Consider the following 129,888-nt stretch of genomic DNA (forward strand, 5'->3'; position numbering starts at 1 on the left):
GAGCAATAAGTTTCAATGACTTCAGCACAGCTTCAAACAACGTAAAGGAAGGAGATATAGACAGCTGACCTATTTTGGCTTAAATTTAAGAATAAAGACTTATTTAGAAAGGTATTTTCGCTGTATCATAGACGGGAAATAGTGATGCCATAAAAAAATTATTTGCAGGGAAAGTTAGAGATAACATTCGTTTCTCTGCAGCATGTAGCAATTGCTGATTGAGTTCAACCGAATTCCATTCCTGCGAGAGATCCGACTACTTTATGCTGGCGGGCAACAGAACGACCGCTGTAGAGAAGTCTCGTCAAAAGGTTGTGAAAACAGTGAACACTCACTCAAAAGATCGCAGTCGCAGAGACTGTTCGCGCTGTTTTCCCAAGGTCGCATGCCTATTTTGATAAATTAATAAGGGAAGGCAATAGACCCAGAGAGAGATTAACGAAGTGACATCATAATGAAATCATTAGGGTCTACCTAAGGAGACAGTATTAGGCAATTCAAAAGATCTGAAGTAAATAAGTTTTCTTGGTTTCTCGTCAGAAATCCTTTATTTTTTACTCTCTCGGATTGCAAAAGAAATCATTCCGCCCGAACAACTAAACTCGTCATCTCTTTAAGTCACCTTTACTAGTTATCATTTTCTATTATTTTTTGTACTTCACGTGGTGAAAATTTAAAATTGACGGAGAGGAAAACAAACGAAGGAGGGTGGGGGAGGAGAGAGGGTGTTGGGAAAACTCCAAATGTGGCAGGAAAGATGGATATAGAGCATTTTTATTGACTATGGAATGCTAAAGACTGTGATATAGGGGATACAATTAGGCAAACGGGGAAGGAGTAGGAATAGGAAGTGAAAAGATAATTGAAAATTTTGGTATTGGGCGTGGTTTCGTACGGAAGGAAACTTGCTCGTTGGTGGAAGATGATACACGTAGATTACATATTAGGGCTTGAGATACAGTCGTGGAGGATGGAAAAGGCATAATGGTTGAAAAGTAAAAAAAACGCAAAAGTGAAAAGTGAATGCAGAGCATTTTGATTGACGATGAAATGTTGCAGACTTCTATTGAGGGGAGGATGTAGGCAGTCGAGGTAGAGTCATGAAAAGGACAGGCATGCTGCACGGAAAGAAGGGAGATAGAGTTTTTGTGGAATTTAAGTACAGTTTATTGAAGAGTGGGGTGTCAGATTGTGTCTTACTAGGTGAAGCAAGAAGGGGAAGGCAGAAAATGGCTTTAAAATCAGGTAAAAGTACGACGAAAAGGAAAACTAGGAAAACTAGGAAATTACATAGAGTAAACAAGGGATAGATAAATAATTATGCCAATATTTTGTCAAACTATATATTTGAGTGTAAATACAATCGTGAAACACGAATAAAGAAGGCGATTTAGATGCTTGAATTCCATGGCACTGATACAATCTGATATGCCAGAAGGAATTTCATAACACGTTTCGTCATCACCATCGTGGGTTATCCGCTCGAAGATTGATTTTCAAGATCTTTCCGATATATCCTGCTCCCAATCTACCTGTCCATTCATCTATAGCTCTTTGTTTTGACGTCTTTCATCAGCCACTTCCCGTATTTCAGCGATGACCCTCGTCTACCATTGTTCCCCTATGGACGCACAGACTACTCAACGTTAAATTTCGAAGCATCTCCTTTCAAGCCACAGCCTAACCCTCTACATTATAATAAACCCTTCCCTAATCCTTCAAACTTTCTATCTGCCATCACTCTGTCCAACACAACTCCTCTTTTCCTCCGCCTATCTTACTTGCCTAACGTTCTCCCCTCTCTTACAGACTTCGACGATCCAACGCCAAATCCTCCATTCAATTTCCATAAAATAGACTCCAATCAATGGCTAAGATATACGGCAAACGCCGCACAACGTCCTGAAAGACACCACCATGACATTTGGCTGAGTGTAACATCACACCTGGCGTACACGCAACCTAGCCTGCCCATTCTGTCAATTAAGGAACGGTACGTGCCCGGCGGTCACGAACCGTTCCTTAATTGAAAGAATGAAAACATACGTTAGCCTTAGTTAAGAGGGGATGAAAAATAACGCGCCGAATTGTGCCATCCTGTGTTTTACGCGTATTCCACGCAAGTAACAACTTTTATGTATCCCGATATTAACTCGATATTTGATAAACTATGTTCAGTAGAATTATTATTACGCATCAGAGAAATAATAACATAATGAAGGGACAGGAGACTTATCCGCAAACCCTAAATTTCCCTCTGTTGCGAGTGGCGAATAAGAGTCGAGATGAGCAGTATTCAGAAGATAGATAGATAAATAGACAGATAGAGGTCTTTATTTGGGCGAAATTGAGACCTAATGGTCCCTTCTTCCTTTTAACCCATCGCCGTACACATATTATGTTAGGCATAAAACTTAAAGTTACATTCATACCTGCACATAAATGCATATAGACAGGCACAAATTCATTTATCAAAGATTTGCACATCGAAAAGAAAAGGAAAAAATTTATATATACATGTACCTATAGTAGTAGTACTTAGGGAAGGCGACCGACAGCTAAGGTCATTTGCGCTATAGGGAATGGATAGGAAAGGATGAAGGGTGGAGGGAAACCCGGCGTCAGCATTGGCCTACTCTTTACGAAAGGCGCCAAGGAGTCCGCAGCTTAACGTCCCATCCGACGGACGGTGTACTCTTTCAAAGTGCCCTCCACAAAGCACCTCAAGTAGGGATCGAGATACCTCTGAAAAATATTCAACACCGCCGGGATTTGAACCCGGGCCACATGTACATATATACACGTACACATACACCTACATACACACATATACATATACACGTATATGTACACATAACCATATAAATACATATATGTATACATATATACATATCTACACACACACACACACACACACACACACACACACATATATATATATATATATATATATATATATATATATATATATATATATATATATATATATATATATAAATAATTACACATACATACAGAAGAGGAGTAAGCCAGGGATACCTATTATCACACTTGATTTTCAACGAATACGTGGTGGAATTGGTAAAATAGGCACGGTGAGGAATTCATAAAACCACCTCTGTAGATGATCAAGCTTTAGTCAGCCAGTCAGCCAAGGGTTTGTAAACATTGCTGAGCGCATTCAAACCTCACTGGGATAGGCATTTATTATTATTATTATTATTGAAACGCACATATGCAGATAGAAAATGTCAGGTAGCACACAATTCACAAGTATTACAATCAAACTTGCCTTGGAACAATGATATTACTTCTCCAATTTATTCAATATCACAAAAAATACATGTGAATCAATTTTAGAAAAATAAAGATTATGAGGTTTTCGAGAAACAGGAAGGATACGTTAAATATTAAAATGGTAGGGCTAAAACTAGAGCAGGTGGAGGATTTTTGATATTTTGGAGATGTTATGAACTAAGATATTCAAAGTAATAGGGACATCATAAGAAGAATTACACTAGGAGTGGAGGTTTTTTTTTACCAGGAGGAAGGAGTGGATGACAAAGAGGTCTATTGAGGATATTAAGAAAAAATTAGTGAAATATTTTAAATGAAGCGTGGTTTTGATTGGGGCGGAAACATTTTTGCTGAAGCAAGATGAGAAGCGTATATTGAAGGTTTTTTAAATGTCGGTATGTAAAAGGATGGAAAGGTAAAATGGACAGAGATATAATTAAACGTAGAAGTACTAGGTTTGGCGGGGAAGGAGGTGAGAATCACTTGGAGAAATCCAAAGAAGGCAGGTAAGGTGAATGCAGAGCATTCACCTTGAAATGGCCATGCAATGTTGAAGATTGCGATAGAGGGGATAACGTTTGGCAGGCAAGGAATGGGGCTGAAAAGGATAAGCATGTTGAACAGAGGGAATAGTAGGTGGAACGGAAAAAAAGCTTAACTTAGAGTTAGATGTAAGATTGTGCCTTGTTAGTGGAAGCTAAGAAATACAGCGATATTCAATCTTTTTCCATTCAAAACCTGCCAATAATAATATACCCAAAGGGGCAATGCCCTATCCAACTGTTTTTGGAGAAGAAAATCGCCTTTCTGGGCTGCGGAATCAGAATTTTGGTAGTAAGTGTAACAAAATGCAAAAAAAGCGAAACTATGCCAATTCACACCCAAATAGACAAATTTATTCAAGCAAAACCCATTTTAACTTACTCACATACAAATAAATACACAAGAAACTAACGTACACAAGTACATATACCTACGAATGTACTTAATGTCTACGAAGCGTTTAATCTTGCCCTGGCTTGTATTGTGAATATATAACTATTTCTTTGTGACTTCGATCACTTACAATTATGATTCCTGATTGTCCGAAAAAATTAACAAATATTTATATCTATTTGTACTTGACTCAATCTGTCTTATCTTATCTTTGTCGTCTAACCTACATAAATAGTGTGGGGCAATAATAATTCACTTTGTGTCACAGTTAAATTCGTGTTTTCTGAATCTTGCTATATGTCTAAGTATCGCTTGTTGTCTTCGCGTATCAAGCAGCTCCCATCCTAATTTATTTCACACTCATCTACTTATCGTAAGAAAATACGAAAAACCTGGCGGATTTTCTCTTAACTTTATCTGATTCTTTTATTACCAGTTTCTCCCAAGGAGCCTAATTAATTGGGGCGTATTCCAAACACGTCCTTACTAAAGCAAAATAACGTCTCTTTAATTTTCACGCTATATTACCCCACCACTCATTTATTGAAGCCGAGTCTCTGAAAGAAAACGAGATACTGAATACATCTCATGAAGTACTGATAACACACCTGGCTCGCACATGATTTCATTTCGAAGATCACCTTCAATGTGTATTTTGAGTACGAGTCATACGATTTTTATGCCAATCACAGTCAGGGTCCATACTTAAATCACACAGAGTTCAATCATTTCAATTAAATATTTCAGACCGGAGTATAAAACAACGTAAACTTTACACTATTTATAAATATCTATAAAAATATATTTTCCCTTAATTACTTAATAACTATTTACGAAATCCTTGAAAATAGTATGGGTTGGCTTGGGTTGATGATGGTCTTGAATGTGTAGACATGATTGATTCTCTTATTCGCGTTTACTTCGATTTCAAATCGATAAAATTGATCGGTTACGATCCAGCACCTTCGCGTATTTTGGCCTTCAAAACCTATTGTTTACGTCATTTCCAGTCACTTATGATCATTGTAATACTTTATTAACTCACTCGCCGATAAACCTGCTACATTTATTGATGAAAGTAAATAATCAGAGAAGTCAAATTGCGAGAAGGTCTTTACCATGAAGTCGTTTCAAAAGTAAACAGTATGAATGTGATATAAAAACTGCAACCAAATTATTACAAAAGAATTTTCCTGATTTTCTGTCATTTTAGACCTTATATTGATCCCCGTGAATATACATATGTTTTCAGAAAAAAAGTTGAGTAACTTATTTTATGATACCATATTTCTTTTGACTGGCGTTTTCATAGCGCTGGTCGTAAATATGTGTGACTGCCTACAGGATGATTTGGGGCTTAAGCAATATGTTATTTCGTAAGAAGTAAGAAAACATCCGTCTATTAACTGGAGCCAACCTTTCAGAATATCTATTCCATCTGCGTATGACTAATATTTAACCAAGAATGTATTCTAACCTTCCCCCATTCCATAATAATAGCTCTCAAGCTTTAAATTATCCTAAGCTTTCTGTGCCAATATAGCGTTTGCATATTATCCTTCATAATGATGGCAGGCCGGTCATGAATATATGAAATTGTAGTGAAACTAGAGGTTTATTTTATAGAATCATCTTTTATAAGAGTTGAAATTGATCTTGATAAAGAGCTTTTGTTTTGCACTTTGTAGACAAATATATTAAAATCTAAACTAATAATAATATTTTACGTAACATTTAAAATCAACTTATGTTGCTTCAACTCACGAGAGACCATGATATTGGTTACGTATTGTTATTGGGCTATTTCCTGCAATTTTATGCAACCATTTTCACTATATCCATGCTCTTCATTAAAATCTTACAACGATCTTGTCAGTAAAGTACTTGGATGTCTATTAGCCTGATTCGATCTTATTTTAATGAAAACATATCAATGAGTTAGATTTTATTTTAAAAATATTTATTACATATATGACTTAAAACTGTATGTCACTAATCAGTTCTTTTTGTGTATCTCATTATTTCTAATTTGAGCATCAATGCATACCAGCACTCATACGTGAGCGTAGCTCTTGTGTCCATTAATGAATAAAATTGTCATTTATTGGTGTTTAAAAAATACCCAATAAATTTTTATCCATGAAAACACCAGTCCAAATACAGAGTTCAGCTCTAAGCAGCAACACAGTTAAGAAAGTGTTGAATCTTTTGAAAATAGCACCTGACGATTGAAATCAAACACAAAAACTTTGTCCCTTCCAAAATGAAAAATTTTACCATGCTGTATTTCTAATTCATTAATTTCGGTAGGCTAATCTATTAAACAAAGAGGGGGGATGCTGCAGAAAGGCGTCATAGAATGTACGCTATCTTTTCACAAAGACATTTACATGCCATTTCCTAAACGATTTCATTCACCTTCGGTCAACTAAAAATCGTGCATTGAAACTGAGTTCATACCAACGTATCACTGGTTCACATAAAAGTTTCTTCTAAGTTTGCCTTCTAAAGAGTGTGCATTTACAAGATTGGCTTTAATTAAATGATAAGCGACCCCGGACTCGAAAGTCACAAACAGTCAATTTAGGCTTCATCACTCTGCCTTTACTGATGCTGGTATTTAATATAAAAATTGAGACTAATTTAGATTATTATAATACATTTCCCACTATGGTGAGGGGGCACCGAAACGTGTGCTGCAACTGCGAACGCCTTTTATAAGTAGCTCTTCGACGGAAAGTTAGATAGATGGCTAGATGATTCAAAAAGTAAAATTAAAACCTTAAATTAAATAATGAATAACTGATTGAAGCACTTTTCCACTTGATAAATTTTTTTTATTTTACGACCGATTTTTTTTATTTCAATACATTTCGATGTATTACATCATCATCATTTCGATGTAATACATCGAAACCCGGTCGTAAAATAAAAAAAATTTATCAAGTGGAAAAGTGCTTCAATCAGTTATTCATTATGTTCGACTTCCACCACATCACGCCTGAAGCTACTCAATTTGTTAAATTAAATAGACCTATTATTTTATTATGGAGATAGCCATGCACGGATGTAACTTTGCGCGTGTGATCACGTTTGTGTCCGAATATATTTTCATATTTATGAGCAACCGCATATATTTGGGTCCATAGATCGAAGGTGTCCTTACATCCCCCGGCACATGTCCTTGTGGCAGCCCGCAGGGCAATGGAAGGATATTCTAAATCGAGTGTAAATGAGCCAACCCCCATGGCGAGACGAAGTTAACGATGCCACTGAAGTAAGTCGCAAATTCATCGATAAATAGAGAATCCTCAGACGGCAAGTAGCGTGGTGAATAAAAGGCAAAAAGGGCATTACTAAGGCGACGCATCGGAGGAAGGGAACTAGAGAGAGTGATTAAAAAATGGGAGACTTCGACGGCCGTCGTCTATGCGCGTGCGCCTGCCTTCTGCATTCGCTCCGCAGCTCAGGGAACTCTTGAGATGGCGAGCGAAAACGAAAATACTCGAAACAATTGAATGGCAAGTCACCACTCTTGTGCACATGTCGCAATTTTTCTCGGACAAAATAGAGGTATTTTCAAGCCACAGGAGAGAACTTGGTCGAAAAATAAAAAGGGAAAAGGGAATCGAAGCGATCACACAGACGGCGCCTCCTCCTCAAGACTTTCCATCGACGGAAGGAAGAATACTATTTGGGGACTGAAAATCTTCCTCCAAGTGAAAGATGGCAATCTGGAAATAATTGAACAAAATTGGGGTTTATTGAGAATTGTGTAACTCAACCCACCATTGTAAGTGGAAACTGAACCAGTCTATCCTATTCTGAGCCAAAAAATACATCCTATATATCGAGAACGAATTAACCGGAAAACTATATTGTAAATTCAAGCAAAATTACATGAACTCCTGAATATATTAAAGTAAGTAAATATTTAAAACAAAAGTTATACGGATGTCCGAAATTACGTTCACGAGCCTAAGATGAAAACGCAAACGTTATCGTAATGAAATAGCAGAAGGAACTTTCGAATGCGTAACTGAGTATCAAGTTTAGGCCCCCCTGATGTTGACCTTCACCATGACAAGGAACTATTAGTTTTTTAAAAGTGAAAATATTTCAGTAAAAACAAATATTATGAGACCGAGCATATATTGAATGGGATTAAGTACAAATCTTCCATATTACGTACGAGTTTGTACATCCATATTTCAAATGAAAGAGAGAGCGTACTACGTATCGAGTTTTTAAAGCGTTTCGCTGTAATTTATATGTGTGTGTGTGTGTATATATATATATATATATATATATATATACACACACATATATACGTATGTATGTGGGTATATGCATACACACATGCATACAAATAAATATATCTTTGTATATACAAAGAAATAAAGAGACACCACGTTGAACGAACGCAAAAAAACGACACGAAATACTAACGGATATTTTTCTGTGTCCCTGTGACGTATCTCGACCTCCAGAGACTTGACTAGCACAGGTTCAATTCCGGCAACGTCCAAATCAGACAATACCTTCATTTTTCGGCCCCAACGAGGCCGTGTTCACAGGCGATCGCTTCATTTTACGCTTGAAATCGCTCCCTCTTTCTTGCACCTCGTTATTGCGGCAATTGCACATTCCCCACCCCTACTCTGCCTTTCTCGCCCGCCTAACGGCCACAGCACTGGGGGAAGGGAGAAGCTGCAGCCTCAGAGTTGAGGAATAGCATTGATAGTTGCCACCACTTACACTATGCAACACTTATTTAGCGAACGACTAAATGCCCGACAGACGTATCTGCCTCAGTACAGACGGAAGGAATTGGAATATATTCATGTTAAAAACCATGTCTGTCGAGGCACTATACCAATTTCTACTGAGAAAACCAAGTTTAAATAACTTTTCAAAATACATAATTTACAAAGTTTCTTATAGCCAACTATTCAATTATTGTGCCACTAATTACTTTTTGCGCAGCTTTCGTAGCTCAATTATTACTAATATTACCTTATTGGATTATATTTCCCCATTATATATATATATGTATATATATATTCAAGCACACGGAAATCCTCGCAAAGCGATATTTAACAGCCAGCTGTTAAAGGTGTAGCATACTAAAGTAAAAAAATATATAGCAGGCACAAAAAAGATCCTTCCTTCCTCTAAAGAGGTTGGTTGGGCCACCGGAAATTTAATCCTGATGTAAGTTTCCATCCTTTTTGTGTCCTTTTGTGATTTTTTGTTCACTTTTGCGTCAAGTCAGCAGCATATCCGCCATATATATATATATATATATATATATATATATATATATATATATATATATATATGTATATACAAAACAATAGGGGAGCGCGGTAATGGGTGCACATATGTTTTCGTGTGTGAATGCGCAGAAAATAAAAATTCTCAGGAATATAACTGATACCTGAGATGGTAAAAGGTTCACATGATATTGTCAAAAACACATATGGCATATCCACGCATGTTGCTTATAATGGATCTAAAATTTAAAACTAGTTTTAAATTTTCCTCTCTATATTCAACATCTAAATATGCATACAAAATGAAAACATCATCTAACGCTCCAATCTGAGTACACATTGAACGTGAATAAAAATTGATTCCACTGAAATTAAAAGGACAAGGGAGTAAGCCGGAAGCTAAGATAAAATTTGTGCAGTTTCAAGGCAGAGAGTGCGTAATAAACTCAAAACTTAAGATTTACGGTATTATTATAAATATAATATTATTAGGATTACGAATTTAATTCGGTAAAAACCTTCAAGCATTATTTACGATAAAATATTAATGCACAAGTATATATTGTCAAATGTTTCGGAAGCAAGTCCATTACCTTCTACGATAAAATTTGTTTCAACTTTAATAAAAACTATTCGCTGTCTCTAAATTTCAGAAACTTTCAGAAACCCTTGGGATGAGCCAGCTTCCGAGTACTAAGCGAGCACATTCGTTGGAGTGACGGGCTTAGTCGCAATCTTAGGGAAAAGTTGCAGAAATTGGTAAAAATATTATACTTTTAAAATTCTAGAGTTTAAACTCCATAATAACAAACAATGTGAAAACATGAATGGAATGATAAAATATCTCACTCTTTGACGGAAAAACACTAATTATACTTGACTCCTTAAGTAAACAAATAAAATATGCCTGGGAAAGTTCTCTGTAAAATAACTGCGGATGTTTACTATTAACGGAGCCTTATCTATAGTCATTTAGACAATGAAGACGAAGCCAGGATTTTTTAAAACACTTTCGCTTCGGTCGTAACATATGTGACTGCTTACAAAAGGCCGGGTGGGCCAAGGCCGTTTCACAGCCCTGCGATGGAGGGATAAAAGATGAAGTCATACGCCCACCTGCGAGAAAATCCTTAGATATCTTCGAGAAGAAGAGAGGACAGTTCGAATGAAGCGCAACGAAAAGAACAAAATACACGCAATGGCTCATTTTTTTGCAATATCTTCGAATGCAATAATGACTTTGGTGGCTGGGGTATAAATTACCATTCTCTCCCGTACGTGAATTCTCACTACCAATGTTGGATATTTTTGAGTTTTACGTCCTCGAGCAAAAAACTCACTACAGAAAGTTATTTAAAATGCTATACGAAAACTAAAAATTCACGCCGAACAGTTGGATTCACCAACGTGACTTTGAAAATTCCTGTTTAGAAAAATACTTCCACTGATGCTAATTTTTTCACCACTTTGACCCTTATATTACTGATAAAAAATGATAACTTTGGTGTCCAGATTGTTTTGTGAGTCATAAATAGTAAACGTATTCATTTATGGGAATTATTTAAGGAAGATTTTAAACAGTCACTAACCAAATGGTCTGCATTTCGTTACGCGTGAACACAATTGATTTCCTTCTTCTTCTCCATGCTTACTACCTGTATTCATTCCGTCCAGAAAGCAAAATCTCTTCCTTCCTCTTACCCGCTAACTCTAAAATTTCCCCTTTCTCTTAAGCATTGAAACACCAGCCTACTTCCAATTTTTCAACACACTTCGCGGCTCAAAGAAATTAATTATTTTTAGTCCTTGAGTTCTTCACAGGCAATCACTCTCTCAGTGTACAATCAACGAAGGGTGGGAAGAAAAATGTTTGATATGATAAATCGCAATCACGACGAAAATTTCCGCACTTACATAATAAAAACCCAGCGGTGTTAGCCAACATTCTAAAAACCTCAACATCTAATGGTAAGTTGGCGTAATGTCATCTAGCGATTTACAACGATCCCAGACGCGGCGGTTTCTATTCTCTCTCTTCAGCTGTTTTTAATTGCTGGAGATAATCGACGACATGGTTGGATTCATGTTTGAAATATTTCACTGGCAAGTAACTGGCACACAAATATTCCGGCTAGGTGATTGCTTAATGAATACATGTTTTGCATAGTCCTAACATGTACATAGATCCACGAGCAGAAAACATAGAGGTCAAGGTGTTTTTTTCTAACAATACGCCTTGATTTCTCTTTACCATATTCCTCTTTAAATTCCCATCTACGAGATACAGCAACTCACTCAAACGCATCTAGTGTCCGTTTGAAAAGTGTTAATAGTTCACAGATAGGGCAGAAAACACGCAACTGTGCAGTTGAAAGTTTGCTTTTATTTTTTTAGTAGAAAAAATTTCGCACTTAAATATTCACGTTGTAAGTATGTCTCGCAGATTTTATCCCAAAGAAAAATTTCAGTGTAGAGTAATCAAAATCTTCACCATTGTACACTTGCAGAAGTGCGTCTGGCAAAGTTCGTGATTTTCGCTGGTGCACTCCTTCCATTAAGTCAAGTTTAATAAATTACTTTTGCCAGATCGAGTAGAGTGGACATTGATCACATTATTCTCACAGTAGATGAGGGTTATCACACACTTTCGATGAGGATGTTTTTAAAATTTGCCTCACTATTGTTCCTACGAAGATGCTTGTAATCACCGATTACGCTATTGATTATTTTTTTTGAGATGACGATTGTGGGTTTCGGGAAACGGTGACGCAAGCATACATGACATAAAATAAAATGAGCTTCAGAGACATGGTATCCTCCACGCGTTTCTTCTTCATCAATACCTATTTTCTTCAAATTCAATTCGAAGGCATCACACATGAAAATTCACACCTTGAAGAAATCTTACTAACAATCGAATACAAAAACACTATGCTCCAAGCCGGCACATAAAAATTATGAATATTCTCTGAAGTAACTAGATCAGTTCTCCTAAGCACTAACGTTGAGATTCCTCACTATGTATCCTGACCAAACAAAACCAGTGTTTTGGCGTCCGGAAAGAAACGTTCACTTCAAATTCGGCACTGAAAAGTCCAACGAATGAAATAATAGTGTGCTATGCCACCGTATGGGAACGCAGGCGGCTGGAAGGCGATCATAGCCGCGGGATTTTCGGGCCTCAGAACAAAGGTGGGGGGACATCGGCGAAGAAAGGACCAGATATCCGCGTCGATCCCCGCTAAATCCTCTTCTGAACCCTTCCGCCCGTCGAAATCCGGCACTCGGACTCCCCCTCTCTCTACTCCCCCTTTAGCAGCCGAGGGGGCGTGGGTCCTCGGGAGATCGGCTACGCGGGTGAGAGAATGGTGCGTTCTTCAGTGGGAGGGGACGATTTTTGAGGGGCAACAGCAATCGCCCGGCGTGTGAAGTACATGAGGAGGAGGAGGAGGTAGGGAGGAGGCGAGAGAAAACGAAAGGGTTCTTGGGAGGGGGTTGAGAGGGAGAGGAGGAGGGAGGACTGTGACCTCGATTTCTAAGACGAGGAAAGTGACTCTCGTCCGCCGTCGCCGCAGCGGGCCAGAGCTCGACCATTCCTCACAACGGCCTCTCGCGGCCCGGGACATCTCGCGGGCGAAGATCTCTCTCTCTCTCTCCCTATCCCTCTCCTTCTTCCATCTCTTTGATTCGTGCATCCCCGAGACTGAGCCGTGCGCGAACACCCGACCGCTCTCCAAATCATGGACACAGTGGCGGGAAAGAGGAAGTCCGGCGGGTGTCCGCGCGTGCGTGTGAAGACCGCGCTTCTGGTTTTTCTTCTGTTGCCCGCGGTGGGATTCTGCGGATGCACTAATGACGACAAAGGATTATCCGGAATCAGGTGAATATTTCCCATAATTTCATATGAATTTCTCGCCAAGAATCAAGTGGACGGTTCCTTTTGGGACAAACCATGAAACATTGGTTTTTTTATATAAAAATTGACTCGTTTTTTGGCATGTATTCCATTGGTGGGCGCTTTTTTATTTGTTGCTGCTTTTAAGTTGACATATTTGTTTGATTAAAGCCACCTTAAATTTTTCCTGCATTCGTTTTGAGCCTGAGAGAGAGCCTGATTTTGAGAATCAATTTTTGATTTTAATATGTATGCGTTATTGAATATATATTTTTCAAGTAATTAGGCTACAGCGATTTGAACATCCTACCTTGTTTATTTTGCAACTCGCACGTGAAACCATGCATGGTATGTGTCCATCGCATTAGTAACAATTTGAATAAGACTAGTCTTTAATAGCAAACCTTATTTCCGAGAACAACTCCTTAAATTACGACGAATGTGTCAAACATGCCCAAGGCAAACGTGCGCCATAGTAATGAGAGGAAACATAAAGGCTAATTACTTTCCCTTTTACGTCGGCGAATATGTTTTCCCATGATTTTGCACTTAACCATTTTCATTCTGAAATGACAATTTCGCTGCTGGCCGTCACCCATTTCCAAAGGAAATTTTAGATGATTTATGTCCGTGGCATCCATAAAAAAATAATACTCGCTGTGTCAGAGCTTCATTGTTTCTTGGTCACCATTTTTTTGAGAGAAAGCAGCCAAGGAAGTGATTTCATACAACCAGTGACATAAGATTTCCGAATTATATAGAGTGAGACTAAAGATCCACACCCAAGGGACGATCACCGGCAGTGCGTTACTTTATAATTTGACTGTAAAAATGGATAGGTTTTCACAATTTTCGACAAAAATAACTTCTATGCTGGATCTAATTTTTTTCCGATGTCAAGAGAGGGTTAGCCAATATTTAATAATTCAAAAATAATAATGGCATTTACGAAATATATACGGCTAAATTGTAAAAAAATGAAATAGGTGTGTATCTATATTTTGCATATTGTAGCAGGAAAAAACATAAGAAACCTCATTTAAGGGAGACGATTAAATTTCTTCCAAAACCAGATATTGCAGAAATCATTCATAATACGCATTTTTATATTACAACATTGATTTTTGCTTTTATTTTTTCCGTTAAATTTGCAATTTTTTTCAAAAGAAAATATTATTTCACTCTTATCGTCAACCATACATAATTTTAATGAAATTATGGCTAAGATCCCACTCTTAGTTAAATTAACCCATGATACTAAAAAATCTATGACTCAGGATTAAGTAAGTTTTGCCTTATAATTTTCAAAACAGACCTCACTTAAATTCAAGGAGAAATGATGAAGACTCAGTATGTACGAGGGTCATCCGGAAAGTAATACCCGTTCGTGAAATAAAGACACAAAAGTAAATATTAACAAACATAAAAAATTTTATTTGAAAGAGGATACTTTAAACTACTTCTCAACATAATCTCCAAGCAAATTAAGGCATTTGTCATAACGTGTGACAAGTTTCTGTATTCCTGCTGCATAGTCCTTCGCCGCCAGCTCATTGAGATACGCGAGGGACCCATCTTGCACAAATTTTTGCATAATGCAGATGGTGTTTAACAATTTCATGAACAATTGTTCGAGAAACATTGGGAAAATGCTCACAGATGTCATCAATTGTGACGCGCCGATCGTTCCTCACGAATTCGTCAACTGAGCTCACCAGTTGGTCTGTAATGACAGACGGTCTCCCCGAACGCTCATCGTCGTGTGTGTTCCCCCTCCCCATGTTGAAGTTGCGACACCACCGCCGAACAGACGACTCGTCCATTACATTGTCTCCATACACCTCCTTTAATTGGCGATGAATATCACATGGGCGAACGTTTCTTGCATTGAGGAATTTAATCACTGCCCTCACTTCACAACTGGCGGCGTTCTCAATTTTTTTAAACATTGTAAACAATCACAGAAACAACACAGGCAATGGCGTCACGCAACTTGGCTCAGAGAAGGCAGACAAGCCACTGAAGCTATCTGACCTCGTCCAGCGGCTACTCGCGTCGTCAGCACTTCATGCGGCACGAACGGGTACTACTTTCCGGATGACCCTCGTATGTACAATGAAGATTTTAGTTTTAGATTCTAAGATGATGAATCCAAAGACTTTAGAAGATCTTGCATTACAATTTATCAATTTTATAACTCCAATATCGATATAATATTTTACATCAAAGAGTATATATTTGCATTATCCCATGTGTAACATTACCTAGTCACGAGAGGACTAAGTAGCTCTGTAACATTTCCTATTTGTAATAAAAATTATACATAAAACGGCAGGCTTACCTTAGACGACAATTAACGCTCCAATCTAGCCGCTCAATGTTAATATGCAAATTTATTGTGAGGCGCACACAAAAAATATGCACATGCAACTCAGAGCGATCATGTTTACGAGATTCCACAAGACCTTGACACAAACCTATCTTGCTATAAACCTATTCAACGCCCGTTTGCTCAATCTGACACCCTTGCTAAGTACCGTAGCCTAGATATTCCGTTCACCTCCCATGCATGGAAATTATAAACCTCCGCGTAGAAACTGACCGTGTCAAGGAAAGCCCGCCGGACGACCAGAGTAGATCGGCTTAACGAATTAGCAAAACCACAAATACACCATTCAATCCATGTATGCATTTATATTGATGAAAAAGTGATTTGGATTATGCTGTGAGCCCAGTAACAAATTCCAAATATTGTTAGACAAGATAGAATTACTGAGACATTCACACTATGGAAATTAGAGTTAGCCTTATAATAGTGTTGTAATGAACATTTGGAGACTTGATTGAATCCGTAGGCGTTATCCTTACCCACACCTATCCTCGATAAACGGAGAATATGTGGATAATATTGTAAAAATTAGAATTTATCAGAAGAGAGATGGATAAATTGAACGAGAAGGTTAAAGAGCTATCTTTCACAAGTTAGAACTTATTCAGAATATGCTAATAATATAAGAAATCTATAGCATCTCTGCTAGTATATGGGATCCCCATGAAATTGGATTCATTGCCGAATCACATCGCGTGCCGAGTAGAAGAGTTCTCTCATTTGTAAAACCTTGTTATGACAAACTGAGTAGCGTATCAGCGGAACTAGATTAAGAATAATTCCGGATTAAAAGTTAAATTACAGATTGAATATCTTGCAAAATCGGAAGCACGTCAAATAAGTGATGATTTTGAAAATGAATTACGATAGGGTAGATTGTGGCAATGAGAATACAGCAGTCAAGTGTAGAACCGACAGGCCTAAGGTGTAATTTTTTCCACGAACGATAAGGGATCGGAATGACTTCAGGTGACTGCAAAGGAAGTAAAAAAGTATTTTTTTTCTTTTTCTATTGAAAATGGTCTTGTATGTTTTCATTATTTCATTTGATCTTAATTTACTATATTTCTCGCAACTAGCAGGTAGTCTCATATGTACAGGAAATTACTTCATGCATGGATATCGTAGTGTAGTTATATTTACCCACATATTTTAATTATTTTACATATTTATTGTAAATGAAAATTCAGAAAAACTTTTTCCCTCTCACGTTTGGTGTACCAAACAATGGAAAACAACAAGTAAAGCAACTTGAACTGTTTCAAAATAAAAAGTAACACAATACTCTCGCATGATAACTTCACTTATTTCCCTAATGTTTGATTTTACGTATAGCAACAATTTCTGTATTCCTTGTGGTAGGGTAATTTGCAGAAATCGCAGATGCAATTAGAAGGCTTCCAGTATCATTGGCTTAGGGTCAGGGAGAAACTCTCATGCGGTTGATGAGTATTATCCCCAATCGCAATGTTGCACTTATGAAATCTCAACCATTTCGTTGCGATCTAGAAGCTTGTTTTTAAATTAGAAATAATACATAGCGGTCGTGGACTTTTTAGAAACACGTAAAAAGTATTACTTATTTCTGAAATTCATTATTGATTAATTAACTTATCATGCATCAAAATGATCGAATTCCTAATATGACTTGCATTATTGCAACATGCATTCGTGAGCTAGCATTTATTGCAACCAAAAATAGGAAAATTAAAATATCAAGACAAGCTTCTTTAGGAACATTTTAATGTACACATTAAACAAAAATTCAGATGATTTTTTTAGTTTATACCTGTGAAAAGATACTATAATTTTTAATTCATGTGATATCAATGAAGAAGGGAAGGCAGACCAAAAACAAAATAAATATATTCAAAAAATTAAAAAGAAAACGCACTGAATCATAACGGTTTAAAACAAATATAGTATTTTATTAGTCACTATTTCATTTTCTATGAAAAAACAAACATCCTGACTGCATACTGTCTTTTATTGGAAATTTTCTACCACGAGATGCTAAATGTAAACGTAACTAAAGGAAGTCCGTAAATAACCCAGCAGTACGCATAACACTCTGGTTTACCCGAGTTAGCAACGCATAATTTAAACGCATACATTTTGCACTGATTCGTGTACGTAAAGTAGCTTTGAGCCGGAGGTACTATTTAAAGCAGATTTCAAGAAAGAGTCGAGATGCAGAAGCAATAATATCATTTTATTGACAATGGACAAACGATTGAACTGTTATTTGTACCCAAGTATTTGTATTGTAGTTATGCATGCATGATTTTGCATAGTGAAATTCTATATTATGCATGCTTATATACATACATGTGCACCCCTTCCCTCCTTAATGCAATTTATTCACCAAAAAATCCCGGTAAAGATTAGGCCGTAGAGGAGACTCTCAACTGACATTGAGCTTTCAATATCCCCGTCATCTACTCTCACTTTGCCGTTCCTCACCCTCTCTTTTCCAACTCGACAAACACTTTATTCCTCTCTCCCTCTCTCCAGCTCAATTTCTCCATCCTTCTATAGCCATCCAAAAAGACCCTCTATCTTTGATGTTAACCTATTCTCAAGGATCGAGTTCTGAAATATACATTCCATATCACCTTTAATAATCATTTTCTTATTTCCTAACTCAAAAGTCCCAGTCACGATTTCCCGTCCCTTTTCAGGTGCTCCTCCGCTTCTAATCCGAATATTTTTCTGAAAGAGACGATGCACGGAGTTATGAAACCAAATGACATTTTGAGGAATTTTCATAATCGTTGAGTGTTGATGAAAGCCAAAAGGGATCATCTGGGTTTACCAGAGACACTTAAATCTTCATTCTTTGTTTGTATCGATACAACTACAAACCTGAGTTTTTTATGCACTAAAATGAAAAAGCTAAAAAAGAATTCATGCTCATTTATAAATAAAAAACATAAGTATGTAAGCATACATGTTCATGGTAAACCTGAAGAAATAGGATAATTAGTCTATTCAATACCTTATTCAAATATCTACAAAATATTTTTCCCTAGCAAAGGTCACGCTCACGCTCTTTCATGCTTTTCAAAGAATGAAAGACCGTGAGCGGAAGAGTTAATTCGAAGGTTTCCTTGTAGAGAATTCTAATAAATGGTAGAACAAAGGCAAGAACAGCCACAAGTGTAGAAAAGCTACTCCAGTAGAACAGCTACTGAATCCAAGTTACGGGGAATTCAGTTTTAAAGACTGAAGCTTCTCAAAAATTCTCGTTAATTATGTATGTGATAAAATTTTATCACTACGCACTTCTTTAAGTTCAAATCAAATTTCCAAGTGTCAAACCGGTGTTTTACAGCATTAAGGTCAACTGATAAAGCCACTCTGCCCTCAAGATTACGGATATCACGGTAAACCACTGCATCGTCAGCAAATAAACGAATCTTATTAGTGACTACGTAAAAGCCGGTAACGTAAAGTAGGAATACAAGAGGTCCGAGGACACTTCCCTGGGGAACACCTGAAGTAACTTCTACTGCATTTGAGCTGACTCCATTTATCACTACTCTTTGTACCCGACCATTAAAAAGCCTTTAATCAAACCCCAGATATTTTAATCTATGCCATTTGCTTCTAGCTTTACGAGTAGTTTTTTATGAGGTACTTTGTCAAAGGCTTTCTTAAAATCTAGAAAAATCATGTCCACTGGAACATTACTCTCTCCCGAAGTAACATGAACAAAAAGCGCAAGTTGTGCATCGTAGGATCTCCCTTTTTGGAAACCGTGCTGATATTACATTATTGACTTATTATCGAGGTGTCTTACGATCGAACAGGAAATGGGTCTGTGATTGCTCGATCCCTCCTTGTCACCGTTTATAAATATTGGTGTTACATTAGCCGTTTTCCAATCTCTGGAAATCTTGTGATCTACCAGCGACTTCTTAAATATTATTTCTAGATTTGGGGCAATTTCGGTAGCTAGATCATCAAATATATGAGTGGGTATTTAATCGGGCCCGGAGGATTTATCAGGCTTAATATCTTTCAGCAAACGCTCTATTCCATTATATAACATTTAAATTTTGGGCATCGGTTGACAAGCACGATTTGGTAAGGTATTGAAGGCATTTGGTGAGATATTGTTGATGACGCTTTGAAAGAAGGAATTTAATAAGTTACCCTGTTCCAAACTGCTGGTTACTCTTTCTCCTTTATAATTTTTGAGTGAATTAACAGTTAAATATTTTCCCAGAACTTCTCTGATGCATGAACAAAATGCTTTTGGATTTTCTTTCAAAGTTTCTGCTAACCTTTAACTTTTGAATTCGCATAACGCTTTCCGAAGTTCATTCTTGGCATTCGCCCAAGATATCTTGTAATCATAAGTGATCTCATTCATTTGTCGCTAGAGATATCATCCCTATTATTTTTCATTTTGGCATGACATAGCCGTTGATGTCGCAATACCTTTCTCATAACCACGTTGTACCGTCCAGGTTCCGTGTCATCTTTTATAAATGTACTGGGAATGAATTTATTGACTGCTCAGCGCGTGATCTCAAAGGAGTGATTCCACGTATTCTCAATGTCTCAGTAATTACTATCTTTCTTAAACCTTGTAAACTGATTCTGTAGCACGCAATTTAGGCCATTGTATTCCCCTTCTTTAAACAAGTAAATTTTCCTATTAGGCTTCTTATTTCGGACCCCATGTGGCGAAAACTTAGCATTTACTGCCCTATGTTCACTAATTCCTTCAATAGTTTCTATATTTAAGACTTTTTAGGAAATATTCGTTTCTAACAAATCAACAATATTATCGCCCCTAGTTGGTGAAGTGACAAGTTCATGCAATGAGTTCTACGAAATAGAATTCAATAGCGATTCGCAGATATCTTAGTCTCTGCACCCCATTTTTAAACTATACTACCTTGATCAAAAAGTTCCCGGAATAACCACCGTGTGGCGCTCCCATCGTTCCGATTTGAGTTCTGTTTTTTTTTTAAATTGGTACATCTGTTGTTGATATTCCCTTTAAATCTTAGTGTCATAACTTGACATTTGCAAAAGTTACGTAGCCAAGAGTACATCTATCTCTGTGTGTGTTGGCGATTTTTTACAATTGCAGAAATGGATTTAAATTTGCAACAACGAACTTGTATTAAATTTTGCGTAAAAAACGGATTTAGTGGCGCACGGACGTTGGAAATGTTGGAAAAGTGTTTCGGCAACGATTCTCTAAAAAAAACGGTCGTTTACCAGTGGCACGAGCGGTTCAGAAGTGGTCGTGAGTCAATCGAAGATGATGAACGCAGTGGCAGACCATCGATAAAGTAAAAGAAATGTTGGTCAATAACCGCAAATTAACCATCAGAGAAATAGCGGAGGACTTGAACATTGCCTATGGATCCGCCCAAGACATTGTGGTTAATGATTTGGGTTTCCATCGTGTAGCAGCAAAGTTGGTTCCAAAAGACCTCAATTTCATGCAAAAAAGAGACCGTGTTGACGTCGCAAAAGACATGATTTGCGAGGCTGAATCCGATCCCACATTCATCAAAAGGATCATTACTGGAGACGAGACGTGGGTTTATGAGTACGACACGCAATCCAGACATCAGGCAAGTGAATGGCGTTCACCAAATGAGCCGAGACCAAAAAAACCACGTCGTTTTCAGTCAAAAAAGAAGGCAATGCTGACGGTTTTCATGGATTACAACGGTGTAGTGCATCATGAATTTTTGCCAGAAGGCCAGACAGTAAACAAAGAGTATTATTTGGGCGTTATGAGACGTTTGCGTGAAGCAATTCGCCGAAAGAGACCAGAAATGTGGGCAGAAAACTCGTGGATTTTGCACCATGATAACGCACCGTCGCACAGTGCTATCATTATTCGTAATTTTTTGACGAAAAATGCAACAAATACCATCCAACAGCCACCGAATTCACCTGATTTGGCTCCCTGTGACTTCTTTCTGTTCAATCGAGTTAAAAAACCATTACGGGGAACGCGTTTTAGCAGCCGAGAGGAAGTAATGGAAAAATCGCAGGAAGCACTGATGGACATACCGAAAACCGAATATAAAAAATGTTTCGAGGATTGGATCAAGCGCTGGCATAAGTGTGTTGCAGTCGATGGGGATTACTTTGAAGGGGACAATATAGATTTAGATGAATAAACTTGTATTTTTAATTTTCTGAATAAATTCCGGGAAATTTTTGATCAAGGTAGTATATGCTCCAGTCAATAGATAGGACATTGAGATTTCTACCAATTATAACGTCGCAATCATTGCGTTGAGATAATAAACCTTTTATTTGCTGATCTAATTCTATTATTGAATTGTCTCTATCAACTGGCGGTAAGTAAAATGCAGATGCATAAATTCTTTTGGATTGAAGACTTTTAATTGAGAACCGAACGCTTTCCAAACCATTACCCGGAATTACCTCAGCCCTGCTGACGCAAGAATTTTTAGCTGCAATAAAGACACCGCCCCTGATTCTATTTGTTCTGTCATTTCTGTAAATGGAAAAGGATTTTGGGAAAATTTCATCATCGGCAATATCAGCGGATAGCCCGCTTTCTGTCCCAATAATTATATATGTGCTTTGAATAAGGTGATGATATTCTGCGAATTTGTTTTTTAAACTTCGGCAATTGACTACCAACATAGATAATTTTCCTTTAACGTCACAGTTTTTTTGAATTTTAAACAGACTTGTCTTCTTGCTAATACTGCATCCCTTATAAAATTTTACATCCGATGCTATCTGATTGATGTTAAATGAACTATTGCTAGCAGTGAACCTCACTTAATTTAAATCTACATAATATGGCAAAGAATCCTTTACAGACCCACCAATTGACTTACACGCTGACTTACACTTTAATCTAAAAAAGCCTTGCAGTGCTCGAATATCCTAACCGCTACACACCTGGTAGCCTAATACGTGTATTGAACATCAGAACGGTTCAGGGGGTTCTCATTATAAGAGATTCTCGAGTGTTTCGCTGTAGAATTGCAAACAAACAGTTTCTAAATCATGTGCATTTTGAAATGGCATGAGAACCGCTGAAAGAATGCTGCCTAACAGGTTTGATTACCTTTGATGGGGCCCGTAGAAATTGCAAAACCGAGATAATCTTTTTGATTGATGTTTTCCCTTCCTTTCGTGGCCCCGAATTCCAATTTCAAGAATTTGAAGAAACAATGATTTCTCCTCCACTGAGTCAAATGCTGAAAATAGTCACTAACAACTCCAAAACTTTACAATTTTAAACCTAAATATTTATCCTAGTTCCTCAATACTCCTGATATATTTATCTGAAACCATAAATCCAATATTGGTAAGGAAACAAAATTATAGCAATTAACTTTACAGCAAGGCATAAAGCAAAATTAACGGTGAAGGATAATGGTAGAATAATAATAGCATTATGCAAAACTTCCTTTTCACTTGAAAATGCATATTATGAAATAAAATTCAATAGCTTTCAAATATTTCAACTGTTTAAAGAGCTAATATTCCTGAACTTTGTACGAAGTAACCAGTTACTTCAGTATCAACCATTAGTATAGCATAATTTATATCTATTACTATGGTTCCAAGGATATGTAACTTGTCTCTAGTGATTTATTTGGGTATTCATGAATCTACAATTGCCATCGGGATTAAAATTTTGAAAATAGTTCATTCTTTAGACGGAATTATTTTGCAGACTAAAGAGCTATAAAATTTAAGGATGATTTATTTTTTCTTATTTGTTTATTCCCATATAAAAGTATGTCTGCAGAAACTCGATGGAAAAACACCACATTTTCTCTTTGATCGCTCTCGGTTCTCTTTGCAAATTAATACAACCACAATTAGAGACTTCGCTAGCAAACAAAATATTGAATACTGAAAGATAAAGTGATGTTCCTCCCCATTAACTAAGTAAGCATATGGGAATCAATGGCGAAAATATGAATTTGGGTTTTACGAAGCATCTAGAAAATCCGATAGACATACGAAAAACGATTAAAACGGCCAAGTATAAACTCTCAAGAGATTCTTCAGCTTACATAATATAAGGTACTCTCCAGTCACGAAAAGTACAAGCCAGGCTAATTGTTTTAGAAAGCTAAATGGACATCAAGTAAACCAACGGCACTGATTCAATTCTCAAGATGTGCGAGCAGATGAAAACATTCGGATAGAATCTCAGTAAGAGACATAAGAAATGAAATATTCAAATGGTCGCTTTTTTGTACAATTTTTATCAACATTTCACCAATATTAAACACCAAAAAATGTTTTTATACAGGGCGCGTGTATCCTTTCCTCTGGCGATTACTTGAAGTAACCATTAGTGGGTAAAAACATAGGTAATAACTATCTTCTATTAAATAATTAAAGGGTGATGCCCTAGCGCTCTAATCAATATGAGAAATATGCTCCCGTGATATGACGCTCATGAGTTTATTTCACGTTTTTATCACCATTTTGAAACCCATGAAGAATTTTTCAAGGATTTGTCACTATGGATTATTTCTGGGCAGAAATTCGGTCATTCAACAATCAAACAAGATAAACATCTTAGCTATATTTGCACAGGTTTGCTGAACCAATCCCGTCATCAAATAATTCGTGAACTATCAAACACAATTCTTAATATTCTAACCGGCCAGATAACCCTATGGAGGGTGGCCGTTTATGTAAAAGGGAAATTGTTTTGCTGACTGATATGCATGGTGTAGGCAGCGAGAAACTCTTTCCTTAACGTTTTATTCTGTCAGTCAATCCAGTATTATAAATCAGGTACATTTTCAGCTCTACTACGATGCTTGTTTAGTATAGTCACTTGTGCTAGCTGATACGACCTCCATTCATGACCGAGCCGCGGTATTTTTGCAGCCAAATTATTTTTTCTTCAGTGAATTCTAAGTCAGGTTAATATGATTCCTTCACAGTATTAACGTTATTTTAACTAATATGCTTCATGGAAATTTATAACCCATACTTTTTCAAGCGACTTCATTGAAAATCTAAACCATGAAAAGGAGTTTGCATTCCTTTTTTAAAACCCCCTGCAACTCGTTATTGCTGATGAGTACGGAATATTATTTACATGAAAATGAAGTTGCCACTCCATAATGCCAATCATCCATGAGTTGATTGTAAGTTAACGTTGTTATTGTTTGTACATAGTATTTTTTCCTTACATTCGAATTTCTTGCGTCAGTAGAATTAAAAAAATGTCGTAAATGAAATGAGTGTCATGCCTCGCAAGGGAATGTAAGTCTACAATTTTTGCGTTTTTTAATTGATTTAGGTTATATGAAACTGGCAATGACTGGAAGAAAGATTTGGTATGGATTGAGAGTTTTTTTAATCTCCAACGACAGTATTCAATCCGAAGGTTCGATTGATAGTTGAGGGTAGAGCTCACCTAATACTAAGCCCAACGGCGTGTAAAATTCACACATCAGGGAGGAGGGCCAGTTCCTTCCCGTGCCACCTATGGTTTCTCAGAAAGACCTGGAGCCCGAAAAATAACACAGAACTTGAGGGAAGTTGAGGATGCCCAGAAGCGTCCACAGGAATCGAAAGCGGACCATACCGGGGGAGCAGCGCACTGTATTGCCACGCCTATCAAGACTACTGCATCTGAACTGACATCTGAGTAAATAATCGTTTTCAAAATGACGGGATAATGCCCTGCAATACGGGACGCAAAATGACAAGCAGTCTACATATACACCTGCGTATTGGTACAAGACCTGTAATATCCCGCAAGCCGCCACAAGGGCCTGTGGCGGAGCATGCAAAACTAACAAATTCATGCAAATTTACACCTACAGAGACGCACTATATTCATTCAAAAGCCATTTTAATTTAAACGCCTTAGGAGACAAAATTCCACTCCTAAAAGAAACAATTTTATACCACTTGCATCTCGTTCAAATTCAACCCGATAAGTCACTTGGATTCGGCGAGCATTAATGTCGCGATTTTTATGCGATGCCAGATTTCTTTAACGAGATGTGTTTTGACAAATACGATAGATCCCAAAGGTCATATAGTTTGAAGATATGCAGCACATATTCCCCCGTTGTTTATCTTCACTTTCACAACACAGAAATTTTCGACCATCATCTGTTACGCGAGCGTTCCGTGGGCCGAGCAAGAAACAGGACAAACAACTTTTTCCAGCACTGACTAACGACCCGATTCCCTCATCGAATAACCATGCAACGCTCGTTCGAGCATGCTCGTTTTCTTTCCACAAAGTAATCACTGAAAACCTTGGCCTTCAGCTAAAGAGGCGGGGGGAGAGGGTTGGTCCACTTTCGCACGCTCCCTCCCCCCACATTCTCCCCGATGGGGAGGCTTATGAAACGTACCCCAAAAACGATACCTGCTACAAGTGAGTTTCGAAACCTGATGTCCTTGCCACCTCTCAACTTGCGAGAGAAAAGACGGGGAGTTCAAAAGCGAAATTAAAAGTCCAAGTCTCCGGTAACCATACTCCGTAGGCTAGATATTTTTGGGGACACGTGGGATATTCCGTGAAAAACGGAATGTTGGGTCTTACTGCGGTCGTACCATATCACGAAGTATCGGCAAATTCACAAGATATCGCGAAAAGTCACGTACAGGTAGTTATATTATCACTATTACCGGTGACATACCCATGTATATTACCACTTCATGGATTTAGGATGTGCGAATCACCTTAGGTAGAAAAAATATTGAATAGCATCTACATAATATCCCAGAAGCCACCGCAAAGATGTGGCGGGGTGATACGACACCTGCCTCATATGCATTAATGGTCATTCATGCGCTCATAGTAGTTGGTAGTTTTGAGGGGAGGCGACCGACAGCTAAGGTCATTTGCGCCATAGGGGAAGGACAGGAAAGGATGAAGGGTGGAGGGAAACCCGGCGTCGGCATTAGCCTACTCTTTACGAAAGGCGCCAAGGGGTCCGCGGCTTAACGTCCCATCCGACGGACGGCGTACTCACTCAAAGTGCCCTCCACGAAGCACCTCAAGTAGGGATCGAGATACCTCTGAAAAATATTTAACACCGCCGGGATTTCAACCCGCGCCCTCATGGTGGGAAGCCAGTACGTTAGCCCCCGCACCATCTCGATCCCCTCATGCGCTCATATATTCCCACATGCACACACACGCACACCTGTAAACACACACGTGTTTATTTATTTCATTCAATGATAGAATTTTTTCGTAATTTTTTTTTATTTATTTAGAAGGCAGCAGTATTTACGACAGATATTGATTTGACTATGTGTCACGCGAGAGGAGTACTTTAACCTGTTCAGTGATGGTGTCTATTTCTCTTATTCTCTTATATTCTCTGATCCGACGATGTATATCTACGTTGAACCAATATATCAATGCAATGCCGGGTCACAATAATTCCATCGGCGACACAAGTAGCTTTTCTTAATTTATTTAATTATGTGCCCTGCAAGCCATCGTTAGTTTGTGTGGCAGGAGACAGTGGCAGTAAACTTGGTTGATCTTTATCTTTATAAAACTCACCAAAGTAAAAATATTCCCAACTCTATTCATGAACCAGCGACACTTTTATGTTACTTCAGGTTTACATTTTCGTTACTAGTTTCTTTGAGGATGGCCTGCAATTTTCGTTTGATCTGTGTGCCTCGTGAAATGTTTGGATACTAAAATATTGTCAAATTCAATAAAATAAGAAATATTATTACAAATAGTAATGTAATAATAATAAAGTGAATAAAATAAAATTTTGTTTAATGCTCGTTATGAGTCGAATAAGAGATTCTACATCTACCCAGCCGCCACTAGGGCGTATGGCGAAGGTGTTGGGGCACCGGCCATAAATATAGAAGTACCAGTTTATACATACACTTGGACATAAGTTAGCTTACATACAAATACACTCGTGCTCATACATGGCTGCATACTACATTAAATAATTATTTTATTGGATTTATTCACTAAATTTTGGTATTAAATTAATTTAATTTTTCCGGGCTTTTGCTTTACAGTTTTTTATGACTGCGTAGAGTAGTAGAATGAGTACATGAATCTGTCAATTACGACGTCTAATTTCTCTTATTTATCCCGGAGGTCGAACCTATATAAATAAATAGGGATATATATATATATATATATATATATATATATATATATATATATATTCCGATATTTAATTCCAATCCCAATTCTTTACACCACTCCGATATATGGTCTTACTTGTAATAGAGGAGCGCATAGATTCATAAAAGTAATATTAGTTAGCAGGATAGATTCATATCGACCCGAGGAATTATGTAACATGCTGTCAAAGGTACAATGTGCAATGTATTGCACCAATGCATACTTTAATTATGATGTCATTCCATTAACACTTTCTTTGGTATTTGAATGAATATTAATTTGACTTTCGACCACGAAACTTAAAATTTTGATTTCCCTTGCGCATACAGTCCACAATTTTTAATTCGGTATCATGGTATTGAAAACAGTTACGGCCGAATATGGTGTCACTCGCAACACTGAAGGAAGACATTCATTTATCACTTTCATTTTTAGTTAAATCTTAGAGAGCTCTCTTCCGAAGCTTATACCGGTAAAAAATGTTTTTTAGATGAATAATACACAGATTGATGCGTGGAACAACCACGGAGCAACCAATATTAATTCCTCCAAATCATTGCATCGACGAGCGTTATCATTTATATTAAGACATTTTCATTTATACAGTAGCTAGAAAATATTTTCCACTCTAAAAATTAAGAATATAGAAAAATATGTTCATATTATTTTTAATGTATAGAAAGTTTCCAAGCATATTTATTGAAAGGTAAAGGTAATAAACGTGTAACCCGTAAAAATATATATTTTCCAAAAAAACCATAAATGCTTTGGCTTTATAAAAAGGAAAACCTTTCTCCGACCCTATGATCGACGAATTCTGACCTAAATACAGGTTTCCAGAAATGTCTAATTATCATGAGTGATTTCCGCAACAGCCTGTAGTCAAGTTTTAGACTTTTTTAATTAGGAAATTGAATCCAAATACTAATGGAGGGTACGGAACTAAAATATCCTTCGAAATATAATAAATAACATATTTTTTTAGTAATAAGCGTAACCATTTGTGTGAAACACCAACGTGTAGCATTAAAAAAATCATAAAATGAAGAGAAAAAAATCCACTCGCCGAGAAAAAAATTTTAAGATAATTAAGAAATCATCATTATTTGCGGTTTTTTTACGGATTCGACAGCTTTCGGTATCCGTCACGCCATTTAACTTAGCGGTGAATGTCGTTCTTTTATTGTCGGCGAAGCATGGCTTCCTTCATTTCTCGCCCGTGTGCTCTCCTCGATCACTCCCTTCCCTTCTGGCTTGAGCTTCCTATTTCCATATTTTCAAGAGGTAATCTTTCCCCCTTCATTCTTCGTCCATGTCCAATCCGAGATAAATATTCTCCTATTCTTCATTCTATCCTACCTGGTATATCCTATTTTGTATCTACTCTTTCTCTAATTACTCCATTTGGAATATGCCGTAATCTCGAAACTCTACAATTTTTTCTCATTGCATCCATCTAGTATAGGATTCGCAGTTGATTTTCCAGTCTTTCACTTGTTCCCTTGTTTTCCGGTTTATTGAGAACAATTTCCTCCATGATGCAGAGGTACATTTTTTTTACTTTATCTGAGCGTGTATTCCTTTGCTCCAACATCTTCTATTTAGCTGTTATATGGTCTTCCGGCTTTGATTTATCCGATGGTGTATAAGATTAGACGGACCCCAGAAATTCAGATTACTTACATGTTACAGAGATTTTCCAGTCATTATGCGAATCTTTTCCTTTAGCCCCCACTACCCAATCCACCATCTTCTATTTATATTTATATTATTTGTACGACATCCTAATAATGCAAGCAGCATAATTGGCATATTTTGCAATTACTACCTGCCAGTCTCCAAAAGTTGGAGCATAGAGATATAAATAGTCAACTTTCGCTCTCGTTTTCCGGAATTTCCTAGCCCGATACTAATAAATAAAATCAAATGGAAATAGGAGATGTCGCCATAAAATATAAAAAAACCTAACGGAAACGGAGAGTGGAGGATTTTTTACAGAAAACCACGAAGTTCTAAAGCAGACGGACGACTGATTTAAATATTTTTTCCGCATTCTCATGCGGCATAACATTTGAACGAACTTGAAGCATTTAAACATAAGGCGGCCGTAGTAGAGGCGGGATTTGAGAAGCCGTGAATATCCATATTTCTATTAAGCCCCATGGTCCATGAATTCGAAACTCGTTTCAATTTAATCGTGCTTAATTCCATCGAAGGGTGGGCAGGACACAAGTTTTTAACACGAACACGGCTTGGCTTCGGCTTCCTGCATTTGATTCGTAGTAGTAGTAGAATATACGGGAGGCGATCGAAGGCTAAGGTCATTTGCGCCATTAGGGATGGACGGGAAATGTTGAAGGGTGGAGAGAAACCCGGCGTCGGTATTAGCCTACTCCTAACGAAAGGCGCCAAGGCGTCCGCAGCTTAACATCCCATCCGACAGACGGCGTGCTCACTCAAAGTGCCTTCCACAAAGCACCTCAAGTAGGAATCGAGATACCACTGAAAAATATTCAACGCCGCCGGGATTCGAACCCGGGCCCTCTGGGTGGGAAGCCAGTACGATAGCCTAGGCACCATTTCGACCCATCTCGGATCAATCGTGTTCATATTTACACGGAATAACAACAACGACAACCACAAACATTCAGGGTGGAGAAAAATGCACCAATTTGGGGATCCAACCCTCGACCACTGTTTTGTCAGGCGAAGACACCCCGTCGCCTCGGAGGCTTGGTGATTGTATGTGGTAAGGGGTACTTCAACTCCAAGCATGCATTACCAACGTAAAGTTTTACTCAATTGTCAATTACCAAAAAATATACAAAATACATTGAATAATGGAGGCGATGCTAACTGCAGCCACATGCTCTGCAGGTGCCAGGTCTAAATGTAAAAGAATTTTCTACGCATGCGAGATGAGCTGCTACTATATGAAAGAACAATAAAATCCTTTACGCAAGTTAAAATTTTACATAAACCAGTAAATAATGAATACCCAGTGTCAGGCTTAACATAGTGGAAATCCTTCATGGTGGAAGAAGCTTCTCAACGTAGATTTTTTTATCACTTAATTACAGCGTAACATCTTCAGGTGTTACCTGAAGATGTTACGAAAGAAACCTAAGTCGTAATAAAAATGTGAAAAAGTAAAGTGTCTTCTTTCATCAGTAAATAATCTGTTACATAAGTCGATTGTCTTTGGCAATTAATGATGTCAAACATTACATTCAATTTATACAAACTAGTTTATTAATATTACGTTTCACCCACAATTCAATTGCGTTAACAAAACAGTGTGCGAGTAAAATAATATTATGCATGTTTTAAAAAGCTCTTTGAATTAACTTCCCCTGGACCATTGTTAACAATTTCGATTCGGTTATTATCCCGACCGAGCAGCCGCATAATGATTAATTATACAAGGAGTATTCGTATACTCGTTTGTTCGGTACTCGTATCTCACTTTTTCCAAAATTTTCATTTTGAATGCCGAATTTACACGCATTTAAATTGCTGAATTTCCTTTCAAACTTTGAATCACGGAGCATAAGTCAAAAAATGATGTGTCTAATACATATAATGTTAACATGTGATTCTTTTGTTTATTTTCTGTTTCATTTTCGACCTCAGGGAAACACGGAGCGATGACGTGATAACCGCGAGCGAGGCAACATCTTTCTCGTCGCCCGTCGAACCAAACTCCGATTGCCCAGAGGACGAGGACGAGTTCGGCAACGAGACGACGCCGGAAGGAGGGGACGGGTACGGATCTATCTCCGGAATGGTACGGGTTCGAGCCCAGAAAGTCATGGCCGTGATGAGGGACGCCCTGAGTGGGGTGCCCGAGCAGATCAGGCAACTGCCGCTTCTCCTTGGCTACTTCCCCGGACTGAAGGTGAGGCGTCGATGTTTCACAAGATCAGAAATTTTCCTAACTCGATCCCCTACCCGCTCGGGAGCAGCAGTGTGTACGCATACCGCGTACGAGCGAGGAACATTTTCATCCGGTGTAGAGAAAAAAATCATTGTTTCATCTCTTCTGACTCAAAACATTTCCTAGAGATTAAAGCCTCAGAAAAGCACATCAGAACTATTAACTCTAAAATTATCAATTATAGTCATATCCGTAGCAATATCCACCAAATTTGAAAATTAATCCTGTCTCAATTTTCTGCATTGTCTTTAGTATTACTGCAGTGGTAAGACGCTGAGCCAGTTCAAAGTCTTCGATAACTAAATAAACAATAACTTGTTTCCCGACTACCGATACTACTCGAAGTAGTAATAAATCAAATTTACTTTGTGGACATCGATTGAGCAAACTTCTGATCCTAACGATTGGGTGGAAACTGTCGAACTCACTAAGATGAGCAGTACTGACTCCACCGAAGTATCAAACCCGGCTGTGGTCCAATAAGAGCTCACATTGGGGCGGGTAAGATACATGTAAAAGCAACCACGCAAATGAGCTCCTGTTTGTATAACCTCCTGTGACGAATCTCCCGTTTAGATGCCCTTAAATGCTTGGTATTTTTTTTATTTAGCGATTCATTCGTTAAACAATATCTATAAAAGTAGGATAGCAACTCCATTTCTTGCTTCTGTGGAAAATCTTTTAAAAAATACTTTTTCCGACTAATTTTCCTTACTTTTTCCAAATATTTTCTCTCGCAGAATTGTGATGCAAGCCATGCTATTCAGATATGATCATGTGTCATTCAATTCCCTGCCATAATCCAATGCCAAATTATTTATATCATTACAGAGAAAATAAAGCATTTCAAGATTTTCTCCTAAACTTCCAAACAACAATTGGCAATGATAGTTAAAATCCGTAGAACAAACGACAACACCCTTTACTGTTAAGTTAACCCCGTTATAAAGGTAAGTGAAAGGTAGGGAGGCATAAATTCTCCAATTTCTACCATTATTTTAGCCTTGTGTAAGTGATTATTAAATGCACTACACTTGGTAGGAAGTCCTGCAACCAATAATGACACACTCAATTCATGCACATTAAGGAAAAGGAGTTCTTTAAGAACCTTCCATTTCTTCGTTCAGAAGGAAAAGAGTATTTCCATTCAAGTCTTCACTTGACTATCATAATTCATGCAAAGTTACCTATACAGGACATTTGTTTTCTTGAATGCAGATATTACACGAACGCAATAGTAAAGCAGAAAAACTAATAATCAAATACATGATTCAAAGTTAAGCAATGACCAAAAACTTGTCAAATCTCTCTTGAAAAGTATAATTCCTTAAAAAAACAATAAAAACTCTTAAAAATAAAAGTGAACAATTGCCGAAAGTATTGGCCGTGGTACTGCATTAAAATCTAACATTACCGATAATGGAAGGAGAAGGAAGCGAGATTTTTCGCATGAAAGCAAACGCAAAATTGTCCTTGATGGAGATGGAGGGGAACTCCGAAAGATATACTTACATGTATACCGACGTGTGCCGATTGCTTTTATGCTGCATATGCGTACTCTGTTTATTGCCAGCATAGCTTTTCCTGTTACTGAAAAATTAACACTAAAATCTCATTTAGGATCAGGATATACCCATTCGGAGATGTATAGGATCTCCGATGTGAACATTTTTTATAATTAATGTCATTGCTTCAAGCCAGGTCGCAAAGTGGCAACCGCATTGCCCTCTCCATCCTCTAGATGAGGAAAAAGTATTTCACATTATGATTCCTTCCTTAGTTGCGTCCTTATTTAATTCGTCTGGTGGAACCTATCACCTCCAATGGCCTTAAATACTTTACTAGCGGCTATTAGATTCACAGTACAGCGTTTGGATGGCGCAGTAGCCAAAAAAAAACACTCGTTTCAAACCCAATGTCTCTCTATTTAATTTATCATCTTCCGACCTTGGAGGGATGGGCTCAAAAACGTTTTGAACAAACAGGTTTAGAGAATGCTAAACTTAGCCTGGGTTTTCCATGAGTGCATTGCGAAAGAAATCCATGTAAAACCCTTGAACTCCCAAGGAATGAGTTGAGGACGAAAGTTCCCTCCTCCCGCTCGCGACCGTAGAGAAATGGCTATCACTCACACTTTCCCTCAGCTGTGCAATGCGGAAGGAAACGACCAATGAAAAAGGAGAATACATGCAAACCAAGATTTCGGGTCTGCCAAAAGATTACCTTGGATGAAGACAAGACGGCCAGACAAATTCTCGTTGGCTCCGCAAATATTGACCGTCTTACGGCGTCAAAGTTAACATCACTGCTCACGGATCACGAAACTCTACAAATAATGAGCGTTCATGACCTCCGTTTCAGCGAATGAATTTCGCTTCGAACTTTTTCTTTCCGACAAAACGAATTAAGTTAACTTTTACGTTAAGGAAAACGTAAGTTTGCCCGTAAGCAGGCAAATTGAATCCAAAAGATTTTTTTTAGCACTAAATACATCTAGTGAGTGATAATAATAATAACCTGTGATATATTAGAATATAATTAAATATCAGTTCGAACAGAGAAAAGTCCTCACACCTTATATTCAGCCGGAAATATTGAAGGCTACCATAAGAAACGCATGCCACACATGAGAATTATGAATATCAACATAAAGATTTATGTCTGAAAATTTATATAACTCTTCAAGATAATTTCAATGCCTAAAAAAATAATAAAGTTTTTTTAGGAGAGGCAGAGCAACTTTAACTAAACAATCCGAATGCCAAATGTACCAAACATTATTCACTGGCACTGGCAGGTCCATGATTAATTAATACTCCCATATGTTTTATGTTTAATGCTAACCCTATTGTAATAACGAAGATTTTATATGGAAGTCAATTTCGCCCTTAATTGACGTATAAAAAAATTGATGGTCTTACAATTAGCCAAAGAACAGATTTGAAATGAAAACTACGTGACAGTAAAATATATGCAGTCAAAACAAAATAGTAATAAACTATGTAGTCGGTCGGATAGTAGGAGAGAAGGCTCTAGTTTATTTAATTCAGTGAGTCGAATACTTATGACCTTTGGCATTGATCTTATGGACTAAAGAGAAATATAAGTTTTCGATAAATGACACTCCGGTATCTTTTTAGATTCCTAGGAGCCACTAATGGGTTATAATTGTCAAGTTACAAGTAATTTTACAAGTACTTCGATGTATTAACATATTTTATGCTCTTCACAATTATTTTCAATCCCACATAGCGAACATTGGAACTGAAAGAGTCGCAAGCTTCCATTCTGTATCAATGTCTATGATACCAAGAACATATAGGCAACAATTAAAACAGAGTTATTATGTGAAGTTATTTCAATGTTGATTATATTTTCAGGGAAATATAATAACAGAATTTTTGAATGGCTACAATTAAATCTATAAAATATCCATATTATGAACTAGTATGTAACTAGGAGGGTACGTTCAAATTCGTGTATTTTTCGCAGTTTACAGTCGACGTATGCATATTTTCAAAAACAAAATGATTTCATCTAGGGTGAAATTTCACACCGAAAGTCAGTCAATGTGAGTTTACCAAGACTTTGCAGCTAAACCGGGAAGTTGAGGATCAATAAAAATCTCAAGGTTTATTTAATCAAATTCTTAAGAGATAAACTCACCCTTGGGCAGGATATCTATGCCTCTTCATACGCAAACGCAGCGAACAGCAATTGTCCACGAGCAGGAAGCGTGCACCGTCGTAGAGGGAGAAATGCTTGGAGACGAATCAACAGCACTCCTTCCCCATTCTCTCAAAGACGTGTCTTGCTTTCTGATTTTTCCGGCTCTTGGGTTTAAAGGCACCTGTGACGAAACGCAACGCAATGAAAGGCCGCGGTGGACGAACACACAAAAAAAAAGAATTTTTTGATAATGGAATGGAAAAAAGTCATAGCATTAAAAAATGTAGCATGTGTCGAGCATTAAGTCCATTTTCCGGAAACCAAAGTGGCTATAAAACAAGAGAATGAAAATCTGTTGTCAGTCAGAACGTCGATTTGAACATTGAAAAGCTTTAAAGCCGGAAAGTTATTCACTCCATAGCTTTAAAAGTTATGTACTCCTACCTTTCCCGGCGAACAATCACAATTTTTTTAAAAATATATCCGTAACAAATGTTGATTTTTTCATTTCCCAAAAACAGTCGTCGTAATTATATGACGTGCGTTCGTGTTCTAAGATATTCTTATTTTTTCTGACTAACTACCAATATTTAAAAAAAGAGGGTTTGATATATTCCCTGTGATTTGTAAGGTGGCAATCTTATAGCCAATATAGATTTTTTGTTTAACTCTATACCGATATTTAGGTCAACTAGGTGACCATCAGCATGAGACTTCAGTTCGTTGGATTCATTTGAGTAGTTTCAGTTGAGAGGAGTTCGATAGCAGGGAAGACACCGTGGTTTTGTGAAAGGGGCAGTGAGCATACGATTTATTAAAAATTGAAGGTTGCCATTTTTGCCGATGGTGGTATGAGTCAGCTTTTATGTGTGTTTCGTTATCGGTTTGCTTTCCGTAAATTTCAAATACGACTGTACCGTCGTCTTTTATAACTAGCATATCTAGAAATGCCATTGCGTGATAGTGTTTAGCCTCGTGGGTGAAATTGATTGATTTGTGTTTTTTATTCAATTTTTCAATGAACTTTTGGATATCGCACCTGCTTGTATCACAAATGGCAAACTTTTCGTCTAAATGCCTGTCCCATGTTTTGGGTAAATATTCAAAACTGTTCCAATATTCATTTTCAAAATAGTGAAGAAAAATTTCTTTCCCTGTCCCTCGACGACATACGACTGAGAATTGAATCCCATAAAAGTACATGACTATAATAAATGGATACACACCTAAAATGACAGATAAATTGATCAACCGAAATAAAAAAACTCGCAAATAGTTTTGAATTACATTTTGTACTACCGATAAACGTTGCTCCGGTCCAAGGCAGCTTCTCCATATGCCACAGTCAACATTCGGAATGCGCCCGCGCACTTAATTTCGCTTTTCACACAAAATGTGATACAGATTCTTTGATCCATTTTTTGGAACAGTCAAAAACCGATGACAAGCCAAAACACGTCCAAGCAAAACAGCTGTCAACAATTAACTGAACATTCAAAATGGCCGAGATTTTCAGCATAAGTGAGAGACATAAGTGCCAATATAACGCCACAAAAAAATCTAAAATCAAATATACGTAACACGAGGAAATTCCAAATTCGCGATACTTTTTGAACAGACCTCGTGAATATATATATATATATATATATATATATATATATATATATATATATATATATATATATATACAATCTTCGAAATGGAACGCTTTTTGTAGATTTTTAGAATATAGAGACACAAAGAAAGGACACTCACAATTTGTTATTTGACGTTTCGACAGCACGGCTGTCGTCTTCAGAATCTATATATATATATATATATATATATATATATATATATATATATATATATATATATATGTGTGTGTGTGTGTCGTTTCTTTATATGTTTACAAAATGCATGTCAGTGTTTTTATATATTTATACATCGCCGCCACCAGTATGTTTATATATTTATATACACACACACACACATACATACGTATATATTATATACCTTTTGCAAGAACTAAAATTATGATTTATGAGAACCCCATGTGGGGAGCGTTAAATAACCTGCTTAGGTAAGTCAAAAGTTTAGAATAATTACATCCCATGCTCAAAAAAAAATTAACAACCAAGGTAAAAAATTACGAAAATATATTTTCACTTTAAAATTCAATTATGACAAAAATAGCTGCGCGTTATTACGAAGAAACGACGATCAAAAGACAACCAGGTAACAGAAAACTATGCCAAATAACCAAACGGCGAGAAAACTCAGTAAACGGCCGAAAATTTTGGGTAAGAGGAATGCTTGGAGATCGTTACAAGACGTTCTTTACAAATTGTGGTTCTTTTTTATTATTACTCCTAACAATTCCAGATGATAAAGAAAAAGTATCTGTATTGGTGTTTTTCATTCACCTTCCCTTTTAAATGCTGCAGGAAGATTCTGATGCAATACTTTCGTGTCACTTGAAGGTGAGAATTATTAGAATACAGACTCATATTACGATAACCCATAAAAGGGTATAATGATACACGGTTAGCTAACATCCACTAAGTATAATGCCATTGAAAGAAAATAGGGCATTCATGCAAGAAACAAGTTGCAAAAGGGATTATTTTATTATCAAGAAATTTCGCTAAACAAATGAGATATGGTTGCCAAATTAAATTTGTGAATGTAAACAGTGACTTTTAAGTCATTAATGGGAATTTACGATAGAAAAACTTTCGGATGTGTCAGTATGTCATTGATGCTGGCCACTATTTTCATATCATCTCGGTTGCGATGGATTCTTTTATTACCGCTTCCACGAAAGGAACTTTCTTTTACTTTCAAATTAAAATTAACATATCAAATGCTGGCTTCAAATGAATTGACAATTCTTTGATTATAGTAATACCAAATATTAACTAAGTCTTTCCAAAGTTCACATTTTATTGGTGAGTTAGAGAGGGCAGTAAATGTCAAGATATTCGACGAAGGGCCCGATTAAATCGTCCATAATCCGCGTTTTGGCGAATATTTACGCCCCAGTGAATGTGAGATATGATCTTATCAAATATTGCGAAGATTCGAAACAAATATTTTTTTCCCTATTCAACTTTAACTTTTCTAACTCATTTCCTTATAATCCTAATAAGCAAAATTGAACATTACTTTATTACTTAACTTTCCCAAAAACCTGCGTTTTTCCCATACCATCATTTACAACCCATTTTAAAACAAAATCGTCTCTGGGTTCGAACCCGAATCTTGGAACCTTATGATATTTCAAAACGCTAGTAAATGGATACCTACACTCCCTGAAAATTCAAATGTTATTGCCCCTTTAGAAGTAGCTTGGAATATTTCGTCAGCGAATTTGTTAGACACTATTTCGCAACAGATATTAAATTTCTATGAACGTACGACTTTCATCGTGAACATACATGTAAACTATGGGAAACGGTTGAGAATTTATTCTGCTTGTTTTTCTGTCAGGATCATGTGTAAATCATCAACGTATATAACATAATCATTAACGCAACAAATAACACAATTTTTTCCAAAGTTCTTTTTTCGTTTTCCGGCTTCTCTGCTTTATTTATATTGCGATCTGACGTTTCCTGTCATATGCTGGAGCATCATTATTTATTGCATATTAAACTTCCTTAAAAAGTTCAGTATATTACGCGAAACGTCGGGCTGGAAAATAAATCCCAAAGAGAAGCCGAAAAGCATTCGATAACTACTGATGACCCCTTCCAGTCATTATGAGAGGCGCACCAATGGTCGATACGCAACCATTGAAGGGATCGGTATGGTGCGATAACTAACTGACTTCCTACCGAGAGAGCCCGGGTTCGAGTCCTGGAGACGACAGATAGTTTTCCGGGGTATCCTCATCTCTACTTGAGGACCTTTGTGCAGAGTACTTTGATTGAGTACGCAGTCCATCCGTAGGGCGGAACGTTTAACTACGGACCCCTTGGCGCCTTACGTTATGAGTAGGATAGTGCCGATGCAGGATTTTTCTCCACCCTTCCTCCTTTCCCATCCACTCATGGCGCAAATGATTATGCAAATAATGGTGCTTAGCTGCCGGTCACCTCCCCTAAATACTTCAACTACTACGCAACTATTGATGACACAAACGAGTAAGGAATTCTTGGAAGGACCTCTAGTTATAAGGCATGAAGGTGAATAGGTAATGACCTACAGACCCCTAGCAAAGCGAACGCATGATACTATGGAGGAGGACAAGAGAGGGGGGGAGGAAGGAGAGCCTAAAGAAGAGTTTGCAGGGTTTTCTCCCCCCCTCCTATTCAGCTAAACTAACGGTTTTATTTTCTCCATAATTAAATTTCAGTGTGTAATTCTGTTGTCTTCAGTAGGGTTTGCCATGTATACACGGCATCAGCTCGGACGACTCAAACTAAGAGCCTCTGATTGCGAGGCTCATATGTTCAAGGTAAGGCAGTGCTTTCTCCTGAACCGCCCAGATTATTCCTGTAAATCCGGTTGCAAAAAAGAATAAAAGTTCAGTTAAATTTACAAAGTACTCAGGTTTGAACTTGGTGTCTTCCGGTAAGCACTCAAATGCTCTTTTTTCGGGATTAACAAACAACTTGGCAATATTCTCGCAGGAAGTTTAATTGTGTGAATGGGACCTCGATTTATGATCAAATGATAATGTTTACGTAGGCGGGTCGCAAATGTTAAATGTAAAAGTACAATAAATAATGGTCGTTGACTTTCGCAGAAAATGTAACACTGCTATTCCACAAAATATACTTTTAATGCTCATTGCTTACCCAATCATACTAGAGTACTTATGGGTGGTTGATTTTTCGGAAATATGTTTCCCTCTGTTATGAACTCGAAAAATGATACATTATATTTAACGATTTTACTTTAAGTTTCATCTCAAATTGCACTGTGATCTCACTTACTAACGTGCTGATAAGGCGGTAGGTTTACCTGTATTCCTTCCGCATCCCCGCGTTAAACTCAAATTATTTACACTTTTCTAAAACCGACTGTAAACGCGACTGTAATCTCCGGATTTCCAGCTCTACCCAACCAAGGTCAAGGTCCCGTAATCGTCAACTACGGATGCCTGAGTGCCGCAAGTTTCTAAGTCTTCGTGCGCCCATGCTAATTCATTTTCCGTTCCACCCATTTCCTCGGGCTCGACACAGAGGACTCAGGAGGAGATTCCGGAAAGCCGCCAGTTCCCGTGCCCCCTCGAGTCCGGAGCGCGGTCCCCCAAGAATCCGACCAGCGTCCACCGCCTGCGGCCCGGGGACATCCGAGTGGTGGGGGCCATCGGAGACAGCATCTCAGCCGCCAACGGAGCAATGGCCTCGTCGGAGGATGGCCTCGGCCTGAACTTCAGGGGAGTGTCGGCGACCGGAGGTATATGGGGAAACGGGCAGCGCCGGATGTTTTCATTTCCACTCTTGTCTTCCTCGAGAGGGAGATAGAGGGAGATGACCGTGAACGTCAAGTGGGCCTGCGCCCTTGAAAGTATACTAAAGAATGCACCGTGGAAATTTTCGATATCCAACGGCGGACGCCTTTTATGGCTGAGCCAGGCGATCGTCTCCGACAACATGCATTAGTGCATATCTTCTCACTGGTCTCCAACTTGGCCTTCTTCGTTGCTACGCGAGCTCGAAGATTCCGTCCCGGGCAATTGACTATAAATAACTAACTTCCCTCCAAAATATGGGACTACGACACCCAGAAACACACAAAATACACAGCGCTCAGGCAAATCACTCGCCTATTAGATTATTTTCAATTTCTTTGATACTATATCTACTTATTTTTATAATATTTTTTTGGGAAACGATATTAGTCAATTAATTAAACAATAAGCTCAAATATAACATTGTTAAAAGATTGTAACAACAATCATTCCTTCAGTTCAAAGAAGTAAATATATCATACAGCAAGATCAAACTATGATAAATTATGTCGAAAAAATTGAAAAACTAAGATGAAAAACAAAAATAATAAGATAAAAGCCTCCTTGGTTTCTTACGAAAGAAACACTTAGGCTGCAGGTAAAGACAGTATTAGGATAGATATTACTTTAAGCCTCCATGATCCCATTAATGACCACTGGTTTATTTTCATATGAATAAGTAATGGGTGGAAATGCACTATTTATTTTTTAAATCATCTTCTTCTTTTTAGAAAAAACAACGACAACACGACAATATAATCCCAACCCATGTACCCCCCCCACCCAATTGCCATTTGACCGGGTGTAATCAGCTTCGTTCACAAGGTCGGTTGCTTTCCGGCGCCTCCGACGCTTCGCTGTAGTTCATGAAGACGTATGTGATGTACACAGTATATTTAGGACGAGGAACACTTATTTTAAAACAATACGAGTAAAAGGGTACACACCCGTCGGCAGGGATTAATTTTAATCACGTCCAATCGAGAAAATGGAAACAACCTGAAGGGGTTACGGCCATGATATTTAAGAACCACGTCGGAACTTTTTTGCCAACTTTTAACGCTGACCTGGGAAACCATTTGACGTTTTAAAAGAGAATTTAATTTTCTGAAACCATGAGAACAATAAGAAAGGGCAGACGGATTATCACCGGGAGATACAACTTGCAAGGGGGCGGGGTCCCCCTACTAGGGGAATATTTTTGTCTTGATTGACAACGAAAATAGATATTATTTACGATTTTATGAATGAACCATATATTGGAATTATTATCATCAATTCTTTCCTAGTCTCTTTTACCATTTCTTCCTCGTTGCGAAAATGGCTTGCGCAGAAACTTCAATACAAGCATTCTCACGCGCATGACATGAACGAAACTTTCTAATATCTATTTGAGTTAAAATGCAGCAATTTCAGGGCGTAAAAATCGTAGTGGCGGATGACTCCGTCAAAACGTTACTGTCGCGGCATTTTCCGCAGTTTCTAGGAATCCATTTGAGTTATTTATTTATCCCTCAAGAATGTTTACTCTCATAAGTCTAGCTTTTTTTCTTAATTGATTCCCAGCTATAATACAAGTACCGCCTTTAACTCTTACTTTAACTGTCTCCAGGAGTTCAACATCAATGCAAACTTATCTCTGTTGCAAACAATTTAAAACAACAAAAAATTAAAATTTTATTATTATTAGTAGCGTAGGAAAACGATACACTTGAATTGGTTAATTGCAAAATGCCCATTATCAAATTTAGTTTCAAATCACAAACTGCACATTAACGAGGCATTTTATTACACAGTTGAATATTAATTTTTCTCTCTACACCATATTTATCTAAATTAACTCTCCAATTTCTTTCTGGCCGCTCTCAACCACGCTGACTGAATTAACGGGCGAGAAGGGCAAAATTTGCTAGCTTCCCAGCAGAAACAAGTGATCAGAAATCTCTACATAGATCAACACTCTCTTTGAAAATGGGCCCATTCAATTTTTTTCCGCCCGCGGGCCGGTAATATGGCGTCACTCTCCTCGCCAAATTTTGCAAGACACATGAAACGTGCAATAAAGTGGCAAAAGGTCTACTTCGTGGGGATTCGATAAAACATGGTTATGGATTAGGGCATAAAGTCGTGCGCAGCGGTGCCAAAGCACTTATCCCAAGCCTTACAAGATTTTGAAGGCCAAAGGAAACATTACGTATATATGAAAGAGAAGAATGCTATTAGAATACCATCAGTAGTAGCCTGACTCTTTTTTTTACTTTATCTACTAGTATGTATCTCGAAGTTTACTTCATCGTTAAATTGCCTTCGAAGACAAAGAAAGCACACAAGAAAATCTAAACTTCATCTGCGTATATCCTGGAGTGTTCAAATGGATCATCAATCTATAAAAATTGAGATAAACGATGGCCTATAGATTTTCTTAATACATCGAGGTATTTTCAAATGGTTTATATTGTGCTTATTTTGCAAATAACCTAGTGATCATAAATTATAAACATCTATGGGATTATCCCAACCAGATATCGCTGCAAATCCCCGCGCAGACTCAGATACGGATACTGTGTCACGTAACATGCTAAAATCCAGGGAATCACTTTCAGATAACTAACGTTTTGAGAATGTATCACACATTTTTTGCCGTTATTTTTTTTAATTTCCTTATCTCATCTTTTCTGCGCAACATTAGACACCAAAATGAAATAAATCTACAAAAAAGCACCGTGAATTTCGAAAGCTGAGCCTCTTCCATCACAATTAATGTGAGAATAATTATGCCACTGAACAAGATTTATCTTAACACTTTAATTTGATTAAATGTGTTGGAGAACAAGAAATAATTTTTGTGCAAGTCATACTTTCCCTTTGAACTGGCGAAATACAGGCAAATCGCGTGTTCCCATTTTTTTATATAAAGATTCTTCATTGCCAGTTCCTAATTCTATGGCTGTTGACTAACAGATCCCGCAAATATAAGTTTTTTATTTGTTTATTAGTTCTTGGCACAGTTTAATTCAATTCAACATTTGTAGCCCGGTACTCAAAAAGTGGGTCGACTGCGGCCCAGAAGCCCCTAATACTTTCCCTCTATTCATTCCCTCTCCCTTGTAATACGCATTGAGATGTTTGCTAATCTCGAAGTATTAAAGTATACATTATTTAATGAATAGTCAATAAACGGACTCCTACGTATCAATTGCATATTGTAGTCACTTTTTGAAACGACGATGCGTAAAAATTTTGCCATGCAATATTATGTTGGGGATTTATTAATGTAAATTATTCCCTTAATAATTCCCTTATTACGAATCAATTGGGCATTGTGCTCGTACTCTGGATAGTGCTAAGTTGCTGGGAAACAATAAATCTAAACTATCGAGTAATTATTTCCAAGTGGGCCATACCTACAAAATGTTTACATTTAAGTTTCCTGAGTTTTGAAAAGTGAGTTGGAATTTTTATTGAAGAGAGACATCAAATAATAATATGCTTGATAATAACATTTACCTCCACAAATAACTGATATTGACGTAAAATTTCGGTCCACCATTTTGCTACGATGAAATCTGCCACTCAACTAATTAAGTCAATACTTATAATTCATATTTAAATCAGATACAATATTACGCTACCAAATTGCATCAGTGATTTAATATGAATATATAAAACTTTTGCACAGTGGATCACAAAGCAGTTGAGGTTAATTTCTCAATAAAATTAATATTACCGCCTTCGGAGAAAAGTTTCTTCTAGTTTCTTCCTCGATCGATAGACATTAAGCTACCGTTTACTCAAATGAAAAAGTGAGTGCATGCTGTGAGTCTGATTTTCCATGGGATGATTTCATGATTCTACGCTGATAAGATCACATTGATCCAGACGAACACGCCCGGCTTCTGACAAAGGTGTTACGTGAAGGTTTCACTTCGTCACACTTTCACAGCTTCCCTTTGTTCGGCCAAACAAGAGAAGGTAGCGTGATCTTCGTTTTCACAACATGGTAGAGTAATAATCCGTGTTTGACCGCGAGAGGCCTGAGGCGTTAATTAAAAGAACATACAAAGCTATGCAAGCGGCGGTGAATAAACAAAATATTGAACGCACGTTAAGAAGAATGATTTGAGAGTTAGTAGGACTCGTTTGGGAGGAATCATTGGATATTATGGCATATGATGCATGAGAAGCCACACCTTGACAGGTTGAGAAGTGTTAGATAATCATTTTTTTTCATTCGTGAGGTTGCTCTAATATTTTCGGCTAGCCTACTTAAAATCGACCGAAACGACTGATCCTACGGACGACCGTAGAGAATATTATTGGAATGAACAATAGATGTCTGATGATAAATAGTCTGCCAAAAGTTTAAGTGAATGAAACACATACAAATTGAGTGCTGACAATATACAAGCAGTGCATAAATATTCGAAAGCTCAAACTTCATTCATTATCAGATGAATGCTTAGTTTATCGATAAGATTTTCAAAGGAAACCATAGATTATAAACCCAAGGAGCATATAAATTAAGTTTGAATAGTAAAATATTTTGACAGAAAATAACTTCCCATGGAATCTACAATACTATCGATTATACTCTTCCACATACACACACATACTAATAAACATCTATGAAAGCATACACACACATGCAGATTTATATTTTTTCTTCTCCGAGCATTTGATTTCTTGATAATGAAAGCTACTCTTACAGCGAGTTTCACACGCTGATGTGCGAAAAATGTTTGATATCGTAAAAGTTCAAGTGATCACTGGAAATGAGCATTATATTAATTATCAGTACTAATGACGCGATTGGTTGAATTCAATCTACCAAGTCGTGCATATCGTCAACGACTACGGAAATTTGTGGAGACATTTTTGAGAATCAGATGGTAGAGCGGTTCCCTCCCCACACACAAGGATCGCATTCCCAAAATACCAACCGTCGTTCACTAAGGTACTATCTACTAAAATATACTCACAACAGTGTGCGACTTAATATTAGAACGTAAAAGTATTCCAGGCAAAAATGATAAGCCCTTCCGAGGAGGAAGTTGTTCGTTCTTCGAGGTAAACTGGATACCCAATACTTGTTCTTAGACTGCACGAAGGATTTCACATCCACTGGTACATCGGGCGAAGTTTGAAGAATAGCAGGAAACGGGTGTCGTGATGAAACACGTGAAAGTTGACGAGTAAATCGAATCCTCTCCGAGGTCACATCTGAGTAGAACTCAGGAAAAAGGTCCACTTATCCGAGATTAGAGTCATTCGGACTAGAAGCCCTCAGAGAATTTTGCCCACCCGATGATGGTAGAGTGGTTCCCTCCCCAGTCGAAGAGGTATTTTTTCACTGAGGAATCACGACCTGAAATCTCTACCTGCACTGGGAAGGTACGTAAATTGAGAACGAAAATCATACTCTTACTCAAGTTAGCTCACCAATTTCCAGGAGCTCAAAACCCCACTTCTCATCACTGCATGCATGACTGATTTTTGTTTTCGTTGGCATGAAATTTGAGGTAACATTTATGAATAAGGGTGAGGAGAGACGCGCTGAGAGGTTTAACTGAATGCTGTGCTTTTGAAAGCTTCATGCATAATACATATTTTCAAGTTTTGTTTCTAAGGTGAGCCATAAAAAACTTTCATGTGCCCACTTAAGTTATCAAGGCCAAATGATATATTCAAACAAACGGGTTCGCAATCGTCAAAATTCTCAACACTTTGGCAAAAGAACTACTTTTTAAGATGGAAATATCGTGAAAAAGGAATTCTTAAGGGCATATACCAAGTTGACAATACGCGCAAGAACCAAAATTAAAATCACATTAATTCAATCAAATGATAAAAATAGTCAAACGATTAGTCCACCCAGGCCTGGTGCCTATCCCACCCCACCATTACTGTTGCGGTGGGATATTTCAAGGCCCTGCAACACATCCTTTCCCACAAGACCTTTTCTCCGCAAGCAATTTATTCTGATGAATAGGTTTTTACGGGTTCATCATGGATGCGTCGTGATTTTGATATCGAGCGGTCAGTAACTGCTGTGGGAGCCATTATACTTTTCTGGTCGTGTTATTTGCGTTAGGGATTGACCTCAAGATAAAACTAAATAAGAATTAAGGAGGCTCTCAATTGGAAACAACTATCCATTGAATTTTGGGCTAAAAATCCCTCCGTACGATTCTTTACATCCAATTGTAAATTACAAAAACACCAATGGTGTGTAGCAGAGAATACAAGGATCTAGACAGAGATGGTGAAAGGGATTCAAGGGATAGGAGTGCAAGTGAGACCAATCCAGGGCAATTTACTATTCATTCCTATCATAAATTTTTTGCGGAGAAAGACGTCTCCGGTCTATTTGATCTGGCATCTGTTACTCTAACCTTATTAGAGGTTTGATTAGTATAGATTAAAATTTGGGCTTCCAATAAACCAACCCGAAGGTTGGTTTGATAGGTAAGGTTACAGCTCACATCGTACATATCTTATAATCGTAAATAGTTCTTATCATCGTTCAAGTCTTATACGGCGTGTGAAATTTATATATTCAGGGTAGGGGGACGATACTTTTCCCTGTGTTTCCTCAGGACCCCTGAAATATAATATTAATGGCAGTTTACCATTAAAGTAGGTTTTGTATACAGGCTAAATATAATTCATCGTATTGTACCGTTGGAAGTAGATTTCGGGTTAACAGACAGACTAACCATTGTTATATCTCTAAATCTCACCTAATATGACACAACGTGACACCATTTACTGCCTTAAATTAACCCACAAATAAACCCTCAATAAAACCTCCACAATCTTTCTGCCTCCCTTCAACCCGGAAAATATCGCATATACCCATATCCGAATATTCCTTTCCTCCCCCTACCTCGTCTTGCTCACATCTCTCCCTCTCTCTCTCTCTCTATCACTATCTTCAATATTTCCCTGCCATTCGCCTCAATTATTTATAGTACGATATTTTACAATTAATGTAGACTGTGAATAGACACACAGGGTACTATCACTGGATTCTAAATATCCCAATTATTATTAATCATAGTCTGTTTAACGTTATTTTTGTATAGGCATTTAGACCACTGCTACATTTTCTCACCTATCAGGACACCACATTAATGTAAACCCTTCTTCAAGTCCAAATAGTTGTTACCTCCTTCTTTCCGCCCCACAAGCTTATTCATCCACTGTCCACCTCGCTTGCCTTTCTCCCCTCCACCACAATCCAGGAATATATGGTTCCCCTAAAATTCACACAGTTTGGTCCAAGACGGAGGCATCAAAAGTCACGGAGGATTGAACCGGAGCAACGCTAGTCAGTAGCCGAACTCTCAACCAACCCCACTATCGTCCCCCCTCGCTGCAAATAACTGACTTAAATATAGGAGGAAAGCCTCGTTCTCACTACTTTTACGATAATTCCCGCCTACCAAAATTTTTCGATAACCTTCAGTTATACGGAACCAAGTTTTGAAGCATACCTGTATAATGATATTTTCAAACGATTCGCCTAACTTATGATCCATTGCTTGTTCAAATGGGGATGAAACCCAAATAATGCCCGGAAAAACATTGAAATTCAGAATGTTATATTGGTTAAAAACTGGAAGTCATGATTAGGGAATGTAAGTAAGGCCGTGTTTTAAAGGTGAGAGATTTCTGCACTTTCCGCACTAAACTGTCTCGTGTGTAATCACCCCCTACCGCACACCCAAACGGTGTATTGGAAGGTATTAATAGAGGAAAAGAATGACCCACAAGTAGGATTGATTTTAAATAAAAAAATGAGCGACACACGAGTTCATGTATGTCTGTACATTCTTGTGAAAATATTTTTTAAATCTACCAATATTGCGGGCAATGGTTCCTTCTTTTGTTTTACACTCCAATAATGCTCCAGTCATAGGAGCCATATTATTTATAGCATATATACTATTTATAGTATTCGCTTCACTCATAGTAGCTTTAAATTAACGTAAGAAACGGGTTAACCCTGTCTCCGAGGACCCCGGTTGAAAACTCGTTGGTGACGGATTTTCCCAATTTACTTCGATCCCTGTGAGGATTTCGTGCGGAGATAAAACGTTTTAATAAAAAGAAAGTACTACGTCAGTTGGAAAGTACTTAAATCAAGGCCACGTCATCGAGGTCAAATTTCCCTTCAAGTCGCATCGTGCAATGGCTCATAATTGTATGGAAATCGCGTAAGAATCACACAAGAAAGGGTGAAAGAATGTTTAGGGCAGATAATCTTACATATTTGTACGTATATGCAACCAGAAACGACAATGATTGGAAATTGTGACCGCTATTAAACAAACACTTTGTGGAAAAAAAAGATAGGGAAATTATCACCCTCAAGAAGGAGAAGAATATCCTCGTCTTAAGAACAGATAAGAACTGTTACCATAAGCTCTTTCTAAGTTGTCCAATGAGCTCTTCACCGAATTGCAAATGGTACAGGTGCTACTAACGATGACAAGTACTAATTCCTATTCGGAAACAATGCCCGCGTGACAGACAGAATTGGGAAAATACTCTGGCGACAATAAGAAGCGAGTTTTTGGCGTTCCTAAGGCTTACCTTTTCTCATTTTACGAAGTTCACATCGATCTAAGGACGTGTCGGTTCTTGGAGAACGTCAGAGATCGAGAACAGAAACAGAAAACTCCCTATCCCCAAACACACCTCCGAACACAACACTCCCTTTGATAAATAGGAGAATGTATCCATCTTAGCATCCCTCCCACCCTCTGATCCTCCACTGAAAGTCAAAACATTAGAGCAATCCTTCATCTGGCTCTTTGAGTCCTGGAATTGGCCAGTAATCAATATTAGACATTAATTACCCTGCTCCAAACATATTTTCATCCCCCCTCCACCCCCTCACCTTCTACATTTTCCCCACCCTTCTAACGCTGCCCCTCCAAACCCTTCCCTTCCGAATTCTCTCCCCACCTTCTCCTTCCAATCATCGCTCCAGCCCTCGAATTCCCTTTAGTTCTGTCCCTCTCTTCCTTGATAAAGGTTGCTACGACCACCGAAAATTCGAAAAATAGTGAGTCTCTTTTTGTGTGTTTTTGTCTGTGTTCACTAGTGCTAAGGGTTATACATTATATATATATATATATATATATATATAATATAAATGTATGTATATACATATATAAATGTATATAAATGTATATATATATGTGTATATATATATATATATATATATATATATATACATATATCTGTAGGGGTATTGCTAGGGGTCACAAATTATTAAATTAGTAATTATGTCCATCCAAAAACCTACCTTAACCGGTAGATTACCTAATAAAATATATATATATATATATATATATATATATATATATATATATATATATATATATATATGCATATCGATGATGTAGAGGCACTCACTAGAGGACTTTAACATTTGATTTGGACAGCACAATAGAACATAGAATAAAATAGATAACACGTAAAAAGACACCTTTTAGATAGTTTGAGCTTTCAGCCTTCTCTGAGGCCTTCTTCAAGTAAGACTGGAATGACGGAGACTATAGAGTCTTGGGGGAGGGGTGGATTGGTATGCTGGGAAGGGAATTAAAGATGGCGGTTAAGGGGGGAATTTTAAAAGATCGGAAGGCTAGTATGCATACGGATTCGCGAGTTCTCACTTCTATATTTGTGGCTGAATCGAGTAGGGATTCTAGGATGGTTAGGGAGAAACAGGGTTAGGGAGAAGTTTCGAACTTCTGTGCCCTCGTTCGATTGCATGTGATTTTTAACTCAAGACTTGGTAGCTATCAATTCCACCCAGTGAATGGATAACTTAAAAGCTTTCCATGCGCCATCATTTTAATTGCTATCATGGCACCTTGTGACCGCTACCGATCCCATAAGTGTACTTGAACCGTCGACTTTAAGCAATGTTCTTGCATCCAGCTTGAACCGGGCTTGGGTTTTCTTTCCCCAGTCACAGTCCCCATAGTACAACAATGTTTTCTTGGAGAGAACCAGTGTAAAAGAATCACAAAATTAGATGTCACGTCACCCTTTCTTCCGTCTCTTTTCTTCTTGTAGGTGGTCAAGCTACGTGGCGGCAATACCTCACGCTTCCAAATATTCTCAAGGTATTCAACCCTAACCTCAAGGGATTCGCTAAGAAATCCGTCAGAGCGCCTATGGACTCGGTCTCTAGCTTAAACCTGGCGCAGAACGGAGCTTTGGACGAGGAATTGCTGGGCCAGGCTAAGCTACTCGTGAGGAAGATCAAGGCGGACCACAGCATAAACTTCAGGAAGGATTGGAAGGTATTTATATCATTAATATTTATTAGTACCCTGCAAGCCACAGCTAGGGCGTGTGGCACAGGGTAAATACACACCAGACTGATTTTGGCCCGAATTTTTATTTTTTATCCAAATTATTAAACCAGGTATCATAGCATAATAATACTTGATCATTATATTATCCATTAGCTCCGGCTGCGTGGAGTTTAGTGTATAATATTAAACCACCACTAACATGTGGAGCGGATAACTGCATTGATAAATTTTTCAATGAAAAGAGATATTTTGATATTTGATGTTTTCTTACCCTGCGAGCCACTGCTAGGGTGTGTGGCAGGGGGTGAATACACACCAGAACAACTTTTACCCGAATACTTTTACCCCTACCGCGGTCAAACACTGCTATTCTGATCCCTTATCGTTCGTGGAAAAAACGACATCTTAAATCTATCCATTCTACACTTAGTCTGTCTAATTTTATTGGAATGATCTCTCTTACCATAGCATGATGGGGATAATTATACATTTTCGAAATCACGGCTAAAGAGATGCCGTTCCAATGTATGTTAGAAATTTAATGTGTAATTTAACCTTCGCTCCGTGAGTGGTTCCCAGCCTAGCTTCTCTTATATTTTTTGGATACGTTACTACGTTTATCATACATCCGTTTAGATGTCTAGCTCCACTACGCTGCACGCGATCCAATTCGGTAGTCAATCCAACTTCGTGAGGAACCCATTTCCTAGCAGCATAATCTACACAATGTCTAACTAGCAAAATATTACATTCCTCTTCACATTTTCATCACATTTTCCTTGTACTCTTCTAATAAACCCTAAATTTTACTTAGCTGGCCCACATATTCTTCCCAGGGGAGGTCATGAGTAAGGGTGCCACCCAAATATTTAATAGCCTACACATTCCATTTCGGTGTTCCCGATACAGTAGGCGTTCTCGAGGAAATTGCTATTTTTCCAAAAATTCATCACTACGCACTTTTTTAAGTTTAATTTTAATTGCCAAGGGTCGTGCTAATGTTTTATAGCATTGAGGCTATCTGATAAACCTGCTGTGCCCTCAGGATCACGGATATCACATTACCACTGCATCGTCGGCAAATAAACGAATCTTACTAGTTACTACGTCAATGTCGGTAACGTAAAGTAGGAATACAAGAGGTCCGAGGGCATTTCCCTCGGGAACACCTGAAGTAACTTCTACTGCATTTGAGCTGACTCCATTTATGACGACTCTTTGTACCCGATCATTAAAAAGCCCTTAATCCAACCCCAGATATTTTTATCTATGCCATTTGCTTCTAGCTTTACGAGTAGTTTACTATGAGGTACTTTGTCGAAGGCTTTCTTAAAATCTAGAAAAACCATGTCCACTGGAACATTACTCTCTCCCGAAGTAACATGAACAAAAAGCCCAAGTTGTGCATCGTAGGATCTCCCTTTTTGAAAACCGTGCTGATATTACATTATTGACTTATTATCGAGGTGTCTTACGATCGAACAGGAAATGGGTCTGTGATTGCTCGATCCCTCCTTGTCACCGTTTATAAATATTATATTAACATTAATTAAATATTTAACATTTATTCATAACATTTTAATGGTTCCGGGATAATTTTGTCTCCCATCAACCTTATTTGATTTCGATTCCCTTAATGCCCTTTTTATCCCGCTATTGAGTGACCCTGGACCTTTGCTATCCTCATCTACGACACATTTTTCTGTCTAAGCTTGCTGGTCTTATGTCTGTGCCGCACAGTTCGCCCACATATTCCCTTCACGTCTCTTGAATCTCCCCTAGTTCAATCAATTATTATTACTTATTGTCATTTTCTCGCACGGATTTTCCATTCTTACTTCCTGACAATACTTGCCCTTCTCTAAACTCTCCTTATCATCGCATTGAGTCTTCCATCACGCTTCTTTCTCTCGCTTTGCTTTCCGTCTCAGTTTATTATTCAACTTCCCCCTTCCTAACTCTGTGTTTACATTCTTCCATACAATATATATTTATACCTATACCTAATCCAAACCGATATTTCTCTCGTACACCTTTTTCATTATTGCGTCCACAATCAATGGTTTCCTAGCCTGTTTTCAATTATCTGTTTACATGGTATCGTTTGTAGTTCTTCACATTCCTTTTTTAAATGTCCGCATTTTTCTTCTAATGTATCCAGCTCTCGTATCACATTTAAGTGCATCTATTCACCTCCACACCTCTGTCCTCCGGAATATGGACACATTGAGGGTCCTAGGTTTTGACTAGACTCTTTGAAACTCGCTACTTTTCTATTCGTGCATCTTAGTCTTATCCTTTTTGTCGCAATTTTTGGAAGAGGTTATCGAGGGAGATTCGACACAAATATTATAATCGAAAACTGCTGAAATTTCTCTTCCACAATTTAACAGCACAAATATGCCTTCTCTTTGAACAATCATAATTGTAAATCTCGTCCTAATTCCTTCATGACCAATTTTTCAGGCCGTAAAATTTGTGGTACATCAGTAACATACCTGAAATCACCAGTAACGTTTTCTCATCTCCCCCGATTCGATTTCTAATTATCATGTGTATCAAATGAAAATTACCTCTGGCCTGGTGCTTGAACTTGGTTGAACAATAAATTCAATGAACAATGACCTAGTACTACTCTTTTTGTAGTTGGTGAACGTCCTAATAGGCGGCAACGATATTTGCAACGAGTACTGCTTCATCGAAAGCGATAAGGATTCACCAGAAGGACACAGGCGCCAGCTGGAGCTGACTCTCGACTTCCTCAAGGCCAACCTGCCACGGACATTTATTAACCTGATCCATGTGCCCAGTTGAGTGTTACACGATTACGGGGTATCAACTAGAAGGGAAAATGTTTTGCGAAGTGATATGGATTAAGTCACCCACGACGTATTTTTAAAAGATGGCTGTTGAATATTTATCTTAATAACTGTTTTAATTTAATATTCATAAACTATTTCAGCTATGATACAAACCATGACACATACGAACCAATAAGAAACGCATTTTGAAAAATATATAACAGCAGCCAGTATAAAGGTTTTAGAGGGAAATTTTTGATATTTCCCAGCAAATTTATCATTAGCTTCAACAGAACCGCGAAATATGCAATGAAGTCTACGAAGCTACAATTCTAATTATATTGCATAATGTTTTATGTTAATTTAAATTTTAAGTTGTAGCCTATGAACAATAAGAAATATAAGTTCGCTTAAGGACACAAGAATTTAATGGTTAAGGAAAATGAATTATATTCTTCTAAGAAACGTTAGTCAGTATCTAATTCTATGAAAATTTAACAACGTGAATGAGGCTTTAAGAACTTTCATAAATTAAAATTCATCGAATGAATACTGTATAAAATATCTCATATATAGCGCATTTATCCCCTATGATATTATTTAATTTCAAATGTGTCCAAAAGACTACATTACCAACATGCATGGCAACTCATCCATTTTATTTTCTGATTTTTTCAGATATCGTTCACCTTAGAAACATGAAAAGCATCCCAGTAAGGTGCTATATTAGAAGAATGATATTCTGTTCCTGTCTATTCGGAGGAGCTGACAAGGGAAAAGCAGATTCTGTTGCTAAAATGGTGCAAGGATACTGGGAAATGGAAAGAAAAGTGGTAAATTAAAGTACATAATCCATGAATTCAGCCAAATACACGTAAAACATATCCATCCCTGGAAGGTGATAATTACCCTGCGGTTAAATAAGGCTCTCCAATAATTAAAGGCATCGTTTGAAGAAGTTTAGCTGTAGAAACAATAATTTAGGTTGAGTAAACCCAACTCGTTTAATTGTAACATAATTTTAACAATTTCTTTTCTTTTATTTCAAGCAAAGATGCGAACAAATGTAATGTCTCAAGATGTACTCGGAATTCCTTCATGATGAGCGAATCATCACACCATCACAATGCAATTACACAAAATAATTTATCACCACAGAACCCATGGTCTCCATGCAATGCATCAACGTTAGGTGGCAGGGTATTCAAAAACGTTTTCACTGTTGAAACTTCAATGAAGAGATTCGGTGATTTATTTTCAACTTCCGGTGATTGTTTTCCTTAATTGCGCTGCTGGCGCACTTTAGAAAGTTATGAATGACGATAATGATCATGGAAGTAATAATGAGTATTAAGTTGTAAATCCGAAAAGGATCGCAATATCTTCTCCGAATAAAGATCATTAATTTTTCTGGAATAAAGACAACCTACGGAAAATTCAATGAGTTCAAAGTTTACTTCCATATTCATGGGAAATACAGCGTAAAAATAACGATAATGGACGCGTGTTTCATTCTGTCATGACAGACGATGATATCTCTAAGTTAATTCAATTTTATCAATGTTGTATCCCCTTTGTTTTTTCTCGTGTTCCATCGCAAACAAGAATAACCTAACAGCGATCTAACTCAAATCAAAACCCCAATTCTTGTCACTTTATGTTACATTTCTCTAGTAGATGGGAAACACATTTTCTTGGAGGCGAGAATAAATCTTTTACAATTATCTTGGAAACGTTTTCAGCGCTTTTATGGAATAAGACATATAAAAGGCATTCTTCGTTGTGCCACCTTCTCCTTCTCTTGATTGGTGAGGCTTGTTTTTCACTATGTTCTGACACGACTTTATTCCCTCCACCTCTAGGCATCGCTGCCCAAGTATGAAACGGATGAGTTCGCGGTGGTTCTTCAACCCTTCTTCGACGGCCTTATACCTCCGCCCTTGGTGGAAACTCTATTCGGGACCTCTCCCGATCTCTCGTATTTCGCCCCAGACTGCTTCCACTTCAGCCAAAAAGGGAACGCACACAGTAAGTAGATAAACTGAGTCCATCCGGAGAAGATTCCTTGGGACTGTCGCCAGATCTCCCAAACGGAGGAACAGGTAGATCCATGCACGGACACAACGCTCCAAGCAACAAGGTCGATCAACGCTAAAAGCCCCGAAATTAAATTCCTACAAAAAATTCCTCAAAAAATCCTCTCCGACGTCTAAATGAATACTTGGATCCGTTTTCCGGAGTCGACAAATCTCACTGATTATTAGCCTTACTTGGCTGGTAGTGACACTGTGTTCGCCGTTACTCGGGCAATTCCACTATCGTATAGATAAGACAAACACCGCAATTCCACGATTAATATTTATTGACGACCATAGTTTCGCCACTATGTGGCATTATCACCTGACTGACAATTGGCTGGTAGTATTTTGTAAGAACTAAGGCACACATGTCAAGTTAAAGGGGTTTTAAAATCTTTTCGGTCCCAACCTATGTCCTTTCATTTTATAGTTTCAAATCCCATCCCAAACAAAACTTACAAAAAACCTACCCTAACTGTAATCTCTACAATGCATCAATCTATAATACATTTTTTTCTACCAACTAGCAGACTCTCAGGTATGACGCAACATGAGCATATACATTCACTCTTTAGCTAAAGAGTGGTCTGTCTAAAAGCCCACATGGAAAATGAAATTTCGTGTAGGCTACTTTTTCAAGTAATCTACCGGTAAAGGTAGGTTTTGGATAGACACAAGTTTTGTGACTGCTAACAACCCACTATCCAGCAACCTACTCTAACTCAAGTCCATCTTCATCTCTGAGTACTTCCTCCCTTCATCCCGTCCAACATCCCTATCCTGCTACTGCCCTTTCCTCGTTTGCCAAACATTCTCGCCTCTATTACAGTTTTCAGCATCCCATTGCCGATCAATACGCCCTTATCCATTTTTCCTGCCTCCATAGGATTTCTCCCAACGAACCCCTCTCATCGCCCACCATACCAAGTACTTCCTAATTTGTTTTCTTCATGTTCCATTTCACCTTCTCCATTCTTCTCCTCACCCACATTTCAAAAGTTTCCAGCCTACGTCTATCCTCCTGCTTCAATGACCACGTTTCCGCGCCGTACATAGCTACGCTCCACATCAAAGTTTTTATGAGTCATTTCTTAATATTCTTACTCAACGTCCCTGTCATAAAATCCCTCCTCCTTTTGAAAGCATCTTTGCCTAGCGCAATCCTTCTCCTTACGTCCCTACTACTTTGACTGTGTTGGTCTAAAACACTTCCGAGATATCAAACTTATTGTTCTGTAGTCCTCACATGATGTAGCCTCTACCTTTTTCGGGTAAGGAACTAAAACTGATCTCACAAAGTCTTCTCGTCAGACTCCTTCCTCATAGATACTACGAGTCAGTCCATATAGCCTCTTCCTCTCACATTTTCCTGAAAGTTTAAGTAGTTCCGTAGGAATGTTGTCTACCCCCACGGCCTTATTTAACTTCATCTCCCGTAAAGCCCTTTCAATCTCATCGTCGAGTATGTCTGGACCTAGGCCATCTTCATCTACGCCATGTTCCTTCTCTATGTCTAACCTTGTTGGCCAAAGTTCTTTACCATATAGTTCTTCTTTATACCCCTTCCATCTCTCTTGTATCTTTTCCATGTCATCTATAATCATATCCGTCTTATGTTTTGAGCTCCGTACCTCCCGCGGAGGAGTTATTAAAACGTCATTTTGGAAAAGTTCTCGTGCGAATGTGATGAAAAGTTCGGATTATTTTCTTTCCCCGACAATACTCCTCACCATCTGTGAGCGTGCGAAGCTGATTCATTTAGACCAAAGCGGGCTAGAGGCTGTGAAAAGTGCATAAATAATTTCGGTATTCCGGCAGTTCATCGGAAACCGTCGGAAGAAACACGGAGATATTTGATTGTCTTGTTGGTACTGTTTATACATGTGTTGTGTGCGCATCTCGTAACGATCGGCTGGATACCTTCTAAAACCGGAACATGTGGTCTAAACCGAAAGTGCCCGATTTCTCCTAACCCGGGTGAAGCTGTGCGGTGAAACTTGGGGGAGGGATAGGTGTTGTGAATATCAGTGTTGTGTGTAATTATTTCTTGAATCGGTGCCGTATATCCTGAAACCGGAACACGTGGTCCACACCGGAATTTCCCGATTTCTCGGATTCCGGTTGAAGTTGTGTGAAGCAGACTACTTGGGTATCAATTCGAGTGGAACGGTGAAGCTTGAATATGTGAGGGATGTTCTGAACATCCTTGTTGGGTCTAATTGAAGCGTCCATTATCATATCAACGAGCGTCTGAATGGTCTTTAAACATTGGGTATGGAATAAATGGGATTGAGTATCACTTAGTGCAGTGATAATCAAACGCAGCAATGGCAGGGACTGATGCCTTTCATGGAGAGGCAGACCTCAGTTCTTTAACAAGCCAGTTTAGTGTAGCAAGTGACGCCGTGCGTCGTCTTGTGGGCAGTGAAAAAATCTCGGCGTTAAAAAAAGGCGAAATCACAGTCGAAATCAAGAAATTGGAGGACTTGTTCATGACACTAATAAATAGTCATAATAGGGCTCTAGGAAAACTAGAGGCCAAGTTTGAAAACAATGATGAAAATGTAAAAATAATAAGACATATAGTTAGAGAAGAGTTGAAGCTCTCCTGTTCGAAACCTGCAGTGGGCCCATCTTTTGCTGAAATCGCTTCCATTCAAAGGAATGAGTACATGAGCGAGATGTCTCCAATAGGGGGCAAGAAGGCAAACAAAACGTACACTGTAGTAATAACCCCAGGGGAAGGAGCGGAGGAAGAAACAAGTGACGACACGAAGATGAAGGTACTAAAAATATTAAACCCCAAAAAACATGGTATTAAAATCAAAGGAATCACTAGGACGAAGAACAAAGCTATAAAAATTGAGTCCGAAAACGAAGATATCGAAGAGAAACTGAAGAATTGCAAAGAATTTGCCGATAATAACCTACTGATAAGGAAACCAGTTAAGGTTCTCCCTAGAATGGCATTATATGCGGTTAAATCAAGCGTAACACCAGAGGATCTTGAGGAAGCTTTGAGGAACCAAAATGACCTATCTGCAGGTAGCCACGTGAAAGCATTGTTTAAATTTGGGAAAAGAGATGAACAAACAGCAAACTGGGTAATCGAGGTAGACCCCATTAGCAGAAAGAAGTTGTTAAATAGAGAAAGGGCTTTCATTGAGTTTAGCTCATATAGAGTGAAGGACTTCATTGTAGCAACGAGGTGCTTCAAGTGCCAAACGTTTGGGCACACTGCCAAAAAGGGCTATGCAGACCAGGATGTTTGTGATCATTGCTCCGAAAACCATGATTCCAGGAAATGCGACTCTGTAGAAAAACCACCCTGCTGTATGAATTGCAAGAAAGCAGACATAAAAGATTGTAGCCACAAAGCCAGTGACAAGAAATGCCCCTGTCTAAAGAAGGCACTAGAACGCATCATAGAGCTGATCGATTATGGGGACTAAAAACCACATTATAAAAATAGGGCAAATCAACCTTCAACGGGCAAAGGTTAATACTAATGAATTAAGAAAAATAGCAACGGATCTTGGGCTAGATATTATATTGACGCAGGAACCATATGTGTACAGCAACAGTCATGAAAGAAAATGGAAAATCCCGGGATTCGGAGTGCAAACGCGCATTACACCAGCAAATGCCAAAGAAAAATTTTTTGCAAGCATCATGGTCTTCAACAAAAATTATGATTTCTTGAGTTTTGAGCACTGCACAACAAATCACTTCGCAGCTGCAGAAATTCGGGCTGATAGGAAACCATTGATATTGATTTCCGGATATATGCCACCATCGGAGGACATCCAAGAATACATCACAGAGCTAAAGAGCCTGATACATAAATTCAAAAATAAAGGGATACTAGTCGCAATTGACTCGAACGCAAAAAACGAAATATGGTTTAGTAAGGAAACCAATGACCGAGGCAGGGCATTGGAGGACTTAATAGCTTCCGAGGACCTGTATATAATAAACGAACCGGGGCAACCGTACACGTTTAGTTCGACAATAGGCTGCTCAAATATAGACCTAACCATCAGTAACTCGGCATTAATACGAGACGTGTACAGATGGGAGGTTCATGCCGAACTATCTATCAGCGATCACAGATTAGTCACATACCAGATTGGCACGACTACAGAAAATGAACGCTGTCGTCGAAGAAGATTTAATATCGGTGCAGCAAACTGGAGAAAATTTATGGAGATATTATCAAAGAACACCTGGTACAAATGTGAATTGTTGCCATGGGATCCAAGCAATAACAACATCGATGCTCGAGTTAGATCTCTTACGGAGGCGCTGCAAGGTTCCGCTCTGGCTTCGATCCCTCTGACCAGAACACGACGAAACGAAACAGTGTGGTGGAATGAGAAACTTCATAGGCTTAAGATAACTTGCAGAAACCTACGGAGAACTTACCAGAAAAGCATTAGCCACGAAGAACGTACCATCAACAAAAGAAGATACTATGAGGCAAAGGAGAACTATGAACAACAATTGCAAAAAAGCAAGGAAAAAAGCTGGGAGAAATTCTCGAGGTCAAATATTGAGGAAAACCCCTGGGGGTTAATATATAAAATCGCGAGGGGAAAATTTAAAACCCTACCAGCATACTCAGCTAAGACCAACGCCAGAGGGGAGCTTCTATTCCTGGACGAAACCATTTCCAGCATCATCAACACGCTAGTGCCGGATGACACAGCAGAAAATGAAACTGAAGAGCAAAAAGTAATTAGGCGTGAGGCTAACCTCCCTTGTCTGCAAAGTACGGAGATAGATATCACCGATGAGGAAGTTAGAACCGCGATTAAAGAGATGAAAGTGAAAAAGGCCCCAGGCTTTGATGGCATAAACGCTGAATTGATCAAAGCAGCAGAGCCGTTAATCCTCAACTATTTAACTAGATTGCTACAGGACTGTTGCAGAAACAAGTACTTCCCTGCGGCATGGAAAAAGGGTGTCCTATGCACCATCTTGAAATCTAAGGAAAAGGATCCCTCTGATGCTAAGGCATACAGACCCATAACACTACTACCCGAAATGGGGAAAGTGTTCGAAAGAATCATCAAAATGAAAATTGAAGAAGCAGTTGGTGAGGAGGATCTACTTCACAAAAGCCAATTTGGATTTCGAAGAGGCGGATCCACCGCAGCCGCGGCAATTAAACTTCTGCAAGAAATCAAAAATCGTAAATATAAGTATAAGGTGGCCTTATTCATAGATTACGAAGCAGCATTCGATTCATTATGGTGGCCCCATTGCATAAACCAGCTCAAAAGGTATAAAGTCCCGGGACCAATAGTAGAACTTATTAAAAACTATTTCTTGAATAGAACCTCCAAAATACAACTAAATAATCTGGAAGTTGAAAAGAACATTACAAAAGGGGCACCACAGGGATCCATACTCGGTCCTTTTCTTTGGAACATCTCCATGAACGATTTACTGAATCAGCCCCTTCCTGGAAACTGCAGATGGACAGCCTATGCTGATGACGTTGTGATCACAATGCCTGCAAATTCCAGGAGAGAAATAGAAAAACTCGCAAAAGAATGTTGCCATATAGTGGAGTACGAAAGTGAAATTAAAAATTTCTGTGAATAAGACTAAGTACGTCGTATTCGGGAAAAAATTGTCACGAAACCCAACTATAAAAATCTATGGTCAAAACATCAAAAGATCCTCCACATTCAGATACCTGGGCATTGAATTCGACGAGAGACTAACATTCCAAGAGCACGCAAATTACGCAGCAGGCAAGGTCAAGAAAATATTAAACTGCTTAAGAAGGCTGTGAAGAAACCGATTTGGCATCACCACTAATAGCTTAAGAACTATATACAACGGAGTCACCATCCCAATATTGGCATACGGCAGTGAGGTGTGGGGAGAGAGACTCAATTACAGCAGAATCCGGAGAAAACTGGAAGAGGCCCAAAGATCTTGCCTAATTGCAATATCCGGGAGCTACAATACGGTCTGTAATGAAGCTCTACAAATAATAACTGGGATACAGCCGATAACGTTCTCAATAGAGGAAAGAAGAATCAAGGTACGGATGAAACAGATGGAAGAGGCTACTCTGGGAGATGTAGCTTTGTCTCCAACTGAGAAATGGAGCAGGAACAGGAATTTTATAAGAGCGTATTTCCTGGATATGTGGGAACGCGAATGGGAAACATTAGAAAAGGCATTGAAACAACCAGACAATTTTTACCTAGCGTGAAGGAAAGAATGAAGATCAACTTTAAAACTTACAACGGTATTACGCAAATTTTAACGGGCCACGGGGAGTTTAGATCATACCTCAAGAAAATAGGGAAAAAAAAGGAGGGTACGTGTGAATGCATGATGGAGGAGGACACGGCAATACATAGAGTCCTTTATTGCCCAATTTATGCCGAGGAAAGACGCGAACTGGAAGCTATCCTTGGGAATTTGCACAACGTCCAACAAATTGGGCAATACCTACATGAGGAACCGATTAGGAAAATATTGGAAAGATTTATTAACAAAGGATAAAGTAAGAACGGGGAGAGTAACGGAAAGGAATGGCATGTAACTCATATTTTGTATTTTGTAAAATTTACGAAATTGTATTGGGGGTTTAAACATATAGCACCCCAAAAAAGAAATTGAAACAATAAATGCCCGATCGTGCTCGAACGGGCCCAATTAATTAATTAATTATTATTAATTATATCTAACTGTTAGCATAGATCTTCCCTTCTTCCTTCTCGATAGTGATTTAACCTTGCCGTATAGCACACCCTATTTATCCTTCCTCTGCAAACTTTTCATATACTCCCATTGCGTTTTCCACCACTCTTCTTTTGCTTTATTTGCAACTCGTCTCTATTTATTATTTAACTTTTTGTACTTCCTTTTTGTCAAACTCTGTTTACATTCCTCCATTTTCTTCTATCATCTAGCGTTGTAATCATCTCATCCGTAATCCATGGTTTCCATGTGCTTTTCCCGTTAACGGTTCCTATATTTCCTTTTGCGGCTTTCGATATCCTTTTCTTGATAAATTCCCATTTTTCTTCGATAGTACTTAGATCTTTACCGTCATCCATGATTTTATCTATAGCCTGCTGTTACTCCTTCCTCATCAATCCATTTAGAGCTTCTACATTCCATTTCCTAAACCGCCGCCCCTGCCTTATGTTTTGAAGCGGACTTTACACTTCATAACAACTAAATTGTGGTCAGAGTCCGCATCTACTCCCGGGAAGCTGTGCGAATTGTTCACCCTGCCCTTCAGCTTAAGCCTAGCCAAAATATAATCTAACTGTTACATTTTTCAGTTACCTGGCATTTTCCATGCATGCATACGCCTTACTTGATGTCTAAAGGGGATCGAGATGATGCGGGGGCTAACGTACTGGCTTCCCACCCAGAGGGCCCGGGTTCAAATCCCGGCGGTGTTGAATATTTTTCAGAGGTATCTCGATCCCTACTTGTGGTGCTTTGTGGAGGGTACTCTGGGTGAGTACGCCGTCCGTCGGATGGGACGTTAAACTGCGGATCCCTTGGCGCCTTTCGTAAAGAGTGGGCTAATGCCGACGCCAGGTTTCTCTCTACCCTTCACCCTTTCCTATCCATCCCCTATGGCGCAAATGATCTCAGCTGTCGGTCGCCTCCCCTTAAAACTACTACTTGATGTCTAAACTAAGTTTTGGTGATGACTAAACCCTATCTTCTACAGAACTCAATTGCTTTCACCCCGCGGTCTTTCCTCGTGTCTAAACCGTAGTCCCCACCATCTCTTCCTTCACCTACCGTCGCATTCCAATCTCCCATTGCTATCAAATGTTTCCCTGCAGGAACACACGCGATTATGTCCTTTAACTGATTGTATATCCTATTGACTTCTTCCTCCTTATTGTTGCTCGGTGGCATGCATACCTGAACAATTACCAAGTTCGTCAGTTCCGCTTTTATCTCTATCATCAATATTCTATCTGTCTTTTTCTACGCTTACTACACTTCTTCCTACCAATTTATTCAATATTGTGGCAACCCCTCGTTGCCTCACGTCTCCGCACCTGTACATAATACTATAATTACCACTCCATTAATCCACGCTATCCTTCCATCTCACCTCGCATAGACCTAAAATATTTATATTTCCCCTTTCCATCCCTCGCTTAATATTCTCTAATTTTTCTATCCTAAACATTTTCCTAACATTCCACGTTCCTATTTAACTAATTTGGTCCTCTTTTCCTCCGCCTTCTGTTCTGCTGCTGTCGGTTTTCCCTTGCAAGGCTTTCTTGAGGAGACGACCGCAGAATTCTTGCCCCTCCCGCTGCCGAGCACGACACATGGCCGATTGCACCGAGTCCCGTAGCTGCCAGGACTCATATTCTCTACAGTGTCCATGATTTTGTTCTTGGGAATGATAATTGAGGTGGTTTCCCATTGTCTTCCTCAATAGTGTTTTTAACGTGACACCATCATTTAATGGCCGCCCCATTGGGGTCAGACGCCTTTGTGGCCGACTCACTGAGGAACAGACGCTGCGTGGACTACCATTCGTCTGGCTCCTAACCTTTTACCTATCTGGCATAGGTGACCCTGCCAGGTGCAATTATTATTACTCCCGCCAGCAGAGCTCTACGGGTCATCGGAGCGCACAAGCCCTACCACCACGTCAAGGTTGTAGTCCATGGGAGGGGTGTACTCGTAGACTATGCCATGCATTATTCGTACTTTCTACGAGTACCTTAACACGGTGAGTAAATCTGGTGAGCTTACAATAAAGCACTTTGGACTTGCAAAACGATCTAATTGTCGCTTAAATTTAGGTAACTGTCTTTCATTTTCATTCATTTAAGGTATTTTATCTATTTAAGGTACCTAGGTTTTGTACGGTCCCTGAAATTACTATCTTTTACGTATCACGAGAATTTCCTATAATTTTTCCAATTTATTATTTCTTTCACCATTCCTTTGCAACTTCCACCTCCTTCGTGCTGACTAAAAATATCACCCTCTTATTTCCTCTTCTCCCACTTACCCAACGTTCTCCCTTCTATAATGGCCTTATGCATATGACTTGCACCTCTCCCGTAATTCATACTGTCAACATTATTCTCTGAATGCATTTTAGACTTTTTGCTTGAGGTACCCATATGGGTATACGTGCACCTTTACGAAAGATATAATGAAACGATGCTTTATGATTATAACTTCCGAGGTTCGTTGATGACGAACAGGTTTCATGAAACCTTTGCATCGATGATTCGCAATGACACGCGTTTCTTACTCCTTGACGTAGACTTCACCAGGGTTACTGATTCTACAGATTCAACCATTATCGCGATGTCTTTGGCAGAAGGGAAGGGCTGCATGCAACTTCTTATAGACGTGGAAAAAAAGCCGGCTCCCCATTAATTTATGCACTCTGCAAACATATTGAAAAAGTATTGGCATCTCAAATCAAAGTACTATCTTCAATTTAAGCGTAAAAAATCATTTCAAACAATAGTGAGAATTCTCCTTTATAGCAAAAAAATTAACTGTAATTTTTTTAGTCTCTTGCGCACTGGAGAAATTGTATTTGCCATTGGAAGCTCAGCCATGGCAGATAGGCCGAACGGCAGACAACACAGCGTCTGTTCCTCATTGAGCCGACTGCAAAGGTGTCTCACCTTAGCAGGGGGCCATTAATTGTTAAAGCAACGTTCGAAACAATATAAAAGTAAAGAGTGAAATCACCGCATTTGTAGCGCTGCATAAAACCAAAACCTTGTCTTTGATAACAATGATATTCGTAGATTAAAGGCTATACATATATTATTATTGTTATTACTAGGTAATCTACCGGTTAAGGTAGGTTTTTGGATGGACATAATTACTAATTTAATAATTTGTGACCCCTAGCAAAACACAACATCCTACTCTACATCAGGCCCCTCTTCAGCTCTGAGTATACCAGGTATGCGGATCCGATTTTAAAGAAACTCGGCTTCGTTAAACGGGTGGTGGGGAAATGTAACGAGAAAGTTAAAGAGAAGTGTTATTTTGCTCTAGAAAGACCTCATTTGGAATATGCCGCAAGTATTTGTGATACTTGGCAGAAAATTTGGAAAAACAATTAGATAAAGTCCAGAGAAAATCCGCCAGATTAGTTAAAAATTGTTATAATAAGAACACAAGTGTGACAGATCTCTAAGGGGATTTAGGCTGGGAGCCACTTAAAGTACGAAGAGAACAAGCGAGACTTAGACTTTTAGAAAGATTCAGAACAAATGAGTTCAACTATGAGACTAAAGAAATTATAATGGCCCCACACTACTTATGTAGATCAGACGACAAAGATAAAATAAGGGAGATAGATTCCACTACAGTTTTCTGCAAATACTCATACTTTCCCCGAACAATCAGAAATCATAAAAGTAAGAAACCGAAGCCACTTTAGAAATATTAAACACATTGAGTTTACAAGTCGGACCAAAATTAAACATTCCAAAAATATCAGGTATATTTGAAGGTAGATGTGTATGTTAGTTGGTTGTTTGTGTGTTTGCATGTGCGTGGGGTGTAAGGGTCCTTGCACGAATGTATACCATGTCTTGTTTGTAGACTGTAAATTTTTTCCACCCCATATGTCATTCAATCATACAATGAATGTAAGTCATCATGTTTTAGGATGTGTCCAATTAGTTTTTCTCTTCTTCTTCTTGAAATTAATCGCCATAAGCTCTCCATGGTTTCTGGCTCAACTTAATGGCAGTTAATGTTCATCAAATGAAGAACATAATGTATTTTTTCACTGTTATTTACGTTGCATGAACGATATCTTTGCAATATGGACAGGAACGGAACGACAATTAGACAATTTTGTAAACACCTTAAACTCCCAATACAAAGTTATCAATTTTCATTTTTCATCAAATGAAAAACGCAATATATTTTTCCACTGTTCTTCATTTAATTTCTATAAGCTTTCCTGATACACAGATGCACCGCTTCATTTGCTTCTCTACCTATCCATTTAATGGCCATTATTCTTTGATAGCACCACATTTTCAACGCCTCCATCTTCTTTTGGTGATGAAGTTAGTGTGCCCCTAGTGTCTCATGCCCGTACAAAAAGATGCCCATGCATAAAAATCTATGATTTGCTTCCTTATTCTATATTTTCTCATCTGATTATTTCGTTCCTCCTTCGCCATTCCTTTTTCACTTCTTATATCTATTACTTCTTCCGTTGCAAGTGACCTTTCAGCATAAATAGCAAAACTTTTACCCTCGTTCCGGAATACCTTTCTTTAGTCTTACTTGGAGACATTCTTCCCTTGCCTAACATGAAAAACGCCATTCAGATGATGGGAACGGATAGTGTTTGGAGGGAGCGTAAAATAAGATTTTTTTTAACCACTCGCACTTTTCAAGCGTATACGTGGAGAAAATGATAAAAGAGGAAAGTAAAAACTGGAGATAGATATGAAAATCATGGGGGGATGCATAAAATCCGATAGTTTTGCGGATGATCAAGATTTAGTTTGCCATTCAGACAAGAGATTGCCATAATTTCTGAACGTGTTGGAAAGCTACTGCCATTGGTATAGGATGAGAATGAGCAAATGGTGTTCCGTCGTTCGTGCGCGTGAAACTGGGGCATGGGGCTGGGGTACCTGAGGCATTGGCGAGCTGAAGGCCGAGAGGCAGTTCCTACTGACAAGGAATCACTTGATCTCCCTCCTGAGTTTCGCAAACCTACGGAGAATATTTCTCCTTCCATTCCCATCTAATATCGGCATTTATTTCCATTTTCTTACTCTTTCGATCACTCATATCGCTGCAGGCTTAAATGGAACACCCTCTACGTGCTCTCATAGTTGTTACTCCATCATTTCTTAGCTATAATATGAAGTGCCACCGAGATTGCACAAACTTCTGTGCCATCATTGATATACGAGATGGGCGATACCCGACGTTTTAATGGACAAACTGTACAACAGTATAACGATACATTCATTTGTCTCTTCTAGCGACGCATAACGTCACATCCGAAACTAAAATATGCCCCTCTTCAATTTCACATACTTCCTTCCTCCTTTCAGAACGTCCAGTGTTTCTATCCTATCCCTGCCCCTTCCTCGCTTGCCTAACGTTCTTCCAATTATCACAGCATTCAACATTCTTTTGCCATTCAAAATGCTCTGCATCTTTATTGCCTCTCCTGGATTTCTCCCGGCAATCCCGTCTCCTCCCCAACCATGTCTAGGCACTTCCTTCGGTACGATTACAAAGTACTCCTTCAAAGTTTTGTAATTTTGAATGTGAATCGTTTCTTTCAGTGGCCAATGCGCTCTGGAACAACATGCTGGAGCCAACTGGGAACAAGTCAACGCCAGTGGAACACAACTTGCTGAGTACGTTCCACTGTCCTACCAAAGAGGCTCCATACTTCTTCACGAGAAAAAATTCGCTCAACTTCCTTCGAAGCGGTCATCAGTGATACAAAATATCCACGTTCGTGGAAGCCTTAAAGTACAAATAATATGATAAGTGGACGTTAGACAATAATCACGTCTTCCGACCATTAACTTAAACGTATTTCTACTTCAACATACTTTCAAATTCATATATTTAGTACAGTGTACGACAAGAAATGTGGAAGAAAACATGTGGAGCTGAAGCATGACCTATCGTTAGTGCAAGATGACAAGTTATTAATGCGGTACAGTGCTTTATAAGTGCTAAACTGCTTGGAAGATAAGGACGCTGTGAAATTATTTGCAGGATCCATCCAAAACCCCCTACCCCCCTCTATCTCTCTCACTTGGTAAATTGTTCTTAAAGCTAAAATGTGACAACCAGCGTAGAGGGACAATTTCAGTATTGGGAAAGCATTAACAACGCTTCGCAGAATAAGCTGATGTATCACGTAATGCGATTGGTGCCTCGCTAACTGCTTTCACACGCATTCATTTGCCGTTCACTCAACGCTCAGGGCTGAGCTCAGACCTCAGCGGCAAACCCTAAGGACACGGTTGAGAATCCCGTTTCGTGTCCATGCTAAGAAATTGAGCCTTGAGAGATATTAGGGAAATTGAGGGAATTTATTTGGTCGTTTTTACTCATTTCACATACCGCGAAAACTCCACGAATATTCTATAGCTGCGTTTTTAACAAGTGCAAAGATATTACGGTCAATGATAGTCACTGGAATTGAATTCAACTACTTAGTTAATTAGTAGTTAATTGAACTACTTAGTAAGAGAACAAGAACAGAGAAATCTCAAACATCATCATAAATTAACACTTTTTTGTGCGCCAAATTAAAAATTACGTGTGATGGGCTATTTACATAACAAAATTGCCTAGCTTTTTGATGCCGAGTTCCCATTTCTGTGGAGTCAATTTGGCCACGTTACTATTTCCATGAATTCTTGCACGAAATTGATATGAAAGTGGTCGAAAGTCAGCAGTGCCATAACAGTCGCCAGCATTATTATAAAAATTGCAGTTGTATTCGCATTTTTCAAGTCAAAAATTACGTGAAAAGGACAATTTACCTTACAAATCTATCTTTTATATGAGAAAATTCGACCAGTGGAAACGCTGAGGCATGGGATTTTATGCGCATTTTCAACTCCGACATGGAGGGATTTTTCCTAAGGGTCGACTTTTAGCATGCAGTACGATTTCCCATTTCGGTGGCATTTACAGAATCGAAAACAGAACTGAAGACACTGAAATTAATGAGCATGCTCCTCGGAACGTTTTCTCAGCTCGGTTTAGCGATAATAAATCAAGAAACGATAGATCCCCGTGTACTATGAGGCAGTGCCTTCACGTGGATTTATATCTGTAATGTACAATCTAAGGAACGCTCCACCCAAGAAATCCTATGTAAATATCCATTACTGCCATTTATATTTTTAAATTTGTGCAGATACCTTTATCTGGAATACGTGGGCATATTGTTTTGAAAGGGGGGGAAGCTTATCGTTACAACGACCGGTATATCGTTCGGAATATTTTTCGACCATCTCAGGTTTATCTCTCCGTTATCACGACATAGAACAGTGATGGGCGAAATCAAGGTCAAGCGGACCCGTGTATGGGTTCTCGAATCTTACATCCCTGGTGTGAAAATGACTTTTTAAATATATTGAACCAATTGGAATGAACTATGAAGTTTCGTGATCCAAAGAATGAAGCTATAATCGAAGAGCTACAGATGATTTAAGGATGTATTATGTGGTATTTTAAGATTCCACGTGACATAAATGTATATATTTTACCTATAAAAACGTGAAAAATTAAATTGTTAAGCCTCTATTTTTATTACCTTCTCTTGTCTTGATCATGATCTTCATGATGGTCATTATAAATGCCGGAGGTACCTTTTTGGTAGTTAGTAAGAAGTAATATAAATAAAATTTAGAACAAACTGACAAACAAACTTATTTCCATTAATTATAAAATTTAGAGCAAACTTGTTTCCATTGATATGTTAATCTTGCCTTAATTAAGGTCCATGAAATAAAAATCCAAGCAATGGGTGTAAAGCAATCATTAAGAATAAGTGACATTGCAAAATTATTAGTTTCATACTACAGTGTGAATAAATGGCCTTTTATAATAGTGAGCAAACCAATGAGATGGGTTTAAATGGGCAAATATTCACATGGAAATCAGTGCAAAAATTCAATTTCATGAAACATGAAGGCTATCAATTTTAAGCATTTGATTTTACCAAATTAAATACTTAACTAAACAAAACATGATTGTGTAAAGGCTTAGAGTTAGAGTTTTATAATATAGTATGGTAGAAAAATAAACCCAAAAACACAATATTTGTTTTCACAAGCAATAAAAAATGAACACATAGGTTTTTGGGTTGAAAAATGGTCTCATTTCCATTATTGTAGGCTATCGCCACTTGATACAAATCTTTCTAACTATTTACATTCTTTAGCCTGAAAAATATGGGTCTTCATCATTATAGTTTCACGGATAGTCCTCAAGTCAAATCTTGATATATCCACGATACTAACATTAAATTACGTTGAGACATTAGATTCCCTATACCTGAATCAAACTTTCTTATGAATATATAAAAGTTTGATTTGGGGCAACATTAAAAGACACCTGCCCAGAATTTTTAAAATGAAAATGTACTTGGATAGACAGTAATATTAATTTAAAATTAAACTGGGCCCAAACACTGATAAGGAAAAAAATCTATATCTCTACCAGTGGGTATCAAAATTGTGAATTGTTAAAATGAATTATATTCTCCCTACTAAAGTGCAACTTATTTCATAAGCATTAAAATGCACATTTTCCACAGTATTATGGAGATAATGTGGATATTATTCAAGTAATGTGAGTTCCTAGATGAAATTTCATGGGTTAAGGTCAATAATTGATGAACATTTGGGAATTTCTGCATGGAAATGAAGTACATCTGTTGACCAAATTTCCACTTGAATTTCCATATGAGTTCCCCTTGAATTCTACGAATTGTTCTCAATTGCCCCAATTTGGTCTACTAAAAGATCTGAAGCATGACAGGAAAAACTTTAAACCAAAAATGCAGACAATGTGAAGTTTGAAGGATATATCATGAAAACATACCTATTAAGGTCGATAAGGAGATGAAAATGGAATAAAATCAGGGTTTACTTGTTTAGTAGGTTTTAAGACGGCATTCAAAAGAGTTAATTGGGTAGGATCAATGAATGCACTGCAGAAAATTGGAGTAGATTGGAGGGGTAGGAGACCTTTCTATAACCTATGTAGGTCTCGGACTGCTCAGGTGCAAACGGTGAATGGATAGTCTAGATGGGCAGAGAGAGGAAGAGGAATAAAACCCATTATCACTAGTGCTCTTCAAGATATATGCAGAGGAAAAGGTGAAAAGTCATGGGAAGAACTGAAAATAAGAATGAAAGTCAGTGGGTAATTTATAAAATCAGTTAATTTTGTGGATGATCAAGCTTTAGTTTTGAGCATATTGGAGCTTTGAGAAGTTGAGCATTGGGAGAAAGTCAGTGGGAGTGAAATTAGGCATGGGAAGAGGCCGAGAGTAAAACGATGTTTATGAGGTTTTTCAGATCGAGGAAGTAAAGTTAAAGATAAATATAGAATGGAAAAAATGAAGCAAATGGAGCAGTTTACCTATCTTACTAACGTTTTGAGTCAATATGGCAGTAGTGTAAGGAAATATGAAGAATTTTGCCATACAAAGACACTTTCACAAGTAGGGAATGAATCATAGGGACCTTGAATAAGCATCAAAAGAAAATGTTCTTCAAACCCTCCATATGTAGCTTAGTTGTGTACGGCATGGAAACATGGTCATTGAAGCAAGGTGATAGATATAGATTGGAGGCATTTGAAATGTAGAAGTGGAGAAGGATGGAAAAGATGAAATGGAGAGAAAGAAAAACAAATAATGAAGGGTTAGGCATGGCCTGGGAGGAGAGGGAAGTGTTGGGAGAAATGCATATGAGGCAGAAAAGTTAGAAGCAGAGAATTTTAACTGACCATAGGATATTGAAGACTGTGGTAGAGGATAGAAGAGGGCAATTGAGGAAAGTGTAGAAATAGGATAGGCATGCCAGATGGAATGAATGCATCATACCATGGTGTAGGCTGGGTCCATCCAAAATCTACCTTCACTGGTAGAAGACTAATAATAGTAAGAACTGAAAAATTTGATATGCCTTCTCATGGATAATCAGAAAATACAACTTTTTACTCACCATTCCCAAATGTTCATGAGATTATTTTAAGTTGCTAAAAAAGTAAATATAGTATAATTTAATGTCTTGATACATGGCATGTACATCTAATAAATTAGTTGACATAACAGAACTCATATAAAACTCATACTTTATAAAAACACATCAAAATAAATTTCCTTAATTGCATCAATATATATCGTTTTCAAAAACTTTGACAGCAGTGATTATAATCATACTTTACCAGTAAATAACTGCATGTACTTATGCAGGGAAGAATCCTTCATTTAATTATCATGAGTAAAAATAGAAGAACTAAGATAGAATAGTTATTTTCAATGGCAACAAAGAGAGGTGGAAAGTTTGTGGTGCTGAAAAATTATTTCATGCAAAACTGGCTATTAAAGGATTTAATATAACATTAAGCAGGCCATGGTTTTGAAGGGTAGAAGGACTTATTTCTTGAGAAAAGCATGCTGTAATTTTCCTCTGTCTATTATTAACCAACTTCAGCTTTACAGACAGCCCAAAATAATTATCGAAAAACTACTTAGCAGACTGAAAAATCTTGATTGAAATGAAATATTGAGAGAATTATTCATAAAAATGTACAAATAATGCTAAAAACTTAGAGTTGAGAGGCTTTTACGCTTTTAATAATGGCAGTAAGGTAGCTTACCTTTTTAAATTTGGCATTTAATGATCTATCAAACAAATTCTAAAGCATTTTTCTTTCCTTGATAATCAGTAAACAATGACGAGGGAAGAGGGGACAGGTTTCCAGGGTCATGTCACTGTATTTGCTGTAATTGAAAAAATAAGATTCTTTTATCAATAATATTAGTTCAATAGGTGCTAAGATAAAACTTTCCTTACCAAGGAATAAAAAAACTGACTTAGGAATGTAAGATTGACTCAGGAATGGATTGTGCTCAGATGTATGCATCTAAGAGTAATTGTTAGTTGACTGACAATATCAAAGATGATACTTTAAAATATTTAATATTTTCTTCAAAATTTGAGCTAATAAATTAAATTTTAAAGTTTTCAACTCTAGCAGATTGAACTTTGCATTTAACTGAATCAACTTAAAAGTGATAAGCAATAATATACAACTTTTACAACTGAATTTGTCCAAGTCTGAAATTATGTCCACTAAACACCAGAGCATACACAACAAGTGGCACTATTATCATGTTAAAAGAAGATTTGCACTGTAATAATTTTCAACAGTACTTTCTACTAGGTGCAATGTGCAGGAGAAGACCCTAGATGAGTAAATTAAACAAATAATGGAAAATGTCAAAGAGATGAAACATATAGTCAAGAAGAGGTTAGTAAATAAAGGAATTTAAAGAAGAATTGAATCAAACCAATGTTATGACAGAGAAATGTGATAATTCTGCTGTTGCATAGAATGCTATATACTAACAGTCACTCTAGCCATCAATTTCTAGGGATTAAATAATTATACTTATAGATAATAAATGTGACAGACAAATGAGCACCCATCTGCAACCGGCACTTAATTTTCTACCCATTTGACCATTGAATTCCAACTAACCACTGAATGGGAGTAGCAACAGAAACTGAAAATGAGCCATATTTTTCAGTACATTTCAATTTATAATTGATTTGGCGATTATAAATGGGTCAAGAATTATGTCATGGCTAGATGTAAGTAAAGAAAATAATAAATACTGCCATTTGTGCCTCACCACTTTCTCTCACAAGCCCAGGTACCATCTGAACCCTTAATTTCATTACTTCAAATGTCTGATTGAATTTACATTCATTTTAAGTTCCATATTGGAAGGTTTCAGGTGTTTTTTGAAGAGTGCACCAAGAAACTTGTCCTGGATATCTAAACATTCCACTTTAAACATAAAAATTTTTAAATGTTTCCAGAAAAGAAGAGTTTATGTACTTGTTCCAACAAGCTCATGGGTTTACAATTGTTATTCATGTACATCAATAAAAAGTTATAACCTTCTATTATAGGTAGCTTGGACATTGGAACAATATAGCAGTTTTATTTTTGACTTAACCCATTCTAAGTACTTACATTTTTTTTGTCTAGCATAGTTGATATTTATTTAAAAACAGGAATTGCTTATAGTTTGCTTTTCCTAATAAAATAAACCCAATCCATCTAGCAGTCCATTTAATTTTTGAGTCCATATTTTCTGAGATGGGTCCCACATTCTGACAGCATAAGCAATGGCACTACACCAACCATCCTTAGGCCATGCCTGCATCTAAAGGTGTCATCAAGTTACTGGGTGGATATGGAAGCACTAGCATATAAGGAATGCTTAATTGAAAGTTGGATATTTGTTACAAGAATTCATTAATTTTTAATAATTTTATAAAATGATAATAATCTAATGCTATAAACTCCAAGGAAATACTTGCTTGAAACTCATATCTAAAGCTATGATCAGATACTCCAACTTGATACAAAGCACAACAGCACAGAAGACACAGCAGGGTACAGAAATAGGTAGAATAGGGAATTTGAATTCCGGGACGATGTTGAGAGCATGAAAATTGGAAAATGTAAAGTAGGAGATGGAGAGAAGAAATATAGATATTTTAGGGCTGTGCACGATGATGTGGAAGAATAGGGAAGATTACTTAAGCGATACTTATGTTATGGAGTAATATGGAGTGCAGTGGAAGAGAGAAAGGAACGGGTGGCAATAATATTGAACAAAAAGGTAAGAAGAAGCATAGTAAACATAGGTCAAGTGAGCGAACGATTATTATTTGTAGAAGTAAAAGCTGAACCAATGAACTCTGTCACTGGTCAAGTATGCATTCACCAAGCAATCAATTATAGGTATGAAGTAATCGACGGAGTATGTGAGCAACAAGAGGACATAATTAAGAGTATTCCTGGAAGGCAATAGTTTACTCTGCTGGGAGATTGGAAAGTGATGACAGGCAATGAAAGAAATGGTATTGAGGTAAGGGACTATGTTACTACGTTTTAGGAAGCAGGAATGACCATGGGGATAAAGCAGCATAGTTCTGCAGGAGAGAGTGTGTAACCACGATCAAAACTTAATGCAGCCACCATAACAGGAATTGGTATACATGAAAAATACCCAGGAATTCAGAAAGATATCAGTTAGACTATAGTAGAGTTAAGAAGAGATTTAGGAATTCAACCTAATTAATTTATATAGTTTCCCAGGAGCAAATGTGGACTCAGATCACAATTTAGTAATTATGAAGGGTAGCATCCGATTCAGATAAAAACAGGGAAGGCAGTCTAGAAAATAGATTGCGGGAACAACAAGGCAGGAATAACAGGAGGCAGTAGAGAAATTAATGAGTAAGGATGGGAAAAAGGACACAAAAGGAGAAAATGGGGATCATATGAAAAAGGGATATTGAAAGCCAAAACTGAAACTAATTAAACAGTAAATAGTAAAAAGGACTGGGAATGATAGATTAAAAATGATTTAATTTGAAGGAAGAGAGATGAGAGAAGGAAATAGAAGAAGGTAACACAGAATTAGGCAGTAGAAAGTAAAAAGATAGTAATAATTAACTTAGATAGGAAACGTATAGTGCCAAAGAAGTATGGTGGAAGATTCAGCATGAGGATACGGAAAATTTAAAATGGAAGGGTGAAATTGGCATACTGTACTGGAAGATAAAAGCACTTTCAGGAAAGTAGATAGGAAAATCCATTCAGATTATCAAAGAAATGGACAGAATAATTATTAGTTGAACTAGGACACATACAAGAGGGATGGTAATTATACAATGAAAATTTACATATGTGGAAAAGATAATAGGCCACTGAGATAAGACAGAGAGATTTTGGCATAGATGGGAACAGCCCAAATCCATGCATTATTGATTGTGAGATGTAAAGGGTGTTGGGGGAATTGAAATAAAATGAGGCTTGTAACATACATCAAATTCCTGCAGAAATCCTTAAATTTCTTGAAAAATGTGGTAGAAAGAGTTTTTAAAGGTTGATTTGTAGCATTTCTGTAAGAGGAATTTGGCAGGACGATTTTGTAAGCTCAGGGTTACTTTCAGTCCCAAAAAAAGGGAAATGCAGCAGTATTTTAGGACTATAAAACAATAAGTTTGATTTCACATGTGGCTAAATGGGTAGATATTATCATCAACAAAAAAAGTATAGAACAGCAAATGATTACTTAAGGGATGACAAGTTTGGGTTCAGAAAGGGGAGAGGAATGCATGATAGCTGTCATTAGGACCCTACCATAACATAAAGATACATTTAGTATAGTCAGGATATATTCACTTGTTTTGCAGATTTCAAGGAATTGTTTGGAGTAAATTGGATAGCATTAAAATGTATTTCAGAAAATAATGGTAGATTGGAAGGATATGTGACTTATCCACAGCTTGAACATGTCTCAGATTGCTCAGGTGTGTATGGGGGATTGCGAGTTGGGATTGACAGTGTTAAAAAGAGGATATGACATGAATGTCCATTAACACCTGTGCTTTTCAATGCATATTTATGTAGAGTAGGTGGTAAAAGAGGAATGAAGGCATGAAAGTATTGGAGATAAAATAATTAGTCAGTGAGGAATTCATAAAATCAATCAGGCTTGCAGATGATCATGCCCTAGCTAGCCAGTCAGTCAAGTATTGCTGAGGGTATTAGAAAATCAGTGTAATAGGTATGGTTTGAGAAAAATGTAATCAAAACAAAGGTTACATAGTTTATGAGAAGGAAGGAATGTTAGTTAAGTTATAAAATAACAGGACAAAAACTAGATCAGCTGGAGCTGTTTACCCAACTTGTAGCGTTTTGTAACAAAATGGACAAAGTAGTGGGGGCATCAGAAGAAGAATTGCTCTAGACTAAGAAGCTTTCAGTTGAAGGAAGTAATAAATGACAGGGATGTTGAGTATGGATGTTAAAAAGAAGACTCTATAAACATTTTCTGTGGAGGGTAGTTTTGTAATGCTACAAAACTTAAGTCTATTAAAGAGATGATGGGCATAGCTAGGAAGTATTGGAAATAAGGATGTGGAAATTGATGTAAAAAAGAAATGGACAGAAAGGGAAACAATCAAAGAAGTGGTAGGAATGATGGGAGAAAATTGAGGATTCTTAGGAGGAATCCAGAGGAGGCAGGAGAGATGGATGCTGAGCATTTTGGATGACAATGGAATGTTGAAGATTTTGCTATAGTGGAGAACATTAGGCAAGAGAGGTAGGGATAGGAATAGGATGGGCAAAAAATCAATCATAGTTCAGCCTACATTTATCCAAAATAGTACCCCTTAAATGATAGAACACCAATAATAACAACAATAACCATAAGCATATGGCTCTCTCAATCACTGGAACCATCAGAAAAGGGCATAATTAGAACAGTTATATCATATTAAACATTTGTGGTAGAGCCATCTAAGAACCAAAGCATAATATACAATACAAAATTACTAATTTTTTCAGTGAAAAAAACATGTATTACAAAATGTACTTAGTGCATGAAGTGAAATTTCCCAATTTCCTTCATAAAGAACACAAGAGAAATATTATCATAAAGGTATTTTGAATATGAGAAATAAGAAAATATGTGCATAAAATTTATTATGAACAATAAAAGGGGTCATGGAGAATTAAATAAGGAATCATGGACCATGTAAACCATTCAAAACAAAAGAAGTATGCAATTGAGTATGCCAAAATTGTGAATATACAATGAGGCACACTCCTGCTCCTCTATGGATAAATTAAGTATTTATATTTAAAAAATAACATGAAACTTGATGCATGTCTTAAAAGACTAACTCAAGTCTAATGCAAGTTTAACTCTGTTACAAATCAAGGACCTCAGACTTAAGACAACCCTTTGCTGTGTCCTTCTATTGCTGAACCTATTTTACTCTTAATGCCTGTCAACATCACAATAAGTGGGCACTGCCATTGCTCTTACTTTTTGAGTTTTAAGTAAAATCAATAATATGATGCAGGTGACTAGGTGAGAAATCTCACTTCCTTAATCATGGCCAATCAGAAGTTTAGTCAGAAATCTCTTCCTAATTAATCACCTGATGAAAATTGCAAATCAACCCTTACTGGAAGAAAATGTTGCTAAATTAATCCTCTTAGGAATTTCATTAAATCATTAGGATAATTTGACCATATAATATTGAAGTTTTCTCAACTGTATTCTCAAATCATGATGATGGTGCACAACAGCCATTAATCTGAAATTTTTGCAACAAAATCTGCAAATAATAGATTACTTTGGGTCAATCTGGATTGATGGTAGGAATAAGATGTTAATAGGCTGTGGTTCTTATGAGACTAACAGGAGTTCATAACAAGCAAGGGAAGCCCCTTTATAGCGTAGTTCACCAACAATTAGAGGAGCCAATGTATGAAATTGATATTCAGCCATTTGGATAGAATTTTTTTAATCTATAAACAAGAATCAAAATAATTACAGATCATAATGACACAATTTTCAGGTAATTCCATGTCTAAGATTTAAAATAAGTAAAGAGTGTAAAAGGCAATATTTTTAACAATAACATTTCAGAATCATAGCACAATATTTCCATGCATTCCTATTTCACTTGTGAATATCACTCTCACACACAGACCAGAGGGCTAGTATGATATGAAGGCTGGTTTTGCTAGTTGAAGGAAACACTCACAACATTTTACCACACATAGGATGTAAAGCAACAACTTTCAAGGTCAGATTACTGTTTGATCTGTGGCTTCCTCCTTTTGTGTTAGTAACAGAATCCAAGACATAAAGAGAGTTTTAACCGAAAATCCATTAGCCTATTTCTGACCATTCAGCCCACTAGTTCACCAATGCCTTTCTTAAATTAGATCTGGCATAACAAATATAAGGCTATCTATTGAACAGTTTTCAATTGAAATACATAGAAAAACTAAGTCATAGAACAATGAACAAGAGAATCAGCTTATGGTTTTCATGGCTTAATAAGATGTAGTCATAAGAAACTATTGCAAATATCTTAAGATTTTGATAGGAACTTATTATCAGGTAACACGGAGTGTACGATTTGAAAGACAACACACAGCAACCCATCAGCTTTCACCAGCAATTTAACTCAATCGAATATAAAAAGTATATTTAGAACACACAACCAGAAATTATACGAAATAAATTTAAAGATCAGTGGCCAGTTATAACATGACGAGAGTTACACCAATAATTTTCGGATCTTAGGTACCAACACCATGCTCAACTTTTCATTTTCAAGAACTAGCACTGGTTGATTAAAATGATCATCAGAATATTTGCTGGGTCGCATTGCAGGCATAGGAATACACAATCCTGGCATCTGATTCGAAAACAATGAAACAATGAAATCGACAACCATTAACAAAAGTAAGAATCAAGGTCAAGCAGATAAATACAAACCGAGATATGTTTTGGTTATACAAATAGTATCGGGGATCGGAATGGTGCGGTGGCTAACGTACAGGCTTCCCATAGAGAGGGCCCTAGTTCAAATCCTGGACACAGCGAATATTTTTCGGCGGCATCCCGATCCCTACTTGAGGTGGAGAGCAGTTTGAGTGAGTACGACGTCCGTCAGATAGGACGTTTAATTGCGGACCCCTTTGCGCCTTTCGATCAGAGTAGGCTTTTGCCGACGCCGGGTTTCTCTCTACCCTTCCTTTCCTATTCAACCTTAATGGCGCAAATGACAACTGTCGGTCACCTCCCATAATAACTACTACTAAACAAATAGTAGCGTCTATTATACAAATAATTAACTGAATCCCAAAGGGGCAAACTATTTTTCAAATTGAATCAACACAAACTAAATCATACTTCTTAAGCAATGTGTCATTCACGCGAGATTGGACAAAGGCATTTACGAAATACTTGTTATCATTATCTACTAACACTTTGATGTCCCAACCATATCAGTGTTCAATTTCAACCAAAGCGCAGGTTACGTCCGTCACTGTTCAAGTGTTAAAAGTTTCTTTAATTTCCTTTATTTATTCTGAAATGTAGATGCTTTATCACACAGAAAAGAGAAGGTCCCGTGTAATTTCCCTTAGCAAAAGTTATTTGAAATCCTCCTTTACAAAGTGGCTTGCGATTTTCGACTTTCCTTTGTTTTCCTGTTGCCTAGCAACCAGTCATAACAGAAACATGGTGAAGGGATGTGTGTTTTGAAGCGCTGGTACAGTAGGGAGGTTATTCATGATTGCTGTGACAATAAAAGAGAATGCTTAGATGTTAAAAAGTGTATTCATTTTGTTAATAAGGAACTGAGCGAAGCATTAGGATATGCCCACGCCTCAAAGAAAAAAGAGATCTGTAAGAATTGTCCCTGCATTTACGATACAAGCTTATCAGAAGAATGTTGTCGTTGAGGGTCCTCCAAAGTTATCCCAAAAGCCACAGACTCCAAAGTACACAGCTTTCAGTAAATTTTATAAAAGAGGTGATTTTCCTATATCTCTGGAATTCGACACATATGGACACAAAATTGCGTGGAAGGTATGTTCATATTTAGTCATATTTTAGAACCTAAATTAAATTTTCGCTGTAATTGCAGTTTTAATTTTCAAATATCATTAGTTGTAACATTCAGATAAGCGAATTTTATTTTAAACCTATTATTTAATTGCGTTTGTTTAGGTGGAAATAGATAAACTAGACTACCATCATTATCTACCTTTGTTTTTTGATGGGTTACGTGAAACAGCCCATCCGTATCAATTCTTCGCGCGTCAAGGGATATACGACATGTTAGAACATGGAGGATCCAAAATTTTGCCAGTAATACCACAGTTGGTGATTCCAATTAAAAGTGTGTAAAATATGCCAAATAATTCTGAGTGTACTGTTTATGTTCTTTTAAAACATACTATTCATATTGATTTGTTAACTATCTCACTCCAATATTTGTACTTTCTCTTTCACAACAGATGCCTTAAACACAAGAAATCCGGAAATTATATGTACTACTCTTAAAGTGATTCAGCACCTTGTAATGTCAGCTGATATGGTAGGAGTGGCGTTAGTGCCTTATTATCGACAAATTCTTCCCATGTTTAATGTTTTCAAGAACAGAAACGGTAAGTGTTACTGTGGATACAAGTAAGATGTGATTTTTTCATAAAATCTTGTTCTTGACTTGATTTTTTGTTTCTCTGTAGTCAATATTGGTGATGGTATAGATTACACGCAGCAAAGAAGAGAAAATGTTGGAGATTTAATTGATGAAACTCTTGAAATACTAGAGAGATATGGAGGAGAGGATGCCTTTATAAACATTAAGTATATGGTTCCAACCTATGAATCATGCATGCTAAATTAATTTAGTTTCTCCAACATAGTGTTTCACATTCATTCACAATGATTCAACAAATCATTTTAAGTGAAGCCTACTAAAATATCTGAATGTTTAAATTTGATTTTGTGTAATTATGGCCCAAATAAGTGTTTGACCCAAATATTGTTGTGTGACTTTTGACTCTTTATTTTTTTTAACTATAGCCATGTACACCTATAAATTTTTGATGTTCTAAATGTTAGTATGACACCATCATTTAAAACTTCCTGTTTGTGAGATATTTGTGAAATGTTTGTGTTAGGACTGAATGAAACAGTTATGTATCGTCTATTAAATGGAAATGATATAACTCTACCTTGTAAATAAATTTCATTGAAAGACATAAAAGTGTGAAGTTCATTTTCAGAATAATTGACAGGTGAAAAGAAATGGTCAAGGTTTCTTGTGATTTTTTCTCCAAGTTATTAGCTACATGGTGTCTCAAATTTAATTTGAGAACATTTTCCCACTTATGGAGATTTAGTTATTCCATTCTAGTATTCTAAATATGATCATAGATGGCATTAAAATGAATGGTATAAATGCCCTAGACCATAGTACATGGGGGTCAAAATGGTGTTCTGAGGAAATATTCCTTAAAAATTTAAAAAAAATCAATGGCCTAGGTCACTTATATCATTTCTTGTTTCCTGACATTAGTAATGTTTCTGAAATACTATGCGCATTAAAACAGTAATTTTATTTTCAATACTTAAGGTGGAATTGTGCATAACAGAGCTAACTTTATTCAATAGAATTGATGCAGTAGGGAACAAGTAAAAGTATCCATTCAAATAATAACATTTCATCAAGTCGTTGAATAATTATGTTAGATGCAACATGTACAAAAGTAATTTCAACAATGATGAATTATCTATTTTATTTTTCACTAGTTCATTTTATCTCAATAGAATGTGCCCCTATGCGGGCAAATGCTTCCTTTGCAAAATATTTTGTTTGCCACATTAGTAGCTAGAAAATTTCAGAGCCAGTTTTAAAGGCATAAATGGTATCAAATAAATATTTCTTTTAGGATAATTTATAAAATAAATACTTACAAAATAAATATATCTTTTAGGATAATTTATAAAATAAATATTTACAAAATAAATATTTCTTTTAGGATAATTTTCCTTACATTGATCCCCATCGGCCATCATTTACACATCCCATACACAAAAAATAAATACCAAAATCCATCCTTAGAAGCAGCACAGTCTTGTGCTGAGGAAAGTGAAATATGGAGATGATGGTAGACTGAATATTTTGCAGTATGAAAAACCAATACATACATTGCATAGAAATTAACATTTTGTTATCTTAATTTTGTTTTTTATAATTTTTTAGGCAAACTTTGAAATTGAGTGATAAGAATACACAACATTGCCTCAGAGTAGAAACATTCACTAGTCCCCCGCCTAAAGAAAGCAAACATTTTTTTAGTTTTAACGTTATACTTTGGTATATTGTATAAGTACAGTCTTCATGTTAATTATATCATTATTTATTTACAAATCCTGAGTAGAGTTGCAACTTTATTCAGTTACAGTGGTACAGAATGTTTTGAAGACTGTTTGGTTCATTGTTTGCTGAGTGTAAAATGAATGTTCTATGATACTTAGTTCAATGCTTGGGGAATTAGATCTGAATATGAACAGTTTTAACACTGAGTGAGCATTCATAGAATAATTACGTGCTACCTGAGTAATGTTGTTAACTTAATGAATGGATCGCTATTAATTTTATCTGGTTTTCATCCAATACTCCAAAATTCAAGTTCTATTTGGAGGCAGAGATTTTATATTCTGGTTAAATATCTCAAGTAATTCTTTGAAAAATTGGTTTGATTTCTACAACATCACATGGGCAGGCATTAAAAGCATTCAAGCCTGATGGGATGTATGGCATCAAGAGAGAGTATTTCATCTTAAGCCTGAAATATTTTTTTTGGTAGTAAGATTCTACTGTGACCAATATCTGAAAATCTCTCCAATTAGGTGAGAATTGCCCATGTGATATGAACTGAATTAAAATTTACAGCAGCAAGATCAATGCTACTTTATTCATAAATAGTAGCCAAGTTATTCTCTGAATTTTATAGGAGTCAGAAAATTATTTCCATTATGTTTTGGCATGAATGTTTTCAGAGTCCATCTCGCTAAATGGTTAGATCATTCATATTTTTACTCTCGCAAATTGAGAAATGAATTTAGTTTAAATTTTTCCTGAATATTCAAAAGTACTGCTAATACATATTTATGAATGCATTAATGAAAATAAGTCACAAATTCTTGATCCACGCAGTGAAAGTGAGTGCTTACAATTTCTATTGCAATTTCAAATATATTTTATGATATTCTTTTGCCGGCAATACTATCCCATTTTGCATGTTCATAGATATCTCCAGCTGAGGGAAAATGTGAAGCATACTTTAATCAATTTCAAACGTGTTCTTATGGCTTGAATTCATGTTGAGCGCATTCATTAACCGCCATTTTATCATTCTTATAAATCGAAAATGTAATGAAACAATTCAAGATTTGAAATTGATATTTTGAAGCTTTACTTTGCGAAAATTCACCATCACTGAATGGATACACTTGGTATATTTTCAGCCAAAGAAATGTTTTTTGTTTGAAAAAATACCAAGTTTATTTATTCCGTAATTCGAGATCTATTCATACCGTGGTTTTAACTCGAGTCTTGGACGCTCAGTTTTCGTCCTAAATAAAAAATTTGATTCAATTTGGGAATAGAACTTTTTTTCTTAACCAGCACGTGAAAAATCTATTCTCTCCACTACCTACGCGTTGATCAGGAAACTGACACCATCGGTCTGCAATAAAATGTATCTCAATCCATTTTAGCGATTTGCGAAAGATTTGAGCATCACATTCAGACCCCCGACCAGGCATCGTGCCAAACATAAGAAATCGAGGCTCCTGTTAATAAGTTCCAATTAAGTTCAAACAGGAGAAGGTTGCCTCTCGTCGAATCGTGTGGTGCGATAATTTCCGACGGGGTAGATGATACGTTTGGTTCCGTCATCGAAATCGAATCGCGGGTGTGATGGAGGGGGGAGGCCGAGGGTGCACTGGTAGAGTCACCAGGATAAAACGGATGGAGAATGGCAATAATATTCAGCGACGTAACATCCTCTCGGAGTATTACCCCCTCCACCCTCCGTCTTGACGCGACCGTGTCGCTGATGAAGAAGAGCAGACGGCATCTCACAATCGCTCCCACGGCCGACGTCACGTGACGAAATCGCCCATGTGTGCTCCAGTGCGTGTGTGTCCCGCCGTTGATGAAGCACGAAGAGGATGGGATCCTTTCAATTGGTACGACCGCCCTACTGCCGAGAACGCCCTTCCCCATTCATTTGTCTGTGTCTGTGAGTCCTCACTTCCCGCCGAGGGGCTTCCCACGGGCATATAAACGTGGTTGGAAGGGTGAGAAATGCAAGCACGAGACTCCAAACCCTCGAGGCACATCCCCATTGCAACACTTCCAACCTATCTCGGGCAATGGAAGACCCTTTCCTGGGCAGGCAGGCGATGAAAATCGACCAATTCACGGGCGCTGGCTTATATGGTCATAGCTGAGGAAATAACGTGTTACGTTGCTCTCATGTTGGGTTGAGGTAGCCCTTCGGATAGGGTTACCAGTGTTTCCCGTACTTGTCCTCTTTTAAGTGTTCCCGGGGGGGGGGGGTTGGTAAATATCCGCAATTTCCCGTACAGCGAAAATAATATATTTATGTATATATGTGTAAGCAAGCAAATCGGAAATCGTCCTCTTATTTGGAGAATGGTCCTTCCTTTTTTCCAGAATTTCAATCATATTTATCCCGAGTGTAACTGGAAAGATCTGTGAAAAATATTTCCGCGGACTTATAAGAGTTCAAAGCCGAGAAATTATGGATATTTCTACCCCTAAGTGAAAGTCTCCAGGAGATAAATTATTACAGCGGAAGAACAGTAGTACCATCTGAAGGGAAGTGCCTACCTGTCGTAATTTAGGCCACATTGCACAGTCCGAGTTTTCCTATCCAACTTTGATATCTCCTTTGAGTTGAATTCAAACTATCGATTACAAAGGAGTAGATTAAGCAAAAAGGTGTTAGGCGTGATAGCAAAAGGGCATCGGAGCGCGGATTGCTGTGTGACATTAGGCGAAAATATTGCAAAAATCGACGAATGAACTCTCGGACGAAGAGGGGCTGGAATAAGTAAGAAATGTATGTTTTCATACCTACTTATGTCGGAAATATCTATCATGCCAACTTATCACGGAAAGTGAAACAAAGAATGTAATTGCCACAATAGGCCTCTTCCAAGCTGTTGCCTGCATTTTCTCCGAGTCGCATCGAGCAATATGATGCAAAGAGTACCTTTTCTTCGACAAAATTGTGTACAAACATTCTTTCGAATAAGGTAAACATGACGCCGACTATAATACGGGTACAGAAAATCTTACCTATATCCAAATTATCAGGATAGGTGGGTGATTAGTTCAGAGATCAGAAGGAATTAGGGATAGGATACTGTATATAGTAGAATATTAAGAAAGCCGGCGACGATATCAGCACCTCTCAACGAAGGACAAAGGGCGTTTAAGTCCCTCTCATCAATTGGCATCATATGGCAGTTGATGAGTTCACCACTGAAGTAGAGATAAATGTTCTACTGAGAATTATCTTACGACATAATTCGAACTATGGTGAGAAAAGAAAATGACAAACGCAATTCTCCGATCCGACCACCATTTAATAAAACTTTACAAGCATACAGATTTGAAAAATATTTTCTAAGGGCCAGCGACATCGAGTGAATTTAGTTATTCCCTTAAAATAAATGGTTTTAAATTGATGTCCTTCGATTGTGGATATTGTTTCACATCTATAAATTCTTCTCAGAAGTGAGCATTTGACTACAAAATAGCGATGTCTGGAGTTCAGATTCGAGCACACAATCTTCATTCAGATAAACCAGCCAATGCACTACATGTAGTCACCCACACAATTCGTGATCATGACACTGTAATGACGTATTGCAATTTGAACGATCCGAAAATAACATACCTCCCAATGGAAATAATCATATATTTCTCCAATGGTTGGTGGCATAATGGTGGGTTGAAGGATAGGATATAGATTTAGATTTCCCCACGTGATCCAACTTTTTTTTCTCCGTCCCTCGAAAAGATTTCATTTCGTCCCCACTATTTCCTCAAACTCCACCTCCTTAATTCTCTCGTAATATCCGTTTAAGTGGGTGGAGCTATTAACTTCTCCATACTAGGAGATGGTTATACATTACGATGATAAAGTCACTCGGTGGTCTTTCACTATTCCTTGAAACTAAATTCCGTTGGATTCCACTGCGTAGATAACATCGAACGGGAATGTCTTGTCTTTCGTTTGCTTAAGTAGCAGTCTTGGGACCAATACAAGAATATTGATCCTTTTCCATATCATCTCCCATGTTACAATTAGGGCAGGCCATCGGATGATTATTAAAAACTCATTTTGATGCGAATTTTGAGGCACAACCTCTGCTGGAAATAAGCCGAGATATAATGTTTCTTCATATTTTCAATCAATGCCGTTATGTCTTTGAAATAATGTCTCTGTCAATGCACTAAACTTACCCGTACCTGTCAAATGAAATAAGTCTTTGGGAAATGACTGTGGTTTATATGGCGCCACGTCAAAAGAATTCCATATCCCTAAGCTGGCATGATTCAGATTCAAAGCAGATATTTTCTCCAGGGTCCAGAAAACAGTTTTAGACAACATGGCCATTCAACTTTTCATTCGTGAATTAGAAAAAAATGAAAAAGGACCAATGGCGAAATTTGAATCCCCTAAATAACGTGCCTAAAGTTACTTTGTGGAAGTTATGTAATCAAAATCAGCAGATGTTCATTTCAGCATTTTGTTAAATTGTACAGGGCATAGTAATTTATTTATATCATGCGCACCGTTCTAGTCCGAATGCGCTATGCCCGAGCATTGATTGAAATAAGGTAGAGGTCAACGAACATTGGCCGAATCCGTTTCTAAAATTAAACTTCCGGAGGAAGATAACTCGAGGTTCTTCGAGTTGCTGTTAAATTTGGGTTGGAGAAGAACGACCATCCATCGGCCAAGAATGGCTGCCTTGGGAATACGAACACCGACGCCCACAAGCGTCTGACGGTCCTTTTGGCCGTGACATCCTTCTGGGCCCCCAGCAACGCCGCAGCTGGGACGAGTCCTAAGCCGAATGCGATTTCTTCCGCCTTACCAAGGCAACAAAGGAACCGCCATGACCCCGGAAACGTAAAAATTCGCTCACCAGCGGGGACGAGGAATTCGATTAAAAATAACCCCGACAATTAAATCGAAATAGGGCATAAATAATCATCCTCGTTATGCATAATACGGAGCATGAATTCCGGACTCGATCTCCGGACCGGAGCATACCTTCAAGTTAAATATCTTTAAACTTTTACAAAAAGGAAATAATGTGACAAATTAAAGTCTATCATTAGCATAAAAACCTTTATTTCTCCCCATTAACTCGTATTTTTTCATGGCAGAAGAACCGGTAATAATGAAATAATTATGATAGTTTAAAAGATACTTATGTTTCCAAACACATATTATCGTTGTAAGACACTTGGCAGGCTACTATATACATAGTGACCGGGTACCGATCAGAAGATCCGGGTTCGATTTTCTGATTCGGCCTACAGCAAGAGGAGTGATTTAATGGGTACCGAATGTTACTGGGAAATCACCGGTGATGAGAGGAAAGGAACCGAACCCCATGCCCAGGACTTTGAATTCCACACGCTATGTGGGACTTCGTATTAGGTGAATATTACAGCCCCCTACCCTGATGTGTGAATTTCACACGACTTAGGGCTAAGGGGTTGGCCTTAGTTCCAAGAGAAGCCAACCCTCACATTACAAACCTACTTTCGGTTTGATACCAGTGGTTTTGGTATATGGTAAATGAATGGACCAGAAGATATAAATTTCAATAGGAATTTGTTAATGAATTCGCACCCGTTAATAAAAAAGAAAAGCTGAGAATGAATTCCTCAAAGAAATAATTTTTATAAGTGTGTTCAATGTTTCTAAAATCGTGTCCTGAACGTATTTTATCCTGTTGATTAACGTTACTATTAATACTAAATTATGGTTTTCGTTGAAAAAACTGTTTACATTTCAATAATCTATATGTTAAATGTGCATTATATTTTCTTTATCTTTAGTGAGCAATGGAAGGGGGCACCCACGCGTTCTATTTTTTGGGAGCAAATCCACTATAAATAATAACGGCATCAGTTATAGTCTATATAATATAAATACTTCCGTGCTGAACTAACAAGTACATCTTTAATTTCCAGACGAAAAAAACAGTGCTGATTAATTTTAGAAGACTACGGGTAAAAACAATTTAGAGTGCATAGGCTTAGCCGGTTATTTAATGGCGCCAAGAATTTACTTCGTCAAAGTTTTATACAGAAGGTAATCTACTACAGCTGAAAAGTATATCATTTGAAAGTACAGGTAATGTTAAAAAATTAAAAAAATTGAAATATATTTTACGCAAATCTATAATTTTCACGCGATATCAAGTTCATTGCGAAATGATTGCTTTCGAATTTTCGGTCTTGAACTTGGTTTCAACGCTTTATTGTGAAATAACGATCGGAAAAAATAACCTTTTCATTCCGACCATCGTAAGTTATCCTAAAAAAATTATGATGTATCATTCTTCCACACATGAGAAAGTGCAGGTAACAGTGACGCACATTAGAACATTTTCCATCCGAAGTCCATCATCTGAGCCTAATGAAAATGACATTATCACCCTCCACATCGCCAGAATGAAAAGGAAAATATTTTCAAATAACACAAGTCAGCCTATTTCATATATTTCGCGTCAATCAAGAGGTAGGTTTTTTGTGCCAAATACTCGGAAACTAAGTAACGGTTCAGATAATTATCTGCATGCACGAACACTTCTTGCGTCATCTTTGTGAACAGCCAACTGTGAATGTGGACAGTCATGAAGCGTCCTTCGTAGGATTATACAACATTTAGTCTACTCTGGGTGCTATGCAGATAAAAAAATAAGAGTTATTTGCATCATTAATAGTAATTCATGATTAAATTTTGCTATATAATCAATGCTCATGAAAAGAATAGGATGACATTTCCCAATACGCTGAGCAGGGTATCTGATATCTGATGGACTCATCTCATTCAAAGAACCGACTAACGAGCCAAAGGATTGAGATGTTACTTTCTCTTCTTTCCGCATTTGTCTTAGATTTTCTATTCATTCAAGGAATTCTACTTATTTAACGGCAGTTTTCGGACTTTTCCTACTGGCAATCAGTCAACACTTCCAAACATTATGAAAACGTCCGATTTCTCTCCCCAATATTATTTCTTTTTTCAATTCTTCGTAACTTCTGCCTGCAAATTATTTTTTCATAATGCCTTCATGTTCTCCAAAAAGGTGTTCACTCTTCCTTCCTATATCTTGCGTACCAAGCACCATTCGTCCCTTCCATCATGGTATTCAGCATATAATACTTTTTAAAATATCCTCCGTCCACTTTCTTTGTCAGTTTCGCCTTTTCCAAAGCAACTTCCTCTTCTCCCGCACACTATTTAAAGCTTCTCCATGTTTTTCCTCTTTACCCAAACAATTTTGTCCATTTCCCACTACATCTAAATAACCTCCCATCTACGTTCGAACTCTTGTCTCAAAGACCAGGTCTGTCATCCAAAAATCACTAACCTTAAGATCTTCACTTTGAACCTGAGTTCAAGTTTCCAAAACGTTGTCCTCACAGAAATGAAAATAGATTATCGCTTTCCAGATATTTTGGGCGTATTCTCAATGAATACCACAAAATAACCTCATCAATCCCATGAAAATTTTCATCTCATAATCGCATAAAATGAAACTCTACCCTGACTCACAACAGGACCAAAGTAATATGACATTTACTAATGAAAATCGATGACGAAGAAAGTAATAAATTAAGGCATGTGAAAGAGGTAATGTTTTTCAGCTATACCTATTTTCGAGGTAAATGGGCGAGGTAGTGAGGGCACAAGGAGAAGAAGTTAGTTAGCTAAAGAAGCATCTACTAAAAAAAAGAGAGATAATGGCGGGTACGATGAGTTAAAAAGTGAAGAAAAGAATAGTGAATTCTTTAAATATGGAGCGCAGCGCTGTATGAATCTAAAATCAAATTTTTGAGGCAAGACGATGAGCCCAGATTGGACGTATTGGTTATGTAGAAGAATGGAGAAAGTAAACTGGGCAGAGAGGAAATGTGTTAATGTTACTGTTTTAACTATGGAGGGTGAAGAGACGGCGTTGCTCGGTGAATTACAATAAAATTTGGAGAGGTAGTCATTGAAGGGAGCATGTTCGGTGACTGGATAGAGCAAGGTAAAGAATAGGCTTTTTATACAGCATCAAGGCAGGTACATCTACACCTACATCTACATCAATACCCTGCGAGCCACCAAAAAGGTGTGTGGCAGGTAGAAAGTGTGTAAACTACTGACAGGAAATGATAAGGACCAAACAAGAGGAAGTCCACCCGATTCTCAATACGCAGTGGTTGCTAGGGCACGTCTAGATTTGAGAGCTAAATGGCATTAGGAGTGGGAATGTCGTTTATATTTCAAAGGATACTAAATTGTAATAGTAGCGCTTTAATTACTTTCAACCTATGATAAACAAGTGAGATACTTTGAACAGAGCCAACTCTATAATACATTTTTTGTAATCGCAATCATCAAGCAGTTTTTTCTCAGAGAATGGTGTATGAAGCTAAGAACGAAGGCAAAATATGACTATCTCATTTAATCAATCCGCGACAGAAACATACGTTCTGTATTCGATACTCCATTAGATGACTTTCATTACGAATCATTAGGTAGGGTTTTCGTGCATCTCAAAATTACTCTGCGACGACATGCATAGCATAGATTTGAGGAATAAGAGGTACATTCGAAGTACTCTGCATTGTCGGGTTTCACCGCGTCGTTGTTTGATTCAGACAACAGTTTCGCCGAAGTAGTACTTCGGCGAAACTGTTGTCTGAATCAAACAACGACGCGGTGAAACCCGACAATGCAGAGTACTTCAAACCACCGCCGCGAAAACCTACGCAGTCAAGAGGTACATTCTTTTATCCCTTCACCAATTTTATATACCGTTACTGTAACAAAGAATTCTTTTAGCTAGATGACTTATGGCGTTAAAGGCATGCGCAGAGCAAAATCAGTGGGGTAGGTATCGGATGGTAATCAAAGCAAAAAAATAAAGGTTGTGAGTTTTTATTCGAAATTTAACGATTTTCTGAAATTATTAAAAGCTCTAATGCCTGCAGGAGTCTTTTCAACTCCTTGTGGTAGTTCAAGTTTTTTCACTTCGAAACATTTACATTTAGAAAAATATCCTCTCATGACTTTAATCTAAAACAAGAATACGGGTTGAAGAATTAGATGCAAAACTTTAAGGTAAAAATGTACGACTTAAACGCCCGAGGGTGTCATTTTGACTCCTGGTATGCTTTAAGACATGATTTCTGATCTCGTGCATGTTGTCCGGTGAGGTTATTTGGTCCTATCGTAGATTAATAACTTTCTGACTATTGTGTGAGTTTGCGAACGTTTCGACTCTTCTCCGGCGCGAAATTAGACTTATTGGATCCGTAGCCGATACAAGCAGCTCGTGAGCCCCTTGTTTCGCAACTTGGCCTTTCTCGAAAAAAATCGTCACCCGAACATTCCGAGACATATTTTTAAGGTGCTGTGGAACCCAGCTGCCCGCAAAAATTCTATCCCTACTCCGATTCCCCCCCCCGCCTCACTCACCATGCTCCGCGTCCGTGAGCAATCTCTGCACCCGATCACGGCTGCTGCATCACGCTGCACCCGGCTGGGCCAGGCGGTGACTCATTGGCGGGTGTCTCCTACGACCTGTCAGGGCGCCGGAGACACCCGCCGCTCCCGCGCTCTGCTCTCGGTTAGGGCGAGGATGACGAGCGGGGAAGGTCCGACGACGGAGCGTGTTATTGCTGCATTCGCGAGATTCCTGAGAATGCACCCGAGTGCGGGGCATGACTCGGAGAGCAATTTTCACGAATTGGATCGCGCTTGGCACACTTCAAACTGCGAGAGCGACGCAACTGAACGCGATCATATTGTAGGAATGTTATGGGATTTTTTTATCTCATGGTTACGCTTATAGCTCCAATGGGTGTGGATAAGAATGAGAAAAATAATATTAAGGAAAGAATGGTGGGATAGGAAAACAAACGAAGAAGTGCTGTGAATCTTAGAGGGTAAGGAGAAAGTTGCCGGAAGAAAATCAAATAAGACAGTAAATATGGATATAGAGGGTAATTGAGTGGCAATGCAATGTTAAGGACTGTGATAGAGGGATGAACACTGGAAAAGCGAGGTAGAGGTAGAAAATGGATAAGCATTCTGAATATAATTAATGGATGGAGGTGAAAAGTATGTGGAGCTAATGAAAGGTTTACTACTTAGTAAGCTAACAATATATATTTCATCTATGAATTACCCCGCCACTCACCAAAAAGGTGTGTGGCAGGGAGTGCAAGGACCAGATGGGATTTGTGAGATATAAGGGAGAGTGAGGGAAAAAATTCACTAAAAACCTCCAAAAAATGTGCATATTTAAATAAATGCGAGTGAAAACTTAGTTCAAAACAAGTGGAAAATTCACCCAGTAAAATAGTTCTTTGTAATAAGATAAAGAAAGGAATGAAAATTTAGTTTATTTATTAATACTTTATGTAGTGTTAGATATTGAGGGGCATTGGAAGCGGTATACTGAAGGTAATCAAGGGTTGAATTCCAGAATGAAGAGGCAGAGGGAGGAAAAGAATATACATTTTCGATTTTATTAAAGAAAGTGGAATGTAAAGGAGTTGTTGTTACATTTAGTATGGGTTTAAAGAATAATTTGGATCAACTTAGTTATGACTTAGAAGAAGATTATTTTGTAAAGCTTGGATCTATCGAAAATCTATCTTCAGGAGATCAACTACTTCTGATAATTGGTATTTTATCATAATATACTTCATCTGTAGCTTTTAAATTCAAAGTTAATAGGTGTTCCTTTCGCATTAAGGGTAAATATTGTTTTTGGAGTAGCTATTGCAGTAAGTTTATGGTTGTTTCATGAATTTAAATTACTCTCGGAAATATTCCTACACTGATTTCCGTTCAAATATTCCAGAATACGGACGACAAAATAGCATTGACCAATGAATAACTGATCGAAGCACTTTTCCACTTGATAATTTTATTTTTTTTATTTTACGACCGGGTTTTGATGTATTACATCATATATCGTACATCGAAACCCGGTCGTAAAATAAAAATAATAATAAATTATCAATTGGAAAAGTGCTTCGATCAGTCATTCATTATGTTCGACTTCCACAACATCACGTCCGAAGCTATTCAATTTGTTTTTAGCATTAACTAAAATGTGAACATTTTTAAATAATAAAAATTTGACAATTGTAATGATGATTCTTTGCTCTCAATTCCATTTTGCCATCCGCCAATCTCCTTGTCTCTTCGTAATCTCTCATGTATACCTGAAACTTATTTGTCACTAGCTTTGTAGTGTTTTCTGTCACACAGTATTATTGATTGCAGACCTGACAAAATAAAGCGCACAAACATACGGTCAAATATATAGCCATCCCTCGTATGGACTCAAATATTTTATTTAATAACTGGTAACATTAATATTTCAGTGTTTAATCTTGCTCAGTTTCTCCTTCCATTTTCATTTCCACATTTTGGCTCCTCCTAAACCTACACACGGGTGTCGAAAATTTTCTTTTCATCAGCATGTAGAAAGCTAAATTTCTCGATTTTCACTGAACAAATTAGGGTCATACATAGCTGTTGGAACCATACAAGTTCGTAAAATAAATTTTAAAACTTCTATTTGGTTCCCGGTTTGCACTAGACGTTACCTCCTTTCCGCCAATGAGTTTTTTCCTATTTTTTCATTCGATACCAGCCTTCTTTCACATTCAATTAATCAAAAAATGGGCAAAAACTATTACAAATTATTCAACTGAAGTTCACCTAGGGATTGACCAGAGACACGGGATAAAATAAAACATGTAATGTTACGGAAAACAAAATGGCAAGTGAATTTCATCAAAAGAAAATGCGGTACCGCTGTTGACGCTGCCAGACAATTGAAAAATCGGCAGGCTAGTGGAACGTATTTCTATCACCGAACCAGAAAACGAGGGCTTGAAGTGCAATGGGTGGCGGCGAAATCCATTATGCGCCCACTTAAATCCCCAGAGAGGACTGTAGCGAAAAGTGGGTTTCCACTTGGACGAGTCGAGCGCCCTTCCTGCAAGGCCTCATACAATGATTTTCCCCAAAATCCAGAAGGATGTAGATTTAATATTAAATTGAATAAATTGTAAGCAAACATACATATATTATTTTCAAAATATTTAATCTATTTAAGTGTAGGATTAGGATGTTATTTCATCCGCTTTTTCAGGCTCAGTCCTCCCGTAACTTCCTCTCTTTGCCCAGTCTTTTTAAAAACCTTTGCGTTTGTCTTCCTCTCTGTCTAATGCATTTTCTTCATTATTTGCCTGACTCACAGTTCAAAAGCTTCCAATCTACATCAAACACCTGGCCTCAAATAACAAATATAATAACAGTATTAAAGTTGCAACAAATCTTTTGTTCACATTTTAACCCTGCGAATCCGTAATAAATTCTCTTTTTGCCAAATCCTCTTTCCCTAACGCAATATTTCTAATGTCCTTACTATTATGCCATTATCCTGATAAATTAACACCAAAATACATGAAACACTCCCTTCACACCCACTTCACGGACTGTGCTCATATTTTAGTCATGACATTTCAATCTTGTGTACATTTCCGTATTGAAACAAAAAACATCATCCTAGAAAATTCAACTACTAATAAAACGAAACTTTTATGTGATTATAGGTAAAAATAAAAACATACTATGCATTTAGATTTTATTTTGAATTTGGAAAGAGCAAAAAGTAATTTAGTACTAAATTTGCGAAATAAATTGCCTTAGATGGTCAAATATACGAGTAAACACGTAATTTGTCAGTGCTCTGGGAAGAGATTTGTAGTGCGGATGCCTCTCCGTTGTTATTCCCGTGTAGTGATTTATGAAAGTTGCAAAACTGAGATTCGAGCAGTGATTAGTACTAAGTAAAGAAAGATATGAAAGCAAAGGAAATTCATGCAGAATTTCAGAGCACTCTGGGGGACTCTACTCCTTCATTTTCAGCTCTTGCTCAGTGGATAAAACGAGTTTAAGTTTGGTCGAGACATCTTAGATGATAATCCACGTAGTGGTCGGCCAAAATGTGGCACTGGTCCAGAAATGATTGCAAAAGTGCATAAAATGGTCATGGAGGATCGCCAAATGGAAGTGTAGGAAATCTTTGAAGCTATGGGGATGTTATCTGAACGGGTACATCACATTTTAACAGTGGAATCGGATATGAGAAAAGTATCTGCTAGAATGGTGTCACGACTCTTGACGCAAGATCAAAAATACATCAGAATGGAAATTTCCGAACAATGTTTGGCCCGTTTTAGGGGAAACTAACATGATTTTCCGCACCAATTTGTGACCACAGCTAAAACTTGGGTCCACTACTATACCCCAGAGACAAAACAGTAGTCAAAGTAGTGGAAATATGTTGATTTACCATTACCAAAGAAAGCAAAGGCCATACGGTCGGTCGGAAAGTTGATGACTTAAGCTTTCTGGGATTCGCAAGGGATTCTGCTGATACATTATTTTCCCACTGATCAAACCATTACTAGGAAATACTACGCTTAACTCCTGGACAAACTATAGAAAAATATACACGAAAAAAGGCCAGGTTTGGCAAGAAAGAAATTTATCTTTCATCAAGATAATGCACGCTCGCACACAAGTATCGTTGCCATGGAAAAAATACGTGAACTAAGATACGAAATGTGTGCCACACCCGCCTTATTTGCCTGATTTGAATGATTTGACTCCATCAGATTTCCATCTTTTCCTTATGCTCAAAGTTTTTCTCCTTGCCTTGGAGATCAGACTTTTTCTTCAAATAAAAAACTAAGAGCCGAAGTAGACGGGTATTTTGCAGGTCTGAAGAAATCTGATTTTCGAGATGGGATGAAGACATTGGAACGTCGCTGGATCAAGTGCATTAGTGTAAATTGAAAAATAAAAAGGTTTCACAGAGGTAAGTCGTTTATTTCTACCCTATTCTGAGAACTTTTCTAATTACCCTCCTTTTAAAAATATCGCACATTTAAATATAAATAAAGAGCTATCACTCACTATTCCTAAATATGCGTAGTGCAGATGACATGTCTATTTTTGTATTGGAGGGTCAAGACAAATTTATTAAAACATTTAGCACCTGATGACAAGTCCGATGGATGTATTCATCGAACCTTATTGAGAAAATAATTTTAACCGAATTTTGCATTTTTGAAATAGATTATTTACCTAAAATTACTTACACTAACACTGATGCCAAAGTTTGAAAAAAAATATAAGTTCTCTTTGATGAGGCAAGAAAGAGCATGATATGATCCGCACTTTGTCTTATTTTATTTTCCATCCCTCAAAAAGAAAAACAAGTCATTTCAGCAGAGGGTTTTAACGTCATCAATATTAAAAATGCTTAATGAAGATAAACGATATTCTGAACGAAGGACGAACTTAAAGACAAACGAATAGCGAGCATAGACAGACAGACCGATGGAATATTTACGGTCAACTCTTATCTCAAGTTTATTGCTAATACGCTCAATTTTTATGCACAATGGCGACCTTGTTATGATGTTTCACTGCACAGGTGTGATTGATTAGATGTGAACAGAAAACACGTTGATTAGATGTTTATATGGATGACGCACAACATTGACCGCGAACTCTGAAGGTAAGCAGACCTCTGTTGGCGGCGTGGCTTCTCGGGTACTATCTCCGACGACCGAGACACACCTCTCCGCTACGGTGAGTCTCCACTTTCCCCGCAGTATTAGGTTTTTCCTTTCTACGGAAGCGTGCGCACCTCTCCGGGCACTGCCGAGTGTTGTGGATTCCCGAGAGAGAACGGCGAGGACGCTCAACGATTCCCGGATTGATCCAGTGGTCATCAATCCTATAATTGCTTTGACGTCGCTCCCTCCTCACGGTTCCATTGTATGTACATCACGTTGGCCTCTTGAACGATAATTCCTTCTTATTCCTTTTCTATTAACTTCGCTGTTTCAGCGAACGAACTTTTTAACTTGAACTTGAACTAAAAAATACCGCACGAGTCTATCACCTCGGTATTTTTCCCCAGGCGTCTCTAGTCATACGCTCTTCGCAGAAGTTATTCGTTATTCATACGATGCATATATATTATCTTCAGTTTCCCATAACAGAACATTTCCATAGATTTCAAGCTGCCGCCGTCAATGTGTCGTATCCGGAGAGGGGTATGCTACCCGATCATGTCTTAGTCTGAGTGCTTACTAATTCAAAATCTCATATTTTGCAATGCGCGTCGATTTTCCCCCATTTTATGTCTACCCTTAAGCTATAATGCTCTGCCGGTGGCCAGAGAAATGCACGATTATTTATGCAATTTACTTCATAAAAATTCTGGAGTTTTCAGATTATCTCATTTCAATGGAAACAGACGATGATGACGCAACTGATGCCGAAAGTTTTTTCATTACCGCTTTGTAAAATAACACTAAAGAAGATAACGAACGTATACAAAGAATCGCGACAGTTAAACTATTACTCTCATTTTTTACCAGTAATGAAAAATACTAAAACACCGGAGAAGCTGGTAAAATATTAAATTTTCTTCTCCATGATTTAATTTGTTTCATTCGGACATTTTCTTGGCTGTCCATTCAACAAGAAGTCAAAAGAACCGAAAATTCAAATGAATAGAATTAAAATTTAAATTTTAATCCAGTTGTTGATGACTTGAAAATTCATCGTAAAGTCTGAGAGATGCTACCAATGGTGCGTATCCGAGCTATTTTCAGTTAATAGCATATACTGAGGGAAAATAAACCAAGTATCAGTCAGATCTGACGACTATCCTATGTTAAGCGTTCATTTGAATCGACCAAGTCGAGTGATCGTCAAAAAATTGGTTGAAAGAGAATCTCGTGCGCTGATCTAACATTATTTTATGATAGATAAATCGTCACAAAAGACTAGAGAGAAACTTGATGAGCATGATTGTGAATCTTTGCCTTTGATTTTAATGGTTTATAAGTGATTCCAATTTTCCGGAGTGGACATATAAATACGATTGACTCTGAACGTTCTGGAGACCTATTCAGATCACTACTGTAGAAATCATAGAGAAAATCCATGATGGTAATTTGTTTTAAAAGAATAAAGGTGAGCGAGATTGCTAATTCTGTAGGAATCTCAAATCAACGGGTGTGTAATGTATTGCATTAGCCTTTAAACATAAGAAAGCTCTCTGCAAGATGGTTGCCGCGACTGCTCACAGTCGACCAAAAACGAATCTTATAATATGTTCAACGGTCGATTTGCAGCTGTTTCAGCAAAATCCACGGGACATTTGGCGCCGTTTCGGCACTCGGGGGGAAGTATTCATACACCAGTACACACACCTGGCACGAAGAATAATAGGTCCGAAGTAATGGATTTCCAGTGGGGAGTCTACACCAAAGAAGGCGAAGACCGTTCCTTCCCTCAAGAAGGGTATGGCCACAGTTTTCATTTTGGGATTCTCATGGGATAGTATTCAATTAATATTTGGAAAATGATCAAATTAATATAATTGCATCATGTACATCACCATTAGATCGTCTCCTGACGCTTGCGCACACACTAATCAATGCGTTAATCATATAAAATAATCAATCTTAGATCACTTTCAGAAGGCACGCAAGAGTAAAATATTTCGGCCAATTGTTAACCAATGTAAAAAATAACTTTCAGTCGATAAATTTAGAAGCTAATTTATCTTAGAATTTTTTTAAAAGCGCTAACATAACTAATTTCATAAAGGTCATTGATACAGCATATAAATATGTAACCTTCTAACTCATATTGCATAAGCTCAACAAATTCACTTGGTAATAGTTCTGACAAATATAAACGCTATAAAATCAGTGATCGTGTCTTCTTTCTAGGAAATAGATGTACAATTGATATAGTTTAATAATTCAGAAAAGTAATTAAAATTCAATGTTTGGAGTGTGAAATAAGTGCCGCTGAGACGAAGCTCCATAATTGGCAAACTATAGTAATATGCGTTTTATGCATATTGCGTTTTCCATGGAAATATTTATTTAATATTAATTCAATAAAATTGAGGTAAAATCAATTGGGTGGATGAATATTCCAAGGGATTGAATGTTCAGGAAAGGATTGCGTTCCGGGTGTAATGGGAATTTTCTCAAAAGGTCACAGTTAATCGAATACCGTACCACCATCCATTTCATAAAATTTCGACCTATATCTGGTCCGGTGACGTTGATATACATAAATAGTCATCAAAAGGCTCGATTGAACTCCCATCCAATATGGATCACAAAATCGAATTCGTGTCAAAAAATTCGAAAACCCTTTGAGTTACATAGAGTATGACGAGACCGCAATTTACTCGAAAAATTCAAAGTTATAAAAAATGGCGACCGCACTAATGAAAAAAAAAAGAATTATTAGGTATGGTAAATGCGGAGGAAATAATGAGCGGCATACAAAGGGCTTGGGAAAGGTATGTTGGTTGATGGGGAATTAATAAAGTCAGATAGCTTTGTGTATGAAAAAGCTTTATCTGGGCAGTCAATCAAGGGATTTTAATTATTTTCGAGAATATTACAGAGTGGGTGAGATAGATTTGGTATGAGAATCGATTAGAAAAAATAAACATAATAAAGATCTCTAGAAATAGATAGATCAACGAAGGCAAACATCAAAGGGTGCGCATAAATCAGCTTTTGAAAACAAAAAGAAGTCGGTGACAGGGACCATAAGTAAAGGAGTACAGAAAAAAATTAGAAAAAATTCAAATACAAAAGTGTGAACGACTCGAAAACTTGATCTTCGAGGCAAGAGGATAAACGTAGGCTAAATGCTTATGGACGTGACTGTGGAAGAGGATGGAAAACATAAAATGGACGGAATTAAAGCCAACGGAAACTTTTTAAGCACGGACGGGGAGGAAAGAGGGTTGTTGGGAGAAATATATGGACAGAGAAAGAGGGTGTGAAACATACAGGTATTGAAAGGAAATGAAATGGTGATGACTGTGATACAGGAGAGAAGGGGTGTGAGGTAGATAGAGGAAAAGAATAGCCATGCTAGACGGGCACGGGAGGCAAGAAGATTGCGGAGTTAAAGAGTGGTTTATTCTTTACTAGCTTTAGAGTATGTACTCGTACAGGTACCTGTATGTACTTAGTATATGCATTCATATCTGTATGTACTTAGTTTTGCGTTAGGCTGGGCTAAGAACTGTGTCGGTGCTTAGGTTGCGGATTCATCAAAGACCTAAATTGATCGGTAGATTACCGTTGATGATAATTATTACGCGACCGGGAGAAAATAATGTCGATTTTATTCGTTAATTTAATAAGTAGGCAATGACAAACTTGATTTAGCTGAGGAAATTATTTGAAAAATGATAGTTTATGATTCTTCTAACACATCCGCTACTCCAGCTCTTTCTTTTCAACGATTATACAAACATTAATGCAACGAAAACTTATTCAAAGTACTTGTGGCACAGATAAACATACTGCACATGATAATTAATAAATTATACGGCAATGTGATACTCTACAAGGACACGATTACGATCAATTCCGAGGGAAACAACACGACTAAATTTTTCTTAGACTCTAATGCTGCCACATTTCTCGCAACATTTATGGACTGGAACTTAATCTGCTCTTACGGCCCTTCTCCTCGTCATGCAAGGTCACACCAGAAGGCTCCCTCCCGCATCTTAATACTGATGCAATTTATAATCTCCCCGTTCTCCTCTCATCGTAATCGCAAGCTGTTCATACCAATTACGGAGAGTTTAATGACCTCTATAAACAAACAACAGGGAGGAACGAAAACTTTTACAACCGGCAGAGATCGACGAGGCCAGTGTCGCGAACCACGAACTCCCATTCCCGCAAGAAAGAAACTTCCGCAAGACTTTTGTTTAGTGCTAAATAAAAGGCGTGGAGACAAGTGTTTATTTTTTCAAACTCAGTATGAAAAAATTCCACCACGCGACACCAGATTTCGCTTACTTTACTCTGCCTTTACTGAGCGCGGCGATTGGATATGGAATTAATGAAACACCAAAGTCAAGTGAATCATGGCATGCTCCATTAATATCTTCAATCGTTGTTCTCAACGCATTGAAAAATTCACCACCTAAATTCATCCTCGCATCGACATGGCCCTTGTTAATCGGTCATCCACGATTTTATTGAGGAACTGCCTCCATGTCATTTCTCCGCAGCGTCCGTTCCCTCTTCCTGTTCCCGCATGTCGCATTACGCCTTGGCACTTATGGGAGACCTTGGGAAATGTATATACGTATCTCCCTTTCAAGTGGCCGCGCTGAACACAGCCTCATCGGCTTATGAGGGGTAGGCAATACATGACGTAGAGACGGATTATAAGCGCAATTTGTGGCAATTAATGAGTCGTAATTCCCCCTCGTCACTTCCCTCCATCTAAAACGTGGCGTGGAGCAGACACACTTTTAATTAGAACGCCTGTGCTAATTAACTCCACTATGCCTTGCAGCTTCGCGTAAAACTGGTAATTCCGGCGAACCTGGAGGTGATGAATGCCTATTAAAGAATGACGGAATGGGTAACCACACATCGAATCGTGTGACGATAACAATTGAGATTGATTCGCGGCATCCATTGGTGGATTTGCAAAAATATTTCTGAAATAACTGTGAGAATACTCGATGACGAAGATAACGGAAATATAGATGATGTCACGAAAGCAAAGTACGCGGTTTAACGAGGTAACTGCGTGTCTCAGACTTCATCTCGAAGGCCAGGCCACCATTATATTATAAAGAATATCATTGGAACCCATCATCCCTTGCAGAGAGGCGACCCTCGATGCTGGGAGTAAAAAGAGCAAAATGCTTTCAGAATGCTATATTCACGAACCAGAATCACAAGTTCGAAGGATATTTAAAGGAAAAGATTACGCTACTATGCTTTCGCGATTAATATCAAAGCTTATTAAGACTGCCCCTTGATCTTTTCTACTACGGCCTAAGTAGAGATGTTTCTTAAACGATAGTGGAAGGTGACAACCATTGTAGCACAGCTCTTGATATAATTTTTGTTTTTTTACTCTATTATTTCAAATACCTGTCATTTACTTAATGCATACAAGGATAAAAATGAAAAACACGTAATAGTATGTTTCACTAGATTCCATGAAAATTTTTGTTTGTGGATTTCTTAAAAGACATGGATTAAAACTATTTTCTTCACTGTAAGTTGCTTTTACGCCTTTAGGAGAGTTAGGTCACAAAACATAATAAGGTCAGTTTTTTCCTATTACAATTTCTTTCTTCAAATTTTTTTCATAAAATAATACATTTCCTACTTGTCTCAAGGTCTGCTTTTAGAGAGTTTAATATAATTATCCTAAAATGGTCATCAAATTCATATTATTACAATATTACCTAAGTTGAACCGCCCTTATCGTTCCGTGGAAGAGATAGTTTGGTTGCAAGGGAGAAAGGATGTTAACATTATTTTTTGAACTCATCGACTCCATTGCACAAACTTCGCCAATTTTTAAAATGAAGCATGTCACCTTGTTGGCGTGTTAGCTACGATTAAATTTCTCAGAAAAAATCGTTCAATAAAAGGTCGTCACGAGTTTGTAAAGCTTGATGGAAATAACACAGAAATTTTACGCTTTAACTGTGCGACAGTGGAAAACCCCCGCCTTAAACTTGTGCACGATGATTAAAGAACCCGGATCAAGGGGCGTAACTTTTAAATTCCTTCGAACTGCGTGGAATAATTTCTAGGATCTTTCACTAGATCTCATGCGATTAAAGAAACACTCTGAAGGACAGACTGTTAGAAACGCCGAGTAACTTATGATTTAACTCCTTTAACCTTTCCCAAGTAAATACGTGATTCACTACGTAGTTCGAACAATGCCCTGTCCACCGGAAATTCTTCAAAAGTTTTCACGAATGGTTCGTAGGCATCTCATAGCGAGGATCAATCCTCGACTCGTATGAATAATCTTTATTTATTTTATAATTCAATTCAATTAAAAAACGAATGAATCAAATTCTTTGGAATTTCAACAGTTTATTCACCACTGATGGAAATCGAGTGGAGTAGGATGTTGAAATAGCAATTCAAGAGGCGGAAAAGAAAAGACATGCTGGACGGAATTGAGGGAGATAGAAAAATTACAGAGATGAAGAATGAATTATAGGGTTTAAGAATATTTTCTACTGTTATTCTGGGTTTAGGGAAAGAGCATCGTGTTGAGCCTATGTGAATAGAAAGCCCGATCTAACCCAAGGCAACTGTTGATAGTAATTTACCGCTGGATAAATTCTGACGTATACAACAACATGTTTCCGACCAATTACTGATAAATTTTGGGGACAAGAAGATTGGCGATTTGGGTGATTGAGCCGGGGTTGGGTGGTCGATGTGGATTGGTGACGCGACAAAGTTATCTATCATCTTTTGCTTTCCCAGTGAACCTCTCGAATTTCCAACCCGGACAATTTCTTTATTTACTCCCCCTACATTTCGGAGTACGACACACTCGTCGTCCGCAGGAATAGTACACAGTCCGCAGAAGAAGAAATTCCGTCAACTTAACCGGTTCACATAGAAATTTGATCTGGTTAGGTGATCGCTGATTGGTCGGCCATCGCAGTTCTTTCCCAGAGTCTCCTGCTCATTGGTAGGTTCTTTCTAGTCTTCAGAAAAATTTCCCACGTTCTGCATATTTTGCAGCCCGTGTCTGTGTTGAAGCTGGTAAGGTGTAGTGGCATTTGAATTGCTTCTTTTATTGATGGGAGCAATTTCACATTCATTCAATTCATGCTTCTTTAATGTAATTCAGGTCCAATTTCAAAGAAACTGTGATAGATTCCCCGACAGCAACTTTAACGTAGGCATCCACTCTTGTCCATTCATTTGCAACAATTTCATAATGCTCGTACACTCTTGAATGCATTAGGATGTCTCCGTGGCTTAATTAGCTTTAGCTTTAGTCTTGAGCACTCGGCCGGTTGTCGAGGGATCCGGGTTCGAATCCCAGTCATATCGATAGATTTTACCTTTTGAAATTTTTGCATTGCAATTTAGATCCCAACTACACCTCAACAACTTCAACAGAATTTTTTTTTCAAATTTATATGTAAACCAGCTAAGTTTGACGAAGTGGCCAGTCAAAAGATGCACTGGTTCATTACACATTTTCATCACTTATTTCGCAGTTTTTGGCTGCCTAAAATTAATGCTGAATAGGTAGACAGTTATTTCACCGGCATAGTGATTTACATTGTATTCCTGGATCCAGCCAATTTTGGGAAGGTTGACTGTCGTAATGGCAAATTTCGATTCCTGGATACCTGAAGACGATGGGCGAGTCACTAATCGTAACGTCGGAGGATTTTTTGAAGAAGTGACCCATGGTTTCTGTATTGCAAGAGGGAATCAAAATATGTAATTTAGAATAATTGTGAACCAGTGGCCGGAAGAAGAAAAAAATACACACATGCCTCTGCAACCACGTACGCCAGCCAGGTTGAGCAAACGTTTCGCCAAATTTTGCCGAGACGGTAAAGACGTAGAAATGATTACTTCTGGCAAGTCACTGTTCCATCATTTTTTACTGCTGACCCAAGGTTCACGGTGCGGAAACACTTGTCTTCATTCCCTCGACAAAAACCTCCTCAATTTATGACCAGCAAATAAGAAATTGTTCGCTTATGATGAAACTCATAGAGGAGACGGGGGAGTAATTGGAACGCATTCAACACGGGTGAATCGTCAACAAACGAATTAAATTCCACGGAAAAGCCGCAAGGAGCGCCTATTTCAAAATGTGAATCCCCTTTTTCGTCTGTGTTTTTGCTTCGATCAATTGAAATTTCAAGCGATGTCTTCAATCAGAAAAACTAATTGATACGTGAGTGTGCGAATACACACTGTGGTCTGGAGTATGTTTTCAATCCAATAAGTAATGGGATATATGCCTGGAAAATTCATTAAGTGCAGTAATCAACCCAAAGAGTTTCCCATAAATTTCTGGAGCCTTTACATAATTCCACGAAATAGGTAGAGTTAGTTTATTTTCCAAAGTAGGCATTATTTGAATTAGAGCCAGGAAGCCAGGAGTCTGCAAGTTGGCTACTCCATCCACTTTGCCATAATGCCCTCATACCGAGTCTCCCCATGTGACATTCACCACACTCGCTGTCACGGAGGCAATACAAATGTAAACATGAGAACATTCACCAATAAAAACAGTTTGTTTTCCATCAAATTAAAATTATATGTTGCAGTTTGAGATCAACTATGAATGTGCAATAAATAATATAATTGCTAGGTGAAATAAATGCATATTGCATGAACAATTAGTAGGGTTATTCGATGACAGGATTTGTCTTGTCCAAAATGCAATTAACTTCCCTTGAACAACTTCAGTGAATGTAAGTAGAGAAAATCTGAAATGAGCAGAATGATGAATATTAATGAATGAGATGCCAATGCAATTAGCTTCATCTCTTCTGCATCCTTAGCTAAACGATAAAAGGCGATATTCTGAGTTCAATGAATTATTGCTAGACAGGGAATTTCCGACATAAAACTGAGCTGCATTATTGCATAGAAAGTGCAAATGTCTACACATGAAAATCGTCTAATGAATTCATGGGGAAAAACTCATGTTTATTCCATAATGTACAAAAGAACATCAGCCATAGTTACAGCATATGGTTCAACTGGCTGATTCTTTATTTTAAGCTTATGAGCAAAAGGTATACGCATACGATCTCATTAAATCACGAAACGTATTTTTCTAATTTTTTGAGCTATTCAAAATAATTCCTTTCATGAAGTGAAATCTTATGCATGCATTTTTATCTCTTCTATCATGAATATGCATTGGAAAAAAGCAGAATGGATGCATGTTACTGATTTCCAGGATAAAGGCCATTGGCATGAGCTTTGTTGTGAAGTGAGCGTGGATTATTACAATTAAAAGATGGTCATAAGTATAAAGACATTTGCGTCAAAATTGCTAACTGCGATACCCTGTAGAAATCACCCTTCACTGCTGTATGAAAATGATGAGGGAAATTCTCAAATGATATTGGGGTGAAGCTATATACTTACTCGAGAACAACAGCTATCCGCCCTGAATTTCAGTCAATAAATTAATTTTATCGTTGAACTGGCATTAGTAATTACGTGGCCCAAGAAAATAGGGAAGTGGCATATACGTAAAGGTCTTATAAAAATATCATGCTTGAATTATTTTCCTTCGGATGCCATACCTAGATATAATTTGTTGCCACACTGAGACATTTATTCATTTCAAGGTTTGCATGATAAAGTACAGTTTCCTAAGAGCAAAGTCGTGCTCTTAGGAAACTGCGGGCATCTCTCAACTGTATGCCTCGAACACAAAGGCTATTGTTAGCCGCAGAGCTGATGTAACGATAGAATTTGAAACGCCTATAGGGAACTGGACCAAAGAATTTAACCTTTAGCGCTTCCATATTTACGTGGACAGTGGGCGATAAGTCAAAACACAGTTTAAACGTACACACCAAAACACAAGTGGATTTACCGAAGTGTGGGGAAATTATCACGGGTAAATACGTCGTTATATATGTATGGCCCAATCTTATTCAACGCTAGAAGTCTAGACGTACCGTTCTAACCCACGCGGATGATCCTTTGAACATTGTTCACGGAGTTATTAAAGAAGAGTTTCTTTATTCTGAGATGAAAATACAAAGCCGTGGTCGACTCACTAAGAATATCTTAACAGATTTGTATGTAGACGATCTCTGACTTTGATTTTGGATACATATTTATTAAGAAGCAACAGGCTTTCAATAAACTTTTCTTAACATTCCAATTTCACGATATTTAAGCGACAGTAAATGGGATTCAGAAAAAAATGCCTCACGCACTCGCCGAAGTCCACTAGATGTCTACTCATTAATTTATACAAGGAAAATTAACTTAGGTTTATCTTCTATCACCAATATCTTAAGAACTCAAAGTGATTTCCATACCCATTATACACTTGTTGAAAATGTTAGCATCTGTTAAAATCACTAATAAAGTACTCTTGTCTCGGCACGAAGATAAGTAGGGAGATTTGAGATTAAAAACAACAGCAAGAGAGTATTAATAATAATAATAATTCGGCTTTATTTGAGCGAGATTGAAACTGTGGCAGTCCCTTCTTCTATCTAACCTTATCACTATACATAATCATAACCTTGTATTCTAAAGGGATATCCTATTAATAAGGCAACAACACAATAAGAGGTAAAATTGTTTACGAGGCCATTAGAAAGAGTGCCATGATGTGCTTAGTGCATCATTAAAATATGCTGCAGAGGATATGTTTTCGATGCCCAAAGGAGTTACGCATTCATTTTTCAAAGTGTTTGTTCATACAATACTTGGAAATAATAGTTTGGAAAAGCCCTTGAACCTTGAGACCATATGAACAAATTAAGATCGCATGGGACGTCAAAAAAGAACACTGTATTTCTGTTCGCAGTAAATTTATTACTTACGGATGATTCACCCTAGAACCCTGGCTAAATACCGGTAGAGGCGAATGTCTTCAATATAGACTGAAACTGTGCGACCTATAAATCGTTGCCTTGTTCACAGAACTCTTGGTGCAGCCAATAATTACTTCGTCCTTCGCCCAGAGAGTTTCGAACTGTGCTGTCTCTATGCGCTTTTTTCGCATAAGACTAGGTGTAAGTCTACGCTGGGTTTCATTTTTCTTCCGTCATCCATTTCATAGTGACTCTACCTAGCTCACCAATAGGTTATTCACACTCTAAATCGCAATTTGTGCGTAAAACTCATCTGTTAGCTGTCTAATAGTGATAAATTATTAGTAATCATTTAAACGCACAGGTTTGTTAAGAGGTTACAATACTATTGCTCTATGCAATGGATGACAGACATCACTATGACATTAGAAAATGCTTTTCCTTTTTCTGACCAAATATTATATAATAAATATTAGATTTTCACCGGGAAAGCGTTAGATTTTCTGAGGTCTTGTTCTTACATAAGTGCGATATTACAATTTGTTGCAGGCTGATGTTTTTTATCGAATATTATCAGAGTGTATTCTTGTCGATTAATCACTTTAATCGTTTTCTCATTCTAACATTTATATTTAAGAAGATATGAAATTAAGACGATTGATAAAATGAAGATATAATTAAACGTGATATTTTTTTGTAGAACCGAAAACTTCTCATTCCACATTTCAACATTGCTATAATGTTTGGACTCCTAGAATAAGTCCTAAATTTTTATTTTACGCAATGAATATTTACTATGCAATACGATAGAAAAATTCAGGTTGTTGTATTTTATGCTCGCTGCTTTAAGCTCTTAATAGAATAGCTGAATTTCATATTAATTTGTGTTTTCTCCGATGTCCTTGAGCTTCGTCAACGCCATGGTCACGGCGTTGACGAACCTGGAAGAAGTTATCCTTTTCCAGTTAGATGCTTCGATGACCATGTTTCCGCGCCGTGCTTTAATTACCTAAGTTTCCGCGTCATATAAAACCACGCTCCATATCAGTTTTAAAGAGCCTTTTGTTAACTTCCTTACTCAAAGTTCCTATCATCAATTCCCTCATCCTTGTGCAAGCTTCTTTTCCTAGCGCAATTCTCCTTATGTCCATAGCAGTGAGACAAAATGGTCAGGGTCGTAGGGATTCTTTACTACTTTGACTATTTTGGTCCAAAACACTTTCAAAATACCTACACTATTCCACCGGCCCTAGTTTTTGCCCTCCTATTTTAAAGTTTAATTTAGTCTTTCTCTTTTTCGGATTCCGCATAACCTTTTTTTCATTTATATTTATTCTCATCCCATATCTATCGAACCGAGTTTCCAAATAACTCAGTAGTGTTCGCAACCCCTTGGCTGACTAACAAACCAAAGCTTGGTCATCAGCAAACCTAACTGATTTGACGAGCTCCTCTCCGACTTTCCTTCCTATCTCCAGTTCTTCCCATGCACCTTTAATCATTTCTTACATAAACGTTGAAAAGAACAGGTGATAATGGATAACTCCGCCTCGCTCATCATATCACTGCCCATCATCCGTCCCCCGCTCGCACCTCAACGATCTGAGACATGTCCGGTTTGTGGATTAGCCTCATATCGCTCCATTCATGCGTTTATGAAATAATTAACTATTTAAATTTGTGTTGAATTGTAAATTTACTGTTAATTTATGAAGTTTCTAAAACTCCTCACATGCATGAATGGCCGAAAGTTGCTGGATAGTGGCCTTAATACAGCTTTGCATTCAAGGCTACCTGTAGTTACTACAGGGCTGTTGTGTCTCTATTAATGTACGTATCGTATATTTATGCCATTTTGGTGATACAAAGATATTCTAAATATTATTCACCCTACTTAATGGAAGTTGGAATCTTCATATAGCTGAGGTCATCTACCTTACCAAGCAGAACAGTTGGGAACTAGTGATCATGCAGGCCCAGGTAACTGGAAGGGGAAAGAGTTCTCGGGAGCATTCGAATGTCAGAGACCTCTCTCCCAACTCAAGCATTTAACATTTGGTCTCCATCTCAAGGATTTTTTAGGGGAATCTACAATGTCATTTGAACCACGGCTTTAAAATGAACTGATGCTACCTAAAGTGGGACTTCACTCTTGGCGAAAGGGGTGCAGTAAGCCCGTCTCGGAACCAGACTCAATCGGAAACCTGAGGTGAATTTGACGAAAGCCATCCGGAATCAAAAAACTGATGATTTCACTTTTTTTATTTGGTTATTGTAAATTAGACCTTAAACTTTGATTGTTTTAAGGATCACGTATTGTCAGACTCATAAATCCCATCTATTCGCAACCGAGTTAATGCGCTCGTCTGCTGACAGAACGCTCGCAGGTCGATTCCCTCCCGTCTGGAACATGGGTGCTGCATCAAGTTCCGGGCTTAGTCCACTGGAAATTTGACGAGCCAGGAGCACAACAACATCCACAACTGACATTCAAGTGGTGCTTCATTTTAATAATATATTCTTGTAGAGGAATCAATATAACAGTGGTCAAATATTAGAATGAAGTATTTAAAGAGAGGCATTATTTCGCATAGCTTACACCTCGTTGTTATACCACGCGACAAAAAAGTAGCCAACATGTGCGGCAATTCAAAATCTCTGAAATAAAATAAATGAAAGCTTCATTATAAATATTAACTGTATAAATTGGAAAAGAAATAAAACATTTATGCATCAAAGCTTTATTGATTGGGTTACAGTTTCTCCCAGTCGTATCAATGGCAACAAAGCTAACTTCTACAAATAAACAAACTCAATTTGGCGTGTTGTAGGAAGGGTATTTTCATGGTATTAAAATTACTGACATTACTTTTTCCCCTTTGTTGCTAATATCCCTTTCAGCATACTACTGTCTAGGATTATTGCGAAACCTTGGAAAAAAATATCACCGGACTTGTCCCTACTGCAGAAGGAAGGTAACAAAAAATACCACGCCTTGTCACTTTTAAATTCAAATTCGACGATCTCGAGTAATAGACTTTAACGTCGCGTCACATTAACTCATGAAGCGAGGAAATCGATGGCAAAAACGGAGGGGCAGGTTATTAATGACTGTTTTACCCTCATCCACGATTACAGAAGTACGGAGTGCTTTCTCGCCGCAGCCAAAAACGTTAATGGTACGACTTGAGTGCAATGATGGGAGTCTAACCTGATAGAGAGCAAAAGTCAGTAAGTTACTGGTGACGATTACCTATTAAGTATTTTGTACTTGTAATTTTTACATTTCAAAAAATGTGTCAATTAATGATAAACCACTCGTGGATGTTAAAAAGTAATTCTCCATTAAATTTCAGTATTCGTTAATTTTATCATTTAAATCCCACGCGATACTCTCAAAATCAGTTTTTGCATAATTCTTTCCTGTTCATTGAGGTCGAGCACTATCAACATCGAAGCTGGAAGTTTCTATACCCGTCTTCACCCAAACTTTACTAACACAACTAGTAGAGCTGGATATTAAGAGTATTTTTTCAATAACATCTACACATGATCAATATTTATCTTTCAACCCAAATTTATGAAAAGCGTTTAAATGTGTTACTCTCTGTTTAGATGGCAACTTCATGTGCAAGTTCAGTTAAAGTTCTAAGGTCACGGAATTTTTTCTTGGGATTGGGAGTATATTAATGATGCGGTTAAGCTTAAAACGCACGGGCAATCTTCGCAAAAACAAGACAGAAATGGCTGTACAGTAACGTGCAGAGGGTTTGTATGGCTGTCGTTAGAGTGAGAAAGACGTGAAGATGCACAAGGAGAGCGTTTAGTCGTCCGTTTTCTCCACTTACGCGGTTTAACGCCCATCGAAAATCATCGCCAATGGAGAGAAACTTGCGGTTACGGCAGTAAAAAATGCGCACTCGTGGGTGCGACAGTTCAAAGAAAGCCGGACGTCGTGTGACAACGAATCCAATTCGCCTCAGCGGCGGACCGACCGGTTTTTCCTATGGGTAAGAGGAACCCCTGCAGAAGCATCTTCGGGGGGCATGGAATCATGGTGACGAAGCTGTAGTAAATGTGTACGCCTAAAAGAAGACCATTTAGAGAAATGACAAAAGTTTTAACTTTCTGGCGTTAACAATTTTGTCAGAAAATAGTTAGATCCTACAACTTCAACGCAGCTCACATAACCTTGTTCCCGTAATGAATAATTTTAATTTTTAACCTCTACATTTGACTTAATTTATCAGTTAGCAAAGCTTTTCTTTGTAAATACGCATTTATATATGTTAACCTCGGAGAATGGAGTTATTAATTGTAACCTACCGGTAAAGGTAATTAGTTAATTTAAAAAAGTAATCAATAATTGTTACTGATTCCTACTATCACTGAAGAATAATATAACTGAACCTACTAATGCTTTTTTTTGCAGTATTCACCCAATCTCCACTCAGGTGTCAGCGGTTCGAGTATTCCATAATTATATGAATAAATTCCAATATTATATTAATCCCTGGGGAATGGGGTTGAGAAAGCAATCTGTTTAATCAAAACACTCTGATAATATATTTTTTCGTGTGGGCACACACGTGGAGACGTCTGCAACAACACCGACGCCATACGCATACGAGCGATTTTACTGATGAAACTTCTAAGAAGAATCCCATTCCCTCTCGAAAACTTCTCGCAAAAGGGCTGATTGCTCTCTCGGCGTAAGTCGTCAGCGGGTCCCCTCCATTTTTTTGCCTTTCAACGCCACCAAAGGAAATGTTAAGCGCAGTTAGGGGATTCCTAATGAGCCGTCATTTGGTTCCCTGCCCATTAATCGATTCGATTCTGACGACACCTTCGCGCAACCTTGGATTGGGAGGCGAGCGAGAGCAATTTTACGTCGTCTTTCGATGAAGTATTACCTACACCTGTTACGCAAAGAGAACTAATGAAGAGAGATCAAGGTCGGGTCCGAACTTTTAAGGCCACCTAATGAAAAACATCCGCGGGCGATTCACGCAGAATATAGACTCTTAATACCTTTTAAGATCAGTACCCTCGGTAATGACTATGAAATAAGATAATCAAATTGAATTATTTATTTTACAAACACAAATTTCATTAAATTTACATGCAACCTTTCAGTTCAGTCGTGAACGCTTTGATTTGATATTGATTATTAATTGTGACCTACAACTTAATATAGGTTTTTCATGAACACATACTAACCAGCGCTGCATTTCAAATCCTCGCCTTACAACCTCCGCCACACGACCCTGCAGTGACCTACGGAGTGTTGTGTAGATGTAGTACACAACGCATTGAGATACCCTAATTATTCGAATCCGCGTACTTTCTACCTCCCTTAATTCTGTCCAACATGTGTGTTCTTTTCTTTCTCCCAATGTAGACATTAAAAAAATTTTATTTTAACATTAAAACCTCGAGAACTTGGGAAGGTCAGTTTCTTTAATATCGTAGACACAGGTTTGTCTAAAAAATCGCCATAAAATAAGAATTTTCCAAAGATATCACACAAGATACCGCAATATGTACCTCATTAGCTAATTCATAGACATCCTTTCAGCCCCATTCTCTATTTCTTTTGGAAATGAAAAAATAGTAACTTTGTGATTCCAAAGAAAATTTATTTAGATACAACCTGGGTTTCAACGTTCAAGGTCATCTTCAGGTTGAACGTCAGAACCCGCGTCGTATCGAAGTTAAGGCCAGAAGTTACTATTTTCTCATTTCCAATATGAATCGATCCCATAAATTTACGACTGAAATCATCAACTCTATTTATTTATTATTTTCTTTCATATTTAGTAATGCGATAAGTGTAAATATATTTGATATTCATAGGCAGGCGGTAAAACGTGGAGTAGCTGTAGTAATAAATAGGGAGCAAGTGAGAAGGGTAGTGAATAGAGAGCAAGTCAGTGATAGAATCCTATTGGCATAGATAACTTCAGACAAGCCCAGGAAATTTAGGTGTACATACCGAAAGTAGTCGACGGGTGGAGGAAGTAGACAGTTTTTATGATTAATAAGGAAGAGAATCAGGGGGATTTGGGGATTGGTTTGCAGCGGTGGGCGAAAGGAGGAAAGGGAGGGGAGTTTGGTTTGGATAGTAGGGATGGAAGCGAGCAGAAAGCAATCGAGTTTATATCCTATTGGTATTCGACCTATTATGTAGAGTGGACGAAGTTGATAGAAATAGTGCGGCGGAATGTACTCGTAGGAATAGACTGGAGGGGAGAGCAAATTATATCAAGCATTAGTATGAATCAGAGGGCACTAGTAAGTACATCATAGGGAAAATCGGAATGGAAAGTGATATGCAGGGAGTGACTAATATTTGCCCGTTACCGCTGGTACTTTTTACATACATACGAGGGAACTGTTAATGATGGGAATGTGACATGGGATGAGTTCCAACTGAAAATAAGAATGGGCGGTGAGGTGACCATGTCAAGTTTGCAGATGAAAGACGATTAGGTGGTTAGGCAACTGATAGTTTTTAGCTGAGGTTGAGTACTTTTCAAAATAAATGAGAGATATATGGGATTAGGATTACCAACAAGATAATTAATGAGATTCTCGAGTGGTAGCAAAGCTAACGTAAACATTGAAGTAGGTAGAGATAAACTCGGGCAAGAGGATCAGCTAGCTAATACATTTTGATAGGGAAAAGGGCAATATTAGGGGTAATTTTGGGCGAAGAGTGGAAATAGCTAGAGGCAACCTCAAAAAGATAGAAAAAGTGGGCGGAGGAACTTTTTAAGATGTAGGTACATTGCTGGCAATGTTGGTTTAGTAGGATAGAGGAGGGTAAAGAATACACGTTTTAGGCAGTATGAAGGCAAGCAGAAGCCCGAAGCAGCATTATGAACGACGCGTATATACTCGTATGTACTAAAACGCGGCCACCGGGATGCGTGAAAAGGGTTGGTATATCAGCATCCATACGGAAATCGTGGATTTAATCACCATATTTCAATAGCCATAAGGCAACATTTTGTTACACAGCAATAAGGCTACCCTTAACTACATTTTTTTTAACTCTTTTGACCTAAAATGGAGTGCGTGAGAAAGGATTTTTTACATTACACGACCGTCAATCTCTAGAACTTAAAATTACGATCCTTTCTGCCTACGTAATTTTGGATTTTCTCAACGTTGGCATTACACTCACTAAATTTCTATACACTAACCGGCCGTCATATTTTTTTCCTATATTAAAAACAATCGGCAATGAAGTCCATCCCATAATCGTTTAAATCAGCCCAAATCCGTAGAAGGGCTAACAGTGCACCACAATCGTTGGCTCTATACGTACAAAGATACATATTTTATTCTGAAATCACCATTCGGTCGGGTAGTAACGGGTCTGGCTCACCAGCCATTAATTTAATTTCGGTAGCATTTAATTTTCGGGAGGTACAAATCATCATGCGTGATGATCTTTAACTGCAACAGTCACGAGGCATACGACGGGAAAAGGACTCATATCGATCATTTCCACGGTCACTTTGGCTTAAACTCTCTGGAGGTCTCGTCTATCAATTTAATGGGTGGATTCCATTCATCCATTTGTGTCAACGTTAAACACATAATTTGGATTTATCCAATAGCTTTAGTGGTTCACGTGATCTTCATGTATTCATTAGCTTCCAACATAGGATTTTCAACAATTCCGCGATACCCTCTATTTTTTAAAAATAGTTTTACACGAAGCAAACATCTCTGTATCTTTTTCAATTCATAACTTCGGTCCTTACGCGCAGAGTAATGCGCAACCAAGCTGAGGTCACACCATTGCAATATGCAAGAAGCACCTCCCCTTTACTTTCTTCTTCGCATGTTTTTAATACATAATCGTTTTATGAAGCCAATTTCCTCAAATAAAGATACTCAGATGTTCCTGGTGTGTTATCTACATTCGGTGAAAATCACATCAAACGAAATTGGATAGCGCTAAATATCGGTTAACAGCAATATGCAAATACGAACTTATCCTGCTCCTATATTTTCAGTGCACATTCATTAGTTTTGCACGAAAATGAAAACAAATCTAAACGATTAAAGCCAAAACATTTCCTACTCCACCGTGCATAAAACACGGAACAAGGACCGTGAGGCGACATTTTTCCTCATCAACTCTTATCTCCTAAAGAAATCGTGGTTCGTGAAATGATATAATTTCCCACGGCTACTTTTCCGTACAGTGCGTTTCCTTTCTTATGAATTGTTCTGAGACATAATTAAATTTTAAGTGTCATTTTCTAACCGCATTGAAGGTCATTTTTTAACAAATTAAACTTTTCACAATACAAATTTAAAAGTCACAGAAATTTAAACTTGTAATGCCCTGATGATGACGCTCAGACATGAAAGCGCGTTGCGCAGAAATTATCCACTGAAAATTATGCATTCTATAAATTTTAAATATGATAAATTTCCACATTGTTCTCGAAAAACCCTACCAGGTTGACGCCTCTGGATACTCTGAATCAATAATTTGAAATCATTGGAAAGGCATCCGATCGCTCAACTCACCAAGGAACTACACTGTTGCCGACCTCACGTGTCGATAATACGAAACTTCAAAGTCAGGAAAAGAATAGAAGTTGGACGGAATGAAAGGAGGTAGGAAGCATTTAGATTTAAAGAATATCTTACTGTGACGCAGGATTCAGAGTATTCATACGGTATTACATCAAGTGGAACTTAGGAATATAGCAGAAGTTATAATAATATTATTGAACCCATCAAAGACCTACCTTGATCAGTAGATTGCTCTTAATAATCACTCCTTCATACAAAATGCCTGCCTAAGAAATACGGGCGTACGTAGGAGTAATACGGGCGTACGTTCGTGCCTATCATTTCTCTTACTAGAAGATACCTTAATTAAACTTGAAAACATGATAGGTAAAGACGATCGGGGTCCGCATATATCAAGAATCAAATACGAAAGAGCTGCGGCAGACCTGCGAAAAAACAAGGCACCAGGAGTTGACAAAATAAACGGAGAAATAATCAAGGCTTTCCGGGTAAAAGCGAAGGATGAACTATATGGAATAATCAAAGACACCTACGAAAGCGGAAAGATACCAGAAGACTTCGAGAAAAGTATAATGATTGCAATACCGAAGAAACCGAAAACAGATAAATGTGAAAAACTTAGAACATTGTGCCTGGTGACTCAAGCATCAAAAATCCTTACTCGGATAGTTAGCCGAAGAATAGAAGGAAATCTCTCAGAAAACAAATTCGGATTCAGGAAAAATCGAGGAGCAGGAGAGGCAATTCTCAGCTTGAGAGTTCTGGCCGAAAAGATGAAACACGTATATAAGCCATTATATGTGGCATTCGTGGACTTGGAGAAGGCCTTCGACAACCTCGAATGGAACAAAAATTTCAAGATACTAGAAGCGTTTGGATTGGAATACAACGGCAGAAGAATTATCTATAACCTCTACAAGAATCAGGTTACAACAATGCAAAAGAAAAATGGAAGAAAAATAGAAGCCAAATAAACAAAGGAGTAAGACAAGGATGCAACTTCTCGCCAGCAATATTTAACGTAAACCTGGAAGAGGCAATAAACGAAAAACTAGATTTCGGCATTGAAGGAGTCAAGGTAAATGGAGAAGAAATCAACATGCTCCGGTTTGCAGATAACATCACTATTGTGGCGGAAATGCGACAGGACCTGCAAGCAACTCTATGAGCTATGGATCAAATACTGGGGGAATATAATATGAACATCAACAAGAATAAAACTAAAATCCTAGGGCGCGGAAAGAAAAGCTGAATGTAGATATGACAGTTCAAGGGGTGGAACTAGAGCAAGTGGAATCCTTCATCTACATGAACAGCAGCATAACATGGGATGGAAGAAGTTCGACCGAAATCAAGTGGAGAATATCCCAAGCTAAGAATGCATTCATGAAGAAGAGGCAATTACTAAGTTCAAAGAACCTAAGACTGGAAACAAGGAAGCAGTGCGTCAAGACTTTCGTGTGGAGCATGGCGCTCTATGGTTCGGGGACTTGGAGCATTGGAGAAGTGGACCAGCGAAGAATAGAAGCCTTTAAAACATGATGCTGGAGGAGAATGCTGAAGTGTACAGAAGGGCAGAAGAGGATAGGACCATATGAAAAACTCTACGGCAAAGAAGAAATAGGTAGATTGGACACACATTGACGCACAATGGATTGATTAGGAATATAATAGAAGGAAAAATAGAAGGAAAGATTCCACGAGGAAGACCAAGAGACATGTACATAGGACAAATTAAGAAGGACCTAAAACAGAGAGGGTATCAAGGATTAAGGGTATTTGCATTAGATAGAGTAGAATGGAGGGCTGTAGTAAACCAATCCTAGGATTGAAATAACAATAAATAATGATGATGATCATTTCTCTTATTTTAGTATTCCGGTTAAGTAGCAGGCTTAGTTTCCCTTTTACTTTGCGATACTTTTTGATGCATTACCCAAATTAAGCAATCCGTAAACACGTTCTTTGCTACATTTCTTGGCTGTATGCCATCATTTTTTGAGCAAGATGATATGATGTACGATCATACCATTGCATTGTATTAGATCATATTACGAGTGTATGTATCACATGTATCTACGGTGACACCATTACACTTATACTTTTTGTCTACCCTGGAATTGTTTTTGATTTGTTCCTTGCATATTTGTTTGAACAGGATAATAAACCTTAAACTCTTAGAACTAGACGATACGTAAATCCAAGTCTTAAAACAATCAATCATTTTTTAATTGAATTGAAATGTACTTTGTTAAGCCTCATCCTCGAACAATTCATTGATGTAGGTTTCACTAAACCTTCTGGGAAGATGTGCGACCATTTGACGTAGTGAGTGCAAGTAGGGGGTACTTCTGTTTTCCTGTGGCGGCACCTCATAAAAGCTACCCGACAAACCTTGCACGCATGCACAAGTTGAAGCACGTGACGGATGGCCTGGTGCGCACGAGCGTACGACACCATGGGCAAGCTCATCCACTGATTACCCGTAGTTGCCCAAGAGACACCATTCCCGAAGTCAATTGTCATTCGACACGCAAAAAAAGGTGAATTAGCATTTACTCGAATCACTAACTGTGACGGGTATAGACATCAAATTTTCATTCACGCTCATACTCGTCGATGCGCATTAATCACGTAAATCAAGCATCAGTTACGTAAAAAGTTCAGATACCTTGCATGTATTAAACACACTCACTCGATTACTTTTTATTTAATTAGAAATGCTGACTACTTACTTGCAATTGCTATTAATTTCTGAATAAAAAGTTCATTCGCTCAATTCGAATTCGTACTTAAAAATAAATAACATGGTACATACTATAGAACCTATTAAAGCATGTGCATAAAAATAAAATATGAAACTCAAATATATATACAGGTACATTACGCTACGACCGTCATATAAAGAATATATTTTTTTATAAAGTCATATACCGGTTAAGGTAAGTTTTGGATGGACACAACTACAGAATAAATATTTTGTGACCTCTAACAAAAACAATCCAGCAACATTATACACCCAGTTTCTCTTCATCTCTGACTACTTTCTTCCTCCCTTCATCCTGTCCAACATCCCTATCCTCTTCCTGCCCTTTCCTCGTTTGCATAACATTCTTCCCTCTATCACAGTGTTCAACATCACACTGCCGACCATTATGCCCATCATGCGTTTTTCCTGCCTCCTTATGATTTCTCTCTACAAACCCCTCTCCTCGCCCACCACACCTAGTACTTGCTCACTTGTTATCCTTTTCGTCCATTTAACCTCATACATCCTTTTCCACACCCACATTTAAAAAGTCTGCAATCTACTTCTATAATCCTGCTTCATGGACCACGTTTCCGCGCCATATATAAATACACTCCATATCAAAGTTTCAACAAGCCATTTCTTAACATCCTCACTAAACGTCCCTGTCTTCAACTCCCTCTCCCAATTGAAATCCTTCTTTCTTTGAGCAATTCTTCTCCTTGCGTCCCTACCACTTTTACTGTGTTGGTCCAAAACACTTCCGAGATACGTAAACTGTTCTACCTGCTCTAGTTTTTGCCCACCTATGTCAAAGTTTAGCTTAGCCTTTTTCCTTTTGGAAAATCGCATAAACTTTGTTTTACTAATATTTATTCTCATCCCATACCTGTCGCACTGAACTTCCAATTCACTCAGCAATGCTTGCAATCCCTTGACTGACTGACAAACTATAGCTTGTTCATCAGTAAACCTAACAGATTTTACAAATTTCCCTCCAAATTTCATTCCTACCTCCACGTCTTCCCATGCCCTTTAATAATATCCTCCTCATTTACGTTGGACAGAACCGGTAATAAGGGACAACCTCACCTTACGCCTCTTCCTTAAACTGCCCATCCGGACTCTTCAACCCCCTCTCGTACCTGAGCAGTCTGATACGTACATGTTGCGGCTTAGCCCCTTGTCCCTCCAACCTATTCCTATTTCTGTAATACAATCATTAGTTTTTCCAAATTCACTCTATCAAACGCCTTTTCAAAATCAACGAAACAGGCAAATTAGTCCTGAGTGCATATGAAAAATTACGTTCCATTTCAATGGGATATTCTGCATGATAAAAATAACAGCAAATCTTATAAACTTAAATCATATTATTAAAATAAATAAAATGCCCTTATTTAACACAGATCAGTTTCTGTACGGAGGTATGGATGAAACGTAGGCTAAAAGAGCGACGCAAAAAGAACCCGGATGCTATGCAGGAAAGAGTTAACGGAAGAAGAGAAAACGAAAAAAAATGAGGACTTGAAGAAGTTAGTCAACACGAGTATTGACAGTGAGCGATTAGAGAGGGGATTTGCGTCAAAATAAAATCAATCCTATTTTGGCACTCGATTGATGGCCGTTCGTGGTGACCTCTGTTCGTGATGGTTACGTGCTGTATATCCGAAGAAAAAGAAAATTTAAAAAACCCTGGACGGACAAAAATTTGAATAAATAATTTCTTCCCCAAGGATTTTTTTATTTATTTCTTCCAAAATCAGCTCCATTCCCCCAATCCACCAAAATGCGGCCTGGGATTTATGTTGTTACTCGAAACTCGTTACTTCCAATAGGCGAATTCACTAATTGGCCATACGCACGTCACTAAAGCATAAAATCCGTGACAAGCGTTGAAACCACCACCTACCACAACGCCCTCGTGACGCACGTAGCATCTTGAAACTGATCCCACAGCCGCGGTGACATGTTTAACCAATTTACAAGCGATACGTACCATGCCTAGTTCGAACATCTCAATAGCCGCGGCCGCAGACATGCGTCACTGCGCCGGGCAATGTCTGCCGCTTAGCCTCAGGCAAATGATTCGTGCTCTCATGAACTCCCAATCTCTAACCCCAAAGTGGGGGTAAGACGAGGCACGAAGGAGGGATAACTTGGAGAGATATTTTAAATATTCAGTTTTCTTTACCTTATGTGAGTTTGTGTTTGAGTCTAAAAGTTACTACGATATATATATCTATAGTAACAATCGTTATATGTATGTATATATATATATATAAATATATATATATATATATATATATATATATATATATATATATATATACCATGGATCACGGATGAGATGATTACAAAGATGGATGAGCGACGAAAATGGAAGAATATAAATACAGAATTGGGCAAAATGAAGTACAAAGAATTAAACAATAAATTGAGGCGGGCAACAAATAAAGCAAAAGAAGCATGGTGTAAGACGCAGTGCGAGGATATGGAAAGTCTGCAGAGGAAGGGTGAAATCGGTGCGCTGTACAGCAAAGTTAAATCGTTATCGGGAAGTAAGAAAGGAAGAGCTATGCTAACAGTTAGAGATAAGGCGGGTAAGGTAATAGTTGACGCAGGAAAGATCCAAGACAGATGGAAGGAGTATATAGAAGAACTGTATAGTAAAGAACTCAGACCAACAAAGTTAGACATTGAAAAAGAAAATGACGGAGAGGAAGACAGCTTAGGTCCAGGCATACTAGACAATGAGATAGAAAGGGCATTAAGGGAGATGAAACTAAATAAGGCCGTGGGGGTAGATAACATTCCCGTGGAACTTTTAAAATGCTTAGGAAAATGTGGGAGGGAGAGGCTATATGGGCTGATCCGTAGTATTTATGAGGAGGGAATCTGGCTGGAAGACTTTGTGAGATCAGTTTTAGTTCCTATTCCGAAAAAGGTAAAGGCCACGTCATGTGAGAACTATAGGACAATTAGTTTGATATCCCACGCAGCTAAAGTTGTTCTCAGGATCATAAACAAAAGGATAGAGAGTAGGGTAAATGATTACCTAGGGGATGATCAGTTCGGGTTTAGGAAGGGGAGGAATATAGAACACAACCAGGAGGTATTTGCCTGTTTCGTAGATTTCGAAAAAGCGTTTGATAGAGTGAATTGGGAAAAACTAATGAGTATTCTGCAGAAAATAGGAATAGATTGGAGGGAAAGGAGGCTAATCCGCAACCTGTACATGTCTCAGACTGCTCAGGTGCGGGTAGGAAACGGGGAGTCAGGATGGGCAGTGTTAGGAAGGGGTGTAAGGCAGGGTTGCCCATTATCACCGTTGCTGTTCAACCTGTATGCAGAGGAAATGATCAAAGAGGCATGGGAAGAACTCGAGGTAGGAATGAAAGTGGGCGGAGAATTCGTAAAATCAGTTAGGTTTGCCGATGACCAAGCTTTAGTTTGTCAGTCAGCCAAGGGGCTGCAAGCATTGCTGAGTGAATTGGAAATTCAGTGCGACAGGTATGGGATGAGAATCAATATTAATAAAACAAAGGTTATGCGATTTTCTAGAAAGAAAAAGGCCAAGCTAAACATTAAAATAGGAGGGCAAAAACTAGAGCAGGTTGAACAGTTTACGTATCTTGGTAGTGTTTTGGACCAACACGGTCAAAGTAGTAGGGACGTAAGGAGAAGAATTGCGCTAGGCAAAGAGGCTTTCACAAGGAGGAGGGAGTTGATGACGGGGACGTTGAGTAAGGATGTTAAGAAAAGACTCGTAAAAACTTTGATATGGAGCGTAGCTATGTACGGTGCGGAAACGTGGTCATTGAAGCAGGAGGATAACCGTAGATTGGAGGCTTTTGAAATGTGGGTGTGGAGAAGAATGGAGAAGGTAAAATGGACAGAGAAGAAAGCAAATGAGGAAGTACTTGGTATGGTGGGCGAAGAGAGGGGTTTGTTGGGAGCAATCCTATGGAGGCAGGAAAAGTGGATGAAGGGGGTGTTGACCGGCAGTGGGATGTTGAGGACTGTGATAGAGGGTAGAATGTTGAGCCAAAGAGGAAAGGGAACGAACAGGATAGGGATGTTGGACGGGATGAAGGGAGGAAGAAAGTACTCAGAGATGAAGAGGGACCTGATATAGAGTAGGATGATGGATTTTGTATTTTGTTAGGAGTAATAAAATATTTGTTTGGTAGTTGTGTCCATCCAAAAACGTACCTTAACCGGTAGATTACCTAATAATAAAAATTATAATTATATATGTATATATATATATATATATATATATATATATATATATATATATATATATATATATATATATATATATATATATATGCACATGCACATATTCAGATGAAACCAGTAACACGGAAATTTCGTTTTTCCATCGACTCAGTAAATTTTAGTTAATACGAGTATGTTAGACCAGCGCTGCTGAACTGGTATCTTTAAATAATAGAAAAATATGACAAAAATTCGGGAATGGAGACCTCTGATAAAGGAAAGTCCCGTTTAAAAATGAAAGCCAAACCTTTTTGGGCGAATAAATCAACAAAAAACCTATCCAGTCGTTTTGTTCGATCGTGGACAAACGGGCAAGGGTTGGTCGCAAGCGACATGATGATTGCATAAATGGGTTAGCAAGAATACTGTAAAATATCAAGGCTTGTAGTCTTAAATAAAAGCAGGGCTGGATGCCTATGAAACAATACCGAATGTCAAAAATGAGTCGACATAACTACGGGCTAGCCGATTGGGGCGTATTACGAACGCGGGGTAGGCAGAGCTAGTAAGATACGCATATTTCGCTGCGTCGAAAATGCATTCATTTGGATTTTAAATATAGGATTTACTTCGTTTTTATTCTTTTTACTTTGTTCACAGGGGTCTTAAATAATCTGCTCATCTTTTCAGAGTGGAATTGGAGGTAAAATTTCCTCATGCTGATGGTAATATCGAGGAAATTTCTTTTAATTTGGCGTAGGCATATTCGGCGTTTGATTCCTTTTAATTAATTAGCTTTTTTATGATTTTTAATTTATTTACTTCATAATCGCATAACAACGTACCATTTCCTTTCTGAATTTTACGAAGTAGAATAAAACGTTTTTTTAGAAATATTCTATGGGTCACTTCTCACTCATCAATAAATCTAAGAGTTTGGAGCCAGTTTTCGTGCGCACCATCGGATTAAAGCTCCACCAGTCCGCACTCTTCAACTTTAAGGATTTTAGATGTTTTGTATTTTAGAACGACGGATTTTTGTGTTTAAGTGACCGATATTCTCAACTTCTTCATATTAGTTGTGAGCAATCATACACCGTAGTGTTACTCATATTTTTGAAGTAAAAACTCTACTGCGAAAGTGCAATAAAAATATGCACTATACTCTGGATAGATAATTGTTTACTTCGCAAAAAATAGGCTATTTTATTTATTAATATTAGACCACTTATGCGTAGTTGATAACCTCATTCATAAACATTTATGCAATCCAAAAAATACATAATTTATTTTTTTGGAAAAAACAACGATTAAAATTTGAAATTACCAAGGATTTTGTGCTAATGGGCAATATTAATTATCAACTTTTATTATTGGTTGCAGCTTGTATCAATATAAGATCGGAGTTATGTTTCTTGCCATCGCGCAATGGCCACTACGGAAACAAGTGATCTCATTAGAAATTTGAATGACCATCAGAACGGGTTGCTGTGAATGGAAAATTTTGAGTTAAATTTCTTATGCGTCCATCGTGCTGCAAGTTTCGCAAGAGTGGATGATTTAGAATGGATTTATGGAAACAACTGTGGTTTTCAGTGGAAGAGGATCGAAATTCGTAGTGGCCATGAAACCCGAGGACACCATAAACCTTGAAATCCATCCGCCTCTTCCATCATCGTCTCCCTTTTATATGGTTACATGGAGTGGATTCTACTATGATGAAGCCGTATTATGCATATCTTGTGGAATTACACAACGGGGAGATTCCATTGATCCCACGCGGACATTTCTCGTTAGAGCGTTGAACTTTCCTACATAAATTTATGGTACGGTGATTTTTTTGCTTCGATGTGGGAGAGCTAAAAAAAGGTCTTCAACCGCTTTAAATTTATTTCTGAGTGAGATACATGCGTATCTTTTACGATATATATTAGTTTTACCTTCCTGCGTGATATTTAGAAGGAAAATAAAGGTATAATATGATGCTATCATGAAGAGCGCGGCAATATTTAAGAGCGGACGACTGAAAAGAGCAAACTGAATATAAGAAATAATAAAACGAATTTCCCGACAGCAAAGCAGATATCCATCGCCCGTAGCGTTGGAATTACAGAATCATATTTTAAATTCATGGAACACAGATAATAGCAGCATATACTACATAGTGGTACATATCCTGCCAGACTACCAACATTCAGGGAAAAAGTAAACAGCGACAAGCCGATAATATTACATTCAATAAATAAACATCAATGGAAAGATACTACAATCATTATTGCGGTGAAAATGCATTATTATGCATAAGAAGAGTAGATTCACTAATGCTAAGAGCAGATGTACAGATATATTGCAGAGTAGATTTACTTGAGGACGAAGTGGAAAAGGCAATATAAGGAATGGGTAATAGGAAAGCTATGGATGTTGATGATATCCCCCACTGAGTTTCTTAGAGTTATTGGTACAAAATCAATGGAAATAATGGTCAATTTGTCTATTATATAGGAGTGAGGCCAAGAGACTTTTAAATTCAATAGTAATACAATTGAAAAAGAACTCTCCGGGAAGTTGGGTGATTATAGGACAATTAGCTTGATCTCTAATGCAGCCGAATTACTTCTGAGCGTTATAAGCTGACGGTTACAAAAAAGATAAGAAAATGTCTGGGTGGAAAATAGCATTCAGAAGAGAAAGCGTGGCAAAGGTTGCAATAAGGTTTGTGAAGAAAACTGGAAAAAGACTTATTGACAAGAAGATACCAACATTCGTATGCTCATATGCTTTATCATTTCGGAGAATCCTTTGATACGGTGAATTGGAGTAGACTGATAGAAAGTAAAAGAATATGGAAAAGATTGGAAGGAAGTAATATTTCTCAGGGTACATCATTATTATTTGATAGTGTACCGTTTAAGGCAGGTTTTGGACGGACTTGGTAAACATCGGTACATTTGTTAGCTTCGTTTGAACAAAACATAAACAGGCATATCACACACTATATTGAACTTTTCCCCTAAACTGATGAAAATAGCTCAATTGTTAGTTTCAAGTACACAGAGCCTATCCCAGAGGGAGTATAGAGTCTGCCACATCAACGACACAATGCAATGAAAATGTGCAAAAAGTGAGAGACATGTACAATTCTGATCGACGATTGAGTACCAGATTGTTAGCCGAAGAGTGCAATATTCCGAAAACCACTGTGCATCGAATTCTTAGAGTAGATAGGAGATCTTTGCCAACTGCAGGCTTAACTACGACAACGCGCCGTCCAACACCACCTTCCCCCCGAGACCGAGTACCTGGTCAAACTTAAGATGGAAACGCTACCCCAGCCACCCTACAGCTACGAAGTGGCACCGACGGAATTTCGTTGTTCCCAAGAATAAAAAAGAGCTTAAAAGGCGGCCATTTTGGAACGATGGATAACGTCAAAGAGGCCGTGACGAGGCGCCTGAACGAGGTCCCCATAGACGCCTTCCAGGAAGCGTGTCGCGACTGTCAGAGACACTGGAATCGGTGTGTCGATGCATAAGAGGATGCTATTTTGAATTATTTTTGTAACTTTTACTTCGATGTGCAATTAATGTTTTCCCCGGATTATTCGACTTGTTTTTTGGGACAGACCCGGTACATGGAGGTAAGGGTGGCGTGAGCCAGTATCGCAGGTAATATAGCAATACTGGCTGCTAGCTGGGAGTACTTGTTTGGAGCGGTCAATAAACTGGAAAGATATTATGAAACGTTGGTTGGAAAATAAATACTACAAAAACCAAGGTAACGTTTGTTAATAGAGATGACGAAATTCAAATTTATACAAGGAATATAGAAGGTGAGCAGGTATAAGGGTTTAGCAACTCTGATCTTTATTGACATTAGATTTTGAAAAGTGAGAAATAAATTAAGATCAGCAGAGGAATGGCGAAACAGACCTTTATTAAAATGCGGATACAATGCTGACCTATAGATTTATATTTAACGAAGAGAATGTACGAATGCTTTTAATGTGATGAATTTATTAAATGCTCAAATACATGGGCATTAATGGAAAATTTAAAAAGAGAATAAGAGAGGACCTGTTGAGATGCGGTTGTGGAGACGGTTGTTGAAATCGTTTTGGAAAGAATCGGTAAAAAATGAAGAAGATTTTGAAGAAATCAAAGAAACGATAAAACTTTGAGGGTTAAAAAAAAGAAAAAAGCAACAAAATACGAAGAGAGACGGAAGAGAAGAAAAAATTCAGAGGAATAAATTTAAGATTCTGGATGCCCGAGAAGATAACTGCTCCAGAGTGAAATGAAAAGAATAGCATTGGAAAGGTAGCAGTGGAAAAGGAAGAGGCAAGTTGTTGCATAACCTACTTTAAAAGCAAATTAACTCTGGTGATATGGGGTTGGTTGGGCCGGTGATTAGCGTATTATATTTTCACTCCGAAGGTCCAGGTTCGAACCCAGGCTGCGGAAGATTATTGTTCAGAGGTATCCCGTCCATTACTTGCGTTCCATATGGAGAGCAATTCAAGCGTTTAATTGCGGATCCCTTGGCACATATCATTAAGAGTAGTCTCATGCCGACGCCGGGTTTTTCTCCGCCTTTCCCTGTGCACTACCTTAATTTGATCTGAAATAATTTCCTTAATTTGTGATCACCTTAACCCGTGTACTACCTTCCTATCCCCAATAGCGCAAATGGCTACAGCAGTCGGTCGTCTCTCCTAATAATTCATACTACTCCTATTTATGTGGCAGTTCATGTCCTGATTTGAAACTTAACCCAGTCTTGGTTGGACTTCACCGGTAGTTGAATTTCCATTTTGAAACATGAGGTCGCCTAATGGAGAATTCATCTGTGTTAAGAATGCCTTCTGTAGCGACCGAAGCAGATTTTCCAGCCGAAGGCACATGCAGTCTCCCTAGACTGAAAACAGGGTTGATTTATGCTCTTCTGGATAGTGATAACCGGTTCTGATTCTCAACGCCTAATGAGAGATATGAGGAATTCGATTCGAGAGACCTTAAACACCTTTAGAGAAGAGCATCCCATCCACCGGCCTTGCCTCTCCATCCTCCCCCTTTAAAAGTTTCCATGAATTTCCCACAGGTCAAACACAGTCCGACAAAGCGAACATGCGACCGCAAACAAAAGGTGAATGTCAAGCAATTCGGA

General features: G+C 37.9%; 2 protein-coding genes across 2 annotated transcripts; both read left to right on the plus strand.

Moving 5' to 3' along the window:
* The first annotated feature begins 13,115 nt into the window (after positions 1-13,115).
* On the plus strand, positions 13,116-70,608 carry LOC139700854 (phospholipase B1, membrane-associated-like). The gene is made up of 8 exons (XM_071599285.1): positions 13,116-13,389; positions 31,560-31,824; positions 40,704-40,920; positions 51,068-51,297; positions 53,959-54,121; positions 54,792-54,946; positions 55,976-56,141; positions 68,512-70,608. The coding sequence occupies exons 1-8, from the start codon at positions 13,250-13,252 to the stop codon at positions 68,670-68,672; spliced, it is 1,497 nt and encodes a 498-aa protein (XP_071455386.1). The 5' UTR covers positions 13,116-13,249; the 3' UTR covers positions 68,673-70,608.
* A 10,465-nt stretch (positions 70,609-81,073) lies between these two features.
* Positions 81,074-82,597, plus strand: LOC139700855 (parkin coregulated gene protein). The gene is made up of 4 exons (XM_071599286.1): positions 81,074-81,425; positions 81,567-81,738; positions 81,857-82,006; positions 82,088-82,597. The coding sequence occupies exons 1-4, from the start codon at positions 81,213-81,215 to the stop codon at positions 82,246-82,248; spliced, it is 696 nt and encodes a 231-aa protein (XP_071455387.1). The 5' UTR covers positions 81,074-81,212; the 3' UTR covers positions 82,249-82,597.
* Positions 82,598-129,888: the final 47,291 nt, after the last annotated feature.

Source organism: Hetaerina americana, unplaced genomic scaffold (assembly GCF_022747635.1).
Source record: "Hetaerina americana unplaced genomic scaffold, ioHetAmer1.1.p SCAF_11, whole genome shotgun sequence".
In the NCBI taxonomy this organism is placed as follows: Eukaryota; Metazoa; Arthropoda; class Insecta; order Odonata; family Calopterygidae; genus Hetaerina; species Hetaerina americana.

Bases quoted from the DNA above. Each gene is read 5' to 3' on its own strand.
- LOC139700854 (XM_071599285.1), top strand. From the start codon at position 13,250: ATGGACACAGTGGCGGGAAAGAGGAAGTCCGGCGGGTGTCCGCGCGTG. The intron at 13,390-31,559 runs GTGAATATTTCC...TTTCGACCTCAG, and splicing joins AAAGGATTATCCGGAATCAG to GGAAACACGGAGCGATGACG. The intron at 54,122-54,791 runs GTTGAGTGTTAC...TGATTTTTTCAG, and splicing joins TAACCTGATCCATGTGCCCA to ATATCGTTCACCTTAGAAAC.
- LOC139700855 (XM_071599286.1), top strand. From the start codon at position 81,213: ATGCCCACGCCTCAAAGAAAAAAGAGATCTGTAAGAATTGTCCCTGCA. The intron at 81,739-81,856 runs GTGTGTAAAATA...CTTTCACAACAG, and splicing joins GTTGGTGATTCCAATTAAAA to ATGCCTTAAACACAAGAAAT. The intron at 82,007-82,087 runs GTAAGTGTTACT...GTTTCTCTGTAG, and splicing joins TGTTTTCAAGAACAGAAACG to TCAATATTGGTGATGGTATA.